Here is a 121,896-nt window from a genome sequence, read left to right as displayed (position 1 = left end):
GGACTATTCCATGCATCTTCTACCCTTTCTGTAAAAAAGTATTTCCTTAGATTACTCCCGAGCCTATCACCTCTTAACTTCATCCTATGGCCCTCTCATTCAGAAGCTTCCTTTTAAATGAAAGAGAATCGCTTTGTGTGCATTTATGCCACGTAGGTATTTAAACGTCGCTGTCATATTTCCCCTCTCCCGCCTTTCCTCCAAATTATGCTGAAAAGGGAGAGTAGATAGGCACACAGAGAAGGGCAATTCTGAAAAAGGGATAAGGACATGGGGGATAGATGGGGTTACCATCGAAAGCTAATCATAAACCACATTAAATTAATCCAATAAAAAAGGTATTATTTTTTTTCCTTTATGTTTTTGTTTTATTTCTGTACTAGTGTTTAAGCCCGTTACATTAACGGGTGCTAGAATATATGTCTGTCTGTCTTTCTTTCTTTCTGTGTCTCTCCCTGCCCCTGTCTCTCTCTTCCTTTCTTTCTTTCTCCCTCCCGCTGTCTGTCCTTTCTTTCTGGTTCTCTGTCTGGCACCCTGTCTGTCTTTCTTTCTTTCTGTCTATCTCCCTGCCTGCTGTCTTTCGTTCTAATGCGCTGCCTGCCTGCCTGTCTTTCTGTCTCTCCATGGCCCCCTTCTGTCTCCCCTCCCCCAAAGCAAACCAAGATTGCTCCCAGGCCCTCTTTCCCTCTCTGTCCCCTCCACTTCCCTGTGCAGCAGCAGCAGCATTTCCCTCCCACCCTTCCCTGTGCAGCAGCAGCATTTCCCCCCCACCCATGCACACACACTTCCCTGTGCAGTAGCAGCATTTCCCGGCCTTCCCTGTGCAGAAGCAACATTTCCCCCACACATACACACTTCCATGTGCAGCAGCAGTATTTACCGGCCTTCCCTGTGCAGCAGCAGCATTTCCTGCAGCCCCCTTCCCAGCCGCTGTGTTTAAATTCACAGAAAAGCGCTGCGCCGCACTATCGCTTTCTTCGGTGTCTTCTATCCACTGTGGCCAACCCTAGCGGAAACAGAGGGTGGGCCGCAGTGGACAGAAGACGGCGAGGCCAGCGGTAGTGCGGTGCAGCGCTTTTCTCTGAATTTAAACATGGGTGAGCCGGCAAGGAGGAGGCTTAAAAGTAGCTGGTTTTGGAGGTGAGTGAGGGCGGGAAGGGGGAGTCGCCGGCTGTGCTGTGTCTCTCCGTATTCGAATTTGAAAATGGAATTCGGCACGGAGGGACACAGCACTTGTCAGGTACCCACAGCCTCTTAAGTGCGCATGCGCGCTTAAGAGGATTATTATTATAGATATTACCTTGAAGTGTGGACTAATACAGCTACCATACCATTTAATTCCAAATTATACATATTGAGACCTTTAAGTCTGTCTCCATTCACCTTATGATGAAGACAATCAACCATTTTAGTAGCCTTCCTCTGGACCGACTCCATCCTGTTTATATCTTTTTGAAGATGCAATCTTCAGAATTGTACACAATATTCTAAATGAGGTCTCACCAGAGCCTTATACAGGGGCATCAATACCTCCTTTTTCCTACTGGACATATCTCTCCCTATGCATCCAAACATCCTTCTAGCTTTCGCCATTGCCTTTTCAATCTGTTTGGCTACCTTAAGATCATCAAATACTATCATACCCAAGTCCTAGGTCCTTCCTTATACTATTCACACCATCTATTGTGGATATTGGTATCATTTATTTAATTTTATAAATTCTTCTTCCAAGGGAGCTCAGAATGGTTTACATAAATTTATTCAGGTACTCCAGCATTTTTCTCTGTCTGTCCTGGTGGGCTCACAATCTATCTACTGTACCTGGGGCAATGGGGGGATTAAATGACTTACCCAGAGTCACAAGGAGCAGTGTGGGTTTGAACCCACAGCTTCAGGGTACTGGGTACTGGGTTGTATCAATAGAAGTTTCGTCAGCTGAAAGCCTGAAGTCATAATGCCGTTGTACAGGGCCATGGTGAGACCTCATCTGGAGTACTGTGTGCAATTCTGGAGGCCACATTACAGTAAAGATGTGCGCAGAATTGAATAGGTTCAGCGGACGGCCACCAGGATGATCTCGGGGCTCAAGAGTCTCTCGTACGAAGAGAGACTGAACAAATTGCAGCTCTATACTCTCGAGGAACGTAGGGAGAGGGGAGACATGATCGAAACATTTAAGTACCTCACGGGACGTGTCGAAGTGGAAGATGATATTTTCTTTCTCAAGGGACCCTCGGCCACAAGAGGGCACCCGCTCAAACTCAGGGGCGGAAAATTTCATGGCGACACCAGAAAGTATTTCTTCACAGAGAGAGTGGTTGATCATTGGAACAAGCTTCCAGTGCAGGTGATCGAGGCAGACAACGTGCCAGACTTTAAGAATAAATGGGATACCCATGTGGGATCCCTACGAGGGTCAAGATAAGGAAATTGGGTCATTAGGGCATAGACAGGGGGTGGGTAAGCAGAGTGGGCAGACTTGATGGGCTATAGCCCTTTTCTGCCGTCATCTTCTATGTTTCTATGTTTCTAAATTGTAGTTTTAACCACTGCACAGCACTCTCCCCATTGGCATAGAGGCAAATCTTAATTGACAGCCCTTCAGCAATATCACTTACAAAAAATGTTAAAAAGAACAGGCCCAAGAACCGAACCTTGAGGCACACCTCTGGTAACATCCCTTTCCTCAGAGCGATCTCTGTTGACCATTACCCTCTGTTGCCTTCCACTCAACCAGTTCCTGACCCAGTCTGTCACTTTGGGGCCATACTGAAGGCACTCAGTTTATTTATTAGCGGCTTGTGTGGAACATTGCCAAAGGCTTTGCTAAAATCTAAATACACTACATCTAGTGCTCTCCCTCTATCCAATTCTATGGTCACCCAGATAATGAAATTGATCAGATTTGTCTGACAAGACCTGCCTCTAGTGAATCCATGTTTCCCCAGGTCCTGTAATCCACTGCATTCCAGAAACATCACTATCCTCTGTTTTAAAAGCAGGTGATACTAGAAAAGCAGTGGAACAGTGACATTGATGGACACAGAGGGGAAATAGAAACACAGGACAAATAGAGATACAGAGAGAAAATAGATGGCAGACATTGAGAAGAAATGTCAAATGGACAGAGATTCTGCAAAGGCAAGAAAAAAAAGAACAGGAAAGGAAAAATGAGACATGGGGATCAAAGTGAATGGGAAAAAATAACATGTTCAAACAACAAAAGTAGAAGGTATTTTATTTTAAATTTATTAATTGGAATATGTCAGATTTTGGAAATGCAGATCTTTGATAGCTTGCATTTCCGTTTCTCTGTTTACTGTATGCAGGGTCTGTCTTCTTGAGGTTCAAGTTAAGTATTTTTTTCCTTCAACTCTCTATTACTGATCTATGATCCCTTGTTTCATATTTGTTGAGGGTTTATCTGTATTTTGTGTGTGTTACCAAGGTGCAGCATTCTGCTAGTATGTATGTAGTTTCTGTATAAAGATCTATAGCATGCATAAGGTTGACGCTCTGAGTCCTGGGAGTTAGTGCTGTTATGATTTCTGCACAGTGTTTTACAGTGGAGGAGGGGTTGTGTGTTGGCCTTACCGAGAGAACATCAAAACTTTAATATAGTTTTAGCTTGCTATAATATCAGATGGGGTTTTAGAAGATTTTGAAGGAGGTAGTCAATATAGCAGAATTGTGTCTGCTTATGTTTAAATTATGAGACACTGCCTCTTTAAATACAGTTGAATTGTTTCAATAGATGTGTGTACTGAACTTGCAGCAGTCTCGCGAGGATGCCACAAGAGCTCATGACAACCATTTTCACGGGGCAGGAATGTAGGAGGATCGCTCCTACCCCATTCACCACTAAACCACCAGGGCTTTAAAGGTAGGCCTGAGATAGGTTTGGTTCCACATCTGGTCTTAGTACGTGGCTCCACTTAGCTGTATAGCAGGACACAATCTCAGGATGTTGAGTGCGACCCTATGTGGCAGTCTAGATCAGTGGTTCCCAACCCTCTTCTGGAGGACCACCAGGCCAGTCGGGTTTTCAGGATAGCCCTAATGAATATGCATGAGAGAGATTTGCATATAATGGAGGTGCCAGGCATGTAAATCTGCTCCATGCATATTCATTAGGGCTGTCCTGAAAACCCGACTGGCCTAGTGGTCCTCCAGGAGAGGGTTGGGAACCACTGGTCTAGATCAAAACATAGTTATGTGCACATGTGCACACATACACGTGTATATGCTGTTATTCTAATCATTTATCTACATTGCTAGTACCTTCTTTATAGAAATACCCCACAGCGGCTTAGGAGTGAGGTTCATTTCTGTCATAGTATGCACAAAACTAACCCACTTAGAGAAATTGCACCCTGAGAGAACATAGTGATACCACACGGGCTGCTTCATAGTCAGATAAATAACTTTTGGCATAAATCTAAGGGAGGATAAGAACCTTCAGATTACAGTGGCACCCAGCAGCCTGCATCTAAGCACTGATAGATATAATTTATTTCACTGTATTAGAATAATTGTAACAAAAAACAATTCAGAAAGCTAAGCCCACAAACTGACCATTTATTACATAGTTTGAGGCTCATTCCAAAGAACAAAAAAACATTTATGCTGTTATAAAAAAATACAGGCCAAATAACTCCAAATATTATGTCAAGAGACCCAGTGTTTCAATAAATATTATTAGAATATATGGTCTCTCAAGGTATATCTTCATGGATATTTTCTAAAGTTTATAAACCTCATTAGTGTCGGCTGCATGAAAACAAACCTTCTTCCATACAGATGAGTCCCCCTTATGCCATACAGCTCATGCTCCCTGCGCTAAATTGTTCAGTCAGCTAGGCTTTTCTGAACAATTTAGCGCGGGGAGCATGAGCTGTACGGCATAAGGGGGACTTTCCTTGAGAAAGCCCGATTAGGGCGAAACATAGTTTCTATGTCGGAATGCTGTCCCCACCCGCGTAGACTGAGATGAGTATGACTACCGTATTTATACTACATAAGTTAATAAAGAAAATTGCACTATCAATCTCAGCGTGTCACTCGTCTGTATAGAAGAAAGTTTGTTTTCATGCAGCCGACACTAATGAGGTTTATAAACTTTAGAAAGTATCCAAGAAGATATACCTTTAGAGACCATATATACTAATAATAGTTATTAAAAAATAGCATTTATGTATGAGCGAAGGCCTTATATTTATATTTGCCAAGCAATGTTGATGTTCTGAAAAAAAAGAGTTGAAAATTTCTGCTGGGACATGATGTGGTAGAAACCCAGATGTGCTTCCAGATGTTCACCAGATGTTCGCAAAAAAAGTCTTTTATCATTCCTGATTGTGATTGGCTGTCCAAAAGCCTTTCTTAATGCTTGACAAACTCTTACTGAATAACAAGGACCACCTCACCACAACCATTTCAAACTCTCGCTAGAAAATAAAGAGCAATGAATTTAGCTTGGCAAGGGTCAAATAGATTTTCTGGCTTCTCTAAAACTTTTTCAGTATCTGAGATTCTACTATCTATTTAAAACAAAGAACAGATTATAACATTATTCTACAGCAAGGAGGATCAGGTGGGAAATAAAAAATTAAGGGCCCCTTTTACAAAGCCACAGTAGCGATTCTTCTATGGCAAATGCACTGAAGCCCATTCAATTCCTATGGGCTTCAGTGTATTTGTCCTAAGAGAATTGCTACTGTGACTATGTAAAAGAGACCCTTGAGTATTTGCAAGAGACTAAGGTTTGAGTTTCCTGCTCAATAGGTTTTCATATGCCCTGGTATTTAGTCCCAGGGTGGGATATAAAACTGCACATAACACACCATAACATGTGGTCTTAAAAGGAGCTTTGCAATCAGCAACATACCTTTATGTAAAAAAAAAAAAGGAAAAAGGAAAAAGAAACCGTTATAGTTCTCCAAATGAATGACTGACAAAATAAAGGCAAAAGAGGTGGCATTCATGAAATACAAAAGAACACAAGAAGAGAAAATCGGAAAAGATTACCAAATAAAACTGAAAGAAGCGAAGAGGGAAATAAGGCTGGTGGTGGTTCAGGCAGAAGAACAAATGTCTAAAGATGTAGAGAATGATGACAATACTCCTTTCAGCTATATCAGTGAATAGAGGAAGGCTAGAAACAGAATTTAAGACTGAAAGATGCTGTGGAACACTATGGAGAATGATGAGAAAAAAGTGGGCATGCTTAACAAATACAGCAAAACCTTGGATCGCAAGTAACTTGGTATGCAAGTGTTTTGCAAGACAAGCAAAACATTTTATTAAATTTTAACTTGATATACAAGCAATGTCTTGCAATACAAGTACATACGGTATGCACGCATCACATCATTACAACTGAGCCAATGGGTCTTCTCTGACACTCCGGGAGTTGTAGTGACTGTTCTAAACGAGCGAGGACTTACAATACAAATACATACAGTATTTTGTATTAAAGTTTTGGGGTTGTGGAATGAATCATCTCAGTTTCCATTATTTCTTATGGGGAAATTAGCTTTGATATACGAGTGTTTTGGATTACAAGCATGGAACGAATTATGCTCGTAAACCAAGGTTTTACTATACTTCTTTTCTGTCTTCACAGAAGAAAATCCTGGAGCAGTATATACTAGGAGACAAGAGACTTATGCTCATGGATCTGGAGAGAAACCTTGGGATGATAGTGTCTGAGAATTTCAAGGTGGTGAAAAATTGTAATAAGGCTGTGGCTAAAGCCAGAAGAATGCTAGGCTTAGGGTTACCATATGGCTCCAGAAAAAGGAATTTAGGGATATCCCTGCTTTACCTTTAAGAGGCTTGAGGCCTAACTCAGGCTACGAACTATCTTTTCTCTCCCAAAGCATTATGGACTTGTTTACAAGATGTGTGTGTTCACAGCCAAGATCATCTACCAGCACTGGGCCCCTCTTGCTCTCTGAAGATGTGGAGGAGTGAGTTTTGCAGGCAATGCTATGAACTGTGTCTTGTTCTGTTATCATAATGGTGAGACATGCTGTCTGACCAGAGGATTCATCTACAAGAAGCTTATTCACTATTCTTCTGTGTGTCTGACAATAGCCTTTGGACAGGTCCTGATTGGCCCTTATGTGTCACCTGTGAACAGCGAGAAACAGAAACTGTGCAAACTGGACTCAGTAGAGTTTGGGCTTGGAGAAATTCAAGTCTGAACTTGGGAAGGTCAGTTGTGCAACTGGTATGCATGACAACCAGGAAGGCTTCTTTTCGTATTTGCTTTTCTTTCTTCTCCATCGGCTGATGGGGAGAGACTGTTCTGTGTCTGGACACTAATGAACTTTGGCCCGATCGTCTAACGATTGTCGCTAAACCAGTTTGACGGTTTTAGCGATGATCGAATTTGCCGACCTGATGTACACAGTGGCCCACCGCGTGCTTTTCTGAGCGTTTGCACATTCTCTGACTCTGCCATGCATATGACCTCATTAGTATTACAACGAGGCCATTAATATTAAAACTAGTCCACAGATCGATGCCCTAACATCGCTTTGCCATGCACTAAATTTAGCGATTATCTCAAATGACACTAAAAATCCAACAGGTGCACCGCCCAAAGATCCTGTGACAGTATCTAAGGAATATGAAGAGGATTAGGTATGAAATATTACAGAACTTTCTCTATCAGTAGTGGGTCACTGCTATAGCTGTAGTTGTAATCTTTGATAATTTGTACTGTGCATCCTTATCATAGTTTTTCTAGCATATTTGCTGGATGCACAGTAAACTTTTTTTTACTTTGTAACAAAATCTGGAGTAGGTTCTAAAAAGACAGTATTAATCATCCATCCCTTGGCATCCCAGCCTTACCTGGTCCTATGCCCAGAAACTGGATGCCAACAGCTAACGCTCCTTTTAAGGAGTGGCCAATTGTTTTCATGTAAGCAACAGGTTCTAAAAATCCCCAAAATAAAATTGATCCCAGTATTAGCAATATATTTCTGTATAAAGCACACACACACACACAAAAAAAATCACACATATGGTAATTGATTTAGTTTACTTTAATTACATTAATTTTTTATAGTTTAATTTTGTTTGAAAGTTGGGTTGGGTTGGGTTGTATGAGTGATTGTTCACGTGTTCCACATAGAGCAGTGGTCTTCACTAAGGGCTCCTTTACTATGCTGCGGTAGCGTTTTTAGCGTGTGCTAACCCCCGCGCTATGCAGAAAAACTAACGCCAGCTCAATGGAGGCATTAGCATCTAGCGCGTGCGGCTAAAACCGCTAAAACTGCTAGCACAGCGTAGTAAAAGGAGCCCTAATTTTTAAGTTGGGGCTACTTTGGATCCAATGAGCTGAAGGACAGCCACCAGATATCTTTCCATGCAAGGTTTTGACACTGCTGACCGTAGGAGATGGACATTTCTAAAAGCATTCTCTTCGCTTACTGAGAAATGCCTTGTCCTTCAAGCATGAGGCTCTTCTTCCCATCTATTTCCCCCTTTCTGTCATGAACTTGTTAGAGAGGCAGAAAGCATCAGAAAAAAAGCCAGAATGATAATGATGGCCACCCCAGAGGCCTTCAAGGCTGCCTTTGGCCACCGGGCCTTGCATTGAAGAACAGTGGCTTAGAGGGAACATAGCCAACAGCTATAGCTCAAATGACCTCTGAAGTGTGTGTGTCACTGGTTGGTCTACCAGGCAATGGCATGCGGTCAGGGCCTTCAGGGGATCTGTCCCACCCCCTAAAGGCCCTTAGGGCATTGCTCTGAATTTCATTGGTTGAGCAGGCAACAGGCAGATGCTGCTAAGCCAATCAAACTCAGTTCAATACTGTCAGGGCCTTCAGGGGGCTTGGAGAATCCTCAGCCCAAGAGCCCTGCTTTTTTTTTTTTGTTTTGTTTTCTTTTTTCTTGATGCAGTTTGATTTGTTGGAATAGGCAGCCTGCTTACCCAGTCACACTGCATCAAATAAAAAGTAAACCCCCCCCCCAAAAAAAAGCAGGGCTGTAGAGCTGGGGATTCACTGAATCCCCGAAAGTCCTCACCACATGCCACTTCTACTAGGTGTTCTAGATTGGCGTGTGTACTTTACAGGTGGGTGTTCACATGGGCAAAGCATGACTAGGACATATGCCGATGAGCATAACTTTTAGAAGTTACACGGGTATCTCCCCATTCTCGATGTGAGCATTTACACCAGCTCTACAGCTGTGATAATTATTTGCACTAAACGCATATGTGTGTACATACCAGGTTACATTAGTATTGTATAAAGAAAAGTAGGCACATAATCTCTTTTATCGAACTGGCTACATTAGCTTTCTGGACACACTGTAGCAAACTTGCATAAAATAACACAAATTGCTGATTTTATTTGAATCTTAACTAAGATATATTTAGAATAACATTCATCTTTTCTGTTGACTACCACAAAAATATTGCCATGAAACTAATTTGCATATGGACCGGAATTGCCAGAAAAAATTTGTTGCAGTACTGGGCCATTCCTGCAGTGCTTATAGCAATTTAGTATGTGATCTTAAACAGTGATATCGCAGAACTGTGTGCAATATAGCTTCCCTACTTTTATTCAGTTTCTTTCCTTGGACTGCTTTCTTCTTAACTCATACCTTACGTGACCATTTATTTTTTTCCTCAAAATGGGACATCTACTAATTTTCAGTCCCGCCCCCAATTTCTTCCATTCATTTTTCATGTACACACAATATCTTATTAATTCATAATGGTAATCATAAAATTTTTTTTTTAAAAACCACAAAGCACACTGTATGCAGAGAAAATGTTAATTATCATTTATATTCGGGCTTTTTTCAAAGAGGTAAAGACAGATGACTTTAAAATATGTAATGTCACCAGAGTAACAACTATAGAAAAATAGGCAAATACAGTATAGTGCCAAATATAGACAGCAGATATAAATTTTCAAAACTGACACATTTTGATCACTAAATTGAAAATAAAATCATTTTTCCTACCTTTATAGTCTGGTGAGTCTCTAGTTGCACTTCCTTCTGACTGTGCATCCTTTCTTTCTTTCTCTCTCCCTGTCCCCCTTTCTTTCTGTCTTTTTCTCTCTCCCTGCCCCCCCCCCAAGCCGCCACCACCACCAATGCAATAACTGGCCAGGTGTGTGCAACAACTGCACAAGCCTTCCCCCCGACATCAATTCTGACATCGGAGAGGAAGTTCTGGGTCAGCAAGGTATCGATTGGCTGGCCCAGAACTTCTTCTCCAACATCAGAATTGACATCGGGGGAGGGGGGGAGGGGGAAAGGCTTGTGCAGTCGCTGCACGCACCTGATCTGTTCCTGCGTTGGTGTTGTTCACAGGCAATCGACTCACATTGCCTTCAATGTTTTGGGCACCCCTGCACTAGGGAGAACACTGCAGTGGGTTGCTCAAAAACGGGACATTTCAGCGTGCTGTGCTTGGGGACAACAGGACAGGCTGCTTAAAAACAGGATGGTCCCATTCAAAACGGGATGTAAGGTCACATTACTCATACCACACCATTTTGGGATTTATAGTTCTCTTTATTCTATTAAGAAATACAAGAAATGACCCATTTGTTCTAGGAAACTGTATTGAGATCCTTTATACTGTGTTTGACCTTGCCTTAAACTGATTTAGAAACACAAAAATTATTCAAACATATTCATTTTGGAAGTGGAACCTTTTTACTGTTCACAGTTCATGTTTCTTTACACAGAATGGAAATGAGCACTGGAATGAATGCTTCTTTTCTTCTGATGCTCTTCCTTCACTGCTGGCAGTTTCCTTGGTGTTGGGTAAAATTCTACAGCTTGGAAAACTGCACAAGGTTCCGGTTGATTTCAGAGATATTTTTGCAGCCTAAAATAATCATTTAAACAGTTGTTTAGCATCGTCTAGGCACCATTGCTGCATCATTAGCACAGGAATAGGAGACTGCATTATCACAGTGTACGGAACAATTTCTAGAGCACCAAGAACACAGAGTACAAACACGTGAATATCAGATTATAGCATGCCAGATATAAAGCATTTGTTTGTGTGTGTGTTAGAGAATAACACAGTGACCCGTCCCCATGGTAAAACCACGGGAACGGGAAAAAAATTTGAGCCGTTTACTGCGGGAGCAAAAAAACCCTTGTTCTTAGCATTCCCCAGGTCTTCTTTCCTTTCTCCCTCCCTCCTGCCGGCACATACCTTCCGGAGCCAGCTGATCCCATACAGGACTGCTCGTGGCTTCCCCTCTGCCGGGTCCTGTCCTTATGATGCACCTTCCTGTTTTCACAAAGACAGGAAGATGCTTCATATGGAGGAACTAAGCAGAGTAAAGGTCACGAGCAGGTTTGTGTGGGATTGGCTGGCTCCGGAAGGTATGTTCCAGCAGAAGGGAGGAAAGAAGCCTCACAGCAGGGAGAGATAGAAGGCCGTGCAGTGCTGAATGGAAGAAGTAAGCACCAGACACAGGAGGTAGGTGATGGTAGCACTGGGCACTGGACACAGGGAGCAGTGTTGGAGCTGTTGGACTTGCGAGGGAGCTGGACCTGCTGGAAGGTCGGAAGGAAGGCAAGGTAGAGAGGGGTTGGTGCTGGAGAAAAAGGCATAGGTGGGGAGGCTGGGAATGGATAGAAGAGTACAAGGGGGGCTGCTGCTGAAGAGAAGGGAGAATGGTGCTGGACTCATGGGGGGGGGCCAAGAACTGAAGAGAAGGGAGAGAGCTGCAGGACCTGAAGGAGGAGGACTGGAGTTGGACAGAAGGGAGAGATGTGCTGGATCCACTGGAGGGAGGGTCTGGAACTGAAGGGAGATGGGTGCTGGTGTTGAAGGAAAGGGAGAAGAGTGCTGGAGCTCTGTGTAGAGGAAGGCTGGAGCTAGAGGGAAGATGGAGGGGGCTGCTAAAGGGAAGGTAAAGAGGTGCTGGATCTGGGGGGGGAGCAGAAGGGAAGGGAAAGAGCGATGCAATACTAAGCGGATAAAGGAGGCGGGAGTGAAATATTGAACACAGCACAGGGAGAAAGGAAGAGACACACAGGAAGGTATACAGGTAGCTCTGTAACGCTGCAATGCAGAAGACCAGCATTCCCTGGTCCAGCTGGGATTGGGGACACTAGAGAGGCAGGCACAATCAGTGTGCAGTGCTCAGATTCAGGACCATGACTGCAGGGTGACTGAAGTTTGTGTTTGAACACTGGATGAAGGCTGTCACTTCAATGACTGGACTACAAAATAATAATAATAATAATAATAAAAAGGGGGGGGGGGAAAGAACCCCAGGCAGTTGCAATGGAAGTTTCCTAATGTCATGTTACTGTCCTTTTTCAGATTCAAATGGAAGCCCAGAGGAGTACGAGGGAACTGTCAGGCCACCCCCCCATAGAGTTTGTCTCTGTCCCTGTCCCCATGAGCTCTGTCCCTGTCCCTGCCTCTTCTTCACGAACTCAGTTTGATTCCATCTGCACAAGCCTCAAACAGTTATGATTTTATATTTTAATAATTTTATTAAAGTACAAAAATAAACAATATTCTGTATAACTGTTTTATAAATCACAAATACAGTACAGAACAAGGATCTTCAAAATCTGTTTCCCCTCACAAATATCCCCTTCACTATCGGGATTACTGAACAAGCTAAATTACTAAAAGATTGCTATGTAGAAAATTCATTCTAACAGAATACCTCAGTCACACACAGAGAACACAAATGCCAAATACATAAAATGATACACATAAATTAAACCAATATCCCATGAAGCCAAACCTTCCATGTAGTACAGTACCAAAGAAAGATCAATTTCCTTCAATACTGTGCAAAATATAAAGATCACATATGCCAGGGATGGTGTTAGAGTGAAACTAGGGCAATTGTCCCTTAGCCAGAGAGAGAGCCCTCTGCCTGCTGGAAGTTGAAGGAGGCATGGCCTGGTAGTAGGCTTTGTGATCTCCTCACAAAGTTCTGCCCCCCTGTGTTTAAAACTAGCACTGGCAGGATAAACATTTCAATTCTTTCATATTCTAATCACAAATGAGCAAATAAAATTATTTTCTCTACCTTTTGTTGTCTGGTCATTTTATTTTTAAATTCATGTTGGTCCCAGGCTCTGGTTTCTATTTTCCTCCGTTTTCTCTTGATTCACTCGCCAGGGTCTCCTGCTCATTTGACATTTTTTCTTTCTATATGCTAACTATTCATCTTTCATCTTTGTTTAATCTTTCCCTTCTCTGTGTCCCCTATATACTTCCCTGTCCAGCATCTCCCCTGTGTCCATCTCCCCACATTTATTATCACTACTCTATATCCCTAACCCTTCCCATGTGTTCCTTTGTCCTCCAAGTTCAGCATCTCCCTTCTTTGTTCCCATTATTCTCAATATCTAGAACCTTCCCTCTGTGTCCATATACCCCCTCCCATGTCTGGCATTGCTCCTGTATGTCCATGCAGCATCTCCCTTTGTGTCCTTGTCTCTATTCTCCTCTTTATGCCAATTATTTCCCCTCTATGTTTCTATACCTAGAGTTACCAGATTTTATTTGCTCCATTCCACCCCAAGCTCCACCCTAGTCAACCCCTAGCCCCACCCCTACATGAACTTTGTCTCTTCTTCCCCGAGCTTGGGGCCACATCTGGAGGGTCTCTGAGCATGAATGGATGTGATGTCATGATGTTGCGTTGCATCTGTGCATGCTCGGATGCCCTCCAAACATTGCCCCAAGCTTGGGGCCTTCCAAAACCTGGACAAACTGCTGGGTTTTGGGAATCCCTCCAGGTAGTGGCATAGTAAGGGATGGGGGGCAGACCACCCTGGGTGCTGTGTCAGTGGGGGCGCTGGAACCTCTCCACCCTGCCCTGCAACACCATGCCACGCTCGTGCCATCCCACCCCTTTACCCCATACTTCTGTCAATCTTCACTACCACGAGCAACTTCTCCTGCTCGCGTGAGCCTGGTTCCCCTCTGAATCACTTCCAGGTCAAGGGGCCAGGAAGTGATGTCAGAGGGAAATCCAAAGCTGATACAAAGAGCATGCTGTAGAAAAGCTACTCGAAGTGGTGAAAATTAAGAGGTATGCGGTGGGGGGAAGGGAGGGCACCTCCTACCCTTACTACGCCACTGCCCCCAGGCACCCAGACAGTCCTCTAAAAAGAGGACATGTCTGGGTTTTGCCAGACATCTGGTAACTCTATGCATATTTATTGTGGAAATCCCAAGAACTCGACCTGGCGAAAACCGAGGTTGGATACCCCTGTTTTAATACATTAATCTGGTTCTTAAACCCAAAGTGTGGAATAAATAGATCATACTTGTTCATTAGATATATCCTGAAAACCAGACCAGTTGGAAGGAAGAAGGAGGATCTGTCTGAGAACCACTCTAGCAGGTCACTGATCTGTTTGCAGTTTAGATAAGAGTTAAAAAAGGTACATAGCTAACTATAAATAATTCTTTCATGAGTCAACTCTGCAAGTTCCAGTGAGCTTTGTTGAAGTGCCTTACTATATATTAGCACAGTACCTGTGTAATACTTTGAAAATAAGTCAATCATGCAAACACAGTGGGCACTGTAATAGGTCACACAGCCCAGGAAAAGACTGGTTTTCTGATAACAGTGCAAGGAAAATGAGAGAATTGTACCAGCCACTGAAGTCCACTTTGTCGGAAAAGTGGGAAAAAAAGGATGAGGTAATACAATCTGAATCTTAATGCCTTGTAGAAAAGTTCAGTTAATTATTTTCAGTCTTCCATCAACGAAGTTGATTAAAATAAAAGAGTTTCACCTTAGGGCTTGATTCACTGAAGAGAATGTTAGAGAATCCAACTGTTTTGGATGTGGTACAAAGTTAAACTGATGGGAGATGACCGCTCGGCCTGTCACAAGGTAAAAGCCTCAGGAAAAATCTTTTCTAGTGCTATCAACACTTTTACTTTTTACTTCATATATCATTAAAGGCTTCATGTTAAGCTTTCAATGATATATGAAGTAAAAAGTAAAAGTGTTGATGGCACTAGAAAAGTTTTAATGAGAAATGTTAAAGGCTGGTGATGAGGTGGGTGTGTGAATCTTAAAACAACGAGAATTATTTAGCATTGTGGCACCAATGAAGCCTGAGAGCAAAAACAAAAGAGAGAGAAAAAAAGCATAAAGTGTAATTCTAAATCCTGAGAATTTGTGTTTAAATGGTTCCTATATATTTTGGGATAAAAATCATATGTGCATATAACATTTAGCTTTCTAGGACCGATATGCCCTGCAGAGCTCTGTGTCTTGCAATGGTTTTTATGATGATAGAAAGTCCATATAGAAGAATTGAATGGGACACTACACTATCAGCCCTGGAAAGCTGGTCAGTCATGTACTAAATTTATTTTGGGAGAAGATTTTCTGCTAAGAGACCAGAAGTAAAAGGAGGATAAGACAGCCAAAAATAATTGAGACAGGAAAAAGAAAAGAAGATGCCATATCAATGATTTATTATGCAAAATTAGAAGAGAATGTAGATGAGAAGCCATAACCTTGCAAATCTCTTATTTAGAACATCCAGTAATACACTTCTCCCTCCGTATTCGCGGTTTCAGCAATCGCAGTTTCGATTATTCGTGGTTTTTAGTTTGCTGGCTCCTCCCCCACATTACATTAGCTTGCATAGAGAAATCACTGATTCCAAGTGTTCACAGAGAAAATCGTTGATTCCCAGCACTTTCTTCACCGTGTTTTGCCTCTTCTTCAGGAACAGGCCAGGTCTCCCACCATGTTTATTCGCGGTTTTACCATATTCACAATGGTTTTTATTATTTGCGGTTTTTCTGTATTCGTGGGTCTGTTAATCCCCTATCACAGCGAATATGGATGGAGAAGTGTAATGCACTGCAAAATGCTGTACAGACACACAAGACTTTTTCCCTAGCTTTTTTTTCAGAAGCCTAGTCCACATTCCACAGAAGTAATATAGGAAATATATCATCTCAGACAATGAGCATCTCACCAGCAAGGGCCATCGACAAGCGAAATTCATCATGCAAGATTTGCAGGATTTTCTGAACTCCTTCTTCACCCTCATATAAAAAGGGAACAAGTATTAAAATTGATCTGCTGAATCATTTCGTGATTAGAGAAACATAGATGTTGCTAGAAAAAGTTGGTCCAACTAACGTGTTTCGCTGAAAATAAGACAGTGTCATTAATTTTGGGTCCAAAAAACACACTAGGGCTTATTTTGGGGGATGTCTTATTTTTTTCATGTACAACAGTCATCTTTCCCTTCCTCTCCTCTACCCCAATTCTTCCTCTTTCCTTTCTCCCCCCCTCCAAGTGCAGTATCATTTCTCCAATCTCACCCATCCACTTGTGCAGCAGAATCCCACTGACTCTCCCACCGTGAGATTGACATACCTCTGCTCCGAGACCTCCTAAAGCAGCAGTGATGGGGGTTGCTGAATTAACGAGTCCAATTTTTTCAGCTAATCAGGCACCACGGGGACATTCGGGGGAGGGGGGGGAAGATCTTAACTATTTTGGGGGTAGGGCTTATAATAGGAGCAACGTTAAAAATCATGCTAGGGCTTATTTTCGGGATAGGTCTTATCTCCCTCCTGATGGCACTAAGGTCCTTTGTGCCTATCCCATGCATGGTTGAATTTCACCTCTGTTTTGCCTCTTGTCACCTCTGCTGGTGCTCCTCCATGTGCCTACCACTACTTCAGTAAACAAGCATTTCCTTACATTCCTTTTGCATGCCTCTCCTCTCAGCTTCATATGATAACCCTTTGTCCGTGAACTTTTCAATCTCTGCAAAATGCTATCTTCTGGACTGGTACTTGATCGAACCCTGCTAGATAAACATGAGCATCGGCACCGTCCTTTATTACTCCTGGGAAAATTCTGCACAATGCAGAATTTTTGCAGCATTCCCCACCTTCACAGTTTGTGCAGAATTCTGAGCAGTCTGCTTTTGTGGCACAGAGTCCCTTTTTGATTGCCTCCCCTTCCTCCCAGCGCACTTACCGTTAGAGCATGGCAAATGGAGGAGCTGCACAGCCAGAGTTCGGGCTACTTCCTGTTCTGCTGCATTGGTCCCTTGTGATTCTTTTATGCTGAACACTATACAGAGGCCTGCAAGACTTAAAAGAGCAACCAAGTCCAGCACAGCAGAGGAGCAGGAAACAAGCCAAAGTGTGGCAGTACAGCTTCTCCTCTTGTCATACAGGAGCCAGTAAGTGCACTGAGAGGGAAGGCAGGGAGTAGGGGTGGGGTGAGGCAGAGCTATAAACAAAAAAAGGTAGAAAGGGCATATGGGGGCTGGAAGAAAGGTATATAGTGTGTGTGTGTGCAGAGATAGAGGCTGGGAAAAAGATGGATGAAGTATGGAGGTGGCTGGAGAAAGCGGATGGAGTAGGGTGGGGGGTTGGAAAACATTGATGAGGTGTCTGTCCCTGCACCATCAACCCCCAATAAATAAAACAAATATCTGAGCTAGTGTGGATCCCCAAGCCCCACCAGCTGAAAGAGGTCCTCCGACAGACCAAACAGATCATTCCCCTGCTTGCTACAGGTAGCAGCACTGTCCACAGGCTGATGCCATGCCACCCTCTCACCTCCTGCACATGCACAGTTTTCATGCATGTGCAAAAACCGAGCATGGGCAGGGAGGCATGGCAGGCATGTTGACACCGCTGCTCTGCTGCTGGTTGCAGCAAATAGGAGAAAGCCCTATTCTTTGCTGCTGGCAAAGCTTGGGGATCCCTGCCAGCTATAATAAAGGTACCAGCATTTTGGGTGGGCCTGAGCTACTGGAGGTAGTGCATGCAAATGTATCTAATGCATATTCATTTTGGGTTCCTGAAAACCTTACTGGCTAGGTGTGTCCTGAAGACTTGGTTGAAAACCCTTCCCTAGAACTATCCTCATCCCCTCACATCTACCCTTACTCTTACTAAACTATAGCTTTACACAATACACCCACTACACTCACACAATACATACACATGCAATACACACACAGTACCCACACACACACTAAACAAAACAGAATAGACATACACACACATCCAACACAGACACAAACAAAGACAGATATAAAGATGAGTCTACACAAATACACACACACACATACAAGTGTGCAAATATATACACACACAAAGGAGATAAAAGAATTCCAAGAGCCATGCTCTGAATGTTTTCCCTACTCATCTCTGGTATCAAGAGGAACGCTTTAGTAACACAGAAAATATCTTTATCAAGAAATTCCTTTTTAAAATATAGAATAGCTCCATATTATTGAATCTATCCATAGAATATGTAAATCTCATTATGATCCCGCTTTATATATTTGGTTTTGACATACTGCGCTACTCAGAGTTCTTGTCTAAAACTCCCAATGTAGATTTTAATGACTTCATTAAATGTACCGCTATGGTGTATCCAAATGGGGTAATTTTATAAATATCTTTTTTTTGTGTGTATGTAAAGCCTGTTTTACCTGTAGAAATGGATGTTTACAAAATTACATGGCTATACCGTATATGTGTTTATAAGGTCACACATGTTTCTGTGAACCATGTTTCATGTTTCATGTGTGAACCATATATATGTACTGCCCAGGGGACATAGCTACAGTGTATGTGTGTGTTTTATAAAATACATGGGTAAATGCATAGAGTGGAGGCAGACTTTTATGACTTTTCAGAGCAGGTGTAATTTTGTATGAGATTTCCCATGATATTGGGGTTGGTTCTGGGTGCTTATTTTATAGACATGTGGACACCTATATTTCCTTTAAAATAGGTGACTTTTTGTTAATTTGATATAGGTGTCCTCTTGTAAAATACCCTGACATGTGAGAACCATATGATGGCAAGGCAGTATATAGCATTGTTTCATGTTTCTGCATATTTGTACAGCTGGAGCTTTAATGTAATACACTATGGAGAAGTCCAGTTCCCAGAAGTGGCACTCCTGAAAACAAGTTTCTATATGTGAGTGGCATTATCCTCTATAAATATTTTCAAATTAGACATAACCCTGTTTTATTATGACACACAGATACAGGAGTGTTATCTTTTACCTGATAGGCAAGGCCCCAAAGGATTGGCCGTCCAATGAAGACACATCTTGCTCCCAGTGCTAGTGCCTTTAATACATCACTTCCTGTTCGAATGCCACCATCTACATACACCTCTACTCTCCCTTGTACTGCATTCACAATTTCAGACAAGGCATCTATCTGAAAGAAAAGAGCTTTAATTATGCAGTGATCTCAATCGGAAACAAATATGGTGGGTACATTTGTTTTGGAACAAAGGTGTTCTTTTTTTACAATTATTTTTCAGTGGATTATACACAATGTATTGTTCATTGTTAACAAAAATTCATTATCATAGGGAAGAAGAGATCTGGACAATGTGTGTGGGAAGGAGATGGAGAAGGGGAGATGGTGATGGTGAGCTACGTTGTAGTGTACATGCTAGACTGTGAGGGAGAGGTGCACAGCCCTCTCAGTGGCACCTTATTTTTAGGCTTTGTCAAGGGGCTCTCTGTTGAAGGAGAAGACATGCTTCTTACCCTCTGAGTCATGATGGGTGGAGAAAAGGAATCACTCACTTCAAAGCTCTACATTCAGTAGATGCTCTGGAGTAAATTTTAGAAGCTCAAGGTGTCATTTACGATACACATTTAACTAGCAAATTTATACTTGTTCGCATATATGCAAAAGTAGTGATTGTGGAAAAGGCACTACCTTTATGTAAATATTAGAGCTGCATTTCAATTAAAATTTTTAACCACAATTAATTGCTCAATTTAATAAAATGTAATCACTACTAATCTTACAAGTAAAGGTATATTATTTATTTATTTATCACTGCAGTTCCTTGTGATTCTGTTCAAGTCTCTTAACCTTCCATTGCCGTAGGCACAAAATAAATACATGTATGTAATATGAGCACCACGTTGAGTGGAGCCACTGAAAGGCGGTATTGTATATCAAATCCTATCCCACTTCCCTTCCATAAAGGACTGATGATCTCCCTCTTACCCTCTAGATCACCATTTCAGCCATAGATTCTACTGGTTACTCCTCCAGTTCTGCTCATGGGTTGCTCCCCTCTCTATACCCAAAGTTTGGCATCTGCCTTCCTCCCCCTCCCCCACACACACACTCCAGCTGGTCTACCTTAAAGGTGGTCTTCTGTTGATGCTCATCAGTGGCAGTGTTGCACATACACTGCCTGCAAACTGTTCTTTAGCTCTCCCTCTGGCCCATCCCACATTCTCTAACATCACTTCCTGTTTCTGCATGGGCAAGACCAGTCAGAGGGAAAACTTCAGACCAAGCTGCAGGCAGCAAGTCTGCAATACTGCAGCAAAAGAAGACTGTTTTTAAAGGTAGACTGGCATGCGTGTGTGTGTGTGAGGGGGGGTTGGTGATGTTGAACTGTGGGTGGGAGGAAAGATGTTGAATCTTGCTAGTTACAGAGGTTGGGAGTGGAAGAGAGGAGAAGAGATGTTTGAAGGAGACAGAAGATGCTGCAACGTGATTAATTTTCTTAATCATAATTAATAATGCATTAATCACAGTGTTAACTATGATTAACTTGCAGCCCTAGTATCTATAGTAGCACACACAGATTTAAAGGTGCTGTGTTTGAGTGAGTCCTTCACAATATACTGTACACATGGTTGTGCATTTGATAAGCAAAGACAAATATACATGTATCCGTTGGCATATAATACTGCTTGGAGTCATGCACAAGCTCCAACTAAGCTTTTGTTTGGACCTAGGGTTTTGAGGAGTGCTTGAGGGGGAATTGTGCTTACTTCCCTGACATTCATAGCCACCTCCATTTGCAAAAGTTTGAGCTTTGGAAGATGGCTTCCTAATCAGTTGTTTAAAGATGCATGATGCCACCCAACTTTAATGCATGACTTGCTCTAAAAACTGGCAGGACAATATTCAGCTGTGGTCAGTATGTTTTTAAATGCTTGCCATGTTGGTTAAATTACAGTAAGCAAGGATATTCAGTGCTGCTATCTGGATACTGAGTGGTGCTGCATGCAAATTTTAACAGCTGTAGCCAGTGGTCAATTACGGATACAAAAGCTGGACCCTATGGAAACAAGACAGAAAGAAGATTGACACATTTGAGCTTTGGTGCTGGAGAAGGTTTTTATGCATGCCATGGTCTGCCAGAAGAACTAACAAATTGATTCTGGAAGAGATCAAACCAGCTATGTCTCTTGAAGCCCAAATGATGAAGTTATGGCTGTCTTATTTTGGTCACACTATCAGAAGAGAAAGATAATTGGAGAACAACATTATGTTTGAGAAGATCGAAGGAGCAAAGTTCTGGGCATCATCATTGACTCTACACTAACCTTCCACGATCACCTCAACTCCTTGATAAAAAAAAATGCTTTTTCAGCCTTCACATGCTGAGAAAAGCGAGATCCTGCTTCCATCAACAACACTTTGCTGTCCTCGTACAATCTATCATCCTTTCCAGACTAGACTATTGTAATTCCATCTACTTATGCCTAGCAAAGAAAAGCCTTCAAAGACTTCAGCGGATTCAGAATACCGCGGCTAAATTAATCTTCGCAAAAAGTAAATTTGACCATGTCTCCCCACCCCTGTCCAAACTTCACTGGCTTCCAGTAGTCTCCAGGGTCCACTTTAAATGCGCTTGCCTAACTTTCAAGATCTTACATGGCATCTTTCCTCCCCTCGTCCCACTATCTTGGAATTCCTCGAATCCTAATAACACCAGATCCACCCAAAAATTCAAACTATCCTTCCCCTCATTAAAAGGCATATCCCATCCAGGAAAACTAGGGACATCCCTCTCCTTCAGAATTACAGAGCTCTGGAATAACCTTTCTACCCAATTCGGAATCTGGGCGCCCTCCAACTTTTCCGAAAACATCTGAAAACTTGGCTATTCTCAAAAATGTAATATTTACTCCCCTTTATTATACTAAGTCCCTCTAAACTTTCTCTATACTGTCCTGTATCCCTCATTGGAGTTCCTTCTCTATACCACAGTTCTTCAACCGCCAGTCTGCGGACCGGTGCCAGTCCGCAGAAAATTCCTGCCGGTCCGCGCAGGACCGGCGAGATCAACATCTTCAATTTCCTGCCGGTCCACGTAGGACCGGCAAGATCGAGGAGCACAGGGCCGGAGAGATAATGGGGAGCCTCAGACTGTGCTTTCTTCCCTCCCAGCGGCTCTCCTTACAAGCGCAGCGATTCAGGAAGGAAGCCTTGGAGCTTTTGCTGAGTCGGGCCGCCTCTGATGATGCAACTTCCGCTTTCCTCAGAGGCAGTGCGACCCAACAAAGGACCCGAGGCTGCCTTACTGAATCGCAGCGCTGGCAAGTAAGGAGAGTTGCTGGGAGGGGAGAAAGCTGCTGGGCATGGTGAAAAAAAAAAAGGGACAGCTGTTACTGGACCTGGAGAGGGAGGAGAGATGCTGCTGGGAGGGGAGGAGGGAAAGGAGTCTGGGAAGCTGCTGGGCAAGGGGAAAAAGGGACAGCTGCTACTGGACCTGGAGAGGGAGAAGGAGAGATGCTGCTGGGAGGGGAGGAGGGAAAGGAGTCTGGGAAGCTGCTGGGCAAGGGGAAAAAGGGACAGCTGCTACTGGACCTGGAGAGGGAGAAGGAGAGATGCTGCTGGGAGGGGAGGAGGGAAAGGAGTCTGGAAAGCTGCTGGGCAAGGGGAAAAAAGGGACAGCTGCTACTGGACCTGGAGGGAGGGAGAAGGAGAGATGCTGCTGAGAGGGGAGGAGGGAAAGGAAAGGGAAGAGAGTTACTGCTGGACAGGGGGAGGAGGGAAGGGAGAAGAAAAAAGAAAGGAAACAGCTTGCAGGGAGATTAGAGGAGGGGAAGGGGAGAGACAGGAATGAGATGGGAAGGGGGGTCAGCAGAGAAATTGAGAGGGACAAAGATGCTAGATCTGGTGTAGGAGAGATAAAAATGAAGAGAGCAGTGAAGCTGGAATGAATCGTGTAAAAAGGAGAGAGGGGCATAGCCTGGATGGAAAGGGGAGGGGGGCATAGAGAGAAGACAAATACCATATGGAAGGGGGAGAGGTGAGACAGTAGATGGAAGGGGCAGATGCTGGATTGAAGAGATAGAGAGGGCAGACGCTGGAAGGAAGAGAGTGAAAAGAAGATGAAAGCAGAAACCAGAGACAACAAAAGGTAGAAACAAATAATTTTATTTCTATTTTGTGATTAGAATATATCATATATCCTGCTAGAGCTGGTGTTAGACATAACTGGGGACTGCAAAGTCCAGGCAGTGGCTTAGGGCTCTCTCTGACCAGGGGGGCAGTTGCCCTAGTTGCACTCCCCTAACCCTATTCCTGCTATGTGTGACTGCGGTATTCTGTTAGCATGATATTTCTGTGTATCATTCTGTAATAATTTGGCTTATTCAGTTTTCTTGATAGTAGAGGGAATATATATGAAGGGGAGGGGAGACAGGGGTTTTGTTGATCCTTGCTCTGTATTATTTGTATTTATAAAATGACAATTGTACAGAATATTGTTTCTTTTTATACTTTAATAAAATACATTCAGTATACAATCATAACTGAGGCTTGTGTGGATGGGATCAGATGGTTTGCGAGGACCGAGCTCGCGGAGACGGGGCAGAAACGGAGTTTTTAAATTTCATTCCTAGTAGTTTGCCGGTCCACAAAATAATTTTTTTTCCCCCGCCGGTCCATAGGTGTGAAAAGGTTGAAAAACATTGCTCTATACCATTCCCTGTAAACCGTGCCGAGCTCTACGAGTGTGGAGATGATGCGGTATACAAACTTAAGGTTTAGTTTATTTTAGGAGCCAAGCAAAGAAGACAACCTGCAATCAGATGACTGGACATGTTGAAAACAACCATGGGGATGATCTTGGAGGACCTTACCAGACTAGCACAAAACCAATCTTTTTTTAGATCTGTAATTCATCAAGTTGCTAGGACTCGAACACAAGTGGATGGCACCTAACAGTTTGGGCTGTCAGTTTTGAAAGTACATCATGGCTATAAATATTAGTTCTGGATTTGTTTGCAGATTATGATACTTTTTGTTGAATCGCCATAAGAATTATGTATAAGGTGACCATATGTCCCGTTTTGAACGGGGCAGTCCCGTTTTTTGATCCCCTGTCCCGTTGTCCACACACACAGCTTCGGGATGCCAAAATGTCCCATTTTCAGGGACAGCGTCCCGAAGCTGTGCGTGGGGACAACGGGACAGACGATCGCTTCCTGTCCCTCCCCTGCCGCACCAAAAAAAAAAAAAAAAGCCTCCCTCCAGGCCCGATTTAAACTTCTCTCTGGTCCACCGCCGCTGCTCCTCTGCTGCCACTACTCGCACCCGGAAGTCTTCTTCCCGACGTCAATTCTGACGTCGGAGAGGACGTTCCGGGCCAGCCAATCAATTGACGTCGGGAAGAATTGACGTCCAGAATTGACGTCCAGAATTGACGTCGGGAAGAAGGCTTCCGGGTGTGAGTAGTGGCAACAGATGAGCAGCAGCGGTGGACCGGGGAGGAAGTTTAAATCGGACCTGGAGGGAGGCTTTTGTTTTCCACGGGAGGGAGGGGGAAAGGAGGTAGGCAGGCAGGCAGGCTGGCTGGCTGGCTCTGGGGGAGGGAGATAGGTAGGCAGGCTTTGGGGGAGGTAGGCAGGCAGGCTTTGGGGGAGGCAGGCAGGCATGCTCTGGGGGAGGTAGGCAGGCAGGCTGGCTGGCTGGCTGGCTCTGGGGGAAGTAGGCAGGCTGGCTGACTTTGGGGGAGATAGGCAGACTGGCTTTGGGGGAGGTAGGCCGGCAGGCTTTTTGGGAGGGGGTGGGACAAAGGATAGAAGGCAGTGAGGGGACATAGGAAGGAGGGATAAAGGAAGGAGAGAAAACGGCAGAGAAGGGGGGGTTGTAAGTAGAAGAAAGACTAGAGAGATAAAGGCCTGGACCAAAGGGGAAAGACAGGAGGCAGAAGCAGGACTTTGGGAGGTGCAGACAGAGGGGGAGAGCCGCTGAGGAAGAGCAGAGAGAGGCAAGATCATAACAGAAGAGGGAGAGAGGGACACCTGGAACAAAGGTACAAAGGAGAACTGACATTGGATCTGGGGGCACTAAGGACATAGGAAGGAGGCGCTGGGGACACTAAGGACATAGGAAGGCAGGAGGGAGGGACTAGAAAGGGACAATTGTTGGGCCTGAGTGCAGAAAGAAATGAAAGATAGGATGCACAGTCAGAAGAAAACGCAATCAGAGACTCATGAAATCACCAAACAGCAAAGGTAGGAAAAATGATTTTATTTTCAATTTAGTGATAAAAATGTGTCAGTTTTGAGAATTTATATCTGCTGTCTATATTTTGCACTATATTCGTCTATTTTTCTATAGTTACTAAGGTGACATCATTGAAAACCCCCCAAATATAAATGATAATTAACATTTTCTCTGTGTATAGGGTTCTTTGTGTTTTTTTAAATTTTATGGTTACCATTATGAAATAATAAGATATTGTGTGTATATGAAAAATGAATGGAATAAATTGGGGGAGGGGCTAGGGCAGGATTGGGGTGGGGCTAGGGTGGGAATGGGGGCAGGACTGAATATTAATAGATGTCCCGTTTTGATGAAAAAAATAAATGGTCACGTTAGTTAGGTATGAGGAAGTGCTGTAAAGTTCTCTGCCCAACCAACCAACTTCCTAAATTCTGAGTGTTATTTTGCCACTGTAGCTGAAAAGTTATTTTGTTAAGTGCCAATTTGCAGAAACAAAATTCTATGTTTTGACATGGTTTCAGATCATTGATTGAACCATATCCACGTCATTCTCTTCTTGGTTAGGCTGAGAACTTTTCATCACCCCTTTGTATGAGCTATTGAAATCACAGAGGCCCCATCTCTATAGCAACTGAATTGTTCTTGACAAAATAAATTGATTCAAATGTATTTATTCTTAATTAAGTTACTAAGAAGTTTTAGATTTACATTAGAATTTAAAATCAAAGGATCTGCTTGAAGTTGTTTCTAATTTATTTCACTTTATAGCTCTGTCAAGGGATTATTGTGGGGATATGTAATGATGCACTTTATGTTTAGAGATTAATATAAGAACATAAGAATTGCCGCTGCTGAGTCAGACTAGTGGTCCATTATGCCCAGCAGTCCGCTCATGCGGCAGCTCTTTGGTCAAAGACCAGCACCCTAACTGAGACTAGCCCAACCTGAGTGCATTCTGGTTGAATCCCTGGAGGGTGTTTTCCCCTGTGACAGACTCTGGAAGAGCATTCCAGTTTTTTACCACTCTCTGGGTGAAGAAGAACTTCCTTACATTCGGACGGAATCTATCCCCTTTTCAATTTTAGAGAGTGCCCTCCCGTTCTCCCTACCTTGGAGAGGGTGAACAACCTGTCCTTATCTACTAAGTCTATTCCCTCAGTACCTTGAATGTTTTGATCATGTCCCCTCTCAATCTCCTCTGTTCGAGGGAGAAAAGGCCCAGTTTTTCTAATCTTTCATTGTATGACAACTCCTCCAGCCCCTTAACCATCTTAGTCGCTCTTCTCTGGACCCTTTCAAGTAGTACTGTGTCCTTCTTCATGTACGGCAACCAGTGCTGGTGTTTAATTGATGTAATTTTAGTATAACTGCTGATATGAGATATATTTAAAATAGAATAATTGAGAAAAAAATTAATATATAAAGAAAATTGAGTTTCATTAATTCTGAATTGTTTGTATTTATATGTGAAATGATTTTGATTATTTTGTTTCCCATTAGTGTGTAATTTGTCTAATTTATTTCTGCAATTCCTTCTCACAACTTTAGAATTTTTACACCCATATACTGTAGAAAAGCATCCAATTTCATGAGGCTATGTTGCCACTGTCCAGTGAGAGCAAGGCAAAGCTACACTTACTGTGGCAGGCACTCCATCCAGTTGCCTTCCTCCATGATTGGACACGATAATCCCTTGAACACCGTGCTCCACAGCCAACTCTGCATCTTCCTTTGTCAAAACTCCCTTAACAATAATAGGAAGTCTTGTCAAGTTCTTTAGCCAATATATGTCTTTCCAGCTGAGAGATGGATCCAAGGTGTTAATTGGAGCACCATATTCCTCAGGGCCATCATACCCCTATGAAAACAGGATAGAGCGAACAATCCAAATTATTAAAATGCTCTAATCAACTCATTTCTACACTTAATAAGAAGTTATGGAAGAGCCACTGAATTTGCATTGCACTGCTATCAGGGTTGTGAGAGGTTGAGAAGGTCTGGGGGTTGAGAAGATTTCAGTTATTGTCCATACAAGTATAACTTTCATCTTCATTTCTGTATGTTTGCCTGTTTCTCGCTATCTACATCTCCAAACCTCTTAATGTACCTTAATTGTGATGAGAATATGCTCACTAGAAAGCATGCACCCAGTTATCATCATAATTCTTTTTTCCCCAGCAGTTTCTTCTTGTTTCAGTTCATTCAGTTCCAGTTCTAGTCCCCCACCCTTTTTATTTCTTTAAACTTACCCAGTCAGAATCCTCAGCCAGGAGGCAGGGGTCGGCAACCTGCAGCTCGTGAGCCACATGCAGCACTTCTTGCATGTGGCTGCAGCTCTCCAGGCCCTGACCCTTTAACCTCCTTCCCAATCCCATGATCCCCCTCCCCCAGGACTACCGAGATACCTGGTGGTCCAGCAGGAGTCTATGTGGCAAGAACGCGGCCCTCTTGCTCCTGCCTCCTCACAGCTACCTTCTAAAATAGCTGCTGTGGCTGCCTTCTAAAATAACTGCTGTGACCTCTCGCAGCTGCTCGTGGCATTTCCTGTAGTGCCGTGAGCTGCTGCGAGAGGTTGCAGCAGCTATTTTAGAAGGCAGCCACGAGGAGGCAGGAGCTAAAGGGCTGGCTCCTGCCACAAAGACTCTCGATGGACCACCAGGTACCTTGGTAGGCCCGGGGGGAGGAAATCATGGGATTGGGAGTGAGGAAGAATCAGGAGTAAGACCGTCATGAGAATGAAGGTGAAGACCCTTATGAGACCCCAAAAGTTATATTTTTAAGAGAGACATTGTGCTTATGAATTCAAGTTTCTGTCAGCAAGAAATGATATGCTCTGTAAGAGATTCATCTTTGCCCCAGAAAGCTGGCAAGCATCTGCTATTACAACATTGGTTATCTGCCAGCGGTAACAGCCTTGGACATTTTGAGACTTGTCAAGAAGACAAATCCAAACAAGAAGATAAACTCAAGCAAAAGTACAGAACAAGATGTCCTACCAAAAATTAGCAGAACTGTTGATAGAACAACAATCAAGCTCAGAAAGGAGGGGACCTACTCTCAGAAATTAATGAACTTAGTATTAGGAATGCTTGTCAGGGAAAATAAAGAGGAGTCAGATTTTGACACTAGGTGATGTCATGCTTCAATATGGCTCCGTGATAAGTATGTAGACCATACAACCAATAGAAATGATGAATATGACAAACCAATGGAAAGTGAGTATGTAATCTGTAACTGGGTGGTACTCTAGGCTATTGAACTAAAAGTATATAAGTGGCATACCGGATGGCTTAACTTTAGGATGGTTCCATAAACAGAAGCCGGTACTCTATATGTTATCCATTGGCTCAATGTGCTGTACTATTGTTCCAAGCTGACTTTTGCCTATTGCTAATAAACCTATATTATATATAGCAATTGGGTTGTTGTGAGGTAAGTTTATGAGTTGAGAGTTAAACTCAGGTTATATAACTGCTATCAACACTGGACAAATCATTAATACATTTTAATGAAAACATGCAGAAATGTCACAGCTTGTCTCCTAAGAATGGAGTCACCAAAGCCCCCTTGCTAGTGACCTGTAATTTGAGTGAGGTTTCTCACTATGTACCTTTCCCTTTCTTCCCTCTTGCAATTTGTATGTCTAGGGTACTCCTCTACTTGATTACTTTTGGTTTTTAAAGCTGTACCCTTAATTTAGTTCTCACATGGAGAAATTAGGGCTTACATGCTAATTTTCTTTCCTTTAGGCTTTCTAGACCGTCCAGATATTACACTTGGGTTATGCATGCCTACCAGATAATGGAGACTGAGAAATTTAAACTTTGAATAGTATAACTCTGCTGTGTAGTTGTCAGGCAGTCAGTATACCAGTCCTAAAGCAGATAGATCACGGACATATGAATACCTCTGGCTGTCACAGAGGGGCCTTCTTCTTGGGAAGAGTGCAGTTTCTTGTCTGACTTTTTCTGGGTTATGTTCCAGGCTTGGCAGGCTGGAGACCCTATGGAGGGAGGGAGGATGAATCCCAGCTTTTGCAATGTCCTTTGGTAGTAAAACAGCTGAGGATAACTTGGAGGCTGAGCTGGAGGACCTTGCCTCCCTCAGCTCGAAGGTGGATGAGAATTTTGTTGCCCAGGAATCAGGAGAAGATCCAGTTACCTGAGGGCAGGACCCCTCAGTGGTCAGAATTTTTCACAGGGATGAGTTACCTGAGTTAATTGCTCAGGTGGGTATAGTGCTTCATTGTATTGAGAAGGAGCCATCGCTCAGTTCTGCGAGACTCACTCAGGCTGTGGACTCTTTGGTGAAGGGAATTGGTAAGCCTTCTAGGACCTTCCCAATGAATTTGGATCTTTAGGATATGATTCAGACAGAGTGGGCAACTCCAGACACCCCATGTTGGGTGATGCAGGCCATGGCTAAATTTTATCCCATTCTTATGAAAGACAGGGATTCTTTTTTGCCACCCACTATTGATGCTGTGGTGACGGCTGTGACCAGGAAGACTACCATCCAATGGATGGAGGGGCATCCCTTAAGGGCTCCTAGGATTGTAATTGGAGACCTTGTTAAAGCAGAGTTTTGATCTCTCTGCCCTGGCCTTGAAAGTTTCAATAATAAAAGTATTTACCCCATTACATCTTATGGGAGACAGGTATTGGGCTAAGTGAGCTCAAGCTGTATCAGCCCCAAAACAACATAGCAGCAGCAAAAAGAGGTAGGTGAAGTGTCCTCCAACTATATGTGTTTTTTGATTTGATTTCCTTCTTAACTCAGCTACTAACCCCTGGCTTTCCAGTCTCACTCCTAGCATAGCTCTGCTACAGGGTGGTTTTTGGGATGTGTGACCTGTGTGGCTGTGCCGAGCACTGTGAACGAGGAGATACTGCTACAACAGTGTGCTACCCCCATTTCCCTCCACATCATGTGGGCCAGGGAAAGAGGGGAGTGGGAGATAATGGTGCTGGGCAGAGAATGGAGGAAAAAGAAGGAGGGATGTTGTGCTGAAGTCACCAGTAACAAAAAAAAGAGGGGGCATTGCGCCAAAATGAGGTGCCAATTTCCAATTTTGCTAATGTAAATGAACTCCTTTGGGTTCATTGATTCCTGCTCAGCATGTGATCTTTGGGCATTTCAGCCTGGGTGCAAGAAGGAAGTAAGGAGCAAAAAAATATAGAATGGGACAGCGAAGTAGGTATGGGGATTGGTGGTATTGAACACTGTACCCCAACACAAAAGTATATGGTGTGCACAGATTGGGTAGGGAAGAGGGACTATTACAGACTGACTGGGAGGGGGAGAATGTGGGTTGTATAACTAGGCCAGGGTGGACTGGAAGGTGTAGCATGAGCATGGTATAGATGGGCTGGGAGTAGAGCAGTAAACTGTGGTGGTAAGTTGGGACTGGGGAGGAAGAGAGATTAGTGGGACTTGCCGTACTTCCACTGGCATTTTGTACACTCACAAGTCCTCCCTGCTCCACTCTACATTTAAAGACAGCCTGGCCAGTTGTGTTTATAACTTGCCATGCTTTAAATTTCCTTTTTATGGACTTGGCAATTTGTGCCAAATTGAGCACCCCCATCATTTTGAAAAGTTGGCTCCTATGGATAAGACGAGCAGGCTTTCTATCTCTGCAGTCTAATGTATCTGGGTAAGTCATATGGAGAGCAGTTGAAAGTAGGCCGTGCCCCCAGAATGCCCCTGACCCCTACTCATGACATATGGATAAAGATTTGGCTGTATATCCCATTTATGGCCACAATCTATATGATGAGCACCTTGGAAAATTCAAATATAAACACTTAAATGGCTAGTAGCATTAATATTGAAAAATAGTGCACACTCTTCTCAAGGAGTGTGCACTCTTCACAACACAGGAAAATACCCAAAATGTGGGATTTTGCTCCTGTTGTATTAGGATAAAAATAACTTAAATGGCATGATTAATGCTGTTTCAAACCAATGAACATCCTTACTGCATAGCTTCCCTTTTCAAACCTATAAAGAAGAGAACTGCCTTTTTTTTAACCCTAGCTTTGGCATCACCTAATGTTTTATAAATAATTTGCAAAGCTAAAGAACAATTAATATATAATGGGGCAATTCTATAAGTGGGCGCCTCCATTTAGTGCCCCCCGATGCTGTTGTGAGAGCCTATTCTATGATACTAGCATAACCCAACATTGGCATGCCAAAACATTTAGACACCCGTAGTTACAACAGCTGCAGAGATGCCATAACTGCAGGTGCCTAAACATGGCACAGGTGTATGTAACTTAAAATATTCTATAAGTCGTATACATAAGTGGTAGACTTGGCCATGCCCCCTCCCATGCGCCACCTATGTGGACGCCCCTTGCATTTATATGCTGTTGCAAACACCACTAAGTTTAGATCACAATGAGTAAGTGAAAAAAACTATTTCTGTGATGAAGGAAAAGACCTCAGTGATCATGTGCACACCTCATAGGTCTGCTTGACAACAACCACTATTATGGTGGATATACTGCGACTCCTGTTTCAATCATAGGCCAGAAAAATTCAACTTTTGTTATTTTTGCAAGTTACATCTTCAAATAAACTAATATCGAGAGATTAAAAATTAATCAAACCAACTATATCAAAGTATAGGCTGTTAGCCGTAAGACACTTTCACTCATGATGCCGCCATCATTGTTTTTGAGAGTGAAAGTTTTAAATGCCACCCCAAAGTACTTTCACCAAGATATATATCAAGCTCAATATATATCTCAAACTCCTCACCTCTAATGTACAATCCCTAGCTCCTCAGAAGTACCACCTGGGCTCAAAAGCTTTCACAGCCCTAGGCTTTATGTACTACCTCCTCACTGGAGCCGTTATCAATTTTTACTCACAAACTTTATATTTGAATTTTTATTTAACAACCCTTCTAGCATATTTTAAGGGTACTTAGCTTTTAAATGTGGTCTTCTTTTGAGGAAAATAGGAGCCAACATGTTTCACCCACAGAAGGTTTTTTCAAGGCTTATCTTCTCTTAGCAAGCTTTACACCAACATATATGACCACTGAAAGAAGAAGACCACAATTAAAAGCTAAGTACCCTTGAAATATGCTAGAAGGGTTGTTAAATAAAAATTCAAATATAAAGTTTGTGAGTAAAAATTGATAACGGCTTCAGTGAGGAGGTAGTACATAAAGCCTAGGGCTGTGAAAGCTTTTGAGCCCAGGTGGTACTTCTGAAGCTAGGGATTATACATTAGAGGTGAGGAGTTTGAGATATATATTGAGCTTGATATATGTCTTGGTGAGAGTTTGATTGGTGATCCTCACAAGAACATTTATATATAAAAATTGAGTGCCATTTGGATAAACCCCAAAGTACTTGTCATGAGCCAGTATACAAATGAAAGAATAATGTGTTGTTCGACCAAATTCAGTTTCAGTTGTATTGGAATTATCCCCTGATCAAGTTCAAGTTCAAGTTTCAAGTTTATTTAGATTTAATGGTTCGCCTAATAAATTCTAAGCGAATTACATAACAGTTTAATAGGGATAAAACAATTAAATAAAAAGTAAAAATATTAAAAGAAAAAACAAAAAGAGACAGGGTTAATACAGATTAACAGTTTGGACAAGACTGGAATAATGGGAAAGAACATAAGGGAATGAAAGTTACAAATTTGTTGGATTCCCAATGGGAAGAGAAGAAGATAGTAAAGAATGGGAAAAAACACTAAGGATGGGGTTTTAAAAAAGTAAAAACTTTTCTCTTTTATTGTTTTAAATTGTCAAGGAAAAAATGCCTTTTTAAAGATTGAAAGAGGCTTTAAAGAGAAATGTTTTTAAGTTTTGAAGCCAAATGTTTAAATGTTTTGAAGCCAAAAAGCGAAACAGCATGGCCACCCTATATATATTTGGTTAAGAAATGTTAAGGATTCTAGTAGACAACTACACTATAAGATAAGTGACAACCTATACTTTGAGACAGTTGTTTGATTAACTAATTTCTGAGTACAAGATATAGGGCATGTTTATTTGAAGATTTTACTTGCAAAACTAACAAAATTGGGTTTTCTGACCTATGATTGAAGCAGGAGTTGCAGCATTGTCAAGCAGTCTGACAAGGTGTGCAAGCAACCACTGAGGTCTTTTCCTCCATCACATAGAAATAGCTTTTTTGAAGTACTCATTGTGGTCTAATCTTAGTAGTGTTTGCATTTATACACTATGCCACTTATGTGCACCCTTGTAGAATAGCACTTTAGTCAATTTGCTGCCACTTACACAGTGCCTGTTTTCTGTACACTTACATGTCCAAGTGGCGTGTAACTTTAAGATCCCAGTTATAGAATTGCCCTTAACAAGTCTTATTTGGATGGCCTCCCATTCTCACTCTATGAAGGATGTTGCCAAACCTCAAAGGCGCCTTCAAAGTTCTTAATTGTGAGGTATTTTGGCAGTCGGAAGTTATTGCGAATGTCATCACGTCTCTTTCCAGTGTATGGTAGATCAATGGTGAGAACTAGAGCCTTATAGTCCAGAGCCTCCACCCGGTGCACCAGCTGCTCTGAAAGCTTCCTGTTCCGAAAGATGTAGAGCTGGAACCAACGCAAACCATTGGGAGCAGCAGCTGTAATCTCTTCTGCTGAGCTGGTAGAGTAGGAACTGGCAATGTAACACGTGTTCATAGCATCAGATGCTGCGAGAGAAAGAAAGAATGAAAACTGAACAGATTGTTATATATTAGATCTTCAAATCTTCCTTCACAAATCAATGTATTATTTCTTGAGGTAACTTTCAAAGTGAAAATATGTGCATAGTTTCATTTACACTGTCTAGTACAGTGTTTCTCAACTCGGTCCTGGAGTACCTCCTTGCCAGTCAGGTTTTCGGGATATCCACACTGAATTTGCATAAACTTGATTTGCATATACTGCCTCCATTATATGCAAATTTCTTTCATGCGTATTCATTGTAGATATCTTGAAAACCTGACTAGCAAGAGGGTACTCCAGGACCGAGTTGAGAAACACTGGTCTAGTAGACCTGACTTAACTATTGCTAAAAACAAAGAAATACTGCAGGAGTGATGTACTTGATGACAAGTCTTTATTAAAAGTAATAAACGTTGTATAGATGTGGTGTCACCTATATAATGAGCTGACTGGGACTTAACACGGTCTGTGTGTCGACAAACACGTCTTCTTCAGGGGTCCTAAGATAATATGAGTGAACAGTGTTACTCTATGTGATTATGTCTGGCCTGGTGAAAAAGTGAATGTGACATTTTAAGGCCATGTGAGAGAGTGAACGAAAAATAGTGAGCCACAAACTGGTAGAAGTGAAATGGTGAAACAAAAAGTGGAACACATCACCCCTTTTTACCTCAAACTTCATTGGCTACTGTTCGAATCCAGAGTCGTATTCAAGTTTGCTTGCTTCTGCTACAAAACAGTACTCGGTTTATCTCCAACCTACCTCAACCCACACTTCAACCTGAATTGCAACAATAAGAACTCCTGCAGAATTCATCTGTTCGCCTTCCCCTCCCTAAAACTATGTCACCTCAAAAGGTTCCTTGACAAAACCTTCGCCTTTCAGGCGCCTAAACTGAACCCATGGCTAGCCCAAATGGTGCTCGAGGCCTCCACCTACCTCGACTTCAGAAAGCTACTCAAAACTCACCTATTCCACAGACACAACCCTTAATACCCCGCCTTCCACTGCTCCCACCCCATTGTCAATGAACTGAAATCTCCTCCCTCTCCTTCTTACTGTATTCTCCCATCCCACTTTCCTCAATAACCTATACATCCTTACTCCAGCTAACCTCAACGACATCATTCTTTGTCAATTGTTTCGTTATTGTTTGTGCACTGTTTGTAACTCTGATATGTTTGTAACTTTGATTAATTGCTGTGAACCGCCTAGAACTCCCTGGGTATGGCGGTATACAAAAATCAAGTTATTATTATTATTATTATTATTAATAAAATGATAAAAGATGTAGCTAAAACCTTTGTTAAACTTGCGCGTGACAGCTGACACTGTAGAGTGTATGTGAGTGAGCACATCTAGAGAAAGATGTGAGAGTGATATAAATGGCAATAGTGAGATCTTATTGAAGCATGGAATGCCAGAGAAGTGATTGTGTGCAACCGGACATGGATACAGGAAATGTAATCGAAAACAAGAGAATTGACCCAATGATCCAGACGAAAACAAGAGAATTGACCCAATGATCAAGGAAATGTAATAAAATAATACATCCAACTCTCCACAATGCAATTGGGACTGTGGGTTGCTTTCAGACCATTGAATAAAAAACCTTAATTAAGATTCTTAAACTTAGGGCTGTTCTATCAGTTTATGGGAACTTCTTTTAGAACAGCCCTAAGTTTAAGAATCTTAATTAAGATTTTTTTATTCATAAGAACATAAGAATTGCCGCTGCTGAGTCAGACTAGTGGTCCATCGAGCCCAGCAATCCGCTCACGCGGCGGCCCTCTGGTCAAAGACCAGCGCCCTAAGTGAGACTAACCCTACCTGTGTATGTTCTGGTTCAGCAGGAACTTGTCTAACTTTGTCTTGAATCCCTGGAGGGTGTTTTCCCCTATGACAGACTCCGGAATGGTCTGAAAGCAACCCACAGTCCCAATTGCATTGTTGAGAGTTGGGAGTTGGTCTTTTTTTTTTTTTTTTTTTTTACAGCATTCTCAAGTTTGACCCCCCCTTGCTTTAAAGTAGGCTAGATTTTGTGAATAAAATCATACATACCGATAGGTTCACCACAGCCTAAAGTTAAAAGTAAATCAGACCAATGATGAATGCACCACCCCAGTAAGGGCACAAAAGTATTTCGAGTAATGCTCTCAGTGTATGATTAAATAGTTATATGGTATAAGGTCACTCTCCTGATCTGTTTTGTGGAATTTTTGTGTTAATCTGTAACCCATTCTGAGCTCATTGGGGAGAATGGGATGTAAAACAAAATCAATCAATCAATAATCAGGTGTATTAATCTGTTTAAATATATGCTCAGATTAATACACCTGATTACTGTTGGTATTTTCCTGGTGATTCAGCAATTTAAATTTTAGGATGAGAAGGGTAGTACTAGAGAAGTCGTTATTTGCATTTACCCTGATAATATAAATAAGTATACAGTATACCCCTTTTCTTGTGACTTGATCATTATAAAATGGCACTTAGCAAGATACGTGCACAAATCCAAAATTTTGCCAATGCCAATGATTGATTGTTAGCGCCACATTATTAGCACATGCAGCTCAGGATCGCACACAATTTTGTGCGTGGAAATGTATGCGCCATGTATAGACCACAGGGGTAAGGGTGAAAATGTGTGTGCAACGTTATAGAATGAGGGGGTTAGGAGATACGTTTGGAAAGCATTTTCGTGTATAATGCGTGTTTTAGAAACAGAAAATGGCTTTTTTTAAAACTATATGGGGCATACAGATGCAAAAGTGGGTGCACTGAAAGATTGTGCCCAGTTTTTGACATCTGCCCACAGGCATTCCTGTGGGTGCAGCTCAGGCTGAGTATGGGCAGAGTTGTGATATATTTGCATATTTTATAAGGGATAATTCTGTATCGATCGCCTACGGTTAGGCACCGGGATGATGCATGCTAAGCACGGATTCTATGACAGCATTTGTGTGTACAGTACACTTATGCTAGCTCAATGGCTGGCATGACTGCTAGTATTCTATAACCTAGGTCAGTGATTCCCAACCCTGTCCTGGAGGAACACCAGGCCAATCGGGTTTTCAGGCTAGCCCTAATGAATATGCATGAGAGAGATTTGCATATGATGGAAGTGATAGGCATGCAAATTTGCTTCATGCATATTCATTAGGGCTAGCCTGAAAACCTGATTGGCCTGGTGTTCCTCCAGGACAGGGTTGGGAACCACTGACCTAGGCACATAAGTGTTAGGCATGCCTATGATCTGTCCATGTCCCCCTTCCAGGCCCACAGCCCGCTTGTCTATGTTCGTTAATTTTTTTTGTTAGTTTATTAGTCCTTAAAAGCTAGTATTTGTCCTAATGTTGTTGTGTGTTTTTTAAACTGTCAGTCGATGGTTTTAACATTTTGTACACCGCCTAGAAGGTTTGATTATGCGGTATAAGAAATTTTAAACAAACTGGAACTAGAAAACTAGAAACCCCATTACAGTACATTAGAGATTTCTATTCCACCATTACCTTGTGGTTCAAGGCGGATTACAAAAGAGTAATAGATGGAGGGTTACAATAGAAGATCTCTGGTTATTTTTAGAGAGGGTAAAAAGAGAGTCAGGTTGATTTAGGGGTCATAAAGAATATGGGGGGAAGGAAGGTACTTGTGGTATTAAGACTTTGTCATGGATTTCTTGAAGAGTATAGTCTTTATTTCTTTTCTGAACGTCTTGTAGTCTGGGGTTGTTATCAGTAGATTGGAGATTTGGTTGTCTAGTTTTGCTGCTTGGGGTGGTAATCTCCTATGGGTTTAGCAGAGGGTTATTAACTGCAAGCTGACAATCACACAACCAAACTTTAGTTTTTGGTTTTGGCTGAAATTGAAAAAAGTAGTTTCTTGGCATCTAAAAGCAACTGCCTAACTGAAAGATCAAGACATGGCTTCAGCTCCTCATTGGTTTAATCAGCACCAGTCTTTGTCACATTAAAAGGAGGGCTGACTGCTTTAAAAATAACAATGAAAAGAACCAGAATGACTAATCTCTAAATGCCTCGTATCCTGAAATCTGGCTGGAAGCATACAGGAGAAGGCAGTCTTGTCCATGGGAAACCGTTGAAGCCTAGACGCCCCCAAATCCTTCATCATATTTCACTAGATCTTCTCAAAACAGTAACTTTGAGTAAGCCTGCTAAGTTTTTGTCTTGAAAGCTGTATTGCCTGACCAATTTTCTTTAGATATTGAAGATGCCTGGCAGAGACAACAATCACCATTTCCTTGCAGATGTTCTTCTAAGGTTACATAAAGCATATAAGATAAGGTTTTCAGGATATCCATAATGAATATGTATGAGATGGATTTGCATGCATTGCCTCCTTGAGATGCAAGTCTATCGCAAGCATATTCATTGTGGATATCCAGAAAACCTGACCTGGCTGCGGCTCTCGAGGACCGGAATCGCCTACCCCTGCACTAAACCAAAACTGGAACACCGACTGGGCTGGCCAATCAAGAAACAAGCAACTGTTGGGGACCAGTCGCTCGTGTTCTTTCTGACTGCATCTCCTGCTCTCTGCCCCTGATTCTCCTACTCTATGCCCCGACTCTGCTGTGATTCTCCAGCTCTCTTGCTGCCATGCTCTCTTCTGCCCCGACTCTGCCGTGATTCTCCTGCCACCCTGCTCTGCCCCGAATCTCCTGCTCTCTGTTCTGACTCTCTGCCGCGATTCTCTTGCTCTCTTGATGCCCTACTCTGCCCCAATTCTCCTGCTCGATTCTCCCCGACTCTCCTGCCCTTCCTCACAATGCAAGCCTGTGGTTTTAATCCACAGGTATAAAGCAGGTTAAAACCATGGGCTCGCGAAAAAATAGAGCTCGCAAAAAGTGTTTCCTAACGTACAAAAAAGTTTTATTTCCTGCTGCTGGGCACGGAGGGCCAGTGCATGCATGGACCATCTACAAATGATCCGCACATGCATTGGGATCACTGGAGAGTGATCCGTGCAGTTGGTTGGGGGCATGATTCCGATCACCCTCATTTTCATGCCCCCTGGCCATGGATCGGATCGGATCGCTCACGGATCGGATCCGATCCATGGCCTTAGTGAATCTAGCACTAAGTATAAACTTGGACATGCAGGTTTATAGCACTGGGGTGATAAACATTCATATTAAAACCATCTTTGGATCAGGTGTAAAGTTGGGCATTGTGGGTAATTATAGAGATCTAGTTCATAAAGAAACCTTTTTTGATTCACACAGAGTCACTCATCAAAAAAGGCTTCTCGACACTATGGAAACTTAGAACCATCAGAAAGTATTTTGACGCAGCATCCTTTCGCCTACTGGTACAATCCTCCATCTTGAGCCTGCTCGACTACTGTAATATCATCTATCTGGGATCCCTCAAGAAAACCATTCAAAGACTCCGTATCATATAAAATTCTGCAGTGCGACTGATTTTCGGCATAAAAAAATGGGACCACATAACCCCCTACTACGAAAAACTCCATTGACTGCCACTAGAAGCAAGAGTGCTGTTCAAATTTGCCTGCCTTTGTTTCAAATCTGTTCTTGGCATGGCCCCCCTATATCTGGTCTCCCATTTTAAATTGGATCGTTCCACCAGGCCTATACGTAGAATACATATGTTCAGCCACCCTTCAATAAAAACCTGCCAATACAAAAGATTCCTTAACAGAACGCTAGCCTTCCAAGCAAGTCAACAAAACAGCTGATTAGGCAACATCATCAAACACTCCTCATCCTACCTTAACTTCAGAAAACTAGTTAAAACCAACCTGTTCAACTGATTTGTAACCAAGAACTGTTAAACCTTCCACTGTACCCCTATCACATATTCTTGATTTCCCCACATTGTGACTTTATGTAACCAAAGTCTTCATTGCTGGGTTTTTTTCGCTGACTCTCCAGCTCTTCTTGTAAACCCCCTTGAACTACTATGGCTTTGGCGGTATATAAAAATAAAATTATTATTATTATTATTATTATAAAGGTGTTTTTACTGAGATTTTCAAACTATCCTGTTACAAAATTAGCCCCTTACAATGTGTCAGAATTGCATGTTTCCCCTTCCTCCATTCACATATTCAAGCTTCTTAGAATGGGAGTCCAGTGATGAAAGATATGATAAACTGTTTCTTAGGAGGGGGGTAAGGGTTGTGTGAGTGGTGGAGAGTGCGGAATGATATTATTAGTGAAGTATGTGTAATCAGAAGGAGATAGTAGATATATGTTTGTGGGCAGTGGCATAAGGGAGGGGCGGACCATCCTGGGCGCCCTCTTGGTAAGGACGCCAGCAACTGTCCTCCACGCCCCTCCTTCCTACTGCCCCCACTACTACTCATGTGCCACTTCCCTTCCCCTCTACCTTTTTAATGTTCGCAGTGAGAGCAGCAACCCCAGCCTGCTGCGTCAGCTCTCCTTCTGCCATCACTTCCTGGACCTGCATCTAGGAAGTGATGTCATAGGAAGAGCCGACACTGGTACGAGCAGCAGGTTGGGGTTGCTGCTGGCACCGCAAACATTTAAAAATGTATGGGGAAGTGAAAAGGCCCAAGTGCGCGGCAGTAGGGGGCGGGGAAGGAGTGGATAGTGGTGGAGAAGGCAGAGAAGATGGCAGGGGAAGAATGCCATCGCCTCGGGTATCTCTCACCCTCGCGCCACTGTCTGTGTGGATGTGTGAGGAATGTCTTAGGGAAGGAGGAAGTTTGCTGGTAGAATTGGAAGATGTAATGGCTGTAGGGGGTGGGAGAGGGTATGGCTGGTCCTACATCTAAAGACACAGACCAAAAGGCAGAACCAGCCTAAGAGTTCTGAAAATGGTAACCTGATGATAAATAAACCTGTGTGAACCAACACAAACTTAAGGTTCATTAAATAATGATGCTAAAATATTAGTGAAGCGGGGTATCCTCAGTGTGAGAGGTTAGCGAAGGGAGAATTTCTCCAGCGCTTTACACCACAAGGCACTGTCAGTCTGGGAGATTTTAGATGTTAATAAATTCTTCAAGTTCTTAGGGCGAGAGAACGCAATATGAGGACAATCCTTGAAGATAGTATGAAAGTCAAGGACATGCCAATCAATCAGAGGCCTTAAGGATTGTGGAATGTAATTTGGCCTCTTTACCCAGTGACATTCGCATATCTAAATCGTTTTTAATGACTTTATCTGATTTTGTTTTGCAAAAAAATTTCAAATGACTGTCCAAGGAATTAAGCCATGATAGAAACTTGTGAAATTTTCCAAAGAATCAGACCAGATCAAAAACACGTCATCAATATAACGTAACCATACAGATATATGAAACATCCATGCTGAGGGATAGAGAAATTTTTCTTCGAAATTGGTGACATATAAATTTGCGACGCTAGGTGCCATCGCCGTCCCCATCACAACACCGTGGGTTCGAAGATAAAATTCTCCCTGTATTTAAAAAAAATTTTTTTGCAAAACAAAATCAGATAAAGTCATTAAAAACGATTTAGATATGCGAGTGTCACTGGGTAAAGAGGCCAAATTACATTCCACAATCCTTAAGGCCTCTGATTGATTGGCATGTCCTTGACTTTCATACTATCTTCAAGGATTGTCCTCATATTGCGTTCTCTCGCCCTAAGAACTTGAAGAATTTATTAACATCTAAAATCTCCCAGACCGACAGTGCCCAAGGGAGTCATAGGGCATGTGGACACTGCAATATGTACAGCAATACGTTATCTATCTCATGCTGGCAGCACCCCCAGACTCATCGGATGTACAAGCTAAGGCACCAAACATCTTGTGTATCCCAGTGGGTGATTTATGTAATTACTTGTCCATGCAATCTAATATATGTGGGACGCACCAGCAGGGAAATCAAAACCAGATTGTCAAAGCATAAAAGTAGGATTAACACGGCTTCCATGTCTGCCCCTTTAGTCCCCCATTGCTTAGACAAGGGCCATGATTTTTACGATCTTACCTGGTTTGGTTTGGAACAACTCCCGGGGGACTTTAGGGGTGACAAGATGGCTCATATTCAACTTAGGGAACAGTTCTGGATTTTCCAGCTTCACTCTGTGCAACCCTATGGGCTCAATGACAGCATTGAGTGGAATACGATTGTATAGCAGTTTTCTTCCTGCCTTTCGCCGAGGTGATTGGCTCATTGTTTCATGACGTTTTCTTTGCTTGGCTTTTAAGCGAGTCGTGCGCTTCGCTCTGTTAGCTCCACCCCCCTCCCAGCCGGCTCGGACTTGTGTTACAGATAGTCAACAGCTACGGGTTTCTGATGAAGGGATGCTGAGTTCCCGAAACCGGGCTTGGTTGAACCCGGCATCTAGGGGTGTTTGGACCACCGTGTTACCCCCTCTTTCCAGCAAGACTTATGGATACTTCTTTAAGCTAAGTCCAGGTCTACTTTGGAGAGTTGGCTGGGGGGGGTTCTCAGAGTGGTTCTAATGATTCATTTCACCTGTGTGACAATTAGTTACTTCACTGTGGTATTTCACATATTTTGGTTTACGCACACGTGAGGTACCCGATGATGGTGTGCAGGCAGAGGTATGTTCACCTTTGCCTTGTGGTGTAATGCGCTGGAGAAATTCTCCCTTCGCTAACCTCTCACACTGAGGATACCCCGCTTCACTAATATTTTAGCATCATTATTTAATGAACACAGGTTTATTTATCATCAGGTTACCATTCTCAGAACTCTTAGGCTGGTTCTGCCTTTTGGTCGGCGTCTTTTGAAGTTCCTGTGGCAGTTCTTTTGGAGACTGTGTATTGGTCCTACATCTAGGCAGCCTAGGCATTTAACTAGGGTGGCAGACTTTGGGATGGGGGTTGGAGTGGTGGCAGCGTGGCATCAGCAGTCAGTACAGATGGTGACAAAGCAGCCCTTTTAAGCATCCATGTGCGTACACATGCAGGTGTAAACATTCGCCTGTAAAGTTTGCAAGTACACACATTGATTAAATTATTTCATAATCAATGCACTAATTATGAACTCTGCCTTTGATACATCAGAACTGTGCTCCTGGCTACACTCACCGGCAGTATGTACCTTCTTGACTAGGTGCACACATTTATACCAGTTAGTATTTTATAAAAGGCCTTTTATATGTTTTTGTGGCCACATACGTGTGAAACTATCTTTATAAAATTACCCTCATACAGCGAAGAAATTTACATTGTAAAGCAACCTGGCTTCATGCTCAAGTGAATTAACAGATAAGAGTTCTAGAATATTTTACCCCTGGATGTACTTAATTCCCCATCAGGCCACGCTAGACAGTGTAAACCAGTTGGGGCAATGCCTATGGGAAAGGCAATCTCCTTGCCCAGGACAGTGGTGCTTGTGTCAATCACAGATACATCACACAGCATCCGAGGTCTCAAACGGATTCTGTAATGAGAAGAAGGTCACATTTCATTTAGGCTTTAGCTTGAGACAGCTGCTTAATTGCAAGTAGGGTAAACCTGGACACATGACCCCACCCCGTTCAGTCCCCAGCCCTACCTTGTTCCACCCACAGCCCCGCCCCATTCTGCATCCAGCTTGCTATCCCTCTCTGTTCTCCTGTTCTCCCTATCTCTACCCTATCCTATCAGCTAGAGACCCTTGTCGTACCCTTCTTAAATTTCTCCCCATTTCCCCAGCTAGACCTCAAACTCTCTCTGAATGAGGGGCGTAGCCAGCCCTCCAATTTGGGGGAGCCCAGAGGTGGGCTGGGAGGCAAAGCATTCCCTCCCTCCCTCACCATCCCCCCTTGGCATGCCAAAGATCATACCCTTCATGGTAGGGATGCTGAAGCCCCACCTGCCAAACCTCATCTTTGCTCTGCTGCAGTACAGAAGAAGTTGGCATTCCCTCTCTGAGGCCCTGATATTCTAAACTTACTGTTAAAATCCTGTGGGTTGTAGTATTGCTGATATATTTTCCAATTTGAAAAAGACGAGCGAAGCTGCAAAAACTTCGCATGCAAATGAGCTCTGCGGAGGTACACGGAAATTCCATCAGATCAGTCGTTGGAGAAAGTGACTGACACAAGCGCAGAATAGTCCAAGAAAAGAGGCATAAATGTGCGCATGCGCCAGGAAATGCTACATCATAAGCACGCATGAGTGTCAGTCATAGGCGATCCCTTATTGTAGTGTATCATGACGCACGTCGGAAGCGGAGGAGGGGGCGGAGAGCGACCAGCAAACCATGCAAATGTTTTTTTCTACACTGCTTCTGTAGGACATATATGCTGCCCCCGTGTTTTTTTGAACTTCCACCTCTCATGCAATCAGCATCCCCAGACCTGCTGGCATATGCTTTTGACGAACACGCATGAGACGCGCCTTTAAGACAAGCGCTTGAGATGCGCTTTTAACATACGTATATGGCACTCTCCCCATCAAGTATGATAAATGTATCTTCATCTTTCATGCAATCGGCAGCCCAGACCCACCGGTGTTCACTTTTGACGCACGCACATGAGATGCGCCTTTAACACATCATGACCTTCCCCTCCCCCCCTTTTTTTTTTCCCTCAGGCTGCTTTTTTCCCAGTCCCACACAGATGCTCTTCATCTCTTTGTCTGAAGCTTCTGTCCCCTCTGCCCGCTCTTCTTCCTCTCACTCAGATCATGCCTCCTTCTGCCAGCTCCTATCCCCCCACACAGCTCATGCTCACTTCCAGACCTGCCGGTAATTTTGGTGTGTTAAAGGCCATGCATCACCGGGCAATGTTTGGATATCGCCTAGAGTGCTCATTTTAATACTAATGACCTCGTTGTACTACATTTACATAGTATTATCGGAGGATGCTCTGAAGCATGGAAAAGATCGCACAGAAACTCAAATACTTTGACGCTAAGCTGGTTATAACTGGCTTAGCATCGATCGTTAAAGGTACGATAAGTTTAAAACACTGGAGCCTGAATATGTACATTTTGCAGTAGTTTTGTATGTAAATAGTACATTTACATGTACCACACCCGAAACACACCCTCTCTTCCTGCACATCCTGTAGCAGTTTTACATATAAATAGTGCATTTGCATGTACTAAACCCATAGGAGCCAACTTTTCAGAATGACTGGGGTGCTCAGCAGGCCACAAATGACCAAGTCTAGGGTTACCCCGGCCCGGTCCTGGCCCGCCCCACACAAACCTTGTCTCTTTGGGCCGAGTCTGGAGTGCGTTTGTGCATGCGCAGATTCATGCATGTGACATGCATGTGACATCAGCGCATCGCATCCGCACATGCGCAGATGCACCCCAGACTCGGCCCCGATCTCAACAGCTTTTCAAAACCCGGACAAAGTGCCCGGTTTTGAAAAGCCATCCAGACGCCCAAACAGTCCTCTAAAAAGAGGACATATCCAGGTATATCTGGATGTCTGTTAACCCTACCTCTATACAACCCATATTCTCCCCCTCCCAACCAGTCCTCAATAGTTCCTCTTCCCTAACAAACCTGTGCACACCATACACTTTTTTTTCTCATAGACCATCTCTACTTCTTTCTGAGTCCCTCCTCACCGTAATGTCTTCTTCTTCCTCTTATCTTCTTATTCTGTTTTCCCTCACTTCTTTCTCCCAATGCAGTTTGATTTTTCTGTGGTAGGATGCTAAAATCATCTGTAGAACCTGAAGATTGGAGGGTGGCCAATGTTACACTGATCTTTAAAAAGGGTTCCAGGGAAGATTAGGGGAATTACAGACCGGTAAGCCTGACCTCAGCGCCAGGCAAAATAGTGGAAACAATTATAAAAAGTAAAACTGGAACATATAGATAAACATAATCTTATGAGACTGTCAGCATGGGTTCAGCCGAGGGAAGTCTTGTCTCACAAATTTGCTTGACTTCTTTGAAGGTGTGAATAAACTAAACTAAACTAAACTAAGCCTTAGGTTTATATACCGCATCTTCTCCACTGAAGTGGAGCTCGACACGGTTTACAGAGTTTAAAAAATATGGGAAGAGAGAAGAGAAAGAGTTTACAAAGCATAAAAAGAGGGGATGTAATCAGGAGAAGAGATTATTATATGCTAGAGAAGAGCCAGGTTTTCAGTTGTTTTCGGAATAGTTGGAGGGAGTCCAGGTTCCACAGCGGGACAGTGAGGTCGTTCCAGAGGCCGGTGATTTTGGAGAGGAGGGATCTACCCAGTTTACCTGCGTGGAGGATGCCGTGTAGAGAGGGGAAGGATAGTTTATGTCTGTGGGCAGATCTGGTGGTAGTTGGTGTCGGGGCGAGGAAGGATAGAGGGATTAGGGGCGGAAGGATGCCGTGAATGATCTTGAAAGCCAGGCAGGAGCATTTGAAATGAATTCTGGAAAGTACTGGGAGCCAGTGAAGATTGGTAAGTAGAGGGGAGACGTGGTCATATTTGCGTTTAGCAAAAATCAGCTTAGCCGCAGTGTTCTGGATAAGCTGGAGTCTGCGAAGACTTTTTTTCGTTAGGCCTAAGTAGATGGCGTTACAATAATCGAGTTTGGATAGGATGATGGATTGTACAAGGACGGTGAAATGCTTTTGGTGAAAATAGGATCTAACTTTCCTCAGCATGTGGAGGCTGAAAAAACAAGATTTTGCCAGGGAATTCAGGTGATCGTTGAGGGAAAGGGAGGAGTCGATAGTGATGCCAAGGACCTTGCTTGAGAACTCAAGGTGTAGAGCAGGGCCTGTGGGTAGGGTGAAAAGGGCGGGCAGGTGAGCTAATTTTGGGCCGAGCCAGAGTAATTTTGTTTTTGATTCATTTAATTTCATCTGTACTGAGAGGGACCAGGTGTGAAGTCTCATTATGCATGATGTGATGTTCTCTTGGAGGTTTGTAAGGTTTGGATCTGTTTCGAGGAGGATTAGGATATTGTCTGCATATGTGTAAATTGTTTCAAGGGGGGATAGTTTAAAGAGCTTCAGGGAGGTCATATATATGTTGAAGAGAATAGGGGATAGGGGAGAGCCCTGTGGAACACCACAGGATGGTGTCCATGAAGCGGATTTGAAGCCGTTTGTGTTGACAATGTAGGAACGATCGCGAAGGAAGTTTGAGAACCACTTTAGGACAGAAGAGTCTATCCCAATCTCGGAAAGTTGGTAGATTAGTATGTCGTGATGCACGACGTCGAAAGCCACGGAGAGATCAAACTGTAGGAGAACAGCAAATTTGTTTCGGGTGTGTAGTTGTTGCACCTTTGAGATTAGGGAAATTAGGAGGGACTCGGTGCTGAAATTGGGCCTAAATCCGTATTGGTAGTGTTGGAGAATAGAGAATCTCTCTAGGTAAGAGGAGAGCTGAGTGGCGACTATGGTCTCTAGAAGTTTTTTTAAAAGAGGGATGTTTGCCATGGGGCGATAGTTCGATGGTGAGGAAGGGTCAAGATCGGGTTTTTTCAGAAGAGGGGATAAGGCAATGTGTCCCATTTCGGATGAGAACAGGCCCGATAGTAAGACTTTGTTTATGAGGTTAGTAAGGGAAGAGATGGCCTGTGTAGGGATTTTTTCGTAAAGGTAGGATGGGAAGGGATCTAGGATGCACTTGCAGGATTTAAGTTTGAGGCAAAGTTTAGAGATCTGGGTCTCGGATACAAGTTCAAATGAAGTCCATGATCTGTCGGCAGGGATAGCGTCGGAGTCTTTCGGGGGGAGAGAGTTGTAGGAGATAGCTGAGGGAAACGAGCTCTTTATGGTAGTGATCTTCTCGTTGAAAAATTTGGCTAGGTCATTTGGAGATGGGAGAGGGGGGGAGGGGGCGGAGTCATTTTTAGAAGTTAGGTTCCGCCAGATGTGGAACAGTGTACTGTTTTGGTTTTTTGACCTGGAGATTTTGTCTCCATAGTAATTCTTCCTAGCTTTTTTTAGTACGGAGTTGTAGGATTTGATGTTTTCTCTCCAGGATTGCTTATCTAGGGGGGATTTTGATTTTTTCCATCTCCATTCCAGGGCCCGACATTTCTGTTTTAATTCTCTGTGGTAAGTGAGGTACCAGGGAGCCTTGTGAGAATAGGAGATGGTTTTAGTGGTTAGAGGGGCAAGGGCATTGTACGTGGATTCGGAAAGAGTCACCCAGTTGTGCCAGATTGAGTCAGGGTTCGGGTGAATGGAAAGGGGAGGGAGTTTGTTGAGAAACTGGGACCAGAATATTTCATTTGAAATCTTTTTGCAGTAGGTGATGGAGTTTGTGGCACGGGTTGGGGTATCAAGGGCTGACATGAAGACAGGGAGGCAGAAAGAGCCTAGGAGGTGATCCGACCAGGGGACATGTTCCCAACGGGTCATATCTGTGGAAGTTTTATGCTCAGTCAGGTCAAGGAAGCTAATGATGTCAATGGAGTGCCCCTTTTCATGGGTAGAGGTGGGCGGGGAAGCAGTGAAGCCTAAGGAGGTGAGGAAGTCTTTGAACTCAGTTGAGTCATTATTGGTGTTATCGTCTAGGTGAAGGTTTATGTCACCTATGATCAGTAGTCTTTGGAATTTTAGATAGGCCTTTGATATGGTCTTACGAACAAAGTCAGAGGATTTATTCCAGGGAATAAACATGTGGATAAAGACGAGCCGGTTGATGTAGCGTATCTAGATTTCCAGAAAGCTTTTGACAAAGTTCCTCATGAGAGGCTCCTGCGAAAATTAGAGTCATGGGATAGGAGGCAATGTTCAATTGCGGATTAAGAATTTGCTATGGGGAGGGGGGGATGATTTTTTTTATGTATTAATTGTGTATTTAAAGTGCCTTCTTTGTAGTATTTATATCTAAATTAATTATATGGCACTGTCAAAGCTTGAAAATCAATAAAGATTAATAAAAATAAAAAAATTTGTTATCGGACAGAAAACAAAGGGTAGGGTTTAATGGCCATTTTTCTCAATGGAGGAGGGTAAATAGTGATGTGAAGCAGAGACCCTCCAGCCGCGGCCCTGAGTTTGGTGTGCACAGCTTGGAAAAGTTAGCGAGACACTGTTATATAGGATCAGATTCAGTAAGACTTTTGCCATGCTCTATTTTAAAATCAGACCCTCATTAGGTGCGATTTTAAAATAGTTTTCTTTTCATTGCGCAGTGTTAACTTTACCTTCTGTAAGCCAGGATATTGTCATCTCTGGTGAAACAGTCATCAGCTCCTGCTGTAATGAAGTCCCATGTAGCTTTGGGCAGATGTTCTTTGGCATATGCTTCAAAGTCAGAAAGGCATATTAAGGACATCTCAGAATCTTCCCACTCAAGAGCCTATAATTAAAAGGTGGTGTGATTTCAGCTCCCTAATTGCGTTGTTTACTATCACTGTATCAGTGATTGTGTCAAGATGCTGCTCTTTCTCTAACACTGCAAATGCGGATACCATACTTGAAAATTAATGTTATGTATAAAAAATAATGAACCCATTGCCTCCATACTGCTATATGTCAAAATAATAGAAGAGCTAGTAGCCAAACTCATCTCCAATTATCTAGAAGACCACAACATACTCCACCCCACGCAATCCGGTTTCAGAACCAATTTCAGCACAGAGACGCTACTAGGATCCCTCATGGACACTGCTAGACAACCTCAGTACAGGGGAAAAAATGATGCTCATACAACTGGACCTGACCGCTGCATTCGACCTGGTGGACCATAACACCCTACTACAAATTTTGGACACAATAGGTATCACAGATAAAATATACTCATGATTCGAAGGATTCCTAAAATCCAGAACCTACAGAGTAAAATCAGATAAAGAAAAATCAGAAACTTGGTCAAACCTCTGCGGCGTACCCCAAGGATCGCCACTATCCCCTACTCTTTTCAACCTCTACACAGCCTCCCTTGGTGCCCACCTGGACAAACTAGGCCTATCTTCCTATAGTTATGCAGATGACATCACCATTCTCATACCTTTTGATCAACCAAAGCCCTCCATGACAGACACACTACACCAAACACTTGAAGCAGTAGCGACTTGGATGAAAGATCACAAACTGAAACTGAACCCAGACAAAACAAAATTTATCCTCCTCGAAAATAACAAAACCCCAACCATAACCAACATAGAAATCAACGCAATTAACTACCCCATACAACCCACCCTAAAACTACTAGGAATAACAATAGACAGATGCTGCACTATGCAACCGCAAATCAATAAAACAATACAGAAATCATTCGCAGTTATGAGAAACTTAAGACAAGTCAGAAAATTCTTCGAGAAAACACAATTTCAGCTCAAAGTACAATCAGTAGTACTAGGACTACTAGACTATTGCAACATCCTCTATCTCCTGTGCCCTGCTACAATAACAAAACAACTACAAACAATTCAAAACACAGCTCTAAGACTCATCGACTCATTGAGGAAACACAACTACATCACAGAGGCATACCTCAACTCTCACTGGCTTCCAATTCCAGCAAGAATATTATTCAAATTCTACTGTCTACTATTTAAAACTTTAAACGGAGATAGCCCAACCTACTTGAACAACCGCCTCATCCAAACTACCTCAACCAGACATAGGAAAACTCACACCCCATTCACACACCCGCCAATCAAAGAAGTTAAACGGAAAAAACTATATGATGGCCTCCTAGCCATTCAAGCAGCAAAAATAGACAACCAAATCGCCAACCTTCTGATAACGACCCCAGATTACAAAACTTTCAGAAAAGAAATAAAGACTATACTTTTCAAAAAATCCCTTAAAAAGTCCTAACCTCTCAAGCTTCCTTCTTTCATCCCTCTAACCCCCCGATCCCCCCAAATCAACCTGCTCTACTCTTTTTTTTCCTCAAAAAGGACCAGAAATCTTTTTGTAAAACACCCTCTGTAACTCTTTTGTAATCCGCCTTGAACCACAAGGTAATGGCGGAATAGAAATCCCTAATGTAATGTAATATATAATTTATATGCTTATACAGTCAAACCTCGGTTTGCGAGTAACACAGTTTGTGAGTGTTTTGCAAGACGAGCAAAACATTCTTGCAATTCATGTCTCGCAAACCGAGCGTTGACTCGATTTGCAAGCATCCCCCTGAGAACCAGCATCGCTCCCCCCTCCCGCTTGAACCTGCACCCCCCACCCGAACAGCATTCAATCTTACCCCCCATCTGGCACCGACACGCAGCCCACAGGACATGCCGGTGGAAAAAGTTCCTGCCTCTTGCCTGGGCCTTGAGCATCTGCGTGTGCTCAAGGCCTTCTGGCTCTCGTGGGGGGGGGGGAGGGGGGCGAGCAATGCTGGTTCTCGGGGGGGGGGGAGCAGTGCCGCTGGCCTTGGGGGGTGGGGGTTGGTGGGAACATATCAAGCAAGTTTCCCTTACTTCCTATGGGGAAACTCACTTTGATATACGAGTAATTTGGTTTACGAGCATGCTTCAGGAACGAATTATCCTCGTAAACAAGGTTATAGAATAGAATATAGAGAATAGAGAATGACACAAAGGTTGTTACCCGCCGAAACGGGGGAGAGAATGGAAGTGGTTGCCGCTGGTACGGGGAGAAGACCATTCACCGCACCGTAGAGCAGTGAATGGCCTTGTCTCCGCAGTGAAGGGAGGGAACGCGCGCGGTCACCGATCACGCTCCCTCTCTCCATACTGATAGCCGCTGCCGAATCGCCGCCACCAAAGCATTTCCATCCCTCCATCCTGATCGTCGCCACCACCGCCTGAGCCTGACCGCTGCCCAAGCATCTCCCTCCCTGCCTTACCTTCACGGCAGGGAATTTCTCTAAATGTACTTCTTTACCAGAAGCCGGAGCATTGAAATCACGTATGGCTGCCGTATAGGTCATCTCTGACGCAATCGGAAGTTGCATCAGAGACGACCTTTCCTACAGCCACAACCTGGGGGCCGCTGCATGCTGGGCACGATGGACCACTGGTCTGACCCAGCAGCGGCAATTCTTATGTTCTTATGTAAAGGAGATGAGACTTGATATACTGCCTATCTGTGGTTTACATTATTTGGTATCCAAGGCGGATTGCAATCTAAAAACATGTTCAAAATACACAATGTATAAAAAATAATGAACACATTAATCAACATTTGGGGCAATGGAGGGTTACGTGACTTGCACCCTTGGGAATTTCTCCCTCATTTGCCAGATAATTGCTGAGGCACACAGGATGAAGATATTAAAAATCTTTATCATAAAATCATAAATAAAAGAGTGGCTGACACAGCCATGTTTTACCCACTAGGGGTTGCTTCAGGGGCATTGTGGTATCAGACATTTATTTCACCCAAGGTATTACTCAGGACCTCCTATCACCAGCAGGGGCTCTGCTCCAGCATCAAGCAGCCATTCAATGTCTATCTTTTTAGGACTAGTGGACCGCTTGCCTATTTATTTCTGGGACAAGCTAAGGGACGGCCATTTTCAGACAGTCATTATACCTGCATCAATTACTACAAGTCCAACTATCCAGTCTGCTTGGGCTGGAACTGCAGGATGGAAGACATGCTTGCTTATTAAAAGGTACACTGGGGGGGGGGGGGGGAAAAGAAGAGAGAGCTTTGAACATTAAATTTTAAAAAAATTATGATTATCCCAGCAACCATCCCAAAACGATTCTGTAAACATCATACTTTACATGCAAAATAAAGTTTAATATTCAATAGATATACTAATGGCTATTTCTAACTTACATGGGCTGTTTGAAAATTACCCACTCTCTCTGTGGGTGTAAGTACATGCTGCTAGTTCTTTGAGTTTGTGTGGCTGCCAGGAGCTGTTGTTTGGCTTTGACTCCCTAAGAACCTGCTGTTCTAGGCAACCGCCTAGTTTACTTATCCCCCTTTTACAAAGCCACGGTAGTGGATGCCGTGCAGCAAAGGTGCTGACGCCCATTAAACGTCTGTTGGCATCAGAGCGATTACCATGGCTTTGTAAAGAGGCCTTTAATGCTTAATCTGGTCCAAGGTTTCCTCCCTTCAATCAAAATCAGAGAGCCATGAGGAGAACCCAAGTTTTGGGCTGTTTTCAGTTACGTATGCTTAAATGCAGCCCTTTTCATGCAGTCACGCTGTTCCAGGAAGCCTTACCCTCAGCGACGTTGTAAAGGGGGTGCGGTCTGCCAGGGTCCACCCTGGGCGCGGTCTTCCTAAGGATGCATCAGCACCCCTCCTCCTCTCTACCTGCCCGCTCGCTCCCCACTCCCCCACCTGTTCACTCGCTCGCTTCCCGTTCCTCTCCTTGCATGCGCCCTTTGCCTACCCCGCATCTTTTTGGCGCTCTCTCTGACTCTACCTCCGGGACCTGCATCTAGGAAGTGATGTCAGAGAGAGAACTAAAAAGGTATGGGGTGCACATGCAGCAGGGAAGGGGCACCACTGCCCTTGGCACCCCTCACCCTTATCTACTTCCCCCCCCTCCCTTTCACAACTAGAAACAACCAGCACACTCTGATAGCCAACAAAACTAGCAAATCAAACTACCTGGCCCTTTTCCTTAACATGAAATTTAAATGGCAAGACTCACCTCCTTGTCACCTGAAAACTGCTGATCCTGGAAGGATCCCCTCCAGCTACAGGTATGAAGTACAGACCTGCAGATTGCCTGGGCCAGCTTCAACACTTAACTTGACGGGCCAGAAGGGATTAAAGATTAATCCTACAGTGACCTATTTATTGTTTATTTTGGAATTTTTACAAGTATAGCAAAGGTCCTTCCTCATTGCACAACTCACCTCAGTGACAAGTAATTGCAAAAGACAACAGTGCAGTATACATGGTGCTGAGAGAAAACAAGTCAGCATTTGTCCTAATGTTTAACAATGCATGTCAAGTCCACATCTTCTGCCTAGAAACATGAAACTTTATTTGCTTTCGACAGATTTGTCATTTTGTAGAATAAGAAAACAATAGAACTGCTATACTTGGACAGATCAAAGGCCCATCAAGCCCAGAATCTTGTTTCCAGCAGTAGCCAACCCAGGAAAGGGAAGGGTTGTTTGAGTTTTCTCTATGTTAAAAAATAATCTGTCTGAGATATAAATTATGCCAATTATATGAGGCTTTGAATCTTAAGCTTTAGTTTACTGTAGTCCACCCTTTGAAGAGCTTGAACGATGGTCTAGAGCAGGGGTCGGCAGGTCAGGTTTTCAGGATAGTAAAGATCAATGAAAGAAATTAGAAGAAGCCTGGAGAAGAATTTCTAAAAGCACAAAGAACATGAAGGCAGAGAAGAGGCATAAGAGAAAGCAGAGACAGAGATATTAGACAAACTAGATACCAAAAGGCTAGATCCAAGATGGCGGATTAACATTGGCTGAGTTGATTCGCGCTAGAGAGCTCGCCTATAGTACTTTTCTTCATTTGTTTACCTTTAATATGCCGAAGCGGCGTGGACGCGGCGCCACTGGAGTCTCACAGCGTTCAGGCCCGGCCGGTCTCGGCAGAATGGAGGAGCTCCTGTGTCGAATGCAGGATGGCATGGGAGTGTCGGCACGCCTGCTGGAGACGCGCCGCAGCGAAACGGAGGCGTTCTCCATGGGCCATGGAACCACTCTGAGACCCAACGCTGGAGTACCTCCTCTCCCTCCCCGGATTACCAGCTCCCCGAGGGTGGGGGAGTCATCGGATGTCGGTGTTCAACCCCTCCCGGAGGCTAGTGGGAACTTGGAGGAGAGCATGGAGATGGAATCCCTGTATGTACAGGGTATTCCTTTACCTTCTGGGGATTTACCAACATCACAGCTTGTCTGTGAGCAGGAGAGCTGCAAACAGGAGAGATTTACAGCTGGTGAGAATATTGATTTTTCTTCTAAACAATTTGCTTTTACATTAAAAAAAAAAAAACAAAGAGGTAACTCTGGAAGCTATCTGGGATCTTGTGGCAGATTTGATTAAAACAATAAATCCTCGGCTCTCTCAGTTAGAGCAAAAAATTAATACTGAAGAAAGTGAAATTAAGAATATAAAAGTTGATCTACAGGATGTGAAAAACTCAATATTAAACTCTTCCCAAGAAATGAAAGTATCCAAACAGATTACAGAAACACTAGTGAGTGACAATACTAACTTAAGAAGAAAATTGGAGAACTTAGAAAATGTCTCTCATAGTAATAACCTTAGACTGATTAACTTTCCAAGAGTTGCTGCGTCAACCCCGAGAGATATGTTGAAACACTACATGATGGAAATTTTGGAAATTAATGAAGAACTATTGCTGCCATTCACCCAAGTGTATTATCTACCCATTAAAAGGGAAGAAAAGTCAAAGGATGAAGATCAACAATTGCTTAATGTTTCTACATTGTTGGAACTTTCAGATAGAGAACTAGCAAAACCGGCAACACTTCTTCTTACAGTTGCCTTAGCACCGGATAAAAACTGGCTATTAAGACTTTTCTTTAAAAATAAACAAAAAAATTTTCTAGGGTATAGCATACAAATGTATCCAGACCTGTCACAAAAACATCGATGCAAATTTATTTTGTTAAAGCCAGGTGCTATAGCTCTTGGGGCGACTTATTTTCTTCGTCACCCATGTAAATGTGTGATAGTGTATCAAAACCAAAAATATGTTTTCTTTGATCCTAGCCAGCTGACAACCTTCTTGTCCGCGGCTCGACTGAAATAGGGGGAGGAATATGAAGCACTCTTAAAATTGATTGTTTGACTTCCTGTCTCAGCCAATATAATTCTTAACTTTTTATTTTTATTTCTTAGTTTTTTTCGCTGATTCTACATTTTGGTCCCATTTTGAGGACTTGAGCTAAAGTTATGATAATTTGGGTTATTAGATTATAATCTGATTTGTAAATTTATTTCCTGTCTAACTTTATCTTTCTGTACAAGTGGATACTTGATATATTATTGAAAAATGATAAATAAATTTTAAAAAAACCAAAAAAAACTTGATACCAAAATAAATTTATTTTATTTAATTAAAAATTTATATACCACATAAATACTATGCGGTTTACAAAATTACATGCATACATATTAAAAATACTAACACATGTTTCGACAGAACAAACACAATAAAACATTAACAGTATCATTATTAAAACCTTTTTTCCAATTCATCCAACAAGATGGAAAGACAAAATCCCATAGTTGGGCTGGGCCCAGGGTGGGGAATAACTGGTATTTTGCCCTATAGTTGCCAGGATATGAGTTATTTTACTGAAGGGGCAAGGGAGAACACAGAGTTTGGGCAGTATATGATGCCATGATTTGAAAAAGTTATATAATGGGGAGTACCTATAGCCTGGCTTGAAATGGAAAGAGAAATAGAGAGGAACATCGTGTTCCTTTTTTCACAGAAATAAAACAATCCTCCTGACTATGGATAGGACAGGATGGACTGGGATGGCTATGAGTGTGGTCTAGATAAGCTGTGGTGGGAGAGAGGAGAAGAACGATGTAGTGGAGTAAATTGGTAGGGATGAGGTAAGGCTGGGAAGGAAGGAAGAGATATTGGTGGGTTATTCAATGCTTCCCTACGTCTTTCTTTAGCCACAAGTTCTTCTAGCGTTTGTTGTGCTCTATTTATAAGCCGCTTTTTTCAAAGCAGCTCACAAAGTAAACCTAGATAATAAAATACATATAAAAACACAAACAAAATAAGTGGCCAGCGCTTACACAAAAGCAGATGCCTTAATGCCCATATTTCATATTGCAAACTAAATGTCTCTTCAATAACTTCTTGAACCCGTCAAGATTACATTGCTTTCGAATGTACAAAGGTAGTAGATTCCATTCTTGAGGTCCCCTACAGGAAAACATAGGGCTCCTTTTACTAAGGTGAGCTAGGGCTTTAACGTGCTGAATAACGTGCGCTACATTGCCGCGCGCGCGCTAGACCTTAACGCCAGCATTGAGCTAGCGTTAGTTCTAGAAGCGTAGTGTGAGGTGTAGCGCGTGGTAATTTCCTGCGTGCGCTAAAAACGCTAGCGCACCTTAGTAAAAGGAGCCCATAGTTACGCGCGAGGTATTCAGTCTCAATTCCCTTACAGATGGCACAGACAAATCGCCATGATGCGCTATCTGCTGTGCTCTACATCTAACTACGGCCTGGCAAGCTGTGCTCATGACCCTGCCGTACGTGTTTTCCTTTGTACAACATGGTGATATGGGCCGAGTTGAACACCCCCAATCATTTTGAAAAGTTGGCTTCTATGGTTAGAGTGCCTGCTTTTCTGCCTGAAACCCAAACAAAAGTGGCCACAGGAACCCCAGCAGAGACCTTTCTTCCTCTGTCTAACGCTAAGCAAAAACGGCTAAAGAAAATCAAACAGGAGAACCTGATCCTCTTGGAAATCTAAAATGAAAATAGCTACAAACTTCCTGATATTCAAAGTTATTTAACCGACCAGAAATGGCGGCTGACCGGGTTAAATAGCATTTAATCGGCCAACCCTGAATATTCAGCGTGAGATAACCAGTTATCTCCACTGAAAATTTGCAGCTAGTAGCTAAAAGTTAACCAGCTATATCACACAATAACTGTCCATATTCAATGCTTAGCGGACAAATTGGGCTACATAAATAGCAGGCCCATCTTTGGCTGTTTTAACTTAATCAAACAACATGGAATATTGACTTAGCTTTATTTTTAGTCTCTCTTCTCTACTACTCGAAAGGGTCCAGAGAAGAGCGACTAAAATGGTTAAGGGGCTGGAGGAGTTGCCGTACAGCGAGAGATTAGAGAAACTGGGCCTTTTCTCCCTCGAAAAGCAGAGATTGAGAGGGGACATGATCGAAACATTCAAGATACTGAAGGGTATAGACTTAGTAGATAAAGACAGGTTGTTCACCCTCTCCAAGGTAGAGAGAAAGTAAGGAAGTTCACCCAGAGAGTGGTAGAAAACTAGAACGCTCTTCCGGAGTCTGTCATAGGGGAAAAAACCCTCCAGGGATTCAAGACAAAGTTGGACAAGTTCCTGCAGAACTGGAAAGTACGCAGGTGAGGCTGGGCTCATTTAGAGCACTGGACTTTGACCTAGGGGCTGCCGCGTGAGCGGACTGCTGGGCACGATGGATCCAGCAGCTGCAATTCTTATGTTCTTAAGTTATCATCGGCCCAAAAATCTCCAGCTATTCAGTTCTGGTCACTGGAAATGGCCCAGAATTGAATATCTAGGCTGCAGGACTTATGAGGGGGTGCTGAAAAGTTCTCAGCCCAACCAACTTCCTAAATTTTGAGAGTTATTTTGCCACTGTAGCTGAAAAGAGTGTTATCTTATTTCGTTAAGTGCCAGTTTGCAGAAATGAAATTCTATGTTTTTTTTTGTTTCAGATCATTGATTGAACCATATCCACATCATTCTCTTCTTGGTTGGGTTGACAACTTTTCAGCAGCCCCCCCCCCCACCCACCCCCATAGCTGGGCTGCCTACCATGGTCTGAACATCAGCCCCCCCAAATACTAGGGATTACCAGCTAATATACATACACGCTGGAAATGACCACTGCAGCAAAAAAAGTTATCATTCTAGCAAAATGGCAACTCTAAGTACTTCAAAGACCTGCCATGTTGTCCAGTTCAAGGAAGGAGATTATAGGCTAGGCCTGGATTTCAGACAACCCCATTTTTTTTACAGAACAGATGGTGGAAACAGAGACTGTGTCTGAATTCAAGAGGGCCTGGGATAGGCACGTGGGATCTCTCAGAGAGAGAAAGAGATAATGGTTACTGTGGATGGGCAGACTAGATGGGTCATTTGGCTTTTATCTGCCGTCATATTTCTATGATTTTAATGGATCGATTCAGGAACTATAAATACTACACTGCTTTGGAATGTAAGTTCAAAACCAGGACTGGCTCCAAAGTCTCCCTCTTGGAAATGGGTAACTTGTCAGCACTGCTACTTTCACTTAGCCCAGGGGTAGGTCTCAAGAGCCGGAGCCAGGTCAGGTTTTCAGGATAACCACAATAAATATGCATGAGATAGATTTGCATCTCAAGGAGGCAGAGCATGCAAATCCATCTCATACATATTCATTGTGGATATCCTGAAAACCTGACCTGGCTCCGGCTCTCAAGGACCGGAATTGCCTACCCCTGACTTAGCCTAACCTTCCTAAAAGCAGCTCTCCTTTAGTAGGGATTTAGGTGGACCCTGCTTATGAATTCTGGTTTTGAAGTACTGTATATTGCACATTAGAAATAACTTTTTTCCTATTCAAACTAGATATGGCATCAGCAGGTGACTACAGACACTAACCAGTGACAGGGCAGCTTAAAAAATGTCTGAGAAGTCATGGTGTGCTCTGAACCCCCTGACATTTTAACTGAGCAGGAATGACATATTTACCAATAAGGAAACTGTAAGTTTCAGAGGTATTGAGGACATGTGAAAAATGAGGGAAAGGCAAAGAGATCTGATATACCGCTTTTCTATGGTTACATAACATAACATATATCACAATGACCTCGCAGTTCTGTGCGGTTTACAGATCAAGAAATACTAAGAATATAGTAGATCATAGTGAATTAATTATGATGTTTTCCAAAGAGATATGTTTTTCAACAATTTTCTGAAAGCTGAGTAGGAGGTAAAAAATGATATATAAGTACTAAAGTGGTTTACATTTTATATAAAGGTACTTTTTTAGTACCTGGGGCAAAGGTGGGTTAAATGACTTACCCAGTTCCTCTGGTTCTCAGGCCATATGGAACTAAAAATTGAATGAGGGCTCTTCAAAAAGTTTCATATTTTCATGGGAAATGGTTGGGGGTGAGAGAAGTGGTAATAGAGTGTGTTAAGAATGTCATGTGATTAGTAAGTCAGGCAAGCTGGCTCACCTTATGTGGAAAAGTGATGTAATTTGCTTATGAGATATTTAATAAATAGTACTTAAAAAATAAAAGTGTGGAAAGTTTTTGAAGATCCTTTGTATATACATGGTTCCGAGCATCTGATAAGACATCCCATTTGAAGCCTCCCTTTTCCATCCTTGAAGGGCTGTTTCTACAAGAGATTCCTTGATAGAACATTATCTTTCCAAGCAGACAAATGGAATAAATGTTTAACCAACTTTATTTCAAATAGACTTTCTTATCATACTTTTAGGAAGTCAATCAAAACTTATCTCTATGACAAATTTCTCTGAACCCACCTCAGCCTTGATGTATTTCTAAAACTCTTCCAGATAAATTTGACTAACCTCAACATGCAAATGTAATTTCAAAAGTTTTCTGTAATATCTGTCTGTATACAGTCTCTTCCTCTGTAAACTGCTTTGAACTGTTTGTGGTATTGCAGTATATAAAAAAATACAGTTATTATTATTATTACAAATTTCTCTTTGCCTTCTATTTTTGGTAGGATTTTTCTGCCCTTTCTTTTTTTTCTTCCAGGTGTAAGTACTTCTGCACCACTGTATGGCCGGGAAACATTGTATCACCAAAGCTGCTGTTCAGGTTACAACTTCTGTCTCTGTGCAGACAGAAAGTGTTACCCAGGCAGAGGGAGTAGTTCCATGTACAAACTGGCTTCAGCTTGAATCCCTCATGCAGGAAGTAAAAGAACTGAGAGAGGAGGTGGCAAGACTAAGAAGAATCTGCGAGAATGAGAGGTACATCGATGAAATGGTTCATGAGGTGTCAAAAATTTCCAGCAGTGGGAAAAAGAGGCTGTGCTGAGGGAAGGCAGCTGGACTCAGATTACAGAACACTGCAAGATTGGTACTGAGACTCCTCCCGCCCTTGAACTGAAGAACCGGTATGCTGTACTGGAAGGGGAGGAGATGAGAGCATCCCAAGGAGAGGAAGGCCCAAAGCTTGAGATCCCAAAAATTACTGGATCCGTGACCACTAGGAGGTGTAAGGTAGTGGTAGTTGCCGATTCCCTTCTAAGGGATACAGAAGCATCCATCTGCAGACCAGACATGATGTCACAAGAGGTATGCTGTCTACCTGGTGCCAAAATCCAAGATGTTACGGAGAGCTTGCTGAGACTCATCAAGCCTGATGACTACTATCCGATGCTGCTCATCCACATTGGCACTAACGATACTGCCAGGTACCACTGTGAACTTGTCAAAAGTGACTTTGTGGCTCTGGGAAAGAAGGAGAAGCAGTCAGGTACACAGGTGGCATTATTGTCCATCATCCCTGTTGAGGGTAAAGACCAGGGCAGAGAAGCTCGCATCCTGGAGATGAATGCATGGCTACATGGATAGTGTTGTCAAGAGCTTTTTGGCTTCCTGGACCATGGGATGATTTTCCAAGGGCTGCTGAGCAGTGATGGTGTGCATCTATCAAAGAAGGGAAGAAGTGTCTTTGCCAGCAGGCTGGCTAATCTAGTGAAGAGGGCTTTAAACTAGAAGTGATGGGGGCAGGGTGATTAAAGCTCCCAGGTGAGTATAAGCCTGAATACCTCTACACGGATGGGAAAATGGGGCAATGTCTGGAAAGCAGTATATACTAATGCTTGAAGTATGGGAAACAAGATTCTGGATCTAGAAGCTGTGATGGAAGAAGAGGGGTTGGATATAGTGGCGATCATGGAGATGTGGTTCACGGAGAACCATGACTGGGATGTAGTTATACCGGGCTATAATCTGTTCAGGAAAGACAGGGTAGGAAAAAAAGTAGGGGGAGTAGTGTTATATGTTAAAGATCATATTAAAGCCACACAATTATAGGATTTGCAGGGCAAGGAAGAGGCACTGTGGATCAATTTGGAAAGAGGGAATTGTGAATATGTTTTCATTGGTGTAATATAGAGGCCTCCTTCACAGACGGAAGAAGTAGATAGAGATTTAATAGTAGACATTCAGAATATATATAAAAAAAGGGAAGTCTTGCTAATAGGTGATTTTAACATGCGGATGTTGATTGGGGGTATCCCTATTGTGGGGTCTTCTAGAAGTAGGGAGATTCTGGATTCTCTACAAGGAAAACTGTTCCAGCAGTTGGTAATGGAACCCATGCGGGATTGGGGTCATAATGGACTAAGTGCTTACAAACGGGGAAAGTGTTTCTGATGTTTCAGTGGGTGATTATCTAGCATGGTACGGTTTAATATTAGGATGGGTATAGAGAGGGCTCATTCAAAAGCAAAGGTTCTAGACTTAAAAAAACTAACTTTGTTCAGATGGGAGTTTGCATCAAGGAATTGTGTGGGTGGGAATGTCTGAAGGAGTGGAAATGCAGTGGGCAAAACTGAAAGGAGCAATTGTAAGGGCGACAAACCTTTTTGCGAGGCAAGTAAGTAAAAGTAAGAGGAAACGAAGGCCGCTTTGGTTCTCAAAAGTAGTAGCTGAGAAGGTAAGGAATAAGAGGTTAGCTTTCATAAACTACAAAAAATCGCAGAAAGAGGAAGACTGGCAAAAATATGTGGAAAAATTAAGAGAGGCTGGTCATGTAGTCAGGAAAGCAAAGATGGAAGAAAAAAATAGCTGACACAGTAAAACTGGGAGACAAGACATTTTTTTATATTAGTGATAGGAAGAAGTGCAAAAGTGGCAATGTGAGACTCAAAGGTGAAGGGGAGGAATATGTAGAAGCTGATAAAGAAAAGGCCGAATTGCTTAACAAATATTTCTGTTCTGCTTTTAAGAAGCGACATGCCCGTTTCCCTCTCGTTACTCCCCATCCCTCTACTCTTCCTTTTATTTTTATTTATCATTGTAATTAAAACTTCCCTATCCCCTAAAACCTCTCATTTCTAATCAGTCATAATTCGTCATAGTTTTAGGTTTACCCTCTTTTTATTTTATCTCACCTAAATCAAAAATTTTATTAGACCTTTCTAATTTTTAATATTGTAAACTGCCCAGATACATGTGATGGTCGGTATATCAAGCCATGGATAAACCTGAAACTTGAAACTTGAAGTGCTGGGAGCGGGACCACAGAAGACAAACATAAATAGGGATGGATGAGTAATAGACCCTGATCAATTTTCAGGGGGTTGTGTTCGTGAGGAGCTAACTAAAATAAAGGTAGATAAAGCGATGGGGCTGGATGGTGTACATCCGAGGGTGCTGAAGGAACTTAGGGAAGTTCTGGTAGCTCCACTGACTGACCTTTTCAATGCGTTTTTAGAGTCAGGAGTGGTACCGGAGGACTGGAGAAGGGCAGATGTGGTCCCTCTACACAAAAGTGGAAGAAGGAAGAAGTAGGGAATTACAGGCCGGTAAGTCTGACTTCTGTGGTAAGCAAATTAATGGAAATTCTTTTAAAAACAGAGAATGATCAATTCTGGAGGCCGCACCTTCATAAAGATATAAAAAGGATGGAGTCGGTCCAGAGGAAGGCTACTAAAATGGTGTGTGGCCTTTGTGATAAGGCGTATGGGGACTGACTTAAAGATCTCAATCTGTATACTTTGGAGGAAAGGCAGGAGAGGGGAGATATGATAGAGACGTTTAAATACCTATGCAATATAAATGTGCAAGTCGAGTCTCTTTCATTTGAAAGGAAACTCTGCAATGAGAGGGCATAGGATGAAGTTAAGAGGTGATAGGCTCTTGAGTAATCTGAGGAAATACTTTTTGTACGGAAAGGGTGGTAGATGCGTGGAACAGTCTCCCGAAAGAGGTGGTGGAAACAGAGACTGTCTGAATTCAAGAAGGCCTGGGATAGGCACGTGGGATCTCTCAGAGAGAGAAAGAGGTAATGGTTACTGTGGATGGGCAGACTAGATGGGCCATTTGGCCTTTATCTGCAGTCATGTTTCTATGTTTCTATTTTTTCTTAAACACAGCAAAAAGGCCACCAGTAGACCTAAAGAAATATAAATAGCTCATACATAGAGACGAAGACTAAATATCTCAAGTGCCTGAAGATGGTGACCAGAGCCAATCATAGTCACTCAACTTATATCAGGGCTATCATTTTCTCTACGAGCAATAACTCTTTAAGAACACCCGCAACTACATAAAGTCACAGTGTGGAAGCTTAAAGATCTATATGTAGTTGCGGGTGTTAAATTGTAATAATTGGCATAACATAATGCTGTCCTGAAGAAGCTCTCATTAGTTTATCCAGAGCGAAACAGAGATCTTCCGTCGGGGATGAAAGCCAGGCGTGATTTATGACCCGAGCTAAGTATCATACAGCATAAATTAATGCCTATATCAGTTTATAATTCTACGTTCTTAAAGAGTTATTGCTCATAGAGAAAATAAGACGCTGTATCAATGATAGCCCTGATATAAGTCGAGTGACTATGATTGGCTCTGGTCACCGTCTTCGGACACTTGAGATATTTAGTCTTCGTCTCTATGTATGAGCTATTTATATTTCTTTAGGTCTACTGGTGGCCTTTTTGCTGTGTTTGAGTAGTTATACTTCTGATCAATTTGGGTCTATTTTTTCTTAGCCAGCCTCTCTGTAGTCAGATCTCTTTAGAACATAAGTGTCAGTTTCATGGTTACAGTGGGTGCCTGAGCACTCCCTGTATGGAGAAAACTTCTTCATCGTGTTGAGGGAGAGATAAATTGGCCTAAGTTTAGCAACCCCAGTTGTTCTGAAAAGTTGTATCCTATGCTTTAGCCTAGAGCACCATCTGCAGGGTCTCTCATGTTTGAATCAATTTGGTTTCTCCCAGGTCATCTCAAGAACAGAGGCCAAGTCCTACACTGACCTCTTGTGGCCAAGAATAGAATACAGCAAAGTGTCTGCTAAATACGGTATTTCAAGACAAGGCATTGTGGTACTCTGCACTGATTGCAGAGACTCAGGGCCCTGAAGCTCAAAAGCTTTCAGTGGCAGTAAGACTCCTAAAAGCAGTGTCACTGGCACAGAAAGCTCCCTCCTGATGCACAAAAGGGATCTCCCTGGCTGCTAACAATCCTCGTAGCAGCCACCGAGAGTCCTATGCTAATTCATTACAAGGAGCTCATTAGTATTTTAATGAGCTTTTCTTCTGATGCACTAACAGGAATGCCCCCCCCCCCAACACTGAATAATCGTTGCTGAAATTTTCAGGCAGCTCTGGAGCTGCTGGTAGCTGTTGTGTGTGTGTTGTGCGAATGTACAATAGAGAATGACACGGGGACAAATTTTTCCCCGTCCCTGTGGGAACTCATTTTCCCATCCCAGCGAGTTCTTTTCCTGTCCCTGCCCCATTCCCGCAAGCTCTGTCCTCATCTGCACATCTCAAACACTTTGAAATCATAAGTGTCCAAGGGTTGTGTAGTTAAGACAGAGCTTAAAGGAATGGGGCAGAGACATTACATTACATTAGGGATTTCTATTCCGCCTGTGCCTTGCGGTTCTAGGCGGATTACATTATAGAAGATGTCTGGGCAATTCCAGTAGAATTACATTACAGGATAAGAGTAGATTTCAGGAACAGTAGAATTATGATACAACAATTTAACAGAATGGTACATAACACAGAGGATAATACATGTCACAGAAGATAATACATATCACAGGAGATATTATATATCGATTGAATCAAGTTAGATCAGGTGTAGTGTAGAAGGGTTACAGTACCTTCTAAATCACAGATAAGGAGATACTATAGGTGGGTGTTTCTGAAGGTGTTGATTGGGAACTCGTTGGGAGGAGGTTAGAGTGATGGGAGATATTTTTTGAACAATAGTGTTTTTATTTCTTTACGGAAATCTTTTATGTCTGTTGTTTTGATCAGTAATTCTGAGATGTCAGAGTCGATTTTAGCTGCCTGTGTCCCTAGGAGGTTGTCGTAAAGTTTCTTACGACGAGTTCCGTTGAGAGGTGGGAAGGTGAAGATGTTCTGCGTTCTCCTTCTTCTGGGTGAGAGGTAGTAGTGGAAGCGGTTGTTTAGGTAACTAGGTGCCGTGCCGTGGGTTACTTTGAAAATGAGACAGTAGAGTTTGAATTGTATTCTTGCTCTTATTGGTAGCCAGTGCGATTCTAAGTATGCATTAGTAATGTGGTCATGTTTGCTGAGACGGGGACAAAACTCGTGGGGACAGGATGGAGAAATTGAGTTCCTGCGGGGATGGGGGACAAATTTGTCCCCGTTTCATTCTCTAGTGTATAACACACACACCACGGCTGCACCCCATTTTTTTTAAATGGGCGCAGCTGATGTGCGCTCACACAACATGCGCACAACAGCCTGGCATATCTCAGGGCCTGCAGTGAGTTGGCAGCTCTCGGATTGTTATAATTTATTTGAGGATATTATCTCTGGTATTCAGCCGCTTCTCAGATAATTAATATATACTGTCAGATGGCAAGGGGCAAGTAAGTAATTAACAGAATGATCATGTCTTACCTTCTTACAGGAAGATTTTTCCTTACGTGTTGGAGAGGACTGCAAAAACTGGTTTACATATTTTCCAGCTTGATAGCAGGGCCAGCCCAAGGGTATTGGATACCATGCGCCCCCCCCCCCCCCTCTCCACCTGTAATTCAGCATCTCTTCTTCCTTCCCTATTCTTCCTCCCAGGTCTCCAACATCTCTCCTTCCCTATTTATCCACCTCCCCAAGTGTCCAGGATCTCTCTACTTCCCTCCTCCCTGGATGTCCAGCATTTCCTACCCTTCTGCCCAAAGGTGTCCAGCATCTGTCACCTCTTCCCCCTCCCCCCAAGCTGTCTAGCATCTACCCCTGACCACCATGGGAGCCAGAAAAAAAAATACAGGCTTGAGGGAGTGTGGTAGCAGCAGAACACCAGCATAGCTAGCAAAGGATGACAGCAACTTTTGAAGTGCTCTCTTTGCTGGTTGCGCTAGTGCTGTGCTGCTACCGTAAGCAGATTACTATTCCACCTAGTGTTAGTGTTAAGGCCAACCTTGATTTTTATTGTCTATAGGTTATCTTGAAATCAAGTAGCCTAATGGTTAGGGAAAGAGTGGCCTAGTGTTTAGAGCTACAGCCCAGCACCCTGTGGGTGTGGGTTCAAACCCTTCACTGCTCCTTGTGACCCCGGGGCAAGTCACTCAGTCCTCCATTATCCCAGATACATTAGATCAGGGATCTCAAAGTCCCTCCTTGAGGGCCACAATCCAGTCGGATTTTCAGGATTTCCCCAATGAATATGCATTGAAAGCAGTGCATGCATATAGATCTCATGCATATTCATTGGGGAAATCCTGAAAACCCGACTGGATTGCGGCCCTCAAGGAGGGACTTTGAGATCCCTGCATTAGATAGATTGTGAGCCCGCTGAGACAGATAGGGAAAATGCTTGAGTATCTGATTGTAAACCACTTACATAAGCTTGATAGGCAGTATATAAATAAATATCTACATAGTTAGTGTAGTAGGCTGGACAAGTCACTTATCCCTCCATTGCCCCAGGTACAAAAGCTTAGATTGTGAACCCTCCAGAGTCAGGGAAAGTATTTATTTAATTTTATATTCCCCAGAGAGCTCAGAACGGGTTAGTTTAACATTCCCCATGTTACAATATAACATTACATAGGGTTATAAACTCTCCAACCCCACGCTGGTGCTGTGGTATAAACAAAATAAACAAAAAATCATTTTCCTCTCTCTGTTAGGTCCTAGCTAATGCTTGCTAACACCAGCTCTGGCAGGATACACATTTCAAATCTGACACATTGTAATCACAAAATAGAAAATAAAATTATATTTTCTGCCTTTTGTTGTCTGGTCATTTTATTATTCAAATCATGTTGGTCCCAGGCTCTGGTTTTTGTTTGTCTTCTGTTAACTTGATTACCAGGGTCTCCTGTCCATTTGACATTTTCTTCTTTTTCTGTGCTCATCATCTATCTTCCATCTCTGTACCTTTCCTTCCACTGCCATATCCAATATTTCTTTCCCACTGTTTACCATCTCTCTCGCTCTATCTGCCTTGTGACCTGGGTCAAACCTCTCTATTCCCCTCCTTGCAACATCTCTCCCTTACTCCCCTCCATTATCATATGCAGCATTTCTTTCTCTCTCCCCTTGCAGCATCTCACTGCCCTCCACCCTATGTCCAACATTTCTTCCTCTCTCTTCTCCATGCATGTCTCCCTCTCCTTCCCCATATGCAGGATTTCTCCCTATCACTCCTTTCTACCTCTTTGTTGTATCTCTCCCTTCATCTCCTCCACCGCATGTCCAGCAATTCTTTGTTTCTTCTCTCTCCTCCCATATGCAACAGCTTTCCATCCCTCCCTCCTATTCCCCTTCACAGCAGCTTTCCATCCCTCCCTCCCTCCTGTGCAGCACTTCCCGATAAACCCTCCCTCCCCCTGGGGACCTCAACTTTCAGGCCTCCTAAAGGGGCAGCAGCAGTGGCGGAGACCTGCAGGCAGGCAGAGACAGGCGGTGAACAGGCTGTTCATGGCCTATGTACCAGGGCTTCTCTGTGCCACATCATCAGTGATACAGCAGAGGAAAGGCCCCTACCTCTCAAACTAACAAGCAAGCATGAAATGTGTCTATATTTTAGCACCATCTCATCCCTGAAGAAAGCCACTGAAATGTGTGCCACTTTGGAAGAGGTGTCACTACAAAGATAAGTCCATTTAAATAGTATGTATGACTTTAATATAGAATTCAAAAGTTATAAGATTCATTACTATATGGACATTGTGGGAGTTTATATGAAGAAAAAATTGAAGAAAAATGAAAGATAAATCAGTTAGGAGCTAGATATGAATGATATTATATGTGGAATTGATGACGATTGCTACCGATAAAGGTTACATTATCCTGTCAGCATTCTGAAGATTCCTGAAGAACACAGTTGTTGTTCTAGGTGTGCACTAGGAAGTTCTTATGTATTTGGCACATAAATTTTTAGCTCTTTCTTTATAGAAATATCCCCATAATGAGAGACCGCAGTGATACCACAAGGGCTGCTTCTTAGTGAGATGAGTGGCTTTTGGGATAAGAGTGGTGTTGTCATGTGTCTTCTCTGTTAGCCAGGTTCATCTATGTACCAAAAAGCTATAGCAAAGCATAATGATACTATTTTGGTGTACCACAGGGATCAATATTATCACCAATCCTATTTAATCTGTTTCTTGCTCCCCTATTAACTTTTGTACAATCAATAGGTTTTGCAGCCTTTGCTTATGCCAATGATATACAGATCATACATCCTATTTAACCATATAATTTAGAAGAAATCCATGAAATCATTCAAAAATTAGACAAAATTAGTCAATGGCTTAACGAAAACATGCTTTCACTGAATATATCAAAAACCAAAGCTCTTCTGTTCTTGTGCAATGGAAAAGAAAACTTGAAGACTCCAATTTGCATAAAATCAATACCAATCAAAATGGACATGATGATAAACTCACATATCATCAACAGATTAGCTCCATGGTTAAAAAATGTTTATATAAACTTAGAATGATTTGCTCAATTTCATCTCTTCTTGAACCAAAATATCCCAACATTCTTATTCACTCACTAGTTATTTCTCATCTAGATTACTGCAACTCTCTTTATCATGGCATCACTGAAAAATAAATTAGAAGACTTCAGATCAAATTAATACAGCTGTAAAAATCATATATAGGGCCAAGAAATTTGATCATGTTACTCCACCTTTAATGGATGCTCACTGGCTTCCAATTTCCCATCGTATAACATTCAAAATTCTATTACTTACCTTTAAAACAATACTAGAACATTCTCCAGCATTTATTGACAGATTATTAATTCCATATACTACTTCCATATTACTTTGCTCTACTAAAAAAAAAATCTCCTGTCAATCCTATCAATCCGTCATACAGTGAGAAGGGGGAGGGCAAAGTCCTGTAAGCTCAGGTGAAGACCCCCGAGAATCTCCCTGTCACAGCAGTAGCAGGCCAAAGTAAGGCCAGTACAGCTAAGACCTAAAATGGTTGCTGAAAAAGCAAATGGACTCTCGGACTCTCTGACTAGAAATTGTCAACTCTGAAAGGGGCTGTGAATTCTGGAAGACACTTCTGCTTTTTCCTAGAAACAGAGAGCGTGGTTATAGAGAAAAACAGTTCTGATGAAAAATATAAGCAGCATGATAACTTTATGAAAGTTTTACCAGAGGAAAGACGAACCACGGACAGAAGTGTACAAAAGGCCAACCACAGAGCCTGAAAACCGTTAGGCCCAGGAGCTCAAAAGAGGAACTTGGTATATTAAAAGGACATTTACGGGGAAGTGAGGGAGAAGCATATGAGAAAAGGTGTGGCACAGAATCACTCAATTATTAACCAATCCATAGCTTAATATATGAAATAATGAATATGATTAACCAATGAATGTGTGAAATGTAACATGCACCAACGTGGGCCAGAGCTTCCAGAATCATATAAAAGAAAGCTCTCTGAACCATGGTTTCAGAACTCATCGGAAGTTCTCCATCAGTCTGGCCAGCCTGGTGTATGCTCTATCACTCTGTATGCTGTGTGATTTGTTCCTGTAAGATTTTATTACTTGATTATTAAATTCATATTATTTGAACCAGCATAGAGAGAGTTGAGTGGTCTGTCTGTAAAACCATCTTCTCAGTTACTGTGCCAACACTTTGGAATCCTCTACCCACCCATCTCAGACAAGAAAACTCATTAACTAAATCAAACTTTAAGACATTTCTGTTTAAAGACACATGCCAACACAAAGGGAACTACAAATACGCTGATATCAGTGGCATTTTTGTGACAACATACCCCCTCTTTTACAAAGGTGAGCTATGCTTTTTAGCGCTAAACGCTAACGTGTGCATGTTATCCTATGGACGCTTTAGAGGTTAGTGTATGCGTTAATTTAGCGCGCACTAAACATAAAAACGCTTAGTGCACCTTTGTAAAAGAGGGCCTTAGTCTGTAGAAGAATTGTATGACAGATCATTTAAAAGACCCCTGACGCAGGCCATTGGCCGAAACACTGAGTGTTGTCGGGTCACTGATGAATAAAGAATATTAAGTCCCAGTTCTTGTACACTTTTTTATTGTGTTTAAAGACACATACAATACATAAGTAGACTGAATACTGTAATCAATTAGAATCAAGAACTTCAGAGTTTATCCCTCCCCTTTTGTGTTTCCCTTTACCCCTCTCTATGCTAAAGAAATCATTGTATTTCCTCCCAGTTACTCCCTTTATATCAAGTTATGGATTTATTGTTGTCTATATTTATCCTTATTTTTTTTTACTATATTTTATTTTATTATTAATAATAATTTTACTGTAACTGTGGCTTTCTAACAAGTGGTATATCAAATTTTAAATAAACTTGAAACTTTTACAAAAATTAAAAGGCATAAATATGTGTCCTGCCTACTGCATGTGTCTTTCGCTGTGTTAGCCACTGATTTGCAACAAGGATATGTGGAGAGCAATTTTATAATGGGACACCTAGAATTAGGCACTTAGAAGGTGCCCAGTAGGAGTCTATTTAAAAAGGGAAATAGGTACCTACATTTCTGTATTGAATACTAACATAACTGGGGAATATGGACTGGATTCAGTAAATTGGGCACCAAAAAAGGGGAGAGTGTGGTGCATTGGTTAAAGCTACAGCCTCAGCACCCTGAGGTTGTGGGTTCAAACCCACACTGCTCCTTGTCACCATGGGTAAGTCACTTAATCCCCCCCCCCATTGCTCCATGTACATTAGACAGATTGGGAGCTCACCAGAACAGACAGGGAAAAATGCTTGAGTACCTGAATAAATTCATGTAAACCAGTCTGAGCTTCCCTGGAGAATGGTATAGAAAAGTGGATAAATGTGTAATTTTATGTTTAAAATATGTAATGAATTATGGAATTATGATAAATTTATAGATACTTAAATGATAAAGAATAGTTTGGGTGGGGGGGTTATTGATCTGTGAGAATCTTGTAATATTTTAAGTGATGTCTATAGTGTAAATGTTTTATTTATTGTTCTTCACTTATTGAAATTATTTTAAGATGAATAAAGATTATAAAAAAAAAAATGAAAATTAAATAAATAGTGTGAAAAGTTTCTATCTCTGGTGACCACAGCTGAGATTGTGATGTCATAATGTCTCATTCCACTAATGCCTAAGAGACATCCCCCATCAGTGATGTCACAATGGCTTGATTATCCAATAGCTGGCTCACTTTTACTACATTGTGATTTCTAGAGTGGTGCATTGGTTAAAGTTACAGCCTCAGCACCCTGAGGGTTGTGAGTTCAAACCCACACAGCTCTTTGTGACTACGGGCAAGTCACTCAAACCCCCCATCGCCGCAGATACATTAAATAGATTATGAGCCCACCTGGACAGACAGGGAAAAATATTTGAGTACCTGAATAAATTCAAGTAAACCATTCTGAACTTCCTTGGGAGAACGATATAGAAAACGGAATAAATTTACAGAACAGTGCACAGTGCTGAGATCCATGTCAACTTTGGGTGGAACGATTTACACCATCTGAAACCTGGGGTCAATCTTTATGTGTAAGTTAGGCGCAGATCCCCCAAATCTAAAATACTTCTTCAATGAATGCCTCTGACATGGCCATGCCCCTCTCATGACCATACCTCCTTTTCACTTGTACCCTAAAATATTTACATGCACATCTTTATAGAATAGCTCTTAGCAAGATGCATGCACAAATCCAAATTGGAGTCAATTAACTACAACATATGGTTGTCAGAGTCCAATTATTGCTAGTTATCAGCTTGTCACTCAGTTAAATTGCACAGGCAAATTGGGCATGCCGTCCAAATTTGCATACACAATTTTGGGCACCATATATGGAAATTAGGGGTACACATGTGTATTCAGATAACCAGTCAGAGAGCTGATGTAAATCCTCACTTGTAAATGCCAGAGATATATACATAACCATAGAAACATAGAAACATAGAAAAATGACGGCAGAAAAGGGCCAAAGCCCATCAAGTCTGCCCACTCTAGTGACCCTTCGCCAACTTTTAGAAATGATTGGGGGTGCTCAACTCATAACTCACAACAAATTTCTCCTCACCCAGGAAAGATTTTTTAAAAAAAGGAAAACCAAAATACATCAGGTAATGGTATTGATGACCAGCCTGTATCTAAATGTCAAGTGTAAGGACAGGGAATGTGGACAAATCAAAAACTAGGGTCCAGCAACTCTCTCCTTCCCTTCCCAGCGTGTCAGCATTGCACTCTCTCTTTCGCTCTCTCTCTCTCTCCCTTAAATTCAAGCCATCTATAGCACTTTTTGCCAACCAGTCCCTCAGCCCATGTACACCACTCTCTGTTCTTTAATTTCATCTCTCCCTTCCATCCTCCCTCTGTACTTATTTTCTCCTCCTGCCTAGGCATTATATTTGGGGGCGGGGAATTCAATAACATATACCTCTTGTTTTACTAAGGTGCGCTAACCGATTAGCACGCGCTAAACGCTAATGCGTCCATAGGCTAACTTGCACGTGTTAGAGTTTAGCGCTTACAAATCGGTTAGCGCACCTCAGTAAAACAGGGCCATAGTATGTTATAAGTCACACACTTGTGAGTCCTGTCCAGGCTATGCTCAGGCTCCATTTATATGTACCCCCAATAATAAAATATGTGTGTATTTACAGATAGAATGACAAAGGATACAGGAGCAGGCTTTTGAAAATGGAAGGGTATAATATAATAATAATAATAAACTTTATTTTTGTATGCCGCCATACCTATGAGTTCTAGGCGGTTCCCATCAAGAAAAACTGAACAGTCAGCAAAACATATAAATACATAGCATATACATATCGTAAATACAGTACTAAATGATCAAGATATGAATTTATCAAATAAATAGGCTTTCAATTCTGTTCTGAAAGAATGATAAGATTGAGCTTGAGACATTAAAGTACTCTACCAGGTATTCATTTGATATTTGATACATATACTCTTTAATCCCACCCCCTTTTTTAAATCAAGCTTATACCAGAGGTTTTTAGCGTGGGCAAGCGAGGTAAGTGCTCCGATGCTTATAGGAATTCTTTGAGTGTTGGAGCATTTACTGCGCCAGCTCGCACTAAAAATCCTCTCGTGCAGCTGGATAAAAGAGGCCCTAAGTTTGATTTTGAACTTGCTTTAGTGCTTTTGCATTGATCACTGTCACATCAGCATCTGAATGGGGAAGGATTCATTGGAAGAATATTAATTTTAGTGCCAGCCAGGGCGGTAACAGTTACGACGCCCATAGGAATTATAGGAGTGTCGGAGCTGTTACTTTTGTGGCCAATGCTAAAAACCGCGCTATGGTTTTGTAAAGGGGAGGAGGGTAGTTTTTTGTTTTGTTTTACTTGAGTCTGCTGGGGAAATACGATTTTGTTACTGGGAACTTAAATTTATTGTATTTTCCTGTCTTTATGTTTATATATAACTCTGTTATTTTATGGTACAGTACTGTAGGAAATTTTGTTTTGTGAGTTTATTATAATTGTATATGTCCATTTTGTAAGCAGCATAAGCACATATTTTGCACTTAAGTGCATATGTATACACATACTTAAGTGCATATGTATACACATACACCTGTATATGCTGGTATTCAAATAATTTATGCACTTTGAGTATTGTGTTCAATTCTGGTTGCCGTATCTCCAAAAAGATATAGGGCTCCTTTTACAAAGGTGCGCTGGCGTTTTTAGCGCACGCACATGATTACCACGCGCTAGCCGAAAAATTATCGCTTGCTTAAAAGGAGGCGGTAGCGGCTAGCACGCGCGGCATTTTAGCGTGCGCTAAAACTGCTAACACACTTTTGTAAAAGGAGCCCATAGCAGAATTAGAAAAGGTTCAAAGAAGAGCAATCGGAATGATAAAGAGGATGGTACTTCTGTCGTATGAGAAAAGGCTCAAGAGGTTAGAGATCTTTAGATTGGAAAAGAGCTGGCTGATGCAAGATATGATTGAGGTCTACAAAATCCTGGAGTAGTGTAGGATGGGTAAAAGTGAATCGATTTTTTTTTTTTTACTTTTTCAAGAAGTACAAAGACTAGAGGACACACAAAGGGCTCCTTTTATCAAACTGCGGTAGGGGTTTAACGCGTGTAATACCGCGTGTTAAACCACCTGCCGCGCTAGCCACTAATGCCTGCATTGAGCAGGTGTTATTTTTTTAGCCAGCCGCGGGGGTTAGCGCGTGATGAAATTGTCCGACGCGCTAACCTCGCTAGCACGGCTTGATAAAAGGAGCCCAAAGTTACACTGAAATATTTTTAAAACAAATGGGAGGACATTTTTTTTTCTAACATAATATAACAAAATTCTTATATACCACAGCTACTTTGCGGTTCTCTGCGGTTAACAAAAATTAATGATAATGGAATATATGGGTGGGAGGGATGGGAAAGGGGAAGGGATAAAAATCTATGTAATGTATCAATGATTGTTTGAAAGTGATGAATTTATTGTTAATGTGAATGAATATTTTTAACACTTAATGTAATCTTGAAAATGAATAAAGAATATATATTTTAAAAAAATGCAGGTGTACATGGTATAAGCACAGTTAATTAATCAAAATACTTCCTGAATAAAACAGTCTTCATAGATTTTCTAAATGCCAGGTAAGAAGTAGGGGAATAAAAATACATATAAAATTGTTTATCCTGTAATGCTGCCTGATATGCTAAGATCTTACTAAAGAAGGGTTTATACACATATTCCTTTACAGAAGGAAAATCAAAGAGTCGAAGATCATGTAGATGTTTTCTATTGGCAAACTTAAAATGATCCATAAGATAACTAGGCAATGGCCCACTGAAAGCCTTGAAACATATGCAACCAAACTTAAAGATCACTCTTCCCTCTATTGGCAACCAGTGTAGCTTAAGATGATAGTGTCACATGATCGGTTCTTTTCAGTCCAAAAATCAAACGCCCAACAGTATTCTGAATAATCTGCAACCTTTTAAAATTTTTCTTGGATATTGAAAGATAGAGCACAATAATCCAATGTACTGAGAACAAGAATAATTAAGCTCTGTAACTCTTTCTAGGAGGATGTGGTAATAGCGGTTAGTGCATCTGGGTTTAAAAAAACATATGAACAAGTTATCCTCCCCATCATTAACACCTCCCTCTCCACAGGGACAGTTCCCCTCAGCTGGAAATCAGCTATTATCAAACCCATTCTCAAAAAACCCACCCTTGACCCTAACGAACCCAGCAACTATTGACCGGTCTCCAACCTCCCATTTGTCTCCAAACTCCTAGAACGAATTGTGCTCTGCCGACTTTCATAGAAGAACAAGCTGCTCTATCACCTGCTCAATCCGGCTTCCGAACAGGCCACAGCACAGAGTCAGTACTCCTAGATATCATCGATGACAGCTGGTCAATACTCGACAAAGGCAGCGATGCCCTACTAGTCCTACTTGACTTCAGTGCTGCCTTTGACATGGTCGACCACCACCTCCTCATATCCAGACTCTATGACCTTGGAATCAAGGACTCTGCCCTCCAATGGTTCACCTCGTTCCTCCACCAAAGGACCCAAACTGTCCTACTAGGGACGCACAGATCTAACCCCCAAGCCTATCAAATATGGCGTTCCCCAAGGCGCCCTTCTATCCCCCCTCCTATTCAACCTCTACATCAGACTTGTCATTGATATAGCGCAAAAGTATAACATTAAAATCCACTCCTATGCTGATGACATCCAGCTGCTCCTCCCATTAGGCAAAAACTGATCGTCCCAAATTGCTAACCTCCAACACTGCCTCTCTGACATGAAAACCTGGATGACAAACAACAAACTACAACTGAACGCCTCTAAGACCGAACTCTTATGGATCAGGAACAAAAACACCAAATACACACGCCCAACACTATCATGGGACTCCACTCTACTAACAGCAACAGATCAAGTACGCAGCCTAGGAGTAACCTTAGACAGACACCTATTCCTATCCACCCACATATCCCAAGTAGTCTCTACCTCCTTCTACTACCTCCGCCAACTGAGAAGGATCAAACCCTACATCTCCACACCTGACCTAGCCCAACTCCTCTACGCATATGTCCTCTCCAGAATGGATTACTGCAACTCCCTATTTAATGGAATAACCAAATAAAATCTCAAGCGCCTCCAACGGGTCCAAAATACAGCTATCCGCCTCCTACACAGCCTCAACTACCATGATCCCATCTCCCCAACACTCCGCGCTGAACACTGGCTCCCAATTAGCCAACGCTGTGCATTCAAGGCCCTGGCAATAGTACACAAAAGAATTTATGCCACCGCCCCCTCCTACATAAAATCCAAGCTACCCATCTACATCCCCACCCGCACCCTCCGCTCAGAAACGGAGATACGCCTATGCATTCCCCCCGGAAGGTCCCTCCTCTCAGAAACCGCCCGCAAACACTCCTACAGCCACTTCATTCCCCAACTCTGGAACCAACTCCCCCCTCAACTCAGACTACAGAACTCACTAATGACATTCCGGAAAATGGTAAAGACCCTCCTCTTCAACTAAAGGTCACCCTCAGTCTACACCCAACCCCTTAAACCCCACCTCTACCCTTCTTTCTCCATTCTAATCTTCTGCCAAAAATTTCTGTATAGTCCACTCTCAGCCTATACTCAAATAACTTGTATCTAAACTAAACTACTTATATTTAAACTACTGTTCTTAATTTGCTGTATAGTCCCTATATTTACACTGCTGCACAGTCTCGTATGTCCAAGTATTTAAATCTACTGTATAATCTTGTATGTCCAATTCACTCCATTGTGACTGTTTACTTGTAAACCGTTCTGAGCTACTGGGAGGACAGGATAAAAATCTAAATAAATAAATTCTATACTCTGCAATTCTGCTATTCAGATAGACATGGGGGACTTGCCATGAGATGAGTAGAATGGAATATAGCTACTATTTAAGTTTCTGCCAGGTACTTGTTACTTGTATTGGCCACTGTTTGAAATTGGGTATTGGGCTAGATGGACCATTAGGCTAATCCAGTATGGCTATTCTTATGTATTTGGCACATAAATCTTAGCTCCTTTTTTATAGAAATATCCCTACAGTGAGAGACCACAGTGATACTGCAAAGGCTGCTTCTTAGTGAGATGAGTGGCTTGTGGGATCAATTTAAGGGAGGATAAGAACCTTCAGAATGCAGTGTCATAGCAGCCCTGCAGCTGAGCACTGATTGATCATCTACTATATTTCACTTGATTAGAATAATTTGAACAAAAACAAAACCCATGAAAGCTAAGCCAACAACCTGAGCATCTATTGCATGGTTTAGGGCTCATTCCCAAGAACAAAAAACATTTATGCTGTTATAAAAAAAATAGCAGTTAGGCATGGGCCCTACATGGCAATAGTTTTTCCTCTGCACTAAGGAATAAAGTTATAAGTGAGGGCCTTATATTTATATTTGACAAACAATTTTGATGTCCTGAAAAAGCGAGTTGAAGATTTTCTGCTGGGACCTGTGGTGGTAGAAAACCAGATGTGCTTCCAGATGTTTGCCAGATGTTCCCGGAGCAACTCTTATCTTGCCCAACTGAGATTGTCTGTCCAAAAGCCATTTTTAATGCTTGACAAACTCTTGCTTTCTTTCCTTATAAACAAGGACCACCTCACCATATCCATTTCAAACTCTTGCTAGAAACTAAAGAGTAGTGCATCTAGCTTGGTAAGGGTTAAATCGTTTTTCTGGTTTCTTTAAAACTTTCAATATTTAATTTTTCCTTTAAAATAAAGACCAGATTTAGCAAGCTATCAATCTACATTATTCCAAGACAAGGAGGATCAGGTGGGAAATAAAAAATTAAGTCTTAGCAAGAGACTATGGGGTTCATAATCAAAAAAAACCCAAACATCTAAAAAATGTCCTAAATTGCTACTTGGACGATCAAAAAGCCTGATCGTCCAAATACCCATAACCAAAGCTGGTTTTTAGACGTATCTAAAACCAGCTTAGGCCTTTCTAAATGAGAAAAGAGGCGTGTTTAGAGGAGGGAAAAGGGCGGGCGGTGGGCGGGAGGTGGGCCGACCTACACCTAGGCGTGCAGAAGGTATAACCAAAACCTTAGGCAGGTTGCCTAGTCGGCACTTATACCTTTTTGACTTAGACGAAGTCAAACCAGGTCTAAGTGCTGAAAAAGGGGCCACTGAGCTGATGGCCGCTAGCGCGACCAGTTCAGCGGCCCGGCAACCTACCCACCCACCCACTGCAACCACTGTGGCAGGAGAGATGCCTCATCTCCCCTACCGGGTTGGGCCCATTTGCCTAAGGGCCCACCCACAGGAGGGGCCTAAGGCTCCCGGGCCTATTCTGATTGGCCCAGGCGCCTCAGGCCCAACCTATGGGCGGGATTTCTGCCGCCTGGGCCAATCCGGCCCCATTCTGGACCCGGATGGGCGGGCTTGGCACCCGTCTGTCCGGCCAACGTTGAAGGTATGGGGAAGGGGGTGGAGGGTTGGCCGGGGGGGTCGCGGGTCGGTGGGGTGAGGTCGATCAAGGGTTTGGGGGGGGCGGTCGTTGGGGGGATGGGGGTTTTGTCGAGGGCAGGAGGGCCTGGGATCCCTCCTGCCCGTTTTGTAGTGGGGGGTGGGGGGTAGGGGGTCGCCGGGGACAGGAGGGTTTGGGCTCCCTCCTGGCCATATCGAGTCGGGGGGGTCGCAGGGGCCTGTAGGGCTTGGGCTCCCTCCTGCCCGATCGTACTCGGTGGGGGGAAGGGGGGGCTCGATCGCCGGGGCAAGAGGGCTTGGGCTCCCTCTTGCCCCGATATCGTCGGGGGTGCCGCGGCTGCCGTGGGACAAGAGGGCTTGGGCTCCCTCTTGCTCCGATGTCGTCGGGGGATGCCGCGGGTGCCCGGGGCAAGGGGGCTTGGGTTTCCTCCTGCCCCGATGTGTGTGTGTGGGGGGGGGGGGAGGGGGTTTGGTGTGGATTCTGTAACCGGTGTTGTTTTTGATAGACACCGGTTACAAAATCCAGCTTTTAGGTGAAGGACTGGCTCCTCCTTCGCCTAAAAGCCCTTGTGTTGGACGTTTTGGGCTTATGCGTTTTTTTGGTTCATTATGGGGTATAAGTGTAGACGTCGTGGGGGTGAACTTGTAGACGTAGTGGTTGGCTGGGCGTTTAAACAGCTGAATGTAGAGGCAGGCCATTATCAAAACAAGGAGGTTTGTTTTGGTTATGGACACTTTCCCTGTTTCTGCTTTCAACGTTTAAAGCCTTAGGCCAAAAAGGGATTTAGACGTTTTTTTTATTATGCCCCTCCACGGTTTGACTTTCCTGCTCAGTGGTTCTTCGTATGTCCCAGAATTTAAGCCCCAGAATGGGAGGTAAAAAGAAGGCTATTACCCTCTTAAGGTTCACTGATGACACAAAGAGGGCAATTGTAAAAGGTATTTCTGTGGATAAAGCAGTGCTGTACATGCAGAAATGGGCTGTTACAAAATCAACCTTTTGATATTTTTATACGTAGTTCAATGATTTATCTCACTATAACATGGTGGCTCAAAGTATAGTAGATTACAAGCCAAAAAACCCTCCAAACAAATTGATAGAATAAATGTCCAGGTGTCTTGATGCTTGGGTAGAGTTTATATCACTGCCCTCAGACCTGGAAAGTTCCATGTTTAAAGAAAAGAAAATGTCACACTTTAAACAGGGAACTTTCCAGGCCTGGGGGCAGTGATATAAACTCTACCCAAGCATCCAGACACTCGGACAGTCCTCTAAAAAGAGGACATGTCCGGTGTGATACTCAGACTATGCTTGCTAGCTATATCCCTCCAGAAGCATACACAGAGCAGCCTGACATTCCTTTTCTGACTTTTAAAACACCTTTTAAGCAGGCTGTAGATGTACCAGCAGCTATCACTAGAGGGAGCAGGCATACAACACTGATGTCAGCTCTCAGAGCACATCCTGCCAGAACTAGTGCTGCCTGATTCACGATTCAAATCGGTTCACCAATTCACTTCGGGTGAATTGATTCGAATCGATTCAAAACAAAAAAAATCAGCTTCCCGATTCGGCTGACCCTCCCCCCTCCCCCCTAAAGCAGGAGCGGCAGCGCTGCTCTCGCTGGCCGGCCGCTGCCGCACCTGCTTTAGAGGGTGAGGAGGGAGGATCATTAGGGAAGTGCTGGTGTCCGACTTACCCCTCTGGCGTCCGGTTTCCCCCCCTTGCGTCTGGCTTCCCCCCTCTCCTCCCCGCACCATTTACCTTTAAGGAGCAGCCTGCAGAGAAGATCACGGTGCTAGCGATCTTTGCAAACTGCTTCAGAGCTGTTTCCTCCGCCATGATCCTGCCTCTGACGTCAGAGGAGGGGCGGGACCGTGGCAGAGGCAACAGCTCCGAAGCAGTTTGCAAAGATTGCTAGTACCGCGATCTTCTCTGCAGGCTGCTTCTATAAGGTAAACGGTGTAAGGAGGCCAGGGGAGAAGCCGGACACCAGTGGGAGGCCAGGGGGAACACGCAGGCCTTCCGGGGGGGGGGAAGGGGGGAGAGGTGAGCAGTCCTTCAGTGGGGGGGGAGGGGGTTGGGGGGACAGGCAGGCAGGCCTTCAGGGGGGATGCAGACCTTTAAGGGGGGAACAAGCCTTCAAGGGGGGGGGGGGAGACAGGCCTTCAAGGGGAAAACAGGCCTTCAGGGATGGTGGCACAGGCCTTCAGGAGGGACAGGCAGGCCTTAGGGGTGGGGTGCAGGCCTTCAGGGGGAGGTGCAGGCCTTCAGAGGAGGACAGACCTTCAGTGGAGGGGGGCCCTGGTGTTCAAAGAGACATGCATATGCCGGACTTAAGGGGAAGAAATAATGGGTCTAAAAATAGAGGAGAGGGAGAGAGATGATGGACAATGGGATTTAGGGAGGGAAGGAACAGAAAGGGAGAGAAGTTGGACACAAGGGATGGTGTGTGGGGGGGGTAGAGATACTGGATAGGAGGGTAGTTGAGAAAAGAAAGGGAGAGATGGTGGACCCTGGGGTGGTGGGGAAGGAGGGAGAGATGCTGGATGAAAGGGTAGTTAAGAAAAGGTGGATCTGTGGAGGGAGAGGAAAAAAAAAAAAGATGCCAGACCTCCTGGGGAGGGAAGGGAAACGGAAGGGGAAGACAGAGATGGCAGATGGATTGTTAGCACGGTGAAAGAAGGAGACCCTGGCAAGCAAGAAGCAAGTTATCAGAAGACTACCAGAGCCTGGGACCAACAAGATTTGAATAATGACCAGACAACAAAAGGTAGAAAAACTAATTTTATTTTCTGTTTTGTGATTACAATATGTCAGATTTGAAATGTGTATCCTGCCAGAGCTAGTGTTAGACCACAAACGTGAGCTAGGATTTAACAGAGAGGAAAAGTCTTTTTTGTTTGTTTATTTTGTTTACACCACAGCGCCTTTGTGGTGAAGAGGCTATAAAATAAACCCACCAGGATGTATGAAAAAAAATAAACACCCAATTGGGCAGAAAAATCGAATCGAAAAACCAATTCAATAGGCTGAATCGAATCAAATTGAATTTATTTTCCTGAATCGGGCAGCACTAGCCAGAACGTTTCCCTCTACCCATATGGGGGAAGGGACTAACTTTATTAGAGAGCTCCCTATACCTGTTAGGGAGGGGCGTGCCTGTAGGTGGATGAACAGGCAAGCTACACTTTTTAAACAGAACAAGGCTAGAGAGAGGCAGGGATGGGATAGAGTTGCCTCAAGCCATGGATTTAGGACTGCCTGAGCAGATGCCTCCTGAGAGGGGAGCTCAGAGTGAGCAACTTATGGACATAGAGCAGTGGCTCAAACTCAAACCCTTTGCAGGGCCACATTTTGGATTTGTAGGTATTTGGAGGGCCTCAGAAAAAAATGGTTAATGTCTTATTAAAGAAATGATAATTTTGCATGAGGTAAAATTCTTTATAGTTTATAAATCTTTCCTTATAGCTAAGTCTTAATAATAATATTGTAATTTATAGCTAAAGAGACATATGATCAAGAAACTTTTTTATTATACTTTTGTGATTATGATAAACATACCAAGGGTCTCAAAATAGTACCTGGTGGACCGCAAGTGGCATCCAAGCCGCGAGTTTGAGACCACTGACATAGAGCCAGCTTGAGAATCTGACAAAATGGAGGTATTTTACTTTGCTAGAGCCATACAACAGCCATGGGAAAGTAGAGAGCTTTTGCAAGCTGTTTTGTTGTGGGACTATTTTTGAAAGCACTGTTAAGCTAGTAACCCCTGTGCAAAGTCTACAGGATTTACATAGGCAGAGAAAGTTTTCCACTTGGGTTTCACTCCTCACCCCACCCCGGGCTGTTTTGTTTTCCCCCATTGTGTGTGAGTGGGGGTGGGGCATTGCTGCCTGTTTGCAGCATGGAGTGAGGAAACTGCTTTGCTTCAGTGGTGGGTTTAAGTGGGATATTTTTGTTACAACTTTTTCCATCCAGCAGAGTCATTCTTCACCAGCAGTTAAACTGTGGGCAACCAGTGTCCTAACACTGGAACGGGCTAGGGAAACCGCAATATAAGCCTATATCATATCAAAGAGGAATTGATTATTGCACTGTTACACATAAAACTGTTCAGCTTATGAACTGCAGGCTTGCTGGAGCCTAGAACTGCCTTAAATCTTTATAAGGGAACTGTTCCTGAGAGAGTTGGAGTTTGAACTGGGGAAGTTTTGGATTTGATTTGTTTTTGTTCCCTGCTGAGCTGAATCTGAAGCTGTCTTTTTTTTCTGTTGAACATTATATTTTTGGCTTGGAAGCCATAAGCCTTGTTTTTCTTGTTTTTACCTGAGGATAATAAAGAAACAAGAACTGAAATACTGGTGGTGTGTGGTTTCATGCTCACGTGCCTTTTTCCTGACTATTCCTATGAGGCCCAAATTGACCCCATAGGCTATTAAATTCTGCCATAGGTTACTCCATGAGCCATCGCCCTAAGGGGGCCTATGACACTGGGTAAATCCGGATGTCTGGTAACCCTACCCAGGGTCCCATACAGCAGTTATTTTTCCTGGTCCTTTTTTTCACTTTGCTCTCAGAATGTATACTCTTCTTCAAAGGAGCATGATCTTTCTAGGAGGAAGAAAATTTTCTTTAAAACCCTGTTTCAGAAGTTCCACCAAAGATAATTCAGGGACCAAAATGGGTGCTCCAATTCTCTCTGCTCAACTTAAACTAAACTAAACTAAACCTTAAGCTTATATACCGCATCTTCTCTATAAATATAGAGCTCAACACGATTTACAAAAATTAAAAGGGAAGTACAGTGGGAGTTGGTGGTAGGGGGAGGCGGAAATAGCCAAGTTTTCAGGTGTCTTTGGAATAGTTTGAAAGAGCCCATGTTGCGCAGCTGGGCAGGTAAATTATTCCAAAGCTCTGTAGTTTTGAAGTGAAGAGATTTCCCTAATTTTCCAATTTTAGTGAGGGGAAAAATAATTTGAGCTTTTGGACAGATCTGGTGATGTCAGGTCTTGCAGCATTACAAGATAGAGGAATTAAAGGGTGAAGAATACCATCCAGTTAGGCAGGTGATTAAAAGTAGACCCTGGAAATTACTGGGAGCCAGTGGAGTTGTAGCAAGAGGGCAAAACATGGTCAAATTTGCTCTTTGCAAAGATCAGCCTAGCTGCAGTATTCTGGATCTGCTGAAGACAAGCAGGCAAGCAGGAGAAAGCAGAGGAGAGAGTTAGCTCCGCCCACCCCTGACATCAGCCACCGAAGCTCCCCCTTAAAAGGTGAGGGGCCAACCTCTGGAGCACATTGCAAGACAAGCAGGCAAGCAGGAGAAAGCAGAGGAGAGAGAGAGAGGATTTAGAAGGACAAAAACAGAAGGAAGGGATGCAAACCGAAGCTGAAAAGGGGAGAGAAGAGGCAGGAGACTAAGGGGATCGGCGAGAGTTAACTCCGCCCACACCTGACGTCAACCACTGAAGCTCCCCCTTAAAAGGGGAAGGGCCAACCTCCGGAGCACATTGCAAGACAAGCAGGCAAGCAGGAGAAAGCAGAGGAGAGAGAGAGAGGATTTAGAAGGACAAAAACAGAAAGAAGGGATGCAAACCGAAGCTGAGAAGGGGAGAAAAGAGGCAGGAGACTAAGGGGATCGGTGAGAGTTAGCTCCGCCCACCCCTGATGTCAGCCACCGAAGCTCCCCCTTAAAAGGTGAGGGGCCAACCTCTGGAGCACATTGCAAGACAAGCAGGCAAGCAGGAGAAAACAGAGGACAGAGAGAGAGGATTTAGAAGGACAAAAACAAAAGGAAGGGAGGCAAACCGAAGCTGAGAAGGGGAGAGAAGAGGCAGGAAACTAAGGGGATCGGTGAGAGTTAGCTCTGCCCACCTCTGATGTCAGCCACCGAAGCTCCCCCTTAAAAGGGGAGGGGCCAGCCTCCGGAGCACATTGCAAGACAAGCAGGCAAGCAGGAGAAAGCAGAGAGAGAGGATTTAGAAAGACAAAAACAGAAGGAAGGGAGGCAAACCGAAGCTGAGAAGGGGAGAGAAGAGGCAGGAAACTAAGGGTATCAGCGAGAGTTAGCTCCGCCCACCCCTGACATCAGCCACCGAAGCTCCCCCTTAAAAGGTGAGGGGCCAACGGCGGCCTCAAGAAGGGCAGAGTCAGTACATCAAGGAAGGGCGACAAGGTAAGAAAACCAATAACTAACACAGCAGAAAATCTTAAACTGTTATCTTTAAGCAGGAACGATGATGGAAGCAGAGGGAAACCAGAAGATGAGCTTTCCAGTGTTCTGCACAGACAGTCATATGTATGACTACCTCCCCTCAGGGAGACAGTCAAATGTATTCAGTCGGTGTCAGGAGCTGAAAAGCTTGAAGAAGAAAGTCAAGCGACTTGAGGACAAGATACAGGAGCTAGAAGGACTTTACACCACGGAGGACCCTATCAGGACATTTGAAGACTTCATGAGTGAGAGACACATCGAGAAGGAAGTCAGGGATCTTGAGGAATTCATTGAGGAAGCATACAGGAGGAGGGTGGAAGAGAACGATCTCCAGATGAAAGATGAAGTTACATCAACACCAACTTGGAAGGGAGAGCAAGAAACAGATGACCTCAAGAAGACACCCACAGAGGAATACCGCACGAGGGGGAGAAATTGGCTAATCGATGCCCAAAAGAAGAGAGAGTGAAGCACACCGAGGACATCGACCTGAGACCAAAGCGAAATCTGAAGAAGGGAAAGTCAGCGATCCTAGTGGGAGACTCGATCATGAGGCATGTGTAGAGCCACATAGCAGGAGGAAGAGAGGATCGGCTGGTGACCTGCCTCCCAGGAGCAAGAACCAAGGACATCATTGTCAAAATTGGGAAGATCCTGGAAGGAGCGGAGACAGAAGAGACCACAGTAATAATCCAAATCGGGACGAATGATGTCAGCAGGAAATCTACAGAAGAAGCACGCTGATAGAACAGTTCAGGATTCTGGGAAGGAAGCTGAAGATGAGGACCCAGAAGATAGCATTCTCAGAGATCCTACCAGTACTGAGGGCAGATGTGAAAAGGCAGGAGGAATTACAATCAATAAATGCGTGGATAAGGAGATGGTGTGAGGAAGAAGGGTTCCACTTCGTGAGGAACTGGACAAAGTTTTAGGGCAAGAGCAAGCTCTATGGGAGAGATGGACTGCACCCGAGTGCGGTGGGAACAAGACTTCTAGCAAACAACATCAAGAGAGGAATAGAATAGGCTTTAAACTAAGAGGAAGGGGAAAGCCGACAGTCGACCTAGTGTTGACAATTCGGAAGAAGGTATCCCGTGAAGATAATAAGGGGAAAAAAGACTGGGAAGAAACAAGGGTCGAATTACAGGACTCAACTAACCCAGAAGAGGAGGCTAGAAAGATTGTAGCAAAAGAGAAGACACTAAAGACCGAAGCACAGGGAAAGGAAATGAAGACAACAAAATGCCAGGATCTAAATTGCATATATACTAATGCAAGGAGCCTAAGAAACAAAATGGGGGAACTAGAAGCCGTGGCTAATGCAGAGGACATAGGCATCGTTGGAATCTCTGAAACATGGTAGAATGAGGAAAGCAAATGGGATACAGCGCTGCCGGGGTACAAGCTCTATCGCCAGGTCAGGTCAGGACAGAAAGGAGATGGAATAGCCCTATACATAAAAGAAAGCATACAATCGACAAGAATAGACACAGCGGAGACGACCAACAAGCTGGAATCGCTATGGGTTAAAATACCGGGTAGGAAAGGACATGAAATAAAGATGGGCCTATACTATCGTCCACCCGGGCAAACCGGAGATATCGCCAAAGAAATGGAAGCTGAGATGAAGCGAGAATGCAAAAGTGGTTACACAGTTATTATGGGAGACTTCAACTACCCCAGGATAGACTGGAGTCTTGGAAGCTCAAGATGCGCTAGGGAGACAGAATTCCTGGAGGCTACACAAGATTGCTTCATGGAGCAGCTTGTTAGAGAACCGACAAGAGGAAATGCCACTCTGGATCTAATCCTAAATGGGTTAAAGCAGCGGTCTCAAACACGCCGCATGTGGCTCTCCAGGTTTTATTTGCGGCCCGCAGTCTGGAGGCCATCATTCTCTTCCTTTTGGAGCAGCAGCCAGCTCGTTCGCTCAAAGCCGCGGGTTGGTGGCTCCTTGCGCTATCCACTCCTGCATCGGAAGCCTCTCTGATGTCACAACATCAGAGAGGCTTCAGACGCAGGCGCGGATCTTGCAAGGAGCCGCCACCCGCGGCTTTGAACGAACGAGCCGGCCAGACACGCTGCTGCTCCAGTGGCGTACCAAGGGGGGGGGCGGTCCACTGTTCTCTTCCCTGCAGGGCCGACCAACTCTGGCGGCCCGATGTCAATTCTGACGTCGAGATGATGATCTGGCTAGCCAATCGCTGCCTGGCTGCCCGGAACGTCCTTTCCGACGTTAGAATTGACATCGGGCAGCGAGAGTTGGTTGGCCCCGTGCAGAAGAGAAGCAGGGAGATGGCCTGTTCCCGATAGCGGCAGCAGCAGCAGCCTATTCCGCGGTGGCGGTGGCATGGGGGAGGGCAGGAAGGAAGGAAGAAAGAAAGAAAGAAAATGGGGTGGGGACAGGGAGCCAGAAAAAAAAGCAAAAAATGGGGCACGGAGGAAGGAAGAAAGAAGGAGGGGGGACAGGGAACCAGAAACAAAGCAAAAAAATGGGGCACGTAATCAGAGAAAGACAGACAGAGAAAGAAAGAAAAAGTTGGGGGAGGGAATGAGGTCTGGAGGAGAGGAAGCATACAGGAAGCTGAAAGAAGGGAAGAAGTATTCGATGCACAGTCAGAAGAATAAAGTGCAACCAGAGACTGATGAAATTACCAAACAAAGGTAGGAAAATGATTTTATTTTCAATTTAGTGATTGAAATGTGCCAGTTTTGAGAAAGAAAAGATATTGAACTTTAAATGTGAGTGCTGCAGAAAAAAATAGAGTAATTGGAGGGCCGCAGAAAAAATAGTTAATGTCTTATTAAAGAAATGACAATTTTGCATGAGGTAAAACTCTTTATAGTTTATATATCTTTCCTTTTAACTGTTAAAGGAAAGTTTTATAAACTATAAAGAGTTTTACCTCATGCAAAATTGTCATTTCTTTAATAAGGCATTAACTATTTTTTCTGCGGCCCTCCAAGTACCTACAAATCCAAAATGTGGCCCCGCAAAGGGTTTGAGTTTGAGACCACTGGGTTAAAGGGACCTGCAAACGAAGTGGAAGTAGTGGGACCATTGGGAAACAGCGATCATAATATGATCAAGTTCAAGGTTGAAGTAGGAATACCGAAAGGAAAGAGAACCATAGTGACAACTTTCAACTTCAGGAAAGGAAACTACAAAGCAATGAAGGAAATGGTAAGGAAGAAACTTAGGAACACTTCCAAGAAATGCCAAATGGTAGAACATGCCTGGTCTTTTTTCAAGGACATGGTGAGCGAGGTGCAAAATCTGTGCATCCCCAGATTCAGAAAGGGGTGCAAAAAGAGTCGAACAAAAGATCCGGTATGGATCACTAAAATAGTGAAAGAAGCGATAGGCATTAAGAAAAATTCATTCATGAAATGGAAAAAGGACAAAACTGAGGAGAACTGGAAAGAGCACAGGAAGTATCAAAAAGAATGTCACCGTGTGGTTCGTAAAGCCAAAAGAGAGTATGAAGAGAGGCTAGCCAGGGAGGCACAACATTTCAAACCGTTCTTCAGATATGTTAAAGGGAAACAGCCGGCTAGGGAGGAGGTGGGACCGCTGGGCGACGGAGACAGGAAGGGAGTAGTGAAGGAGGAGAAAGAAGTCGCAGAAAGACTTAACATGTTCTTTTCGTCTGTATTTACAAATGAAGACACAGCCAACATATCGGAACCTGAGCAATTCTTCAATGGAAATCAAGCTGAAAAATTAACATCCATGGAAGTGAGCCTTGAAGATGTGCGCAGGCAGTTAGAAAAACTAAAAACTGACAAATCCCCGGGTCCGGACGGAATCCATCCAAGGGTTCTGAAAGAATTAAAGGAGGAGACAGCGGAACTACTGCAGCAAATTTGCAACCTATCCATGAAAACAGGAGTGATTCAGGAGGATTGGAAGATTTACAACACGATTTACAAAAATTAAAAGGGAAGTACAGTGGGAGTTGGTGGTAGGGAGAGGCGGAAATAGCCAAGTTTTCAGGTGTCTTTGGAATAGTTTGAAAGAGCCCATGTTGCGCAGCTGGGCAGGTAAATTATTCCAAAGCTCTGTAGTTTTGAAGTGAAGAGAATTCCCTAATTTTCCAATTTTAGTGAGGGGAAAAATAATTTGAGCTTTTGGACAGATCTGGTGATGTCAGGTCTTGCAGCATTGCAAGATAGAGGAATTAAAGGGTGAAGAATACCATCCAGTTAGGCAGGTGATTAAAAGTAGACCCTGGAAATTACTGGGAGCCAGTGGAGTTGTAGCAAGAGGGCAAAACATGGTCAAATTTGCTCTTTGCAAAGATCAGCCTAGCTGCAGTATTCTGGATCTGCTGAAGACAAGCAGGCAAGCAGGAGAAAGCAGAGGAGAGAGTTAGCTCCGCCCACCCCTGACATCAGCCACCGAAGCTCCCCCTTAAAAGGGGAGGGGCCAACCTCTGGAGCACATTGCAAGGCAAGCAGGAGAAAGCAGAGGAGAGAGAGAGAGGATTTAGAAGGACAAAAACAGAAGGAAGGGATGCAAACCGAAGCTGAGAAGGGGAGAGAAGAGGCAGGAGACTAAGGAGATCGGCGAGAGTTAGCTCCGCCCACCCCTGATGTCAACCACTGAAGCTCCCCCTTAAAAGGGGAAGGGCCAACCTCCGGAGCACATTGCAAGACAAGCAGGCAAGCAGGAGAAAGCAGAGGAGAGAGAGAGAGGATTTAGAAGGACAAAAACAGAAAGAAGGGATGCAAACAAAAGATCCGGTATGGATCACTAAAATAGTGAAGGAAGCGATAGGCATTAAGAAAAATTCATTCATGAAATGGAAAAAGGACAAAACTGAGGAGAACTGGAAAGAGCACAGGAAGTATCAAAAAGAATGTCACCGTGTGGTTCGTAAAGCCAAAAGAGAGTATGAAGAGAGGCTAGCCAGGGAGGCACAACATTTCAAACCGTTCTTCAGATATGTTAAAGGGAAACAGCCGGCTAGGGAGGAGGTGGGACCGCTGGACAACGGAGACAGGAAGGGAGTAGTGAAGGAGGAGAAAGAAGTCGCGGAAAGACTTAACATGTTCTTTTCGTCTGTATTTACGAACGAAGACACAGCCAACATATCGGAACCTGAGCAATTCTTCAATGGAAATCAAGCCGAAAAATTAACATCCATGGAAGTGAGCCTTGAAGATGTGCGCAGGCAGTTAGAAAAACTAAAAACTGACAAATCCCCGGGTCCGGACGGAATCCATCCAAGGGTTCTGAAAGAATTAAAGGAGGAGACAGCGGAACTACTGCAGCAAATTTGCAACCTATCCATGAAAACAGGAGTGATTCAGGAGGATTGGAAGATAGCCATCGTCACGCCCATCTTTAAAAAGGGATCAAGAGGTGACCCGGGAAACTACAGACCAGTGAGTCTCACCTCGGTTCCGGGGAAAATGGCAGAAGCATTGATAAAAGAAAACATCGATGAACATTTGGAAAGAAACAAACTTCTGAAAACAAGCCAACATGGTTTCTGCAGGGGGAGTTTGTGCCTAACTAACTTATTGCACTTCTTTGAAGGAATTAACAAACAGATGGACAGAGGAGACCCCATAGACATCATATATACCTTAAGAAGGATATGGCATTACTCGAGAGGGTTCAGAGGAGAGCGACACGTCTGATAAAAGGGATGGAAATCCTTTCACACGCTGAGAGATTGGAGAAACTGGGTCTCTTTTCCCTGGAGAAGAGGAGACTTAGAGGGGATATGATAGAGACTTATAAGATCATGAAGGGCATAGAGAGAGTAGAGAGGGACAGATTCTTCAAACTTTCAAAAAATATAAGAACAAGAGGGCATTCGGAAAAACTGAAAGGGGACAGATTCAAAACAAATGCTAGGAAGTTCTTCTTTACCCAGCATGTGGTGGACACCTGGAATGCGCTTCCAGAGGACGTAATAGGGCAGAGTACGGTATTGGGGTTTAAGAAAGGATTGGACAATTTCCTGCTGGAAAGGGGGATAGAAGGGTATAAATAGAGGATCACTGCACAGGTCCTGGACCTGTTGGGCCGCCGCGTGAGCAGACTGCTGGGCACGATGGACCTCAGGTCTGACCCAGCAGAGGCATTGCTTATGTTCTTAAGTCCAGCCTCAAAAGAATGATTGATTGAACAAGGACAGCAAAATGTTATTGGTAGAAACAGGATTTCACTTTCCTCAACATATGGAGGCTAAAAAAACATTTTTTTAACTAGAGTTAAGATGATCAGTAAATGAAAGTGTTGAGTCTATAATGACGCCCAAAACTTTGCTTGAGAATTCAATCTGCAGTGAAGGTCCAGAAGGCAGTGGAATGAATGGAGGTAGTTGATCTAACTTTGGGCCAAGCCAAAGTAGTTGGGGAAATCCTGAAAACCTGACTGGATTCTGGCCCTTGAGGACCGGAGTTGCCCACCACTGGTCTTGGTCAAATTTTTTCAGTAGTGGGGTCAGAGCAATGTGGTCCATCTCTTCAGAAAATAGACCTGACAATAAGGCAGAATTTATAAGTCTGGTGAGCGATGAGATAGCCTTAGTATGGCTTCAAAATCTTCCTCCATGTACTTTTGTGAGTCCCTTTTTAGTGATATTTTGTCTTTTTTGCATGTCAGGCCAAATACACAGTCTCTGATTCCTGAGATCCACTTCCACACAGACTAGGGCAGTGTCTCTCAAACTTTTATAGCTCTGGCACACTAAACGGAGCAAATGTTTCTCGCGGCACATAATTGAAATAAAATTGCAAATCAAAAAAAAAAATTAAGGAGCTCTTTTATTAAGGTGCGCTAACTGATTTATTGCACGCTAAAGATTAGCATGTGTTAAATGCTAAGGCACCCATAGAATATAATGGATGCCATAGCATTTAGCGTGCCTTAATAAAAGGACCCTTAAGAAATAGCTAAGAAGAAAAAATCTAAATTGAATCAGGTTGGGCGGACTGGATGGACCATTCGGGTCTTTATCTGCCGTCATCTATTATGTTACTATGTTATGTTAAATTTAAGAGTTATTTATTTAAAGATCTTTAAGCTATGTATGGGTAATTGTAACAATGGTAAAACTAAAGAAGATGGAAAATAATTGCTAATTAATGTGATGGATGCGATTGTTTTTGAGTGCAAATTAATTCAAAACGTGGCATTTCACCATCCACCTTCTGCAGTTCTCTTTTTAAAAATTTAATTTCTGTCAAAGAACTTTTTAAGCCACATATTCAAAATGGAAAGGATAATTGCTATACAGCAAGGAATTTTTTAAAAATTTCAGGTTATTTGGGAGCCATTAACAAAATATTGCAAAGATTGAAAGTATTGTATAGATTACCACAGCAGCCGCGAGGAGGGGAGCTGAACAAGCGACGGCTGTAGCAGCAGGAGAGCGGGTCAGAGGAGACAGGCGGAGACAGGCGAAGGAGAAGGCAGGGGACGGTGGGAGCAAGGAGCGGGTAGTGGCAAGAGTTAGCTCCGCCCACCCGCACCGCGTCACCACCGACGTCAGCGCCCGGACTCCCCCCTTAATAGGAAGGGAGCCAACGGCGTGCAGCCGTTCGGCGCGCGGCGAAGGCGAGCAGCAAAGGCGCTCGCCTTAGCGAGAGCGCCTTTGCGAAGGAGTCTTGCGAGGGAGACAGAAACACCAAGAAATCACCTTCTTTTCTCTTTTCTCTCTGCAGGAGCACACCAGCACTTTACGGGAGCGATGGAGGACCCAGGATCCCAGAGGTACTTTCCGGTATACTGCACAGAGTGCAATATGTACGACTACCTCCCCTTGGGAAGGCGGGAGTACATATGCAGTCGTTGTCAGGAACTGGAAAGCCTGAGGATGGAGGTCGGCAGATTGAGGGTCAGGGTCCAGGAACTGGAGGGACAGCGCACCACAGAGGAGACGAGCTGGTCTACCCAGAACACAGACGGAGCAGGCCCCATTGTGGACCAGGTGAGGGACCTCGAGAGATTCATCGAGGAGGCCTATAGGAAGGTGGAGGAACGGGATCAGCAGCAGCACAGACGGATGTCGGCAGACGAGACCCAGGATCCACAAGGCGACACCGGGGAAGGACCTAACGGAGGAACCACGCAAGAGGAGGAGTCCGCGACTCACCGGGGCCCCGAGGGAGAGACACCACACTACACCGAGGACACGGACCTGAGGCAGAGGAGGTTGCTGAGGAAAGGGAAGCCTGCTATTCTGGTGGGAGACTCGATCTTGAGAGAGGTAGACAGTCACGTAGCTGGAGGAAGGGAGGACCGGCTAGTGACTTGTCTCCCAGGGGCCAAGACACGAGACATCACTGACAGGATTGAGAGGATCCTGGACGGAGCAGAGACAGAGGAGACTGCGGTAATAATCCACGTCGGAACGAATGATGTGAGCTGGAGGAACTTCAGCATGGCCACACTGACTGACCAGTTCAGGATCCTGGGACGAAAGCTGAGGCGGAGCACACGGAGGATAGCATTCTCGGAGATCCTGCCTGTACTGAGAGCAGATGCAAAGAGGCAGGCAGACCTCCAAGCTGTGAATGCATGGTTGAGGAGATGGTGCCAGGAGGAGGGCTTCCACTTTGTGAGGAACTGGACGTCCTTCTGGGGAAAGAGCAAGCTCTACCGGCGGGACGGCCTGCACCTGAGCACAGCGGGAACTAGACTACTGGCAGCCAATGTGAGGAAGGAGATCGAGAGGGCTTTAAACTGAGGAGAGGGGGAAAGCCGACAGCTGATCTGATGTTGACGCTTCGGACAACAGTATCCAGAACAGATGCTGAACGGGCTGACTGCAGGGAGGAAGCAGAGGGACCGGAAGATCTTAGAATCAGACAGCGAGAGAAACATCAGGTAAAGGGAGCTTGCTGGGAGAAAACTAATGGGCATGGAGACACAGGGAGACTGGGTGGCACGAGGGCGAAAGCCGAGGGTAATATAGAGGTACCACAAGGCGAGGGGGATCAAACAGAGGCTCAAGGGATGATAGCCCAGGAGGGGGCCGGTAGGGCTAGAAAACCCAGAGGAAAAGCAGGGAAGTGGGGTGGCGGGGATGTGGGGAAGCTGAAAGCTAAGAGGGTAAAGGCTGAGGGCAAAGCAGAAGCACAGGGAACGGGAAAACAGCCCGAAATCCAAGGGCAAGTGGCCCAGGTAAATGCAGAGGTGGAAGAAAAACGACGGGACCTGCGGTGCTTATACGCAAACGCAAGAAGCCTCATGGCCAAGATGGGTGAACTAGAAGTCGTGGCCAAGGGGGAGGACCTGGATATAATTGGAATTGTAGAAACCTGGTGGACAGAGGAAAATCAATGGGATGTGGCGCTTCCGGGGTACAAACTCTACAGGAGGGACAGGACCCACAAGAAGGGGGGAGGCATAGCACTATATATAAAGGACTCTATCCACTCGGTCGGGATGGATATGGCAACGAAGGCAGAGGGGCTGGAATCGCTATGGGTCAAATTACCGGGAAACAAGGGTGCGGGCATAAAACTGGGGCTGTACTATCGACCACCTGGTACGCCAGAAGGAGTCGGACATGACTTGGAAGCGGAATTGAGACAGGAATGCAGGACTGGAAGTGTAACAGTGATGGGGGACTTCAACTACCCGGGAATAGACTGGAGTACGGGTCACTCCAACTGCACTAGGGAGACAGGATTTGTAGAAGCTGTGAAGGACTGCTTCATGGAGCAACTAGTCAAAGAACCGACGTGAGAGGGTACTACTCTTGACCTCATCCTAAACGGATTAGGGGGGCCTGCAAGAGGGATAGAAGTGGGAGGACCACTAGGCAACAGTGATCACAACACAATCAGATTCACATTAGAAAGAGAGACACCCATAGTAAGGAGGACCGCAACAACTGCGCTAAACTTCAAGAAAGGGAACTATGTTGCTATGAGGGAAATGGTGGGGAGGAAGCTCAGAAACATCTTTAGGATGGAGACTGTGGGAAGCGCCTGGACCCTATTCAGGGACACCCTGCAGGAAGCACAGAGAATGTATGTCCCCAGTTTCAGGAAAGGCTGCAAGAACAAGCGATCAAAGGACCCGGTTTGGATGTCAACAGAAGTAAAGAGGGCGATAAAGGACAAAAAAGTATCCTTCCAGAGATGGAAAAAGGACCCAACGGAGGAAAATCACCAGGCGCACAGGAAATGCCAAAAGGAATGCCACCGGGAGGTTAGAAAAGCAAAGGGGAAATACGAAGAGGGGCTGGCCAGGGAGGCGAAAAACTTCAAGGCATTCTTCAGTTACGTTAAGGGGAAGCGACCAGCGAGAGAGGAGATGGGGCCGTTGGACGATGGGGATAGGAAGGGAGTGATTAAGGAGGATAAAGAGGTAGCTGAGAGGTTGAACACGTTCTTCTCGTCGGTTTTCACGAGCGAAGACACATCTAATATACCGGACTCAGAGGAGCTCATGAGTGGGGAACAGGCTGAAAAATTGGAACACATAGAGGTAAGTAAGGAGGATGTCCTCAAACAGATAGACAGGCTGAAATGCGGCAAATCACCGGGCCCGGACGGGATCCACCCAAGGGTTCTGAAGGAACTAAGACAAGAAATAGCGGGCACAATCCAGCATGTTTGCAACCTATCCTTGAAAACTGGTGAGGTACCAGAGGACTGGAAATTGGCGAATGTCACACCTATCTTCAAGAAGGGATCGAGGGGTGACCCCGGGAACTACAGGCCGGAGAGCCTGACTTCAATTATAGGGAAGATGGTAGAAGCTATGATCAAGGACGGCATTTGCGAGCACATCGAGAGGAATGGCCTACTGAGAACAAGCCAGCACGGATTCTGTAAGGGAAGGTCGTGCTTAACGAACCTTCTGTACTTCTTTGAGGGAATAAGCAGTCGGGTGAACAATGGGGAACCCAGCATTCCGTTGGAAAAATCAATATGCTTGCTTTTAAATATCATCAGAAGTAAGAGATCAACTGCTTTTACACCTAAGCAGCACTAAGACCAGCCGCCACTATCGAGAGCTTTTGTCCCAATCCAGCCAGACGTGTATGCTCTTCACCATACAATTTGTTGGAGAGATCAATCTGCCTGCTTTTAAATATCAGCAGCATTGGGAAAACAACTGCTTTTACACCTAAGCAGCAGCGGGTCCATCCGCAACCACCAAGAACCCACAGACCCGAACCTGCCAGGAATGTGAGATCCGCCCCCCCTACAATCCGATAAGAAGATCAACTGTTTTTACACCTAAGCAGCAATAGGACCAGCCGCCACTACCGGGAACCCTTTGCCACGATCCAGCCAGACATATAAGATCTTCCCCCAGCATTCCATTGGATAGATCAATCTACCTGCTTTTAAATATCAGCAGCAGTGGGAGAACAACTGCTTTTACACCTAAGCAGCATTGGGACCAACCGCAACTACCAAGAGCCCATAGACCAGATCATGACAGGAGTGTGAGCTCCACACCTCCTGCAGTCCGCTAGGAAGATCAACTGCTTTAACACCTAAGTAGCAGCAAGACCAGCTGCCTATAATAGGAGCCCTTGCCCCGATCCAGCCAGGCTTGTGAGCTCCTCCCCCTATATCCCGTTTAAGAGATCAATCTACCTGCTTTAAATATCAGCAGCAGTAGAAAAACAACTGCTTTTACATACAAGCAGCAGCGAGACCTACCGCAACCACCAAGAACCCACAGACCCGATCCTGCCAGGAGTGTGAACTCCTCCCCCTGCAGTCCATTGGAGAGATCAATCTGCCTGCTTTTAAATATCAGCAGCAGTGGAGATCAACTGCTATTACACCTAAGCAGCAACGAGACCAGCCACAACCACCGAGAGCACACAGACCCGATACTACCAAGAGTGTTAACTATTCCCCCCTGCAATCCGCTAAGAAGATCGACTGTCGGCTCCGGGCGGCTTTCCCGCAGAGGAGAGAATCCTGCATTCACCGTGGGCCTCATCTGGGGCAGCCTCCTTGGAGTGGCTGGGGCACGGGCAGTGTGTCTGGGAGGGAATGCATGGATGGGAGAACATCTCAGGGGAGGAGACATAGGCATCCTGGGACTGTCGGCCAAGTCTCTTCCCTGAAGAAGCCCTTTCTGGAAACGTCAATCGCTCCTCCTAAACTTACTTGCTCCACTTCATCACTTCATCATGCTTCTATTCTTTTCTCTCCTCTCTTCTACCTTCCAAAGTATTTAGATCAATGCTGTCTTGTTAAAATGTTTATTTTATTTTTATTTTTCCTCTAACTCTACTTTTCACTTCTCTATTACCCTCCAGGTACTTTAGTTAGATTGTGAGCCTTCGGGACAGTAAGGGAATTTTTCAAGTACCTTTCTTATTTCTAATCTTAATGTATATTTTCTGTAAATCGCTTAGAACCTAACGGATGTAGCGGTATATAAGAAATAAATTACATTACATTACATTTACCTCGATTTTCAAAAGGCTTTCGACAAGGTACCACATGAAAGGCTGCTTAAGAAGCTGTGGAACCACGGGGTGGGAGGGGATGTGCACAGATGGATCAAGCACTGGTTGTCGGGTAGACTGCAGAGGGTCGGAGTAAAGGGTCAATATTCTGACTGGCGGGGAGTCACAAGCGGTGTGCCACAGGGGTCGGTGCTGGGGCCGTTATTCTTTAACATATTTATCAATGACCTGGAAAAGGAGGCAAAGTGCGAGGTTATAAAATTTGCAGACGATACCAAACTGTGCGGCAGAGTTAAGACCAGGGAGGAGTGTGAGGACCTACAAAGGGACCTGGACAAGCTGGAAGACTGGGCAAACAAATGGCAAATGCGCTTTAACGTGGACAAATGCAAGGTCATGCATATAGGGAAAAAGAACCCGTTGTTCAACTACAAATTGGGGGGGGGGGTATTGTTGGGAGACAGCAGACTTGAGAGAGACTTGGGTGTGCTGGTGGATGCATCACTGAAGCCATCTGCACAGTGCGCTGCAGCCTCGAAAAAAGCCAACAGGATGCTGGGCATCATAAAGAAGGGCATAACAACCAGAACACGGGAAGTCATCATGCCATTGTATCGAGCGATGGTGCGTCCACATCTGGAATACTGCGTTCAGTATTGGTCGCCGCACCTCAAGAAGGACATGGCGGTACTTGAGAGAGTCCAAAGGAGAGCAACGAAAATGGTAAAAGGGCTGGAACACTGCCCATACGCCGAGAGGTTGGATAGGCTGGGGCTCTTCTCTCTGGAGAAGAGGAGGCTCAGGGGAGATATGATAGAGACCTTCAAGATCATGAGGGGCATAGAGAGGGTGGATAGGGACAGATTCTTCAGACTGAAAGGGACAGCGAATACGAGGGGGCATTCGGAGAAACTGAAGGGAGATAGGTTCAAAACAAATGCAAGGAAGTTTTTTTTCACCCAAAGGGTCATGGACACTTGGAATGCGCTACCGGAGGAAGTGATCAGGCAGAGTACGGTACAGGGATTCAAACAGGGATTGGACGGATTCCTGAGGGATAAAGGGATTGTGGGATACTGAGGGAGGAGCTGGGATGTAACACAAGTATAGAAAGCTAACCAAGTAATGAGTATAGAAACCAAACCAGGTTGTGCATGTGCAAGACCGGAAGGTTAGGACTTCGATAGGAAGACAGGACTTAAATGAGAAACCAAGGTGGCAAGGGAGCCTCTTCTGGTGATACAGACAGGTTGTGACCAGTTTGGGCCGCCGCGGGAGCGACTGCCGGGCAGGATGGACCTATGGTCTGACCCGGCGGAGGCACTGCATATGTTCTTATGTTCTTATGATTAAACATTAATTTTTTCCCCTTTGGTTCATATACGTCCAGGGTGGGGGGATGGGAATATTTTATGATTTCTCTTACTTATGAATAACTATAGGATGCAAAGGAGAGGGATTATTCGATATAGTTCAGAATTTGATGATATATTAAGTGTGATTTAAGTATAAATGATTGTATTATATGTTACATTTACTGGGAGCTTTAAAAAATGAATAAAGATTAATTAATATAATAAGTTAGGGGGGGAAATGATTGTTTTTCTGTTTTAATTGTGTATTTAAAGTGCCTTCTTTGTAGTGTTTATATCTAAATTAATTGTATGGCACTGTTAAAGTTTGAAAATAAATAAAGATTAATTAAAAAAAAAATAATGTAATTTCTGTCAGAGCTGAAAATTCAAGTTCGCAAAGATAAGAAGATCCAAAAAGTAACAAAGCCTTGATTGCTTTGTTGCTCAAGTTAGGATTATTTATGTTTATTGAAAGCTTCTATGCCACTACTAATGACTGGGGAGTCAATTCAGAGTGGCTGACTTGAACTTCTGTAATGGTGTTACAATATATGAGCTTCTGTTAGTTTTCAAGGACCAATCATGTCAAAGAATCATGCTTCTCTGGGCTGTTGTTTCCTTATACACACAGACACTCATAACATTGACAGACTCTTGCATAAACGACGTACATATTATCTATTCTAATTTATAACATTTTATTGAAGGAATCAAATAAATATACAATAATATAATGCTAAAAGATATTCATTACAATTATATTCACAATTCTAATTTTTCCATACACATTTCTATCATTCCTCCAAAATATATTTCTATATGACCTATTTCATACCTCTATACACTCCCCCTGTTCCCTTCTCCCTTCCCCCTTCCCTCCCCCCATTGTTTTTATTTCCAATTATAACATTGTAATGAAGGAATTAAGCAAATATAGCATTCAAGTATTTCCATACATATTACTATCATCCCCTCTATTCACTCCCCTCCCCCAGAATGGAAGATGACACAAATTACCTGATGTTGGAATGCAATGAATGTTTCCAAAGCTTCAGTATAAAACATTAAGAATCATACTTCGTGCTCTAGAGGAAAGATTTTGAATATAGGGCTCCCAAATTTTCAAAAAGAGACGAGTTCGTCTAGGAAATATACGAACCTCCCAAGCCTCAAATAAAATTAAATGATGGAGTTGGTTCCTCCAATGCCAAAAACTAGGAGGATCTTTCTGTAACCAATATTGCAAAATGCATTTATGACCAATCATACATGCCTTCTTAAATAAAATGCTTCTTCCTTGTCCAAAATCCCCACAAGCTTTACCACATAACACCCCCTTGGGGATTCCACTAATTGACTATTCCATAATGAACCTAAAAATAATAGGATGGTAGACCAGAATGATTTAATAAGAAGACATTGCCACAATGCATGAGATAAAGTATGCAGATCTTTCTCACATTTGATACAAACAGGAGAATTAACTAATCCTGCATGAAATGCAACACTCTATAAGTACATTCCCTCCAGACATAACCCTTAATAATTGTAGGCAATCGATGAATAGCTTGACTAAAATCTTGAAGTGATATTTGAGTCCCCAACTCATCACTCCATTTTTGTAAAATGCTATCATATGTTCTATTTGGAATTAAACACCACCACCACTTATATAACTTATGAAGGGAATTTTAAAAAATAAAGTAAAATTCTGGAATCTCTCATGGCCCACCCAGAATCTCTTTGGGGCATACCACTGTGCCTTGGCACACAGTTTGAGAGACACTGGCTTAATAGATCAATTAGTTCCTTGGGAGAAACTATACTGAATACAGTACTTATACATTTTGAATTTCATATCCTGAATCAAAGGAGTTTTGTTTTTGAATTAATTAACTTGGAGAATTCCTTTCTGGCATGAAGAAAATCCTGGACTGGATTGTTATCAGAGATAACTGTGGAGAGAGAAATACCTCTTTTTGGACCTCCTGAACTGCAGACACCCCTAGCAACATGACTATATAAGTCGTCAGCACACAAATTTCAAAGAGGTGTGCTTTGGGGTGGACTCTTGAAGCATATCTGGGTTTTACTTCCATTGAAAACAATGGAAGTAAAACCCAGATGTCTCAATCCATCCTTTTTTTTTTTTTTTTTTTTTTTTTTTTCTGGAGCCATATGGTGACCCTAAACATAACTACTGTATAATCCATATTTTTGAAGGGAGCAGCTGGGTTTCTTTCCTTCCTGCACTGCGGATCCAGTATTACTTCTCATCGGCAGACTTTGTTTTCAGTTAGTCTTGCATGATTTCCTAATGATTTTTAAGTGTTGGCTGTTTTATTTGGTTTCACAAATAATGTTAAGAAACATGCAATCTTCCAGCTGATCAGCACTAGGAATGAAATTAGAATGAAGAGATAAAAACTGATATGGATAAATCTTGCACTGTAATTATGTCAAATTTATATTATGAACAATATATGTTGGTATTAAATCCCTAGTATGTGTCAAATTAGGATAAAACTTGTATCAACAAAACTTGTTTTGTAACTATGGCAAATTGTAACCTGTTAACTGTATATTATGTATGTCAACCTGTAACCTGTTCTGAGCTCTTTGGGGAGAATGGGATAGAAAACAAATTAACCCTTTAATTGGCAAATGGTGAAACGGCTGCTTTACGTAACTTGACGTGGAACGAGAGCAACAGTGCCAAGTAAACAGGCATTTGGAGATACAGATCTCCCATAAGAGCCATAGAAAAACGTGTTGCTTCTGAGCAACAATGCCAAATAAAGGGTTAATATAAATAATTAAAGAAATAACGTTGGCCTAGATTGCTCATCTACTGTCATGTTCCATGTTTGTTTATTTATATTCCTCATCTTTTTTTTTTTTTCTTCTATATGGTTGAGTTAGGAAGCCACAGGAGTGCACAGATCAGCGAGATGAGGAAAACCAGCATAAACCGCAAGTTCTGCGGCAAGCAAATGCGTATAAATCTATGTACAGTAATATAAAGAGAAAGGCACGAGTTGGAGAGCTGTTCAGAAGACGTGTGTAAATTCGCCAGCTGCTCTGCAGAGAGAGCTCCTGCCTTTGTTCGGAGCCAGCTTAACCACTAGGGCAGATCATGCAGCTGTCCAGAGTAGCAGGCTGTGGGGCTGACAAGTTGCTGCTATAGTCTAAGGCAGGGGTAGGCAATTCCGGTCCTCAAGAGCCGGAGCCAGGTCAGGTTTTCAGGATATCCACAATAAATCTGCACGAGATAGATTTGCATCTGAAGGAGGCAGTGCATACATCTCATACATATTCATGGTGGAGATCCTGAAAACCTGACCTGGCTCCGGCTCTCGAGGACCGAAATTGCCTACCCCTGGTCTAAGGCAAAAGAACCTGACAGGCACACGAACTAAAGGGTAAGGGTATGGGACGTGATATTTTGTACCTGGGGTAATGGAGGGTAAAGTGACTTGCCTAGAGTCACAAGGATCTGCAGGGGGAATCGAATCCAGTTCTCAGGCTGCTACACTAGGCAACCATCAGTGCTTACCTTTGCCTACAGCAGGGGTGTCCAATGTCGGTCCTCGAGGGCCGCAATCCAGTCGGGTTTTCAGGATTTCCCCAATGAATATGCATGAGATCTATTAGCATACAATGAAAGCAGTGTATGCAAATAGACCTCATGTATATTCATTGGGGAAATCCTGAAAATCCGACTGGACTGCGGCCCTCGAGGACCGACATTGGACACCCCTGGCCTACAGGGAGGGCAAATAATTTTCAATAAGCCCATTTACCAATAAAAATTGCTTTTGGATTTTCTTCATTATGTGTGTGTGTGTGTGTACCTATCTCTAGATAGATAGATACCATAGAATAGATAGAGGGATCCTTTTACTAAGCTGTATTTAAAACCAGACAGCACAGAAAAAAAAAAAAAGAAAGAAAGAAAAGGCACTAAAGGCCTGATTCTATAAATGACACCTAGCTTGGTAGGCACCAAGGAAAATGGCACCACCTGTGGTATGTTCTTTTACATACCACAGGCCAACAAAAACAATTTTTTTTCTTGTTGCCTTGGGTTTTTTTTTTTTTTAACCTATTCCTGGGGTTATTTGGGGCGCTGATTCAGGAAAATTGCATTGGATAGACCACATCAGCTCTAGTTTCCTAGATATGGTTGAATTTTTATTAATTTTTTTTTTTTTTTTAACCACTGTAAGATTATGGCGGTATAGAAGAAATAAAGTTATTATTATTATTTAAAAGATCTCTTCTGCAGAATCGGGTTGTCATAACAAGCTTTCTTTTTTGAATGGGAAATTTATGCATTTAAATTACCCACTTTTTTTGTGTGTGTGTATAATGGCCTTTGTTTCAGACCTATTTGTCCACTTCCATTCCTATAATGCACACTGGCATAAAAATGTAAAGATCAAATGACAAAATTGCCTTTGTTCTGTTATATTACATAATTATGTGCAAAAGATTTAGATGGTAAACATGGTTTCCTTAGACTACATAAATTTGTATTTCAAAGGTTTCTCAACCTGATCTGTTTAAAACAGTTGCACATAGATTTAAATTCTAATGGGTTTTTCAGCTTTGTCTTCTGTTACCTATTATAGCCAAAAAGTAAAACACATATGTTGCATACAAGTTAGCAGATATGAGAGTGTTTACATATTTCCAACAGTAGTTTTATATCCAAAACATTGAATTGTAAAAGGCAAGTAACTTAACTGTATAATAGTTATGATCGTATAGAAGGTGTCTGTATATTCCCACTCATATCATTTCATTTTTGCAGATCGAACACCATAGAGCTGCTTGAATCATCCCGATATATTTTGCTATATTTGTGGGGAGTACACACTGAAAGCAAGTAGGAAACCTATTTCTAAATTTGTAAAATGAGCATATGTAGGTTATTTTGGTGTCAAGCTTGGAGATCAAGATAAGCCATGGGCTCTTCATATTGTATGCAAAACTTATACGGATCATTTGCAACCTGAAATTTGGAGTATCAATAGTTTGGAAGGAACCGAAAACCCACTTCGATGACTGTTATTTTTGCATTGTTAATATCATAGGCATCATTCAAAATCATTGTGACAAGTGATCTTACCCTGATCTACTACCCTCAGCCAGGAGGCCTGTTCCACATTCAGATCTTGTACCCGTTCCACCTTTCCGTGAACTACTACAGCTCTCGGAGGATGAGTCTTTCATGTCAAGAAAGTGGGGGCAGTGACAGTGATTCACAAACAACTTCACATAGTGAACGTTTTAACCAGAATGAATTGAGTGATCTGATCAGGGACTCAAATCTTTCCAAGGAGTCTTCTGAATTGCTTGCCTTCAGACTAAAGGAAAAGAGTACACTTCAGCCTGGAACGAAAATGAATTTTTTTTGGAGAGAAAAAGACTCGCTGCCATTCTTTACCGAAGCCAACAACTTAGTATTCTGCAATGACATCGGAAACCTTCTGAAGAAAATGGGTCTTTCAGAATATAACCCAAGTGAGTGGCGTCTTTTCAGCTAGTCCCTATGCTGTTCTGTCAGTGGTTTCCCAGTATCCTCACCCCATGTGACATCTTTCCTGTTGAAGGAGATAGAAATCTTAATGATGGCAAAATAAAATTTGCTCATGTATCACCACTATTTAGAGAACTACACTGGCTACTATTTCAAGCACAAATAATGTTTAAGACTTGTTTTATTTTTAAGATCTTTCATGGTTTAACTGCTTCACTAGTAGTTTGTTTAATTCCCTTTCCAAAAATAATTACTAGTAGTCATTTTTCACATAGAATGGGTATGGTCAGTCCATCCATTTAAGAAATTAAATTTTAAAAATCTTGAAAATGTATTTTCTTATCTGTCTGTCAATATCTGGAACAATTCACTATTGGATGAAATATCAAGCATCTTATATATCATTTTGGAAAGGCAAAAAATGTTTGCATGAGAAATTTGTGAAATAGGCGATTAATGAAGGAGAGGAAATGGATAAGATTCTATGTTTTGCATTCCATATTGTAAATCTGATAGAATAATGTACATAAGAATTGCCATACTGAAGGTCCATCAAGCCCAATATCCTGTTTCCAACAGTGGCCAATCCAGGGCCCAAGTACCTAGCTAGATTCCAAGTAGTAAAACAGATTTTATGCTGCTTATCCTATGAATAAACAGTGGATTTCCCTAAGCCATCTCAATAATGGGCCATGGACTTCTCTTTTAAGAAATTATTCAAACCTTTTTCAAACCCTGCAAAGCTAAATGACTTTGGACCTTGATAGGGATAAGGCGGGTTACAGCATCAAATTAGATTAGATAAAGGGAATATCTACAATCCCTTTCTTTTTTTAAAATTTTTATTTATGAATTTTCAACAAATATAAATATGTAACAATAACAATAGCTGCATTAGTGACAGACATGTAAATAATTACATTATAATGAAAGTACATTAATTCATAGATTGCTGTGTACAATAACGTATCTAGGATTTTCTAGTTTCTAATAAAGGATGGTAGGTGATTTTGTTGTAATGCTGAAATATCTTCATACTTCCTGTATGCACATAAGTTATCACAAAAATAAGTAGAAACAAGAAAGGATGTCAAATAAATCAATATCCACAAAGAAACACACCTTCAAAGTGTTTAGGATGACGTAACTTATCTTAACGAAAAGGGAGAAAAGACCTCAGTGTCCAATAGGGGCTATCAAAACAGCAACCCACATAGACAAGCTTGGAAGCAGGAAAAAATCGCTCTGTAGGAGAAAAACTCAGAGCATAACAGCTACTCCAGTATGACCTGCTTCCAAGCTTCAGGATTACGTTTAAATTTACTGAGAAGATATTGAGAAGACAGCATTTTTCAGATAAGTGACTTTATTGAAAATATTGAAATTGAAATTGAGAAGTGAAATTGACTGTGAGTTTTTGAAAGTGATTGTGAAATTGCGTCTTCAATCTTTTGGGAGTTTTTTGACCAAGGATGTGTCTGCTGGTCTCAAGTCATATTTGAAACCAGCTTGTCTATGTGGGTTGCTGTTTTGATAGCCCCTGTTGGACACTGAGGTCTTTTCTCCCTTTTAGTTAAGATAAGTTACGTCATCCTGAACACTTTGAGGGTGTGTTTTTTTGTGGATATTGCACATAAGTTATTCCACCATTCGTGATGTGATACATGTTGGTTATTTTTCCAGTGAAGAACAATAATGTGCAGAGCTAAAGCTATCATAAGATTAAATAATCTGGCGCTATTGGGGGGTAATATCAATTTTGGGATTAGACGACCTCAATATAATAATATCGTACGACAAAGGAACAGATAAGGAGAATACCTTAGAGATAACATTCCATATTTGAGACCAGTATTGTGATAAATTCTCACAGTAAAATATCATATGAGATAGGGTACCTGTAAAGATATTGCATGACCAGCAAATATCAGTGGTTGCACGTGGAAGTTTAGACAGCTTTTCAGGCGTCCAATAAGCATTATGCAAAATGAAATAAGAGGACTGTAATAAGGATGCAGACAGGGTAGGGCTTATTGATTTGGACCAGAAGGTTTCCCAATCTGGAGGGGACAGCTGCAAACCCACTTGCGTATTCCATTTATAGTTCATTTTAGATTGGGCCTTATTCACCTGAAGGATTTTGTATACTAAGGACGCTGATTTTTTGGAATGCAGGAGGGATGTACAGATAGAAGAGATATGCGAGTATTTTTAGGCCCCTACATCAACATTTGACAGGTTACAAAAAGTATCTGCAAGATTGGGTTAATAAAAGTCAAACTGTTTTTTGCTTAGAATCTAACTGCCTCTTTTACAAAGCCGCGTGGCAACAGCCCCGAAGCCCTTTAAATCTCTACGGGCTTTGGGGCCATTAGCGCAGAGCAGCCATTAGCATGGCTTTGCAAAAGAGGCCTTAAGTTATATCTGTTGCAAATAGTATGAAAAGGGATCAAAGAACCATTTTCCTAAAGTTGCGAGAATGTCCACAGGTTTGCTGCACACCAACCATTTTTAGCTTTACAAGGAATTTTGTGGTCAAATATGGAAGTGTACCAAAGAGATATTTCCAGGGCAGGATTAATCAATAGGCCAAGTAGGCACGTGCCTAGGGCCCGAAATGGTCAGGGCGGCCCGATGAAGGAGGGCATCAACATTGTTTTTTCCAAATGGCGATGGGCCCTTCCAGCATCGATCGTCAATGCAGGGCCCCCCCCCCCGATCGGCAACGCGGGCCCCATCCCGATCGGCAATGCGGTCCCCCCATCGACGGAAAGTAAGACAAGCAAGCAACGTGGGTAAGAAAGACAACGGGAACTGTAATTGTGCAAGCGATGCTGCTTGCCCAAAGCTTCCCTCTGACGCAGCTTCCTGTTTCCGCCTGGGCGCATGGTGGGGTGGGGCGGGGCAGGGGGGCCCAGTGTACTTGTGTGCCTAGGGGCCCTCGACGAATTAATCCTGCCCTGGATACCTCTACTATATCTGTCCATTTCTGGTGTAAATACTTCATAACATTGTTAACATAAGATGCTGCTTTTAGTATAGAAATATTACTTTGGAACTTAAATCTGTCTACAAACCCTTTCAACCAAAGCATTAATGAGTACAAAATGAAGAAAGGATTTTATTGCTTTTATTATTTTTATTGCTGTTTCCAATAAGACTTTTCAACATCAAAAATTCAGTTTTAAGAGAGTTTAATCAGTTTTTTTCCTCCTCTGAAAAATTAAAGAAATAATGAACTTTTAGAAATGTTACTGTGGTTGTGTGTTTGCTGTCGTGCCATCATTGCTCATGGCCTCAGTCTAAATTATCCTCCCACTCCTCTTATTAAGTACATTTGCAGGTAACTTTCTTGTGAAGGCATCTAGGAAAAAAGTGCTTGCAGGGTTTCCTTTAACCTCATTTGACACAAATGCTGCAGCTCCCACTGAAGTCTGGCACTTTCCCCCTTTCTGTCAGTCTGGTTCTGTTTAATGCAGCCTCAATTCAATATCTCTTTGTTGGCAAGGTCAGTCGGTGAATACAGACAAAGCTCTTTCAAACACTACACCGTGCTTAAATGAGAATTTGAAGCATCTACTTTCATCTGATAGCCCTGATATTTCAGCAGATGTAATAACATAAAAGCTATTAAACAAAAAAATTAAATATATAGAGAAAGGAATTAATCTAACCAAAACTGATATAGAAATGGCAGGTGATAGAAAGTGCTTTATAAGCATGTTAATTTCTTTAAAGTTTGCTTTAAAAATTTCTTTAGCATATCAGAAAACTAGTGAACATTTTAAATAGAAAAACAGACCTCAAATTTTTTAGATTCATCAAGTTTAGGTGTGAGCACATGTCACATTTGGAATCAAACAAAGCAAAATTGAAGAAACTGTCCTTAGGGGAGCATGGAGGTCACCAGACACAATGGCGTACCTAGGGTATGTGACACCTGGGGCCCATTATTTTTGACACCCCCCAGCCCGAAAAGCTGAAAAAACTGCCGGCCTCGGCAGTGATTCTGCTACATTGCCCGTGGCTCCCCTTCCTGCTTTCCGTCTGCCTCTGCCGCGATCTACCAGGGTGGTAACAGGAAGTTGCGTCATTGGCAGACACGGAAATCAAGAAGGGGGAGCCGCGGGTGACATAGCTGAATCACTGCTGAGGCCAGCTGTTTTTTCAGTTTGACGGAAGGTAAAGGGACATCGGACCATACGAGAAGGCTGGGAACATTCTGGGCCACAGGGGCTACCCAGAGCCTTGGGGCTGGGCTTTGACTCCAAGGCCGGGAACACCCCCCCTCATTGCTGGCACCTGGGGAGATCTGTTCCCCCCCCCTTGGTACGCCACTGACCAGACAGGTTTTCAGGATATCCATAATGAATATTCTAGAGAAATAGGCACCTCATTCCTGAACCCTTGGGTAGTCAATCCCTTCCTGTGAGATCTGTGTTCTGCCTCCCATCACTCTGGGCTGTCCTGTACCTCCTCAGTTTGTCTTTCTACTTGTGAGATGATAGAAGCCTGTTTCTTCTGTTCACGTTTATTTTTCATTTAATACAAGTATTTTTCATCGTTTCATTTAATTCAGGTATTTTTCATCTGATTGTGAGATTTTTTGTTAGTGCTGCAGAGGCTCCCAACTTGGGATATCTCTGGCTATTGGGAACTCAGACTGGCAAGGGGGTGCTCTAGGACCGAATTGAGAAATACTCGTACAGTCAGGCTGAATCTTTATCTCTCTCAGCTTCAGGCATAGGCATACAGGAGAATCTCCTTTAGATGAACGGTCAGTGATGGGAGTGGGCTCCAAAGACAAATTTGATGCCAAAGACAGAACTTAAATCCTCTTTAGGGGTACAATTTTAACGGTATATCTTTCTCCCCTTGGAACACCCCTTCAGAAGATCCAAGAACCACCTTGGCTTCTAAGTGGGTCTAAATCCAGAAGTTACCAGAATTCTTAACATGAACCACTGACAGCTACTGGTACCAGAAAGTCTGCAAAGCTCTGAAATTCCCATTTGAAACCCCCTGCACCAAGCAGGTGCAGGAAGCTTACACAGGGAAAACATAAAGTCTGAAGGGAAGCTTCTAATTACTAGGGCTGCAGGTAGCTGAAAGAACAACCACAGGACTAATAATGTAATTTATTTATTTATATACCACTTATAGCCTAAGTGGTTTACATTCAGGTACTCAAGCATTTTTTTCCCTATCTGTCCCAGTGGGCTCACACTCTATCGAATGTACCTGGAGCAATGGGGGGATTAAGTGACTTGCCCAAGATCACAAGGAGCAGTGCAGGATTTGAACCCCCAACCTCAGTGTGCTGAGGCTTTAGCTCTAACTACTGCACCACACACTCCCAGCTGCCAGCTACCTACTAGATATTGAACTGATAGCTTTTTAGGAACAGCCAAGAGCAAAATTCATACAGACATAACAATATTTTCTCTTGCAAACACCTCTAGCCACAATATACAGCCAAAATCTAGATTGGACTTCAAAGACTTCATCTGGATAAATGAGGAGTGCTTGGAGACTGAAAGGGAGACTTTCTACAGTATGTAAAGCACCCCGTGAATGTAGTTCCTTGTTTTTCCCTCCCCTTCCCAGACCCAGAAAGTAAGATAGAGTTCTCTCCTTTCACAAACTGTAATCCATTGACATTGCCAATAATAATAATAAAAAAAGATCTGGGGTAGGGTTATCATATGGCTGCAAATCTGCACGTCCACATTGAATATGAACTTTAAAGACTGTAAAGCAGGCCTCAACCCAGTTGTTGGGGATGAATATGCATGAGCTAGATTTGCATATACCTCCTCCTTGGTGTGCAAATATATCACAGGCATATTCATTGAGGATACCCAGAAAACCCGGTGGGACTTGGTGTGCCCTTCAGACTTTATGACAGAAACCCTGCTATAAGGATTCTTTGTAAGAATATTTTTGGATAATTCTTACATTGGTCTAGCAGCAACTATAGTTTGAGAACCTGCAAAGAATTCTGTCGTCCCCCCTCTCCCGAGCCACATAGCAATTAGAGACATGCAACACATGGATATGCTAGGCAAAGACTCTGAACAATTGGGCAGAAAATTAAGGGATTAATTTTGCAACCTTATACATGTAGTTTGCTGGGATACCCTTGCTTTCACTGTTCCTTTTCCTTGACCATTTAGCACTGCCTTTTAATACTGTCCACTGAATAGTTCTTTTATTGTTGCGGGATGTTTTGGTGGTTTCTGTGGGACTAATATATTCCTCGGTGGTTAGCTGAGAATTTCTGATCACCATTTCCCCTTTTTGTTTCTTAGATAGCCTCGTAACAGCTCATGAAAGTCAAAATTATTTGAGCTGTTGCTTGACAGCAATTGTACTTACTTCTTGAGGGCTGGGACAGGAGGTGGGGTATGTGGAGAGGAAGAAACCAGATCACTAATTTTTAGCACATTTTAAAAGGCATGAAAAAAAATCTTCAAACAGAAAAAGGGAAGGAGTGAGGATGACAGACCAAAGATATTTACATTCTGTTTTGATATGTGCAGGGGCTGGAGATAGGGCGGGGTGGGGAAAGTGAACAACATGCAATGATACATGACTGAGAATTAAATTCTGTGTACTAATTATTGTTATTGAAACACATGTTTAATTCTGATATATTGTATTTCTTTTTAAAAAATCAATAAACTTTCATGGAAGAAACACATATGTAATCTTGGGAATACCACTTAGACCAGTGAACTTCATTATGTTACAAGTAAGCCACACTTTGCAGGAAAACTTCAGTGTGAAAGCCAGGACCATCACTGAAGAAAGCAGCCAGCACTCTGGGCAAACATGGACCCTTTTAACGATGGAGATGGCTCAGTTCAGAGTCCTCCTCCACTGATGTGCCCTAATGTAACTAAATCAGAGTTTGCTCCCACTCTTTTTCTCTTTCTCTCGCTTCTTCAGCTTGTCCCTCACCAAACACAATTTCATCTCCCCCTCACTTCTTCCAGTGCTCATTCCTCCATATCCTCCCTCCACCCCTTCAGAGTCTTAGGGGCTCATATTAAAAAATGCAGATGTCTAAAAAGCAGCATAAACCGGCACTTGGACGTTTTAATTGCCAGAACGTCAGAGTGCTGTAGACATCTTGCAGGGCATTCACCTCCCAGGATGTCTAAAATGTTAAGGTTTGCAAAATCCAATAAGGTTTGCAAAATCCAATAAGGATTACATAGAGAAAAATATGTGAATCCTTTTTACCTACTTGACTTTTAGAAAGGTATTAGAAACATAGAAACATAGAAAGATGACGGCAGATAAGGGCCATATAGCCCATCAAGTCTGCCCACACTATTTACCCACCCTCTTAAGTCTTCTGACCCCTTAAGTATAATTGTAATTATACTGTCACTCTACTGACCCGCTCATTCAAGTCCTAGTGACCCTATCCCTTGGCATGACCTCGTAGGGATCCCACATGGGTATCCCATTTGTTCTTGAAGTCTGGGATGCTGCGTGCCTCAACCACCTGCACTGGAAGCTTGTTCCAATGCTCGATCACTCTCTCCGTGAAGAAGTACTTCCTTGCGTCTCCACGAAACTTCCCTCCCCTGAGTTTGAGCGGATGTCCTCTTGTGGTCGAGGGTCCCCTGAGAAGAAAGATATCCTCTTCCACCTCGACCCGTCCCGTGATGTACTTAAATGTCTCAATCATGTCTCCCCTCTCCCTACGCTCTTCAAGAGTGTAGAGCTGCAATTTGCTCAGTCTTTCCTCGTACGGGAGACCCTTTAGCCCCGAGACCATCCTGGTGGCCATCCGCTGAACCGACTCAATTCTGAGCACATCCTTACGGTAATGTGGCCTCCAGAATTGCACACAGTACTCCAGATGAGGTCTCACCATGGCTCTGTACAATGGCATCATGACTTCAGGTTTCCTGTTGACGAAGCTTCTCTTGATACAACCTATCATCTGCCGTGCTTTAGATGAAGCCTTCTCCACTTGAGTGGCTGCTTTCATGTCAGCACTGATGATTACTCCTAAGTCTCGTTCTGCTGTAGTCCTGGTTAAAGTTTCTCCATTCAGGGTGTAAGTTCTGCAAGGATTTCCGTTACCGAGATGCATGACCTTACATTTCTTGGCGTTAAAGCCCAGCTGCCACATCATGGACCAACTTTCTAAAGTACGCAGGTCTTGCTCCATAGCATCTTGTAGATTATGGCCGTTTACTATATTGCATAGTTTGGCGTCATCAGCGAATAAGGTTACTTTGCCTTGAAGCCCTTGAGTCAGATCCCCAATGAATATGTTGAAGAAGAGTGGGCCCAGGACCGAACCCTGTGGCACTCCGCTAGTCACCTCCGACATTTTAGAGAGGGTACCGTTAACTACCACCCTCTGAAGTCTGCCATTAACCAATCTTTAACCCATGCAGTTAGAGTCTCTCCTATTACTACCTTTACCTCTCCTTATAACCATAAAGGTTTCAGATTGCAATGGGCCAGTGTAACTTTCTATTATATTATTCTTTGAAGTGTCTTATAGAACTTGGGTTGGAGGAAGTCACGTCATCGTCCAAGATGGACATGTGATTTTTCAGCTCCACATGCCCTCCGTATATTTGTGCTAGTTTCGCCTGACCCCAAGTGTTTTTGTTTGCATCCTGCGGCTGTTTCGGCTGGGGAAACTAGTGCTCTCTTGAATTCGGAGCTGCATAGCTCAATCAACATATAAGATGCTGCGGGATTTCTCCTTCGGCTCTTTGGGGCCTGCGCCATTGAAAGCGGCGGTGCCGCCACCCTCTGGGACAGACACCTCGCCGCAGCTGTTGGTTTTGGAGGGGGCTGAGGAGAAGAACGCACCGACTGTAGTGGCGAATCCACTGGTTGAGGTGCAAGCGTTGTTGGTGGAAATTCGCAACGAGATGAAAGAATTACGGGGGAGTTTGCCACACTTGCCACAGACTTGTGAGGAGAAATAGAGGAGTTGGGGACCCATGTTAGAAAGATGGAGACTCAGGTTGATGAGCAACATGTAGAGATGGGACAGATAGATGTACGCTGCAAAGATCTTAAATTGCAATAGACTTTTATTTTTGATAAGCTAGAAGTTCTTGAAAATCGGAGCCGCCGAATTAATTTGCGAACTGAGGCCTTCTGGAGGTAGCAGAATATAAAGATTTTGAGAAGCTGGTGAAGCAAATAGTTAGCATGCTGTTTGCAGAGGCAACAGATGTGGGACCTTCATTACCAGTAGCGATTGAAAGGGCGCATCGTGCTCTGGCGGCTCCGAGGGGCAACAAGCCGCATGATATTATTGAATGCTTTAAAGATTTCAAAGTGAAGGAAGTGATTTATCATAAGGCTCAAGGTATGGAGGACCTTAAATGGGACACTTTTGAGTTGGAAATCTATCAAGACCTTTCTGCAGTTACTTTGCGCAGAAGGGCAGAACTGAAACCTTTACTTAGGTATCTGAATGAGAAGAAAATTCATAACAGATGGCGCCACCCTTTTGCGGTATTTTTTTATCTGGATGGTAATCTGCGAACTGTAAAAACTTTAGAGGAGGCTGTGGAGCTTTTCCCAGTCATACAATTTTTGCCCTCTTCAGCAGAATCTACAGTTAAGAAGTTGGAAGGTCGAGTGTGCCAGGGTTTGCAGCCGCGTGCTCATTGACAGTGGGCCCACCAAGATGGTAATTGCTTGAAGCAGCACTCGGTGGAGCAGAAATTGGAGAGTGGACTGGGCACTTGAATGCTTGGTTGGGTCTTGGTGAGTCTGATATATTGGGAAGTGGTGGTATATCTAGGATGTATCTCTAGGGCTATAGGATGTGTTGGGATGGCCTTTGGGGGGGACCTTTATTAAGGATTGGCACACCATGTGAAATGAATCTGTAAAGCTGCAACAATAATATTACTGATATGCACATATATATTTCATGAATAAAACAAATACATACACAAAAAAATAAAAAATAAAAACTTAAAAATAATAATAAAAAAATAAAATCCACTAAAGCACAAAACATACAATTAGTTCACACAATGGAGGAACATGGGTTTTTTGCTATTGTTTAATTGTGTGACTTTGTGTGTGTATGGGGGGTCCTTTTGCTGGGAGGCGTATATGCAAGGGGTGGGGGAGGCATTGTTTGTTGGAAGTTGTTTTGTATATGGTGGGAGGGCATGTGGAGAAGAAACTTCCTCGTATATGGTAGTAAGTATGAGATGGCATTGCTTGCTGCAACAGTTGGGGAATGGGAAGGATAGGAAGGAGGGGGGTGTCGGAGGTTGAGAAATGGGGATGGGAAGGGAGGAGTGTGTGCTGGATGTATGCTTGGCTTGTGACAGCTGGATGTGGGGGCTTGTTTGTTCTGGGGGATATTGCTTTCTTATGCTTTGGGGACTGGGTTTCTGATGGGAGACTTATGTTTGTTATCTATGAATGTGCGGGGCCTCAATATTCCCATTAAGCGACACCTGCTATATAAAGAGCTGGCATGTCATCTGGTTTGTCGCTCAGTTGGATGGGGTGTATTTCTGCAATTAAAATTATGGTTTTGCTGAAGTTGCTGTATGTGTTTTTGGCATTGCCTATTTCACTACCAGAGGGGTTTTTTTGGCAGCTTTCTTGCAAAGTTTTTGCCTACATTTGGCAGAAAAAGCCACCCAGGGTACGGCGTAGTGTGCTTTATCAAGTCAAGTTGCAGGGGGGATGCGGGTTCCCAATTTTAGTCTGTATTATAAGGCGGCATTATTACAAGAGATCTTTCGAAGATCGCCCGTGGATCCATGTAGAACAACATTTTCTCCCTCGCATCTTGTTGTGGAAGTTGCCTTGGGCACTACATTTTGGAACCCCAATCCATTTTTATGCACAATATTGTTAGTGCGGTATAGACTTCGGCGGATGATGTTTCCAGAGCGGTGTTATTTTCGTCAAATGGCCATTGCAGTGATGCCGGGTTTTTCGTCTGATCGGGAGGTGGTGATTAATTATAGGTGGGTTAAATTAGGTTTAAGGTATTTGGGACAGTTATGGGGGGAACTACAAATGTTATCCTTTGCAGATTTGCAGGTTGAGTATGGCTTGGAGGACAGGTCCTCTTTTTGTATACGCGGTTGCGTTCTTTTATACAATAAAAAGGTTTTTTGGGATCTGTCTTTAGGGGACACTCGTTTAGAACAAGCTTTGCGGCTGGGTTCGGGACATGGGGGGGTTTCACGGGTGTATCAGGAGTTATTGTATATGGAAGATCCCTGGGACTCATATATAGTGTTTTGGGAGCTTGAGGTACAGAGGGGGAGGGGGGTGGCCTAGCTGGGAGGTTATCTATAAGGGTTTATTTACAACTACTCTGTCCATTAACTATGTGGAAAATGGCTATAAAATATATTATAGGTGATATTTTACCCCCAATAGGGTGCAACGTATTTTGGGACGGAGTTCGGATAGTTGTTGGAGGAATTGTGGGGGCAGAGGAGATTTTCTGCATATATGGTGGGCCTGCCCTGCTGTTAAGGAATATTGGCAAATGGTGGGATGTCTTCTGGTTCGTGTGTTGCGGAAACATTGCCCAGTGTGTTTAGAGAGTTGTTTACTGAATGTGGGCGTACCGGGCTTTAAGAAACCTGAACAGAAATTTGCAGCTTGTGTGTTTACAGCCGCCCGGTTGGCATTAGCCCATCGCTGGAGGTCTCCAGCTATCCCTGGTTGCCGTGAGATATATTACTGGCTGGACTCCCTCCAACTGATGTCTAAGTTGATGGCTCTTTGTCGTAAGACTGTGGGTAATTACCATAAGGTGTGGGATACCTATGTACAATGGCGAGCAGTACAGTAAGCATTCTGTGGAGATATGATAGCAGCTCCCTGTCCAGATGGTCTAACTGTATTGGGGGGGAGGGGTTTTGTTTGGTTGTTTGGAGGTGGGGTGGGGGGTGGGGCTTGAAATAAACTTTATTTAAAAAAGAACTTGGGTTACCATACGACTCCAGAAAAAGGAGTATGGGTTGAGAGTGACATCTGGGTTTTCTTTCCATTGAAAGTAATGAAAGTAAAACCCAGATGCCTCAATCTGTCCTTTTTCTGGAAGAAAACCAATCAAACCCAGATATGAGGGAGAAAAAAAATTTTTTTGGGGTGCAGGGAGATTTTTTCTAGTTAGTTACTCCTTTTTCTGGAGTCATATGGTAACCCTATATATAGAACAAATGCAATAATAATCCATTGGATGACAATAGCTCTGAAATTCATTCTTGTATATGCCTTCTTAGAATTTCACAAAAATCAAAATGGCATTAAGAGCTAACACACGCTTAATGAGAGAATAAAGGCTTATCGTAAAACACGTTAAAGCGTTTTGCAATAATATGCCTGTCAGCAAGTACTAATCACATTTTATTTTTTATAAAAATTTTTTGGAAGGGGGCTTGTCATGGGTGGGGAGTGAAAATGGAAGCAGTGTGTGCCAACTGGATAACGCAGGAGCACTTAACGCCTCCTAAATGGGAAATATTAAGTGCTCTTTTGTTAATTTGTTGCAATTTTCACATACTAATGGAAAAATTAGCATGGGATCTGCAAAATAATATATATTTAAAATGGCCTCAATACTGCTGCATTACATCTGGGCACAGCACATAGGAAAGTCACACATTAAGACACTCTCTATGCCCAGGTTTCAGTGTGGCTTAGTGAAAGAACCCCATACTGATTTGTTATAGAAAGATTTTCAGGAATAGAAAGAATGCTTCAAGTATGTAAACACATTAATCAGAGACAAAATTCTTTATGATAGCGAAGGCCAGTTATGTACAGGCCAGGGATGTGATGTGATGGCAGCTTGTGAAGGGAGATTTGGCCAAGCATCAACCCTTCTTTTCTGTATCACTGATGACAAATGAAAGAAGCAGGGACTACCAATCCCAAAATGCATTGAGATGGAGGTTGAAAACCAAGGCAGGGAAAAAAAAGTAGGTTATATTCTATCTCTGCGCTGGCAGGCATGCCAGTCCCTCATGATTAACCCTTTTTAAACTGGCACAGAGACTTTCTTTTCTGTTTGTACTGTGATTAAAATGAAATTAATCCTAACCTAGATGCACTGGTTATTCAATACAATTTCTCCTACATAAGATAGGAATAACAGAGGAAATCACTTGGCATAATTTCTGCAGTACGTTTCAGTTTGTCCGATCTTTATCTAATTATTTCTTGTGTTCCTGATCGGTTCTTTGTTTTTACAGAAATTTTGCCCCACTAGATGTCAGTATCATTTAAGGAACTTGAAAACTGCAGGCTCTCAGCTCCTGTCGGTGTAGGGTTTTGAAAAAAAAAAATTGCAAGTCCAGCCAAAATTTGAGCCCTTCATTTTCCGGTTAAAATCAGAGAAATGTAAACCAGATGCAGCAAGTGTGACTACAGATGAATCCAAAAATAATCAGATTATTTTCACAAGCTACCAGTGAAATGTTGGGATAAATAAAATGTGTCCAACACTTCCTTGCTTATCTAAACTCTTTCCCTGGCAATTATTTGGAAGAAGGTATTAGATCTTGCTGTACACTGCCCAGTGCCAAGACAACTTTCAAGAAAAACATTTATTTCTGTATTAGCCTTTTTTGCAGTGCTTTTCTCTTTATTGGTTTAGTGTAGGCAATAGAGACATGGAGTGGAAGCAGATGAGATCAATATAGCAATGATTCTCCGATAAAAACCAAAATATTGCCCATCCACTTAATCTCTATAAGCTGTGAGTCCTCTTCTTGGACCAGCAAAAAAAAAAAAAAAAAAAGTTGTAAAACATGATGTTTAAAACCACATAAGCCCTTTCTCATATTTTTTGCATTGGTTTAACCAGAGTTATTTCAACCTACAAAAATTCAAGTTTTCTTTAGTGCCAGTTGAAGCTGTGCAATGTGCATGGAAACCAATAGTTATTTTGTTTTTCATTTTGTTTTCTACTTTTTTGTAAGTTTTCTTAACCAATTTTGTTTCTATTATTTTATGGACATCCTAAGGAGGGGTAGTTATTAAGGTGTAGTAAAAGCTGGGCTTTTAACGCACCTTAATTTCCTGTGACATGAGTAACTTGGGGAATCTCAGTACTGCAGGTTTGTCACTCATATGGTATATGAATAATATTGCATGTAATTTAGTAAATAACAGCAGATAAAGACCGGAAGGGCTTGATTCTGTATAGGATGCCCGCTCTCAGCAGCCGCCTAAATGGCTTTTGAGAATCGCACACGGACATCCTATATAGAATCATGTCTGTCCTAAAAGACAGACACTTAGCTCCACCTAACCACAACAATTCTCACGCCTAGACACCTAGAGAATCACGTTGCTGCAAAGCTGATCACGGCAAGAGGTCAAGGCAGATGACTCTATGCACTGTCACCTCAGTAACAACCATACAAAAATAGACAAATATACCCCCTTCCTTTTTTACTAAATCGCGATAGCAGTTTTAGCGCAGGGAGCTGCGCTGAATGCCTTGCGCTTCTCTCGACACTCATAGGCTCCCTGCGCTAAAAACCGCTATTACGGTTTAGTAAATGGGGGCCATAGTGCAAAATATAGACAGCAGATATAAATTCTCAAAACGGACACATTTTGATCACTAAATTGAAAATAAAATCATTTTTCCTACCTTTGTCGTCTGGTGATTTCATGAGTATGGTTGCACTTTCTTCTTCTGACTGTGAATCCAATATTTCTTCCCTTCTTTCAGCCTACTATATGCTTCCTCTCCTCCAGACCTCATTCCCTCCCCCAACTTTTTCTTCCTCTCTCCCTGCCCCCTCCCCTTTCTTTCTTTCTCCCTGCCTTCTTCTTTCTTTCTGTCTCCCTTTCTTTTTTTTTTTATCTCTCCATGCCCCCAATTCTTTCTCTCTGTTTCCCTTCTATCCTTCTGTCTCCTTGCCTGCCTCCTTTCTTTCTTTCTTTCTCCCTTCCCTTCCCCCAATCCACTGCCACAGCCATAGGGGAACAGTCCCCCAAGCCACTGCCGCCCCAAGCTCTCCCTGCAGAAGTGTCGGGCCTACCAGCATTCCTCTCCCCGAAGTCAATTCTGCCATCAGAGAGGAAGTTCTGGGCCAGCCAGGCAGCAATTGGCTGGCCCGGAACTTCCTCTCCGACGGCAGAATTGACATCTTGGAGAGGATGTCTGATCAGCCCAGTAGATCGCGAAGGCAATGCGAGTCTATCATGGCGCCCGGGATGGGCTTCGCGATCGACTCGCTTTGCCTTCGCGATCTACAGGTCGATCGCGATCGACGTATTGGGCAACCCTGCCCTAAACAATCCCCAGCAGGAGGGATCCCCACTCTCTCTTGCCAGCACCCCCCCCCCCAACATCCCCAACAAGAGGAATGCCCACTTCTTCCTGCTGCCACTCCTCAAACTCCCTCCCCTCTTCTTATATCTAAGTAACTGTGTTACCAACAGGTCTGCCCTATTTTTTCTTTTTTTGATGGCCACAGATGTTGCATGTGTGTTATATACGCATAATATCTGTCCCCATCAAAATAAAAAAGTTGTGCTGGTATGGGTACCGTGCTGCCTCCTTCCAAATGATGGCCCCCACCATCATGTCGTGCCACCCAGGCACCCTCCACACTCCCAACCTTCCCTGTGAAGATCCTATAATGTAGTAAAATGGACCGAGGAAAGAGTTGGCATCCTTCTTGCCAAGGATCTTTGCGGGGCAGCCGCAATTTTTAGGGGAAGGGCCAGAAGTGTGGAGGGGTCAGGGGGGAGCCATCACACTAAAAACAAAATGGGGATAGATATTGTGTGTGTGTAATACATGCACATCTGTGCCATAAAAAAGAAGAAAAAAAGCCTCGAACAGCTGAGTGGCAGGAGGCTGCTTTGGAGCTTCCCCTGCCGGCTCTACACATGTGTGAGAATCGTTTTCAAAATGAGCGATCGGATAGGATTACGGTAGACCTTCGCAATACTCATTTGCATGGGAAGCTGTTTAAACATCGATTGTGGTTTTGAAATCAGCCCCAAAATTGGACCGCAGCGACCCTCACAGTCTTAACGACCGTTTTTAGAGCATCCAGCCCTATGCCAGCTGCAGGTACAGTATTATGCAGGTATTAGGACCCGTGAAAGGAAGACTTCAAACCTTTGTTTCACAAGCAAAGTTTATGATGTTTTGAAAAGCACGTTTAGAATAAGCACTACTTAACAGGAACTAAGTATCAACTAGCAAAACTGTACGATGATTGGAAAAGGAGCCGTTCGATAGTGGGCTGTATGCTTTCTCAACATTCTCATTAATCACAAAGCTCTGAGCACAGGTGAAAATGAATTTGTTTGTACAATTTAACTTGTTTGGTGCACATTGTAGGGTTTGACTCAAAGGGGTTTACTGCACCAGGTGGATATAAAATATTTTCCCCAAAAATTTGTTTGGGTGTAGGGCTCCTTTTACAAAGGTGGGTTAGGGCCTTAACGTGCAGAATAGCGCACGCTAAATTGCCCTGCGCGCTAGCCGCTATCACCTCCTTTTAAGCAGGCGGTAATTTGTTGGCTAGAGGGCGCTAATCCGGTGCGTGCGCTAAAAACACTAGCGCACCTTTGTAAAAGGAGCCCATAGTATTATAGCCATTCTGAATAAAGTTACAAGTGGCTCAGCGAAGTAGCCTAGAGCAGGGGTGTCCAACCTTTTGGCTTCCCTGGGCTGCATTGGCCCAAAAAAAATGTTCCTGGGGCCGTGCAAACGCTGCAGCAAGACAGAGGAGGGAGCTGGTAAGTTGGTAAACACCCGGGGGCAGCAGAGGAAAACACTGCATCGCCCTCGACCGGGGCCGCAGGCTGAACACCTCTGGCCTAGAGGTTAATACTGTAGCCTATGAATTAAAGGACTGAGGTTCAGCTCTAATTTTTTCTTTAAAAATTCTGAGCCTTCCAGAAACTGAAAAACACCCGCTGTACCAACATATATGATACCTTGTCTTCTATCAGAAAGAAGATTGAAGTCTTTTGTAGATTTGTTATAGTTGCCCTTTATCTTTATTTTCCATTGTATTGCACCCACACATCCAGGGAGGTGAGAGCAGGGGGGGGGGGATAATATCTTTTGTTTTAGTATTATTCCTGATGGTAATGATGGGTGGGGGAGGGAATTTTTATCTTTTGTATAGATTCTGATTGTTTAT

At 43.2% G+C, this 121,896-nt stretch overlaps 1 protein-coding gene across 1 annotated transcript; it reads right to left on the bottom strand.

Annotated features, from left to right (window-relative positions):
- Nucleotides 1-10,050: 10,050 nt before the first annotated feature.
- Nucleotides 10,051-53,541, bottom strand: LOC117360007 (hydroxyacid oxidase 2-like). Its single transcript, XM_033943540.1, has 8 exons — nt 53,434-53,541; nt 49,043-49,197; nt 43,233-43,384; nt 33,691-33,974; nt 26,927-27,145; nt 19,063-19,221; nt 15,985-16,054; nt 10,051-10,870 (listed from the first exon to the last, which is right to left on the bottom strand). The coding sequence occupies exons 2-8, from the start codon at nt 49,171-49,173 to the stop codon at nt 10,815-10,817; spliced, it is 1,071 nt and encodes a 356-aa protein (XP_033799431.1). The 5' UTR covers nt 49,174-49,197; nt 53,434-53,541; the 3' UTR covers nt 10,051-10,814.
- Nucleotides 53,542-121,896: the final 68,355 nt, after the last annotated feature.

This window comes from Geotrypetes seraphini, chromosome 4, assembly GCF_902459505.1.
Source record: "Geotrypetes seraphini chromosome 4, aGeoSer1.1, whole genome shotgun sequence".
NCBI classification, from domain to species: Eukaryota; Metazoa; Chordata; class Amphibia; order Gymnophiona; family Dermophiidae; genus Geotrypetes; species Geotrypetes seraphini.
Note: the sequence above shows the minus strand (reverse complement) of the source record. Positions and strands in the feature narration are given on the sequence as shown.

What these genes read in the sequence shown, in the direction of transcription:
- LOC117360007 (XM_033943540.1), bottom strand. Translation starts at nt 49,173, where the DNA reads ATGTCCTTAATATGCCTTTCTGACTTTGAAGCATATGCCAAAGAACAT. An exon ending in AATATCCTGGCTTACAGAAG is followed by an intron (nt 43,385 to 49,042) that starts GTAAAGTTAACA and finishes TTCTCATTACAG; the next exon opens with AATCCGTTTGAGACCTCGGA. An exon ending in TGGATGGAGTGCCTGCCACA is followed by an intron (nt 19,222 to 26,926) that starts GTAAGTGTAGCT and finishes CTTTTCTTTCAG; the next exon opens with ATAGATGCCTTGTCTGAAAT.